Raw genomic sequence first — 144,179 nt, forward strand, 5'->3', positions numbered from 1 at the left:
TAGAGAATACATTAAGTCACCTATGTTATTACAAAAAAATATTGCAAGTTCTAAACATTTCTATGAAGAAAGAAGTTGTGGACTGTGTGACTTTATGTTATTCAAGACTATGTACATGGCGTATATGCCTGTGCGTTCTGAGACATGCACACATACTGTGTGTTTGGCTACTAATGGTAAAAGTGTTCAATATTTAGGAAATAAATCAACACTGGAAGTTTATCCAATCTTAGCACACTTGTCTCTACAAGTACTCCCTGGAAGAAGAGTACTAAACTTCAATAGCAACATTTCAAGAATGTCAAAAGGAACAAAAAAAGGAAATTAAAATTTACAAAAATGAAAAAAAATTTAAGACTCTCCCATATGTATATTGAAAAAAACTACACAAAAGACAGTAGCATCTACAAAGCAGAGTTCTAATGATTGTGTTTCCATTCTTTTACATTATTATTTAAAGCTAGGCAAATACTATATATTTTATGTTCCTTGTTCTACAAAGCAAGATGTGGAATAGATGGCTTTCATGAACATCTCAGCTCTCACAGTCTAGGCTTCCACTTGCATTCTGGAGAGAAATCAACAGTCATTAGCAGTGGAAGAGCTACTGCCTCTTAGGGTCGAGACCTTCATTAGTGGCATTCCCATAAACTGAAGAGTGCCAGAGCTTTAAGGCATGGAGTGAATGGCTTCACCCTCATGTGAATGGCTCATTTCTCATATCATGCAGGAATCTATCTGACAAAGCATCCCACTCTCATCGTAATGGCCATATCCAATCTCTTCATCTAGTTGCCCAGCCTATCATTTTCGGTGCATTACCAATTTCGCTCTGCTAGGATCTCCTAGCTACCATATATTTAAGGTAACATTTTGAATATTTTGTAAGTTTCTCATCAGTATTGGCATAGACTTCACAGTGACAGCAACTTTGTTTTTCCTGATGCTACCTTTAACTCAGATGGTGTTTGAAATAACCTGGCAGGTAAGGTGTAAATTGATATTTGTTTGCTCAGTTACTGATGCTTTCAAACATAAGTCAACCCATTAGACTAGAACAATGAGGTAAGATTATACTTTGGAGAAGGAAGGTAAAGTAACTAGTCCTGGTCCTACCTGTAGAAAGGGTAGGGCATGGATGTCATTCAGGAACTATTACCATAATAACTATTTCTGTGTCAGCACTACCCAATTAGAACATGTGTCATGGACTATGTATGGCTTTTGTGGGTAAAATAAATGGGACCTCATAAAATTGAAAAACTGTAAGGCAAAGGACACTTTCAATAGGACAAACAGCAACCAACAGATTGGGAAAAGATATTTGCCAATCCTACATCCAATAGTGGCTAATGTCCAATATATACAAAGAACTCAAGAAGTTAGTCTCCAGAGAATTAAATAACCCTATTAAAAATGGGGAACAGAGGTAAACCGAGAATTCTCAACTGAGAAATATTGAATGGATGAGAACCACCTAAAGAAAGGTTCAACTTCCTTAGTCATCAGGGAAGTGCAAATGAAAACAACCCTGAGACTCCACGTCACACCAGACTGAATGGCTAAGATCAAATACTCAGATGACAGCAGATGCTGGCGGGAAGTGGAGAAAGAGGAACACTCCTCCATTGTTGGTAGGATTGCAAGCTGCTATGACCACTCTTGAAATCAGTCTTGTGGTTCCTCAGAAAATTAGAGATAATACTACCTGAGGACCCAGCTATACCACCCCTGGGCATGTACCCAAAAGATGATCCAACATATAACAAGGCCACATGCTCCACTAAGTTCATAGAAGCCTTATTTATAATAGCCAGAAACTGGAAAAAAACAAAACTCAAATGTCCTTCAACAGAGGAATAGATACAGAAAATGTGGTATATTTACATAATGGAGTACTACTCAACTATTAAAAACAATGAAACACTTAGACAAATGGGTGGAATTAGAAAATATCATCCTGATTGAGTTAACGCAGTCACAAAAAATCACACATGCTATGCACTCACTGCTAAGAGAATATTAGTCCAAAAACTTAGAATATGCAAGATACAATCCACAGACCACATGAAGCTCAAGAAGAAGGAAGATCAAAGTGTGAATGCTTTAGCCCTATTTAGAAATAGAAACAAAATACTCAAGGGAGGAAATACAAAGACAACGTGTGGAGCAGAGACTGAAGGAAAGTCATCCAGAGACTGCCCCACCTGGTGATCCATCCCATATACAGTCACCAAACCTAGACACTATTTGCTAATGCCAAAAAGAGCTTGCTGACAGGAGCCTGATATAGCTCTCTCATGAGAGGCTTTTCCAAAGTCTGACCAATACAGATGTGGATGTACAGAGCCAAACATCAGACTGACCACAGGGACCCCAATGGAGGAGTTAGTGAAAGGACTGAAAGAGCTGAAAAGGATTGCAACCTCATAGGAAGAATGATATCAACCAACCAGACACCCCAGATTTTACAGGGACTAAACTACCAACCAAAGAGTCTACGCAGAGGGATCCATGGCTCCAGCCATGTGTAGAGCAGAGGATGATCTTCTAGGACATCAATAGGAGGAGAGGCCCTTGGTCTTATGAAGGTTTGATACCCTCGTGTACGAAAATGCCAGGGTGGGAAGGAAGAAATGTATAGGCATGGGAGTACACTCACAGAAGCTACTGTGAGTGTGGGGGGGGGAGAATGTAATAGGGGATTTCTATTACAGAAGAAACTGGGAAAGGGGATAACATTTGAAATGTTAATAAAACATTCAATTGAAAAAGAAAAATGGAAATTCTGGTGCCATAGCTGAAGGACTAATTCACTATGTGTACATTTCTATTGAAATTTAAATAGCTTCATTTGGCTATGACTATTGTTGCAAACCATCTCAAAGAATTGTGAAACTTACTCTAAAACCCATAATTTAATGTGCTAACTTAAAAGGGGATACTGAAATCTGTCTTAGAACAAGCTGAAGTACAGAGAAATCATAAAGCAAAGGGAGAAAAAATTTGCAGAACTCTGAATGCAATAAACCAAAAACCTGAATTCAGGCAATGTCAGATAGGGTGATGATAAACAGTAAGTAGGACACGTTAAGAACCCAATTTAACAGAATATTATAAAATAAATATTTCTCTCTCAGTTTTGTAGACAGTCTTCTGGACAAGCTAACATATATAAGAGGGAATGCAATTTTATTCTGAATTCACTTTCAAACAGTGAGCCCCTATGTATTACAACACAGGGGACAGTTCTCTGATATTGGCAACCCTTTTTATGTGGTTGGCAGGTTTCAATGAGTCTGGGCATGAATGAACCCTGGCTACAACACTAGATAAAAAGCTCACAAACATCCGCCTTTAAAGATGAAGAAGAAAAATAACTGGCAGATGTAAAAAAGCCCAAGAGTGATTTAATATTTAACCAACAAAAAAAGTTGACCCCTCCTATGAACTATTAAATTCTTAATAGAAGAAAGTTGTATAAGGGAACAATTAGAAAGTAGAAGTAAATGAAATGTATTGACAGATCAAGGCTTTGTATGTTTCCATTGATACTTTAAAGAGAGAGGAAATATATACTATACTTAAGTACATGTAGTTACAGATCCCAAAAGAGAACTTTCAGGACTCTTTAAATAAAAGTGTCTATACCTCAAACAGTTAAACTCCATATGGACATCTGCTAATGATTTCCATGGAAACCCAAGGCAAATTGGAAAGCACAAGTTTTAAGTTGAATGTGTTCTTTAGGACTTTTATTTACACATATAAACAACGCATTCTTGTACCAATCATCCATTGCACTATCATTCCTAATCTTCATCCCATCAAAATGAACCTCATTTCCTTCCTCCCCCAACCCCAGTGCCCATTGGACCCCATGTCTTTTTCATTTGTTTTGTTTTATTTCTGTTTTTGCTTTGTTACTCACTGGGTTGGAACAAGGCTACTCTTGCAGTATGGTGGTTTATATGAGAATGTCCTACATGGGACATTGGGTCCCTGTTGGTGGCACTGTTTGGGGAAAATCAGTTGGCTCATCTTTGCTAAAGGAAATACATCCCTGCAAGTAGGCATTCTCTGCTGGGGTCAGCTTCGTGTCTGCTTCCAGCTTGAGGTTTAAGATGTGAATCTTATTGCTCCTGCCTCATGTTTCCTGATCCTGACACCATGAACTCTGCTGGCTGATATGCTTCTCCACCTTGGTGGACTCAACCTCTGGAATAAACCCAGCAAACTCTTTCTCCCCCAACATTTGGTAAAAATGTTTTAACACAGCAATACAAAAGTATCCCTCCATCTCTTTTTACCTGACATACCCTAACCCCAACTCTGAACTCTTTAGCCCAGGACTGGGCTGCCAGGCCCTCACTGACTCTTTGCTATATAATCCAGACATTGTGGTCTCTTCCTTCTTTTTCTCCTACTTTTCCTTTTCTCTGTACAAAGACACTATGTCTCTATTTCTCTTCCCCCTCTTCTTTGTCTCCCTTCCCATTGGAAACCTCCCCTGGTCTTCTTCCTTGAGGATAGTGAACTCATCAGACTTAGGGAAGCTTCCCAATAAAACTACTGCATTTAGATATATTTTCATCTGGCTTGAATTGGTTGTTTTACTGGCAGAGAAATAACATCAATATTCAGCATGGTATAGAATTAAAATTCTAAAGATATATTTAAGGATTAATTTTGAAATTATTTTTATTTGGTAGAATGACTTTATTATAATTGACTCATAAATAAAATCATTGCAGAGCCAGATTAAAGTCACCAAGCAAACACTGAGCCATTGGCAAACACTATGAATCACAGTGATTTTCTACATAGTTTGAATGCATTGCCTTTCTGAAGACATGGAGCTTATTTAGGTGTTTTATTGACACTTACAGGACTACACGTTATATGTTTATCCACACAATAAAAATCTATAACAGAGTTGAAACCAGTAAAACAACGAGCAACAACAGAAAAGAGTTTTGTATTTGCTTTCATGAGTCATATGTCCTTTTCCATATCCTGTCCTTACTCATAAATTAATATGACATCTTCCTGGTAACCTTTATAACTAATACACTACACCCACATTCACATTGGTTCACACAATACATCTATATGTCATGAGGATAGGATCCTACAATACAATGATGAAGGTATAATATGTGGGTATTTGTTTTCTTTTTATTTTCTTCCTTCCTCCCTTCCTTCCTTTCTTCCTGCCTTCCTTTCTTCCTGCCTTCCTTTCTTCCTTCCTTCCTTTCTTTCCTTTCTTCATTCTTTTTGAGTTTGGATGAAGCAATTTCCAAGTCCATTTCAAAATTGACTAAATAATACATTTTTATAAACCTATTGTTGGGTTGTTTTGGTGTGTTTGTTTGTTGGTTGGGTTGTTTTGGTTTATGTGAGCCAAGGTCTCAAAGTGTAGCTCTGGCTGTCCTGAAAGTTGACTTGTATACCAGGCTGGCCTTTCATTTACACAGATCTGTCTGCCTCTACTTCCAGAATCCTGGGATTACAGGTGTGTGCCACTATTCCCAGTAAGCCTACGTTAAAAGGCAAACAAGGATTAGAAAATCTGTCTTTGTGCATATTTATACAGTGCATATAATACAATATATGTATTGTAGTAATGTAGATATTTGATTTTTAAATACTTTTTATCACAAACTGTATATCATCTTAGAGATAAGTTTGTTTGTTTTGTTTGCTTGTTTGTTTGTCTGTAATTTCCTTTGCAGATCCTCGAAGATTCCTATATCTCCATCACTGATCTCCACTTAGCAGAGGCATCTGGAATACTGAGCCAGCTTTGAAAGATTAGCTTCTAAGAGAGAGGGTTGTAACTTGCGCATTAGTAACATGTAAATTGATTTGCAGTGCTTTGAAGTAATAAAATTTGTGTGCTCTCAAACTGAATTAACAAGCCCTAAATATATAGCCATAAATTTTCAGAAAAGGCAATCCTGGTAAATAAGACTGAAGACAAATGGTCAATGAAATTCTTTAAATTAATCTTTATTTTCCCCACTGTGTTTCTCTGTGGACTCATAAACATCTATGGTAAGAAATCAACCAGGAAGAAATAAAATCTCTCAGACGAAGGTCTCAGCTCTGTGAGGTGATTCAGTCAGAGAAAGAAAGGCTTTATTTGGGCTCACAGTTTCAGTTATGTGTGCCCATAATCCAGTGTTTCCATCACCTTGTGCCTATGTTGAAGGAGAGAATCATGGTGGAATATAAATTGTAAAGCAACACTGCCCATCTCACAAAGAGTGGGGAACAGTAGAATAAGAAAGGGACTCATGCCTTCTTGTCTGCTTTTGGGTACACCACCAGTGACCTTTCTTGCCCCCATAAGCTTTGACATGTTCAAAGATTCAGCTGCCTCCTGGTATTACACAGGCTGTTAGACAAGGCTTCAACATATGGCATTTAGAGGAAATTAATGATACACACCATATCAGAAGTCTGGTCTCAGCAAGCTGCCTTCAGAAACACTCTCTGGACTACATCCATATAGTCTTCAAAGGGGCAAAAATGAAATACATTCAATTAATATCTAAGACAAGAAGAATGACTTTGAGAGGTTTAAAAGGTAAATAATTCTATTTGAATCTGTATTACAAAAGAAATGTTCATGTGGAGAAATCCAGAAGTGGCTTAAATGAGAGCAGGGCACTTTCATTTATTTTTAAAGTGATGATATCATGTAGAATAAGTGAATCTGTCAGCGTAAGACTTGAAGTTGCATAAAGAAACACATCAAAGGGAAGAAGGATGGGAAGAGACTTAAATTTATATTTTGGCCCCTACTTCCTAGCTTGTTCTTGAAAGTGTTATTTATAGTCCTATGGTTTTACAATTAATAAAATTCTCACAGTTATATATATTGAATAACTTGTTGTTGTCCAATATGTTATATGTAGAGTATTTATAGTAAATATTATTTTTTCTCAAAGTCAGCTGTTTGAGTCCCATGACTCTCTGTGACCATCTCTAAAGTCTGCTAAGGAGACGTCAAGTTCACTTCACAGAAAAGCAGCTTGAAGGCTAAGCTATTCTATCCTTATTTACGTGGTAGGCCAGGACCTTGACACAGACCAACAGTGGAGAAGAAAATGAGAAAAGCAATAACCCCCAAACCAGCCTAATGTCACATTCAAGGATTCCCTAAGTGACAAAACTGTTCTCAGTGAAGAAGACTTGATCATAAACCATTACGATAGCATTCTTTTTCTAAAAGAACATGTCAACCAGCTCATCTAGGTACAAGCAAAGGATTACAAAAATAAAATAAAATAAAATCAGTAGGAAAGAAAGTAAAATAAACATTTTATAGCATCCAAAGCACGAAGCATGTTAGGAAAACAAGATTAAAAGTTTTTTTTTTTGTTTTTTTTTTTTTTTTTAAGGCTTGAGAAATAGCTCAGCACTAAAGAACAGCACTTGCTGTTCTTCCAAAGGACAAGAGTTCAATTTCCAGCATCCACATAATGACTTACAACTATATCCAAATTTAGTCCCAAGAGATTCTTTTCTGGCCTCCCTGATACCAGTTATACATGTGGTACACAGACAAACATGCAAGCAAGACACACGGAGACAAAAACTTAAATCATTTTTTTAAAAGAAATCAAAAGTCATCAGTCTAGGAGAAAAAATGTTCTCTATATCTGAAATCAATAATAGATCCCTAATGAGACAAACAGCAGAAGAAATAGTAAATTCAAAACTGAAAATAATTAGTTGAACTGGCAGTATATAAAAACTATAAATATAATAAAAATATGTTCGAGGGTTCTTTAGGAAAATAGCTCAGTAGTATTGGAAGTTGTAAGACCCTGTCTCTTTCCCTTAGAGCTACAAACTGTAAAAGGAAAGGCGAACCTTTTTAAAAAGCAAGATCATGTCAGGAAAGAGGTAGAAGGAAAGAAAAGAAGGAGGAAGGGAGGAAGGTGGAGGGGGTGCCAGTGGAAGGTAGGGGAAGGGATGGGGGAAAGAAAAGGGGAAGTTAAAGAAACAGGAAAAGGAGAGAAAAGGAAAGAAATGGGAAGAAAAGGAAGATCCTAAATTTAACTGGTAATCAGTAAGATTTAAAGGAACATCACCACAGTATGTGAAGTGACCCCTGTAAGATTAGCAGAGACCTAGAGTTTCAGCTGACTGTATGTCCCGTGACCATGAGGGAGCAATGGGAATTCTCAGGTGTTGCTAATGAGATGTGTATTCAGCCTATGCTAGCAAACTATTTGTTATAGCCTACCAAGCTTATACCTAATATAAAAGTGCATAGTCATAGCAAGACAGACACATAAAACCATTATGGCACCTGCGAGTGTTAGCCTCTAACAGAATCTAATAGGAATACACAACCAAAGTAAAACATACAGGTAATTGAGAACAAAATTAATAGACCATAATTACCCTAGATAATATGATTGATTCTTATCATACTAGCTACAATAGAGTATGACACAAAATAAAATTTAATGTGATATTTCTAATATAAAATTCAAAATGTGCAAGACTGTACTTTTAAATTATGTAAATTGAGTAGTCAATTTTAAGATTCAGGAGGAAACTGCTGTGATGTCCAGTAAAGGCAGAAGTCTGTAGAAGAAACTCTCTTTTACTAGGGTAGGCCCTGAGTCCAGTTTTTTTTTTTTTTTTTGTATTATTCTGATATCAGCAGGATTAGATGAAATAACGGTCAAGCCCCTCCATTATAAAACTGCAAAAAAAAACAAGACCTGGGCTTCAGGAATCTAATCTAGTCACAAGCATGGAATTCAAATCTGAGGTTTTTTTCATGGAGATTAACTAATTAGAGGCTCAAGGACCTATGTCTAATTGATCGCATTGATCAATACAGTCCCATGAAATAATACAGAAAAAATTTGATTTTTGTCATATGCAATTGCACAAGAATGCATTAGTGGTATTGTACCCTGCATCTAGCTACTTGCTATCATTAATTTCTGAGTTTTAGATACCACTAATGATTATAAAAATATGATTATTTAAGGTCATTAATATATTTAATGTAACATTAAATCCTTGTAATCTTTAAATATAAGATACATTACTGAAATAGAAATATTTAAATAGAAGATAAGTAAAAATTATTTAGTAGTAGCATTACTGACTATATCACACTACAAGTGAGAAAAATACTGTGTAGTAATGCAGCCTTAGTGAGAAAAGATGTATCTCTGACTCTTTTGCCTGCTCTTGAGATTCTTTTCCTCCTATTGGGTTGCCTTATCCACCCTCAGAATGAGGACTTTTGCTTTTCTCAATTTCTTTTGTTCTGTTTAGCTGTCATCTCTTGGAAGCTTCCTTATTTTCTAAGGAGGAAATGGAGGCAGAGTGGATCTGGGGGTGGAAGTAAAATGGCTGTCTAGGTGGAGTCGAGGGAGGGCAAACTGTAGTTGGGATGTATTGTATGAGAGAATATTCTATTTTTAATTAAAAAAGGAAAAATGTCAGTATATTTTGGCATTATTGTTTGATTATGAAATGCAGGAAAGAGAAGCTAAAGAAGGCAAAGTTGAATATGGTTTCTAACAAGATAGGCTGTAGCTTCATTTTTAGTATTAAATAACAGTTTGTAATACAGGACTACATTCATAAGAGATTTCTGATCCAAATCTATGTAAGCAAACAGATTAGCTTAGCTATACTGATCAGAAAAGTACTCAGAATGTTTAAACAAGATAGACATCAATTTTGTATAATAAGTTCTGACACAACTCTCAGGATTTGTCCAGAAGTCCTCTTTGTCATCATGGGATGTGGAATCCCTTCAACAAGGTTGCACATATTATATATAAAATGCACCATAATTACTGTGCTCAGTAGAAAAAAAATGAAGGAAGGAAAAATCACAGTCCTTTAGTTTTAAAGAGAATTCACCAACCTCTAATATAATCTGTTTGCTTCTGTTTGGCAAGGATTTAGTTGTATCCCATCAAGTGATAAATGAGCCTTGGAAATGAGCCGTTTTTCTTTTTGGTAACATTCAAAGCTAAAAATCAACTTTCTGCTTTTAGATCAAAAATAAAGAGATGGAAATAGAATATTTGCTTGCAAGTTAGACGTTAAGTCACTGGCACGTAATTGCATTTTGAAGTGTGGATACAAATGAACCAGAGATGTGCCACAGGTCATGGTTTTAAATTGAAATTTTGGGATGACTCGTGTATGTAGATGAGGAACCAAAAAGATGGACGTATTAGTTATTCAAGGAGTTTAGATGAAAGATGTGAAAGGACAGCAACTTAGATGCTTCTGGATTGTGAGAGCAGACGGGAACTCATAGGGTAGTAAAAGATGGAGAGCATGTTGAGGCATATAACCAATTAATATTTATCAAGGCACCTTAGCATTTCTGGTAGAGCAAGGCTTATGCAAATTTGAAACCCTTAAGGGAAGACTGGAGCACAGGAAATCAAATGAGCAGCACCTCAGCACGGGATTACAGGTTATCCTGTTTGGCAAATTCAAAGTGGTCTCTGGAAAATCTAACTAATGAATAAATGTTCTGTTTTTTTTTATACAATATTTGCTTATGCTATTTCTATTTCAGAGTCTTAATATGATGTGGCTTGGATGGATGGAACCTAGTGGACAATGGTAAGTGCCGCTTAGTAGCTTTCTTCCAGAAAAGGACCAGTCCAGCATTTGGATTCACAGTATCACTTCTTATTCTAGTCTGCCTTGCCTCTCCCCAAAAGTTCAATCTAATTTAGAGGACTCAACGGAAAAAGACGTACTTTCTTAAAAAGTACTTAAAAGCAAGATTTTAAAATCTACTGATTTCTAAATGGAGATTTGAGTTTCAGAAAAACACTTAGCTGGAGTAGGTAACACTCTTTCTGTAAGCAGGACAGTTACCTCTCTGAGTTGTGTCTGAAACCAGCTTTGCACCAGGTAGAGTAAAAAGGGTGTAGCCTGCACTATGAGCTTTTCAGTGGGGTCAGTATGGTACATCCATATTCCCAATGAGATATGATTTCACCGCAGATATCTTCTTTATTGTAAAAATGTGCACATGTGTGTTCATTTTATGACAGAGAAAGTATTGATATGAACCCAGACATGAGTATGAATTTAACAGTTTTAAAAATATTTTATGTGAGGCTGGAGAGACGGCTCAGTAGTCAAGAGCACTGACTGCTCTTTCAGAGGACCTGAGGTTAATTCCCAGCAACCACATGGTGGCTCACAACCATCTATAATGAGATCTGATGTCCTCTTCTGGTGACAAAAGACAGTGTCTGAAGACAAGAAATACATATGGTGTATGCACATACATTAAATAAATATTTTATGTGTAAGTATATGGAATAGAATTCTCTGTTGAGACATTTCGGAGGGAAAAATTCCTACACAGAAAAACCTTCTGATTAGATAAGCTCAAGACAAGATTTTCATGCTCCACACAACTGAGGAATCTTCTGAGGCTACAAATAGGCTCATTAAATAGTTGACACTGTGCCTCTTACTTACTCTTATTCTCCCCCAAAAAGCTATTATATGAAATTTAACAACCTTTCCTTAAATCATAAAATGCAAGATTCCAACTTTATGTGTTAAAATTAAGATATAAGCATAACATTTATAGATAGATATGTATATGATAAATTCAAATGCAGTAAGAAGACATGATTTAAACATGATTCTTCAAAGATCTGGAAGGATTAAAAGTTTTCATTCTCCTCACAGTAGTTCTATAAATAAAAAATCATTCCTTATGGTAAAATGACTGGGGCCATCAAGAAGACTAAGTAGGTAAAGTGCTTGCAGTTCAAGATGGATAATCTGGGTTTACTCCCAGAATGACTGGAAAAAAACAATTTCCATGTCATTACTCCACATTTCACTATGGCATGTGAGCATGTGGCTGCACGCACATGCACACACACACACACACACACACACACACACACACACACACACACACACTCACACACACACACACACACACACAGATTGAATACCGAAGATCAGTCATAAAACATATGAGTAACAATATGTAGCTAGAGTAGAATATACACATACATTTAAAAGCAATGAATGAAAATAGAGACCATGAGCTTGCAAAAAACCAAAGAAGGATTTGGAGAGAAGGGAGAGAAGGATGAAAAACTTGTGTTATTATATTTTAATCTCAAAATATTAAAACAAATATTAAATGTAATCTGTAAGGATACAATGAGCACAGTCAAAGAGTAATTAGGGTAATCTTTCTTTACAAAAAAAATTGTGAAACTAAGAACTTTCCAATGTACTAACATCATCAGCACTAATATGTGATGTGTCCTCACTATGTGTGTGTGTGTGGGGGGGGGGGGTGGGTGGGTGGGTGGGTGTATGTGTGTGTGTGTACAAGTCAGCATGCTGGAATCATTCTGAAATATATAAAAAGGTTTATACACTATGGAAAGGGAGGCAAGCAACAAGGTATAAATTCTTATCACGTTAGTCTCACAGTGTAGTCATGGCATCATCAGAATAGTATAAAGCTGAACTATATCTACTTGTATTTCTTCTCATGACGTCACTAAGATCCATCTTTCTATGGTTAACATATGTGCAACTACAAAGCAGGAATACCTACATGTTCATTTAGATGTAAAGTACTTGTGCAGATACTGCCACCACTTTATTTTTCCCAGGAGAGCCTTTGAATTTTCAAGACAGGATCTTAGTATGTATTTAATTTGGAACATTCATTTATTTATCATGAAAAGATTTCATAATGCATCCATCTCTCTCCTCTCCTCTCTCTCTCTCTCTCTCTCTCTCTCTCTCTCTGTCTCTCTCTGTATGTGTGTGTTAAAAATTCATATGATTCATATGGTTAGCAAACAAGTTAGTTTGAGTGATAAGCATGGTGGTAAAATAATGAAATTTCAGCAAACTAAAAATTTTTGGTGCATGGCAAGGAGGAGTGAGCTCTTGGTAATCACATATTTTGCTTTCATTTTCCTTGGCCTCTAAGGCCACCACTTACATATTGTAGAGTTAACTGAAATAAGAGAAAACTGAGAAGCAAACACAAGGAGCACTCCTATCACATGGCCCATTCTAGAAGTGCCCATCACACCCACCACATGGACATGTGGCATCTTTAAACCTTTTCATCCCCAGTTAACTGAACATCAGATTTTGGCAAAAGATAATCAGTGGCTCTTAAAGTGTGGATAATGATGCAGCTCCCTGGCAGTTCTCTGTGAAATTAATTGGATCAAACGATAACTGGATTCTTCTTTGCTTTTAATGCCTTTACTTTTATCTCACTATCTAGCAACTCCTGGTGGATAATAAAGGTTTTGTTAATGTAAACAAGGAAGCATTGAGAGATCCCTGCTGGACACTCAACTTCCTAAATCAATGTTTTTCTCCCCTGACACATTCTTAAAAACTACCCTATCTCTGCGGAAAAAGAAAAGTACACTCACACACACACACACACACACACACACACACACACACACACGTGCGCACGTGCACACACGCACGGGCATGCAAGAAAAAAAAAGTAAGCCTATTCTATATCCAGACATTCCTATCTTTACTTTAAAAGCTTTCTTGTCATCTTATTCGCACAGTTATTTCTATGGTTCTCTCACTAATTTTGTGGGACAAAGAATATGAAGTAAAAACATTCAATTTTGTGTCTAATGAGAATCAACCTCAAAGAACTGTACTGTAAAGAACAATATTATTTGTTTCCTCATGTATAAAAAATTGTACTGTAAAGAACAATATTATTTGTTTCCTCATGTATAATTTTTTTTTCTTAGTGAAAATTATTGTCTACTTTTTACTTTCTCTAACTTCTCTCAATGTTGATCACCCTTGGAAATTTAAAATTCCTTAATTTTTAAATATGTGTGTATGTGTAAACACATGTATATTAGATACATATGTGCAATCACGTGTACAGAGGTTAGGAGAGGGCATCAAATGTCTTATTCTATTGCTGTGGATACTCCTTTATCACAGATTTCTCCCTGAACCTGGGGTTTGCATTCTATTAGTTATGCTGGGAGCCAGCAATCTTCCTTCAGACTCACTCTGAAGTGTTCTAGCAGCGTGCAGGATATCTGGCTTGTTATGCAGGTCCTGAGAACGGAGGTCCAGTCCCCAAGACTGACCTTAGCACTTACCCATCTCTCTAGCATGTGGAAGAAGTTAATTTTGGGTCACACATACTCTTTCCCTAAGTTTATAGTTGTTTACAGCACATTTTACCTTTTAGGGAATCATTTATTTACTGAGCCCACCTACTTCCCTTGCCCCCAATCTATCCATGCATACACAGACTCATACAGGCTAAAGCATTGTTTATTAATGTACCAAGAACTTTGACATATTAAAAATAATCAATATGCATTTGCTGACAAAATGAATTCGTTGTACAATTAAATGGCTTACCATTATTTATTTTTACATTGAATTATACATTATTAGCTTATTTTCTACGATATAGAAACATGTTTTCATAATAGTCAAGGTCCTGGTGTCTATATTACTGTTAAAGACTCATGCAGAAAGTACCTAATGAGATGATATTTTCCCTAGGTCATAAGCACATATGCTTGAATATTTTGTTTTCAAGTAAATGCAGACCTGAGTAGAAGGAAAGACTGATCTCTTGGACTGCGATTTGCAAATGCTTTTTAGAGTGGCATGCAGTGAGAATGTAGTGACTTTAGGTATAACGTAAGTCTTCTCCGCAAAGACCCCACTTTTACAAGTGCTTGACTCAGGAATATCACTCAAAGACAGTGACAACCAAATCCTTGACTGAGTGATGTCTGCAACTCAGAAAGCCTGAGATGACTTTCTTTGTTATCCAATATGCATTTTTCACTTTATCATTAAAATGAATGTTACTCAATGTATGTGACTGAAGTTGGTACATGTCTCTAAAAGCTGTTGATATAAAACAGCTCTTTCCCAAATGAAATGAGAGACCTCTTCCTGAATTAGTATGAGTGACTTAAAAAACATGGTTCTGGATGTTTCAGATAATATAGTTGAAGGATGAAATGATCTAATTAAGTTTTATAGTTAATTAAACAAACAAAATTGTAAGTTGATGCAGAAATATCTCAACCACGAGTTTCAGATACCATCTGAAAGGATTCATATAATAATTAAAAATATGGTAGGTCAGAAGTAGTGTTTGGGTAATACGATTAAGATATCCCAATGTAATTAGGGCCTGGATCTGCAACACTTTCATCTTTACAAAGTCCTAATCAGCATTCTAGAATATTTAACAGAGTTGCAAGGGTTAGTTATTGTTGTGTTGGGAATTTCTGTTCACAAAGACAAGATTTATTTTTAATATCTAAACATTAAAGCATGTTCAAGAGCTTCACATGCTTCAGAACTATAACATAAAGTTTAACAATAGATTTATTGTTAAAGTATACATGAAATCCACATGTTTTGAGAGTGGTGGATGGCTTTGGAAATGAGCAGGGCATAACTGAAGAAATAATTCCTATTCAGATGTTTCTGTAGAGTGTCTACTATAACATTTCATATTGCAATTAGTAAGGTTTATGTATTTGTCAGACAAATGGGGCAACTTGAAAGGCAGTATTCATAGAAGAGAATTCCAATAATATGTATATCAAAGAGCTAGACAAAATTATCATGTAGAAAAAAAAAGACAATTCTCGAGTAACATGATGTTTTTATCCCATGCTAACTAAAAAAGAACATATAGAAGCTCATGTCCTTACTTGACCATCTATAAATACTTATAATTTTTATGACGTATAATTTTTATGACTTCAGGTATGAGCTAAGGTAAATTGAATGTAATGTAAACGTGGAGCTGAGAAAACCCTCAGTGGTTATGAATACTTGTTTTACAAATATTAGGAACTCAAACCAAATGCCTAGCATCCATGGAAAGGTCTGGAAATGTCTTTTTGCCTGCAAGTCTGGGAGATGGTGAGAGGTAGATTCAATAAACTCTCTCATGAGCCAGTCTAGTGCCTCAGTAATCTTCAGGTTCAACAGCAGACACTAAGGGGACACTGACAAAGTATAATAACCAGCATCCTCCTCTGGCCTCCTCACAAGCACGTGGGGCAGACACACACACATACACACACACACATGCACCACATATGCACACTGCATGTAGTAAACACATATGCACAACTACTAATTCACTATATGGACACATATACAAATGAAAAAGAAAAGGCGTATTTATTTGAAGATCATAAGCTGGAAATGGACTACAAAATTAATTCACTGAACATGGTAAAATGGATAAGCCTAATTTCAGTGAGGAGAAAATAAATATAAAAGGCAAAAACCCATTCAAGAAAACATAAGAAGAAAGTAAATACTGCCTACCTCTCAAAGATAGCAGTATGCCTTCCTGTGAGGAGAGTTTTCCAGTCCTCTTCTGTGCATGAGGAATGGGAATTAGGTAGAAGGATCTCTCTGTAAAAGAGAAGAAAGAAAGACATTTCAAATTATTAAATATAGAAAATAAAGTCTGGAAAACTTTAGGGTATATAATCCAACTTGTATGTCTGGATCACACTCAGTCTTGCCTGCTTTCTGCCCATCTGCCTCCCAGCTTCTTCCATGAGACCTGTGATCTATGTTCTGTAATCTAGAAGGATGGAGGCAGCACACACTCTTCTAGTGACCAACCTTATCCTCTTGGGATGCCTCCCTGCAGCTGTCAATCATCAGCTCAATGTTTATTCTGCTTCTTTACATCATATAACTGTATTACCTCAGGCTGTGTATGAGGGCACAGGATGTGTATGAAAGGCAGGAAGTATGTTCCTACCTTTCAAAGGTATCAGAATTGGAGGTAATAAGTCAGTCAGGGTTGTGCCATTATAAACAACAAACCAAATAACATTTGATTGTAACTTTTAAACAGGCAGTGACACAAACAGGATAAGAAACTGTCATTGATGATGTGTGACTGCTTTATATTCTCTCTTAGTAATAGGTCTGCTGACTGGTGAAAATGCTTTTCCTGATATAGCTACATTCACTTTCAAAAGTGTTTAGTAAAGGTTTCTAAAATAATTCATTTTCAGAAAAAAAGCTGATATTTAAAATATATTTCATTAACACACACAAATTGTGTGTGACTGTTTTTCCTTCCTCCCCTCTCCTATTTTTATTTGCTAATGTTATAAGGCAGTGTGTGTAATAATATTAACCATATAGTTGCTAACCACAGATGAGGCTATAGATTGAATTCAAAGTACATTCTTAGCTTGTATGAAGCCTTGGGTTAAAACCCAAATCCAGCAGAAATAAATAAAGCAATTACCTAATTGAAACATGTCCTCGTGATGTAACAGATGGGACTCTGCCATGCACACTGCCACCTATGACTCTCTGAAGCTCCTCCTTCTCAGGTAAAACAGCTTTACAAAGGCATCTGAGCATAACAAAACTTCAAAGAGACAGGGTAAACAGCAGCCACTTACAACTTTGCCACCATGACATTCAGTAGATGTTGGTTAAACACCTTAGCTCTATTACCATGTAATTCACAGGTATTAAACTAAAAACATTTTACGACTCATTATATTCCTGGTAGGACATGTCAAAATTGTCTTTAGATTTATGAGTTTAATTTGAAAATGAAGACAGAAATTAAGGTGTTCTTAAGGTTGGCAACCTAAAAGTTAAATCCGATCTTACACTCCTTAGTGTTCCTTTGAACATACAAAATATTAAATTTGATTGATCATTTACAAGAAGACAATGCCGACTGATTACCATCATGGAGTCTGGTATATTTGAGAAAGTTTGGTGTAATCTTGCTATATTTGTCCATGACACACAGCCCGAGAACCCGCCATTTATGGAAAACTCAAACTATAACTATACTCAACTCAAACTATAAACACTGAAGAAGAAAGAAAGAAAGAATTCAGTTTGTAACTTCAATTTTTCTCATCTTAGCATAGCTTAATTCTGCCATGCTATTAAAAGAATGATATATTCTGAGCACCACAGAATATTATTGATGGTACTAATAATCATAGATACCAATGGGGTTCTTTAAGTGACCAAGTCATATGCTATGGGCTCAACATTTTCTTCATCTATGGCATTTCTGACATGAATGGGGCCATGCGTGTCTTGCTCATACACAAATATGTGTACTTGGCCAAATAAAGAATAGGAAGCAGATCACTATAAAAATTCCATTGTTAAGATTTCCAGTCAATAGACAACTTCATCACAACCACTAAGGAATGTCAGAAGCATCAAGCAGAGTTTCCCAAAATGTCTTGCCATGGAGGCTAAGACTCCATTTTCTGGTAATGTCCAAGTTTAGCATTTCTGTAATCTCAGTACCCATTGTGCAATGAACTGCCACATAACAAAGTTATTCAACCAAAAAGGGAGAGTAATTCTGTTGATATTTTGTTAAAGACTAAGAGTTTTGTCCTACTCTTCTGTATTGAGGTCAAAGGGAATTACAAGGGAGGCTGTTCTAAGCTGTGAGACATCAGCCTCCATTTCTGCATCTCCCAGTGTCTCTGAGGTCCTCAGCTGCAGGTGAGAAGAAAGATCTAGCAGGGATGCTGAGGACCACACTTCTCTTCACTCAGCATCTCCTAGCAGAATCATTCATAGTTCTTGCTTCATACATTTCACACAGTTTGAGGGATTTAGCTTGGTGTGGTTTGTTTTGGGTTCTCTTCCTGCTTTCCAGGGTAGCTGTGAAAAGTACAAGGTTAAGCCTGGATTTAAGAAACACATCTGATGCATCTAACTTTCAAGAGACTTAAAACTCCAGGGAGTGAGGAGGTCTGGAGGAGGGGGTGGGGCATCTTCTTTGAGACAAGGTGGGGAAGAGGAATGGAATGAGGAACTGTGGGAAGGCAGACTGTCAGCTGGGGCAAAGACTGGACTGTAAAAAAATAAAAGTAATAAAAAAATCAAATAAGAAAAGTCTACAAAAAAGAAACATGTCTGAGATTTTATAATATTCAGTACTATAAACATTTACTTGTCCCATAGTTGTGTGTTAATTAGTGGTCAAACCCATCTGGAATTCATTTGCTCATGTTCTACAAAGCAAAACCTAACCTTTCTACAATTATCCTGAATGTCTTTGCTAAAATTAATAAAACCTGGACAAATGGGAATGTCTGAATTTCTGTGATTTATTATGTTTTACAGGTCCATTTATACTTGACAGTGAAAATGCATCTTAGCTTTTATGTTATAAGTACTTTACTATTTATGTTTATTTATCACTTAAACACTTGCATTATTCTTACTACCCCAGGCTCTCTGTCCATGTACTTTCAGGATAACCCTTTAGATTGAGAGTATAGTTGTGCCTGAACTGCATAGATAAGAATTTCCATGGTTCTTCTGGGCAGTGGTGGTGCAGACCTTTGATGACAGCATTTGGGAGGAAGAAGCAGGTAGAGCTCTGAATTCCAGACCAGGCAGACTACACAGTGAGTTCCAGGACAGTGAGGACTCTCTCTTTGACACACAGAAACCCTGTCTCAAAACGCTAACAAATAAACAATTAATTCATTGACTAATTAAAAAATAATATCCAAGCATTATAATTTCTAAATGATACATGATTGAGGTAGTTACAAAATGAAGATGCTGTCACTGTTCATCACATTCATAGGACGTTCGTGTGTGTGTGTGTGTGTGTGTGTGTGTGTGTGTGTGTCTGTGTGTGTGTGTATGTGTGTGTGTGTGTATGTGTGTGTGTGTGTATGTGTGTGTGCTTGCATGCCTTTTTGAATTAAAAATGTTTTCTTTCAGGAAAATAAAGAATAAGGCTAGAAAATCGCTTGTACACTCCTGCCTTGCGCTTCCAGACATTACTGTGAATATACTGCTTTGAATAGGCCAAGCCAATTAAATTTTCTTTTTAACTTAGCCCTGCCCTGTGTTTGAAAAAATTATAAAACAACATAATTTCAGTTCAAGAGAATTCAACACCCTCTTCTGGCCTCCGTGGGCACTGCATGCAAACACAATAAAATATTGTTGTTAACAAGAGAGAGATTACCTGGTTGTAACACACTGGTGGGGTGGATTAATTTCGTTAAGTTAAATGAGGTTTGTTTGAAATTATTAATTTACAAAATCCATTACCAAGTATGCATTAAAAAAACAACAAAGCACTGCTAATTTAATTGACTATAACATTTCAAACTATCTTTTAGTAAAAAATAATAGATGTTAAAAATAAGTATCCAGAGTATCCAGTAATTCAGTTAATCTTTATGTGAGTAAATGCTACTTGGAGTCTTTAGGTTTAAGCAATACTTCTGTTTCTTTCAGAGTGCCCAGCTTAATGCATGTGTGTCTTGTTGAATTAGATGCTTCTCTGGGCATTATGTCAGAAAAGGATGTAGGTTTTGGAAAATCAGCAATTATCACTTTGCTATTAAAATAGCCAACAGTTGCCAAACTTCAAAAAGACACTCATGAACAGGAAATAATCTCGGATTTTTGTCAGAATCTTAAAACAGAGTGCTGGCTCTTAATCCACAGTATACCAAAAGCAATATTCAGTGTGTGTTGAACCAAAATCTCACCTACAACACTTGACATTACATTTGGTCATGTAGAGAGTGGGCATTGTGGAAGGAATTAATTCCAAAGAGACACAATTGAGATCTGCTGACATCATAGACTTAAGGAACTGGTCCAAGGTCAGGATACTGCCTCAAGTAAAGGATGGGCCCACTGTGCTGGTCACTCCAGAAACACTTGCTGTTGTCTGCGCCTTTACTTCTATGGTGCAAAGGGCACTCTGTTTATTTCTTTATTTGACTCTGTTTATTTCTTTTTAGCATTGGAAGAAATGCTTTCTTGATGTATTATATTCAGTCTTTGCTCCTCATATAATGTTGATAGTCATTATGTTTTATATTTTCTTATTACTGTTGCCTAACTCTTTCAAACATAATTTACAGCCTTTCAAACTGATCATGGGGGTCCTTCAGGCATATTTCTATGACTAGCATTAATTCCCATCTTCTCAAAACTGAGAATTTTCAACACATTAGCTTTAGTACAGATTTTGAGTCTTTGTTTTAGTTATAAAGTGCAGTTAAATAGAATACTGTTATGTTCAGCAGCATCCAGAAAATAATACGGCGACGCAGAAAAAGAAAGTCAAAGACATCTACTGTTAAAGGTAGATAAGTAGGCATTTTTAAACTAATTTTATTTTATCAAATTGTTTTTTGACCATTATGTTTTTAATATTGAGAATTTTAGATATGAGTCAGCAAATAAATTAGAAGAAATACAAATGAATATTAAAAAGAGTTCTGTACTATAATATGAAAATGCCAACCAATGTGGGCATTTAAATTTAAAATAACATATGTTAGTTCAACAATTAGCGATCTCCTATTTGAAATGAATGTTTTAATGTGTACACTATCAGGTTCATTGCATAAATGTAAACTGAAGGAGATCTTAAAATGTTCCAGAGGAAAGCAATATAAATATTAAACATGGCAATGTGATGCTAAAAAGGGATTCTAACTGATTTTCATGATGGAAATGTAATATTTAATTAGCATAGACTTATTTTTCTATTATTCGTATGTAGTCTTCAAAATCATATTATAATTTCCTGTAAAATGTGCACAGTGCAAGCCTGTTTAGGGAACGGTTTATTGGATAGCTTCTGTTGGAGAAAGAAATAAATCCTTGGAAAAACTGATTCCCATTTTTCTCAGTAAATTTCAGATACTAGATTCAACACAAATTTATTTCCTAAGAGTATATGCATTACGACTCTTGAGTGTACCTTTACAATTATTTCTCGTGTCATTTTAGATTAATCCTTACAGTAAACTTATACCACATTTTCGTAGGCACCTGGAAGGGAAAATATTAAGGGACTTCAAAGAAGTTAAGTAGTTTGTTGAAATTCAAGTGTTTGAAGAAGCGAGGGCCTGAACCTAACTTGCTTTTGTTCCTGAGGCTCCCATCTTTGTAAAGTGCCATATTATCTCCACCACAGATCAAAGGGCATCAGAATTGAGAAGATGTGTTATTTGGTCCAGAACCCGCACTGTTCACACTCTAACTTTCTGTGTATGTTTCTACAGAAAACCGGATTCCTTTTCCCTTGTTATTTAATACCAAAAAATTTACTGGAAATGTCACATACCATGACCACATCATCTAAACAGTTTTCCTTTTTTTTTTAAATTACACTTTCCTTCTCAAATTTATGATTGTTTTATTTTCCTGGATCAAATAAATTTTAACATCTTACAATAAATAAATTTAATTTTCAAACTTTTCTTTATAAACGTTTTTGAAGCACGGTTTAATAAATCACTGCAAAATAAAGCAGGAAAGTCTTCTAACAAATATACTTGCATTTCAAATTAAAGGCTAGTTTACAAATGTATTATTTGTATCCTTTAACGTTGGTCAATCTCTTGTTTTCCTTTTCTTTTAATGTCTGGGTAAACTGAGGTAACAAAAATGTTTCTAAGGCCATTGATCAACCTGGTAATTTTCAATAACAGAAGGACCAGAGATGGCTTCTTTTGGAAAATTTTTGCCTCATCAATTTCTGCTTCTTTTCCTTAAAATTTAGAATCCTTCTGGCAGCCATACCTCAGAAGAAGAAGCTGCTCATAACCCCTTTCTCTTATATCAAAATACATTCACACTTGATTCTGTCATATATTTTTAAAAGACGCCTCTTTGAATTCCTCATAACTCATAAATCCAGTGATGCGTTAGCTGTTTTTCACTAAAGTAGGATCAGAAATGAAATAAGTCCAACACATGAATGTATGCATAGTGAAATTCAAATCACTCCAAAAAAATTTTCTTCATAAATTAAAAAAAAAAAATGTCTCCATCACCCAGATGGGCTTTGAAAATACAGTGGGGTTCACTAGGTATGTTGGCATCTGATTTTGAGACCAGACCCTGGAAGGCAAAGGCAGAGAGAGTTTAAGTATAACCTGGTTCGAATAGTGAGTTCCAGGCATCTCTGAACAACAGAGTGAGAATATGACTCAAAATTCAAAATAAATTTCAAATATCATGTGATATTAAATGAGCCTGGACAGAAATATCAACAGACCGGAACCTGAGAGGCAGTTTCATGAGTTTCTTACCATATACTCATCCTTTCTGGCCTTGTCTAAAATGGAGGGGTGGTTTCAGCTCCAGAATCTGGGAAGTGCAAATGTATCTCTGTACCTTTAAAATATTAGTTATATTTCTATAAATAGATGCAAACATTCAGTCAAATAACGTATTGTAGAACACAGTATATTACTAACCATTTCAGCAGTATAGTGCAGGAAAAAGTTTCTTTGTTTAATGACTGTTACTAACAAGTCAGTGAAACTGAAGCTCTTTTTATGGAAGTATTATAGTTACTCTGTGTTGTGATTTGATATTGTAATTATAATTATTAATGCATTTCTGAAGCCACTTTGGATATTATTTCCATTACAGCCTGTATCTAAGATTCTTTTCAAATGATTCAGACCAGAGCTGCATGGTTTATAACCTCAATCATAATTTGAGTCATCTTATTCTCTATCTATAAGATCAAGGAACTTCCTAAGGGAACAATTTGTACTTCCTTAGCACGTGCTAGGTCTAAGCTGGCTTCCTATCTGTGTCAAATGATAACTCATGCCACCAGGGAAGAGAGAGGTGGGGCTCTTTCTGAATTTCTCTCTTGCTCATATAAACTTAATCAACACTTGCAATTAATTTTTGAAATTGTTCTATATCGACCCCAGTGTTTGAAGCTTCATTTTCTGCCTCTGGGTCCCATCAGTAAAATCCACACATCTCCCTGTTAATGGCACAGCTGGCTTTTAAAATCTGATGTCTTGTAGTTCTTATTTACAATCCTAATCACATCATTGATTTCAGTAATCTTTTAGTAAGAGTGGTTATTAATGTTGTGAAAGACAGAAAGTGGAATTCAGTGTTTTCTTTTTTTGTAGTTGCTGTTCCCCCCCCCCTCTCTCTCTCTCACACACACACACACACACAGATACTAGTAACTCAGATGAATCTTACTAATGTACCTCTAAAGGCCTCTGTGTGTTTAGCAGTATCCTTTGGTTAAGTGTGCGACCCAGCAAAGGCACTGCCTTCATTTGCAGTGGTATATCTCAGCCTGGAAGAGCCACTCTAAAGTTACAAATAGTAACAATGAAAGTGCTACAAGTAATTGTGTATCATGTCTCAGATGGAACTAAATATTTTACGTTTTCAAAATCAAAATGCTATTCACATATAAAAGTTTATAGGATTCTTAAAACAACTGGAGACATCTCATGAGGTATGTTTTGTTCACAAAGAGTTGCAGGACAATTTCATTAGCTCACAGGTTTCCAATCTACTAAAAAAAAGTTTTATCATAAAACAATAGGATAAAGAATGTATGGAGAAGCCAGGAGACATTATAAAGAAACCAGACTTTTTAATATCCAGTGCAATGGGAGAAAGGGGTAAGATGAAGTAATGAATTTTATTTTTTTTTCAGAAAAAGGACAAAGGGCAATGAAAACTGCCACTCAAAGTCAGAGCTGTTGCTTTCTTTTCTGAAAGATGATGAGACAGCATAAATGTTCAACTGGTTGTTTCCTTCTTCTAAAAAACAATGTGTAAGGATATGGCAAAATGTTTGTTTGGTATTTATTAGTTCTCCATTGCCAAATCAAGGGAAAACATGCATCTGTACATATTTGGCATCACTATAAAAAGCCATTGGATAATTTAAAAATACCCCTGATCAATTTCTCTTATAGTAAAGAGAGTATGGTATCTGAACTGAAAAGGTATTATTAGAAAATGATATCTGGAGCATTAGGATGTATAATTCATGTGGCTTTCATTTGCTCAGACCATTGTAAAAATCCATAAATCATTTTCTTGCTCATGTATTGCTTAAGTGCAATTTGTCATTTTGCATTAGAGATTTGCTTCAGCCCATCCAGTGCTTTTAATTCACTGTTTAGAGTTTAACAAAATCCTGGCCCCGCTGGATGAATGAAAAGACACTGCAATGTGAAGCCATGCCCATACTTACTAGCTTAAACAAAACACAGGTGTACAGTTCTACTTTAGTATCAAGACAGAACTTAGTAGACTGTCTGGCATTCCCTTCCCTAAGAATACGGACTTCATGGTTTGTTCTCTATTAGCATTAGGCAGTTACTAGTCACTCAAAGACCTCTAGTAGCATAATATACAAATGGTTTCCAAATGCTCCAATCAGACCTCCCCCTTTGCTATATGTGAACACAGCTATCACTGGGTTTGGGAGCGTAGTTCCAAATACTTTCTTGCTTTCCTTTTGTGTCTATCTAGTGTGTGTATATGAAGCTAGTTCTCATTTATCTGTAAAGCATGCAGCTATACTGGCTCTGAGGCATTTGCCCTACGAATTGGGCATAAAAGTGGAACATGCAGGGAACCATCCAATTCAATCCTGGTCCTACCTAATGGTTAAAACCTTCCCAACTGGTGCATTTGAAAGTATTCCGTCCAATTCCTAGAAAAATGGCAAAACATCAGATTCTCTTTATTTCTCTCTCTCAATGTTCTGACCACAGTGCAATAATAAGAGGATTTTAAAAGAGATTGCTTTGGAGTCATATTAAATCAAGGCAAACATTCGTTTATCCAAAAACTAGTTAACAAACCTGTCTCTCCTGCCCTCTCCTGAAAGAGGTGGTAGACAAGAAAGTCACCCTATTATTTAGTTTCCATGCTCTTAGAGATCCGTCTTGCCCTCTTACTTCTGCTCTGCTTCACTTAGAGAGACAGGGGAAAGCGGCATCACATTCATACACAACCCAAGATTTTCGTGAAAATTGATTTTTATAATCTCTTTACAAATGATTAAACACCTTTCCCTCTCCTGTCCTGGAATTCAGTTTTGTTATGGAACAGACAGCTGGTGCTCCTGGGCCTCAGAGGATGGGGGAGGAAGATGGCAGGCTGCTGTTCGCTTCTCCCACTTCAGAACTGCAGAGCCCAGGGACAAAGTCCGCTGCACTTCAAAGAAGCCGCTCCCTCCCCCAGACTGCTGGGTCTATAACTGTGACTTCAGTAAACACTAGGATTCAAAGAAGGGTGAAAAAGAAAAGACTGTGACTAGGGGCTGGAGAGGGGAAGCATCTGTTTAATTGCTATGAAGACAGAAAACATGCATGTTTAGCTCAAAAGGCATTGTCGAAAGAAAAATTTAAGTACTGTTTTTGAGTTCAAGATCACAGGATTGGCTTCTTTCAAAGACTTTATTTTAATGCCCACCTGCAAATGCTGGATGCTAACAGACTGCTCTTGCAATCTTCCTTGCCTTGAGCCTTCTCAGTGAGAGCAGAGGGCCTAGATTGCTTTTATTTGACTAGGAAGATCTACACTGTCGCCCTTATAGTCCAGGGGATCGAGCCTCAGAGACTAAAAGTCAGCCAGGCCAGACCTGCAGAGGAACCTGGCTTTGCATAGGTGGCCTGGATTGGGGCCTCAGTGACCTGCCAAATCCAGCAGAGCCCCCAACAGGCAAACCCTACAAAGGCATAATAAGGCCGACTCCACAGCAAAATGATTTCGCTTGCCCTATGCTGCTTTCGCCGCTAGGAGACGCCTGTAGCCCACGTTTCTGGAGATGGTTCCCATTCAAACACAGCTGCCACCATTAAAAAAAAAAAAAAAAAAAAAAAAAAAAGCGGCTCAAGTGTTACAGTGGATGCACCGATTATTTACAGGGAAATCTGGCCATCTTTTCACGTTCTCATCTCCACCTCGGCAAGCTCGCTGGCTTCCCGCAAACGCCCTAAGTCAGCTCGAACTTCGACCTCCTCTGCGAGACACAAACCCTCTCCCCCAGCACATCTGCACTGTCATTCCGCAGCCTGTCTCTCACATGAGAACATACAGACACACAAGTGTTCAGTTCGTACAAACAAACACATTAAAGCATTGCCGTCGTGTTTTAATTTTTTTTTTAAGGCTCGGGGTTTCTGATGAGTCAGCTTGGGGAGCTAGGAAAAAATTGCATTTTACTGCTGTAGATCTGAAGGGAGGGGGAGGGGCGGGAAGCACAGATGGCCACAGTGTATTAATATTCGGATACACTATGAGCCCCTGTTCATTGATCCACAGGTCCTTTTTCTGCTCTGCCGCTTCAATCTCCGCTGCAGAGGTGACGCTAACATCTTTTTAAACTGCAGCGGTTCGAGCTCGGTTTTAGAGGATGGTCAATTCACTGCAGCTGGAAAAGGCTTAGCCATGTTTGCTGGCTCCTTTTCCAGCTACCCTCTTAAGGTAGAACCCACCTCTCAGCAAGAGGCAAGTCGTAGGGAGGGTAGGGGAACAGACTCTCTGGAGTGGTCAGAGCATGCCTCACTGTCAATCACGCGTTGGGACACACACTCCTAATTTCTTTCTAGAAGGCACTGTAGCGTACCTTGCGGATGGAGGGGCGTATGGGGAGGGCCGGGGGGGGGGAATACTATTCTTTCTCTCCGGGTGCAGCGGCGTTATTCTAGGGCCATTCATTACCAAGAAGCCTCTAGGGAATCATTCTAGTCTTTAGCTTAAAGGACTCCGCCGGAATATCAACAACCCATTCTTTCCCGGAGGCACGTAGATCAGTATCAAGAGGCTATTTTTCGATATTTATCCTTGAAGAATGGGCATTCGGTGCGCTCTCAGAGCAGTGGAGAGTTCGTTCCCGCCGCCTTATAACTTCACGGGAACTGGAGTGTGGAGGTACCTCAGGAGTGGGTACCCGAGGCTAGTCAGGCGCGCGGCTCCGAATCCAGGGTCTGCTCCCCAGGGATTCGCACTGAAGCGAGCTCGCCGCCAACAAGGAAGAGAAACAGAACCAGAACCAGAACCAGAACCAGAACCCTGTGCAAACCTGCCGGTGGATACCCGCAGCAGTGCACACTCGAGTCCCTCGTGCGTGTGCACCCTACAGCTCCTCGCCCCGCCCGCCCTCGAAGCCACCCCACGGTCATTCTCCAGAGAGCTGTCCCCAGGATGGGCATGTACCTTTCCCACACCCCCCTCTAGTATGGACGCGGGGTTGGATCACACCGATTGTAAAAAGAAAAATAAATAATTAAAACAGAAACCAGAGGAAATAAAAGAAAATAAAAGCCCGCGCTCTCCGCTGCTGCCTGGCGCTGGGCCAGGCGAGGCGCAGGGATATAGCTAGCCCTCGCAGTGATGGGTGGTGCTGGCTCCGGTGCCCTAGAGTGGCTTTGACGATTGCGGGCTCCCATGCAAGAACTACAAAGAAGCCCCCCAGTCCTTGACTGGGGTACTCACAGTTTGAAGCAATGTCCTCAAACCAGTTAATTTACTAAGCAAGCATTTTGTGGGTAGACATTAGGTGGGTAGACGTTCAACCATCTACCCCTCTGTAGGAGCTGTCGCCCCAAGTCCCTTGGTCTAAATCCCTCCGCTTTAGGGGGATTCGCCTCCGCACTCCCGTTCCAGCGTGGTCTATCCTCCCCAGACGCCCCCTTCGGACCCCTCTTGCTCTGATTGACACATGCCTTTTCATGCCCGAATTTAAATTGTCCGCGCGCATCTCAGCCAGAGTCCCTTCCTTTGGTAACCCCTGCTGACTGACTATCGGCCCCAGGGCAACTTTCCCCTCTTCTTAGTGATTTCTTTCCACGATCAGCAGGAGGGAAAACACCTTAAAGGAAAAAAAGAATGTTAGCGTCACTGGAAACCCCGCTCCTTGGAGAGGCTACCGCAGCTGTTGCTATTATGTTTTCGTATTTGCTGATGCAAACAGGGGAACCTCTCTTATTCCCTGCCCATTACCTGCGGCTGGGGACTGGGAACTTTCCGCGGCAGAGTCCCCTGCAAGCGCCTCGGGACCTGCGGGCTGTTCTTGCTCTCACACTCACACTCACTCCGGCAGCCAGAGAGAGAGTGTGTTCTGCCCCGCCCCGCCTGGCTGCCGCGTGACGTAACTACTTGACGGCCACTGTAGCCAACGAACAGTCTCTCGGTGGGTGGTGCTCCGCGGCGATTGGTTGGCAGAATGAGGGCGCTGCGCAAAAACAGAGAAGCGGAGCGCTCGGAGCTCAGAAACTGCCAGCCGAGATCACAAGCATTGGGGCTGAAGCAGGAGGCAGAATGGACTGAGAGGAAAAGAGGCAGGTTAGAGGGAGAGAGGTTTGGAAAGGGAACGGAAGAAAAGAAATCGCTGGTTGTGTTCACAGCGGAGCGAGAGCCAGTGGAGTTGAGGACAGACAGGAGACCGTGAAAGCCAAGAAATGCAAAGAGAGGCAGAGGGAAGAAAATGACAAGAGGAACGTCCATCCGGAGAAATGAAGAGAATGAAAGTTTTATGCAGCAGAACGGCTTCGTGTTTTTCCGGCACAAAATTCTCTCGCTGTCTTTAAGCCCGCTCGCGTTTGCCAGCCGTTGAGATCAAGAGGCATGTTCAGTGGTGCCGGCAGCATCTCCTCTTCCTTCTTTTCCTCTTTCTCCTCTTCCTCCTCCTCCACATTCTCCTCCCATCAGCAAGAAGACAAACCTAGGACAGTCTTGAAATATCGAAATTTCCTCCTTGGGATTTGCCAGCGCCGCGTTGCGCCAACACGGTCGGAATAAAGAAGGCTGACTATTGTATGATCGTTATTTTATTAATTGGTCAGTGGGAAGATTACAGCCGAGCATAGGGTACATCTGTCACCCTTTCTGAGCTAAGACTGAAAAATGAGGCTGGATTTGGAGACACTCTAAAATGAAGCAAAAGGAATAATAAAAAAAAATTAAGACAGTCAAGAAGCTCCCCCACGCAGCACACTTTTATTTATATTTTTTAATATATATATTTTTTGGTGATTGGGGGGAGGTGATCGGGTGGCTGGCTGGCTACGGGAGAGCTGCTTTCTTTCCTTTTGGAAATGATTATGCTGTTATTCTTTGCCTTGCTCTGGATGGTGGACGGAGTCTTTTCTCAGCTTCATTATACTGTGCAGGAGGAGGAAGAACATGGCACTTTCGTGGGGAATATCGCGGAAGACCTGGGCTTGGACATTACAAAACTTTCAGCTCGCAGGTTTCAGACGGTGGCCAACTCACGGACCCCTTACTTGGACCTCAATCTGGAGACCGGGGTTCTGTACGTGAACGAAAAGATAGATCGTGAGCAAATCTGCAAGCAGAGCCCTTCGTGTGTCCTGCACCTGGAGGTCTTTCTGGAGAACCCGCTGGAACTGTTCCGCGTGGAGATCGAAGTGCTGGACATCAATGACAACCCTCCCTCCTTCCCAGAGCCCGACCTGACAGTGGAGATCTCAGAGAGCGCCACGCCAGGCACCCGCTTTCCCTTGGAGAGCGCCTTCGACCCAGACGTGGGGACTAACTCCTTGCGAGACTACGAGATAACCCCAAATAGCTACTTCTCGCTAGACGTGCAGACCCAGGGAGATGGCAACCGGTTCGCCGAGCTGGTCCTGGAGAAGCCACTGGACCGAGAACAGCAAGCGGTGCACCGCTACGTGCTGACCGCGGTGGATGGGGGAGGAGGGGGAGGAGGAGGGGAAGGAGGGGGAGGCGGTGGGGGAGCCGGCCTGCCCCCCCAGCAGCAGCGTACTGGTACGGCCTTGCTCACTATCCGAGTGCTGGACTCCAACGACAATGTGCCGGCGTTTGACCAACCCGTCTATACTGTTTCCCTACCAGAGAATTCTCCCCCCGGCACACTAGTGATCCAGCTTAATGCCACCGACCCCGATGAAGGCCAGAACGGCGAGGTTGTGTACTCGTTCAGCAGTCACATTTCGCCTAGGGCTCGGGAGCTCTTCGGACTGTCGCCGCGCACCGGCCGGCTAGAGGTGAGCGGCGAGCTGGACTATGAAGAGAGCCCAGTGTACCAAGTGTATGTCCAAGCCAAGGACTTGGGTCCCAATGCTGTGCCTGCGCACTGCAAGGTTCTGGTGAGGGTGCTGGACGCCAACGACAACGCACCAGAGATCAGCTTCAGCACAGTGAAAGAGGCGGTGAGCGAGGGTGCGGCCCCTGGCACGGTGGTGGCTCTGTTCAGCGTGACCGATCGGGACTCGGAGGAGAATGGGCAGGTGCAGTGCGAGCTGCTAGGAGACGTGCCGTTCCGCCTCAAGTCTTCCTTCAAGAATTACTACACTATAGTGACAGAAGCCCCGCTGGACCGAGAGGCTGGGGACTCTTACACCCTGACCGTGGTGGCCCGCGACTTGGGCGAGCCTGCACTCTCCACCAGTAAGTCGATCCAGGTTCAAGTGTCAGATGTGAATGACAATGCGCCGCGCTTCAGCCAGCCAGTCTACGACGTGTATGTGACAGAAAACAATGTGCCTGGTGCCTACATTTACGCGGTGAGCGCCACGGACCGCGACGAAGGGGCCAATGCAAAATTAACCTACTCTATCCTAGAGTGCCAGATCCAGGGAATGAGCGTCTTCACGTACGTGTCCATCAACTCAGACAACGGCTACTTGTACGCCCTGAGGTCCTTCGACTATGAGCAGATCAAGGACTTCAGCTTTCAAGTGGAAGCCCGAGACGCCGGCAGTCCCCAGGCGCTGGCCGGCAACGCCACGGTCAACATCTTGATAGTGGATCAGAATGACAACGCCCCCGCCATCGTGGCGCCCCTTCCGGGGCGCAATGGGACTCCAGCCCGCGAGGTGCTGCCGCGCTCTGCCGAACCCGGCTACCTGCTCACCCGTGTGGCCGCAGTGGACGCGGACGACGGCGAGAACGCCAGGCTCACCTACAGCATAGTGCGGGGCAACGAAATGAACCTATTCCGACTGGACTGGCGCACCGGAGAGCTCCGCACCGCACGCCGGGTACCAGCCAAGCGCGACCCCCAGCGGCCTTATGAGCTGGTAATCGAGGTGCGCGACCATGGGCAGCCGCCCCTGTCCTCCACGGCCACCCTGGTGGTTCAGCTGGTGGATGGAGCTGTGGAACCCCAGGGAGGGGGCGGGGGCGGAGGGTCCGGGGAACACCTGCGCCCCAGCCGCTCTGGGGGTGGGGAAACGTCACTAGACCTCACACTCATCCTCATCATCGCACTGGGCTCGGTGTCCTTCATCTTCCTGCTGGCCATGATCGTGTTGGCCGTGCGCTGTCAAAAAGAGAAAAAACTTAACATCTACACCTGTCTAGCGAGTGATTGCTGCCTCTGCTGCTGCTGCTGTGGCAATGGGAGCTCCACCTGCTGCGGCCGCCAAGCCCGGGCGCGCAAGAAGAAACTCAGCAAGTCAGACATCATGCTGGTGCAGAGCGCCAACGTCCCTAGCAACCCGGCCCAGGTGCCGGTTGAGGAGTCCGGAGGCTTCGGTTCCCATCACCACAATCAGAACTATTGCTATCAGGTTTGCCTCACCCCGGAGTCCGCCAAGACCGACCTGATGTTCCTGAAGCCCTGCAGCCCTTCCCGGAGTACAGACGCTGAGCACAATCCCTGTGGAGCCATCGTCACCGGGTACAGCGACCAGCAACCAGACATCATTTCCAACGGAAGCATTTTGTCCAACGAGGTAAGGCTGAAGCGAAAGAACTACCATCTCTCATCTCCTCCATCAGAAAGCCTCCTTTAGCCCAGCCCTGCATCGCTTCCGGTGCATTGTGTATTTTAAGATGTTAGTGTGTTTGTCTAGCCCTGGGAAGGTGAGCATTTGGGGGGGGGGGGTCACCTTTTCTCACCTCTTGGTGTGTAACCTAACTTCCTTGTTCCTGACTGTGCTCCACCCCTTTGATTTTATTTTCATCCCCTCCCCCTTTGCTTCTTTGCAACCTCTGAGCTTCCTCCGCCCTCTACTATATTTAAGGTTCTGCCTTCTTCGAAACATGGGGGATATATGAGAAAAAGCATGGAGGGAGAGGGAGGGGTGGGGGAGGGACCTTTCACTGACAAAGGTCTTTTTCTCTTTGCATCTGTCCCAGGCATTAATAAAGTTGGTTCAATTTTGGCTTGTTTATCGCTGTTTTTAGTCGCGTGTACCACTGAGCGATAGATTGTCTAACTTTATAGGGTTGCCTAAATTGAATTGCATGTTTAAGTGATCAGTTTCTTCTCTGAAAAAAAAGAAAAAAGAAAAAGAAAACAAAAGAAAAAACAAAAACACACAACCATCAAGTCAATTCTTCTCTGGACAGCTTTAACACAGTCTCTTGAAGCTGAAGGCCCACATGGTGTGAATTTGAATGAAGTTCCTTTGGCACAGAACCCTGTCACAGTAAACTAACTGAAAGCTTGAACAATTGTCTTAAATATATCGGTTCAGTAATAATTACTTTCTTGCCACTTTTTTGTTGTTGTTATGTTTTGTTCTGAAGGAATTGCCTACTGTTGGCTTCTTTCTTCGTCAAAGAATTTCATTTGTCAATTTCTTTTTAAAAGGTAGAGACAGTGGCAAAGTTGAAGGTTGGGAGGTGGGAAAACCATGCAAAACTAAGTTTGGACTGAGAAGGTGTGTGGGCCTTGGCGAGCCTACAGAGGGCCTCTGGAGGGAAGATGGAACAGGGCTATGACAGTCTTTCTTGGCATCTTCTTATTTTGAGTTTCAGATATAACTCGTTGACTTTCACGAATATTTGTATAGCTAAATTGTATCCTAAGTACCTTTCAAAAATAAACAACAAAATAATTTGAGAAAATATCCAAACCTTTTCTTATTGAGCGTGCTGGTTTTTTTTTCTTTTTCTTGTGTCCATTCATATCCACTTAAACACTCCATAGATTATTGAAAGACAAGATGCTGATGACAATTAGGGCAATTTTATGGTAGACACAACAGTTTATTAAGCCTAGGTATAAGGATTTTGTTTGTTTGTTTGTTTGTTTGTTTTGCATTCTCCTTTTAAGACACATTAACTGTGGGCCAGCAAATCTGTTTTTTTTTTTTAAACCATTACACCTGAATTAAAGAAATCTAGATTCAAATGTGTCCTAGACATTTCTCCTGTTCCCAGCCAGCAATCACCAGGTCTTATGAAAACCTTAAAATTCCTTAAAATATCCTTAAAATAAATAAAAATACATAAAAACATATGTGTGTGTGCACGCGCGTGTGCAAAAGCTTACATTCACTATAGTTCTGATATTCGGAAGCAGGATGGCTATTACACCCTTGAATTTTAGTGCTCTTTATTTATTTATTTTTCTCCTAGAATAAACACCAGCGAGCAGAGCTCAGCTATCTAGTTGACAGACCTCGCCGAGTTAACAGGTATGAACTATTTTCAATCCTTAGTTTTGTGTGTGACCTACCTAGTATAAGTAGGAAGTAGGTGTGTTATTTCATATGAAAAGACACAATGGATAAAGCATTTTAAATTGAGGCACGAGTGACTACTGTATATAATTTATTTACCTCTGTAATGTTGGCTATACAATATATTTTTATTTATATAAATAATTACAAAGCACTTTGCCAGCTTCCATGACTTATCCACACACATGTTCATATATATCTTATTTAAAAAGACATACATGTACTAAGCTCCAGTACTAAAACTTCACATGTGTCATGTTGCAAGGGACTGTGAAGTGTCCATTTTTAGGGAGTTACATGGAAGTGGTAAAAATGAGCTTCCTGTGGAAATTCCAAGAGTCTGCAGCACACATCTGTGACCATGTGGTGGCAGAAGAATGTTTTCTGTGTCTCTTCATCTTTTCTTTTTTTTTTTCCAATTCTAACCTTCTCCTTTTTATGTTCCTAGTTCTGCATTCCAGGAAGCTGACATAGTAAGCTCTAAGGACAGCGGCCATGGAGACAGTGAACAGGGCGACAGTGACCATGATGTCACCAACCGTGGCCAGTCAGCTGGTAAGTGTGACCAAAGAGCAATCTAAATATCCAGTATATAGCTGTTTATATAAATACATCTCCAATGGATGGGAATGGTCCGTCTTATATTTGTCATTGTATGCTCAAAAAAAAGGTTGTGACATGTTACATCTCTTTAGAGTATTGAGGTTAGGGATTGGTTGACCAATAGCACATGATTGGGCCCTAGAATCTAAACTTTGTGCAGCCCAAAGAATGTATTTTGCATACCAAAATCACTTGAGAAGAGGTGATGTTAAAAGTCACTAGTGGGTTGAAAGTCTAGTTTCCAGTCTTGGGTCTCTGGGCTTCAGAACATTAGTAATAGACATTTGATAATTAGTGTTGTCTGAGCATCTTTGATCTCATATTTTGACAAGTATCAAAAGCTGAACTCAAGCATTTGTCTATGTGGGTCAAAGGTGACAGATGTAATACAACGTAACTTTTATACTACACTTTGCTTCAAATTTCAAGTAAGTTTGTTCTTTAAGGATGTGTAAGATCTAAAACTAATTACTAACACTAAAAGAATCTATAAGAAATAAACTATGTGTTTAAGATGAAATAAAATCATTTGCTTCTTTTTTTTCCTACTTCTATTTGATTTCACCCATGAAAGATGTTTGCTGAATTCTTTCTTCTTAATTCTGTGTGTTTATTTGAAACACAAGGAAATGGGAAAGCCTGGGGAATTTTTGAAACATCTGAAATGTCCAGTGATGGGTGACCTCTGGGAGACACCTATTTCTCTTGAGACTTGACCTTGATTTTATGCCATAAAGTGATTGACACACTTGGTAGCCTTGGGAATGGTACTGAGGCACTGTGTCAAAGGGCAATGCACACCCAGTGGGGCCTGGCAGCAGTGGTTGTTACAAGCTTCTCAGTTGGCTGATGTGTGCTCTATCTGTGGCTGCTTAGTCTTGGGAAACCCAGGCAGGAGGAAAGGGGGGAAAAAGGCTGCTCAAGGGTCTCTTTATATTGCTGCAAGTCATTAATATGCAGACCTAATGAGACTTGAGAACTGCCAAGAATCCCCGGAGGTCCCTGCCCCTTGCGGGCCTTCACGCTAAGTGAACAGAGTATCTATTTAGTGTCTGGGATCCTGACAACAAACCAGATCTTGCCAGCAGTTTATATGTGAGTACAAAGTCCCTTTCATGTTTGCCCTATATGTGGTATATGATTTATTGTTATCATTTAAAAACTGTACATTTAGAACTAGGCGTTTCTATTTTCTGGAAGTTTCTAATTTAACCCCAGCCTCTGACAACAAAAGGCTTGGCAGAAGAAAACTGCTACATGTTTCTCTGCATATATTTTATTTCTTTCCCACCCATTCCCTTTTGTGGTTTTCTTTCTTTTTCTTTAAGTAGCACCCCAGTCTGAGTGAGCATTTTAGTCAGCCTGGTCACTTAGAAATACAAAATGAGCCTAATAATCTATGCAAAGGAAAAGGAATGAATAAAAGTCCTCAAGAAAGGCTAGATTTGTTACATAGATACTCCTGGTAGCCTGTCTTCAGGAGAGCTATTTTATTTCACTGCACAGTGTTGCTATTTTGCTAATGATTTTTTTCAAAGACTGTTGGGATTTTAGAGACTTTTAAGGGCTGTTAAAATGCTAAAAAGTATTCTGCAACACGTTTTAAATAGCACGGCAATGTTTAGTTTTCATCATCTAAGTGCTGAACTTTTTGCCCCCATATCTAAGTTGTTAAATGTGTAAAAGTCATATAGGATTACCACTCCATTTATTCAGCTTAGTGGCAACAGTGTAGACAAAATATACTGGGCACAATAATTGCTGTTTTGCACTTGTAAGGAAGCACTTACAGAGAGAAGTAATTGCACCTTTATGTTGAATTGATCAGTTGTAATATGCTTAATTTTATAGTAAGATGTATTCCGAGTTGTTTGAAAGTAAAAATTTGGAAGCATAATATGAAAATGTCTTTTAATAAGTGATGTCTTAAAGCTCATATTAGTGTTTTATATTATGAGTCAGACAGAGAGTAACAGGAATATTTCAGAAGTGAAGGTTGTTTAAAAAAAATGTGATTTATTTCCTTGTAAAGGGAACTTGTGGTGATCTTCTAAATGTACAAAATTAGCTAATTAAACCGATCTCACTAGGCATGTTAGATGAAAATGTAAACTGAATGGAGTGAGCGGGGAAAGATTAAAGATCCTGAATTCTCCCCTGAACTTGGATCTCTTCCCAGTGCACAATGTAGCCTACCGTTTCACCTGTTCAAATTGTAACTTTTCTACTTCTTTAATGTTTTCTGATAACTGTACCTCATACGTACTTATCTGCACATGAAATCTATCCTTTCCTGAACTGTTTCCATTTTTTTTGTCCTTTAATTTTTGCCTTCTTGATTTTCTGCCTCTAAGGCTGCAGCAGTCCCAAACCTTCACAGAAAGGCTGCTGACAAGAAGGCAGCTGCAGAGAGTCACATGAGCTTTCTCAGTTGGCCACTGCACCTGGCTCCAAGCACAAAACTATTGGGCTTGACCACTGCTCTGTGACACTTTGCTTTCCATAGCCTTGTGAAGGTGCTTTCCGTTTCTTTTTTTTCAGTGCACTATTGATGTATCGGTTAGATATGGCAGAAGTCCAGGAAGATGTGGTGAAGGCCTGCAAAAGCCATCACAGGAGGGAAAACTGATTAACCACAGCTAAAGGGCTAAAAAATAGGTTAAAGAAAATTTCCAAGCTTCCTTACTAAGTCAGTATGTTAGAACATTTAATTTTCTATCTTAAAATAAGGATATAACCTCTTAGTTATATGATTTTAGACATTATTAATATCATTGAGGTATATTTACACAAATCTATGCATTTGTAAAAAACTAGTCTTCATTAAATTTCGGTGCCATGAAAATATTATAAGTTATAAATTAATTTTCATGCCTATCTCTTTCAAAAGATATACCAAGTAAAATCCTAGGTAATTTAGTCATGTTTAACAACTAAAAATTGACAGTTTCGTCTTACACTTTTTTGTTGTTAAAAGGTTAAGATATTTGTACATAATGCATGGCAAACTATTGAATATGAATTGAAAATTAAATAACTTAAATTATCAGTATATTAAATATAAAGAGTAAAGTATATCATGTATTATACTAGACCATTGGAAGTTAACGACATCTGCAAGAGAGTTCTTAATTTTCATCACTTACAAAGATCTTTTCTTCATTTCAGTAAGATTTCAGATGTTGGCAAATAAAGCCTTGATTTATAAATAAAGAGAATTCACTCTAGTTGTTTACAGGAATTTGTTCAATTTTCTGATAAGTCTCTGAGATATATTCTGATAATGTGAGTAGGCTTATAATTGAAAAATATATAGAAGACAATATACTGAAAGAATGTGGACAAAGCTATATGCATTTTCACTGGTGAGAGGAAAAGACAGGATTTTATGTGCATTTTTTATTTTTTAATGTTAGTTGTAATAATAAATATCTGACCCTGGCATGTTCTTATAACTGTAGTTAATATCTATGAAATACATTAAGATACTTAGAAAGATGGCTAGAAATGTTCTCAGAAATGAATTTTGTTTTCTATAAATTTGTTTTGTCATATATACTGAAGGTTTGATTAGAAAGAGTATTGATTTGGAAGGAACGCAAACTGGATACACTTCTAATTTCCTTAAGCATAGCAGGTCTCAGCAGGACCATCTACTGCTACTGACTAAAATATAAATATCTCAAAATGTAGCTGAGTCTCTCTTTGAACAGGCTGTCTCTCATATCAGCTGTCATAATTGCAAAATAGCTTATTCCTGAGGACTGGACAGAAATGATTAGAAATAATGATCTCAGGAAAATGTCATACTTTAAGGCATTTAGTATTTATCCTCAATAGTATTTGAATAATTAATAGTAAACAGATACTAAGTAGTATTTTTAAAATATGTCCTGTGTTTTTCATGTCTATACACATAAAATAAGTTTATTTGTAAATGCATATGATAGAGAAAACAATAAGTTAAACTTACTAAATTTGGGGACTTTAATTTGAGCCATAAGAACTAGTGATGCTCTGATTTACATCACAGGTACTGGAATTGGTGCAGTATGGTCACATTTTCAAAACAAGTTAAATGCATTTCTATGTACTTGGTAATTAAAGTTACATGGTCAATGTGACGAATGATAAATGATAAAAGAACGTTTAGTCATCTAACAACCCCCCCCCCCGTGTGAGGACCCTTAATGGGATACATTTATTGCATTCTCAAACTATTTATCTAAATGACAAATGAAAAAGTCCATTTTCTATTAATTTCTCTGTTGCTTATTTGAAGTTTATTGATTATTATGTGGTTTTCATTTTCATTTCTGTATCTGATTTTTCCTCATGAGAAATAGATCCACTTATTTTACTGATAAAACTGGTGAAATGCTCAGGCCCTATTCAAGAGCCTTCACCTTCCATTCCAATTATGTATAATAATATATAATATTGCCAAAGCATCCCACGCTATTGGTTCATACATTTATTTAAAACATTGCTCAACAATCTTCTCTCTTATTGAGTGACACTGTTTCTACCAAGCTTCCAATGTTCCTTAATTTTTGTCAATAACATGCAGTGTGTACTTTTTACACATTCTCAGTTCATAAAAAATTTTTATATAATCTGAGGAAATTTTGACAAATCCCTAGTAATTAGCATATATAGAAAAAAATCACCTATTTGCAAGATGAAAAACATATACAATTCAAAACACAATTATATATAAAAGTATTTCTACCAAACACCTTCTGATATCATTGAAAAATATCACTGAAGTTGGCTTATTATTAAGATGAGAGTAACCTGAATTGCAATGAATGCTTGGACAGGAATACATGAAAAATGATAAATGATAAAAAAGCGTTTAGTCATCTACCAGCTCCCCCATGTGAGGACCCTTAATGGGATACATTTATTTTATTTTCAAACTATTTATCTAAATGACAAATGAAAAAGTCCATCTTCATGTGCTTAGATGTATTTGCCCATTTAAAATGATATGCACCAGTTATATGCAGAAAACTTTATTAATTGGAAAATGTTGCATTAGTGCCTATCTTTTAATGACTCAATATAACAATTGTATATTAATTTTTGAACTTAAACGTCTATCAATTATTCAATTTATTATCTTGTTTATTTTTTAAAACTTTTATTTCCTCTCATGTGTTACATCTGACTACAGTTTTCCCCTACTTCTCCTAATCTGTCGAATAACTTCCCTTCTCCACTCCTAGGATTTTTTTTTTTTAAAAAGCAGACCTTCCAGGAATATCCACCCAACATGGCCTAGCAAGATATGATTTGACTGGGACACAAAGCCTCAAATTATGGATGAATAAGGCAACCCAACTAGGTGGAAAAGGTTCCCAAGTGTAGGTAAAGAGTCAGAGGTACCCTAACTAGCAGTGTCAGGAGTCCCAGAAGAACACCAACAGAACACCATTAACATATTTGCAGAGTACCTACCTCAGACCCATACAGGGTTCCTGAGCTTCAGTCTCTCAGAGCTCCTATGAGCTGTACTTAGTTGATTCTGTGCACCATGCACAGTGGGCATCCAATTTAGTGTTATAATACTTATACATAATTAATTTCTCTTAAATGTGACTTCTGTGATATAGAAGAGCCTTGTTTTTTTCCCACCACGATATCAAATAGATGAAATTTAAGTATCAGTGGACCCAAATATGAGCCATGTTTTTGGGATGCAGCCCATACACCATATGAACATGTAACATGAATGTAATCTTTCTCTTTTAACATGCATATCTTCTTGCAGAGATAGGATGTTTATAGAGTGTTGTAAAATATCTGCAGGATTTTCATTGAGTTCCACGTCAGATTTTGTAATCCTAGTTTCAGCATTTAGACTCCTCAAGAGATTACCCACCAGTAGTTCATTTTTAGGCTTGTGAATGACAATCATTAATAGGATGTTATAATCAAAAACTTACTTAACATTATGCATAGATTTGTGTAAAATGAAAAGTCATTATTTAGTGAGATTAACAGGTGGTAAATAACTTGGTGTTATTCCCTCAAAAATAAATTTTTAGTTAATCGCCTTTAGCTCTAAAACTATTGTACAAATTCTATAAGTTTCATTATTTTTAAATATTTATTATCTTGCACAAACATGTTCAAGTATACTTGCATGTAAATCAATGTATAACACAGTGCTTGAAACACTAAAACTTCTTTTGAGAGCTCAAAGAATTCTAGATACTTGCAAAATTAAAAATAAAAGGTACTCATTAAATAAATATTCTATGTTAATTTTTAAAAGCCCAGTTTTTCATACATTTCAAAGATTTTATGATATAAATTAATCATGCTTTAGTTACTTGAAATTAATCAAAATTATACTTGCCAGATGTCTCAGTGGGGAAAGGTCCTTGCAGCTAAATCACATGAACCGAGTTTCATCTTTACTAATCACATCATGGAAGGAGAGAAACCATCTATACAAATTGTCTCTGACTTGACCACATGCCATGGCATGTATATACTCACATAAACATTCTCTCTCTCTCTCTCTCTCTCTCTCTCTCTCTCTCTCTCTCTCTCTCTCTCTCTCTCTCTCTCCTCCCTCCCTCCCTCCCTCTCTCCCTCCCTCCCTCTCTCCCTCCCTCCCTCTCTCTCTCTCTTTCTCAAACTCGCACAGACACACAAACATGAATAAGAAAATAGATATAATTTTAAAACACAATAAAATGTTATCATTATTTAAAGCATTTAATACATGCTTAGAAGAACATTGGAATGATCCTTTAATTTAATGTTTTTCTCTGTGATGTGCTATACACTAACTTTATAACAGGTTTGGCATGGTGGAAGTGGCCTCAGTATTTGGGAAACTGAGGCAAGGCAATTAAGAGCCTTAAGCCATCCTATACTACTTAGCAAGTTATAAGTCCACCTGGGCTAGATGGCAAATTCCTGACTCAATGATCAGACCAATTGAGACAAATTGGTATTAGATACTATTCTATAATCTCAAAATTTCTTGGTCTAGTAAGATACCTAAAGCAGGCAATTGCTTGGTTTGGAAGCTTGGGGATTAGAGTTTAAGCTCTCAAGTACATACAGTTGGCCTTAGACGCGCTGGCATGCACTTGCAGTCTCCGAGCTGGGGTGGTGGAAACAGGTAGAACACTACAGGTCACTAGCCAGACAGCAGAGCTTATTTGGCAAGTTCCAGATCAGTGGCCCATGCAGAACTCTGCCTAACTCTCCCCCCCTCCTCCCAAAACCCTTAAGACTCCAAACAAAACACAATGGATGGCATCTGATCTGCACACATATTTACATCTGGACACACACACACACACACACACACACACACACACACACACACAGAGAGAGTCCTTGTATGTGATTCAAGAACTAGACTCTCTAGGTCATAATCGGGTAAAACGTAACAGTCTTCTCAGTCTAAAGAGGGTAGCAAAATTCATGGTAACATTTCCAATCTTGCCACATAAATTAACTTAGTGTTGACTAGGACAACTAGTTATGTGCAAAAGAGCACTAAAAAATATGTCCATATTATTTGTAGCCAATTCACACCGCATTTGATAACCTTGAATATACCAATTAACAGTCATTTGTTTGGGTAAATAATAACCACTTTACAGGCATGTGGATCACCAGCCTTCCAGCGACAGATACCTTTAGGAACTCATTTCCAGGAAACTAAGAACCATACTTTTCCTACTTATGGAATAGTCAGAATTCTAATCAATGGTTTTTTGTCAGTTTGGGCTGAGTTTCTGTCCAAGTTCGCCTCCTGTTTGAAATCCAAAGTTTGTAGGCTAACTGTTGCCAGTGCTTGGCATATCTTCTCTGTGACTGTAGAAACAACGCACTGTTAAGGACTGTAGTTTAGAATGCCTCAATAGCTGGGATCTTCATAGCACCAGAGCCGCAGAAGATTTTTCAACTCTTCGTCTACTCACTATTCCTTCAAGGTTTAAGAATTTAACAGCCGGAACGATTTTTTTCCTGCCAGTATTCTGATTTGAGAAACTGTATCTGAGATTTCTTCGCAGATCCTTTCTTGTTGTTGTGGCTGTTGTTTTTTGAATCCTGTTTTAAATCACAGGGGAAGTGCTATTAAGAGTTGATGGCTCCCATCAGATTAAGATTAGTCTAAGGTGTTCGCCTATCATGACTACCTGACTCTCCCGGGACAGTACAGCAGGACATGTTGAATACACCTGAAGTTCCGTGTCTTTTCTCTTTTCCTTTCTATTATTTCTCTTCTTTCAGGTATGGATCTGTTCTCCAACTGCACGGAGGAATGTAAAGCGCTAGGCCACTCTGACCGATGCTGGATGCCTTCTTTTGTCCCTTCGGATGGACGCCAGGCTGCGGATTACCGCAGCAACCTGCATGTCCCCGGCATGGACTCTGTTCCAGACACCGAGGTCTTTGAGCCTCCAGAAGTTCAACCTGGGTCGGAGCGTTCCTTCTCCACTTTCGGCAAAGAGAAGGCCCTGCATGGTACCCTGGAGAGGAAGGAGCTGGACGGATTGCTGTCTAATACACGAGCGCCTTACAAACCACCATATTTGAGTAAGTATCACACAGAAGCCTACATCAAAGTATTTCCTCTTAAGAAGTGAAGTTCCACATTCTTATTTCTGAGTTTTGAGTACTTAGAAAATCGGGTGAAAATTATTTTTAGGTTTATCCAGTTATCTAGGACGGAAAGCTGAACAGTTAGCAGGAAGATGGGAGTCTGATGTTAGGAGTCTATTAACAATAAAGCATATGCTTGGCTTTATATAGAAAATATTTTCAGATGGCCTTTATTTATATAGAGTGTGGCAGCCTTGTTCACTTGATTTCTGTAGCTGGCTAACCAAAGGCAGAGGAACCCGAGTCTTGAATTTATCAGTAAAATCCTTTTGGGAATTTGAGGGATTGTGGAGATCAGGCTGAGGGATTTGTGCATGCCAGGCAGGCATTGTACCTCGGAGTTATGTCTCCTGGGTTAGGCTCGTGTTTCCTAATGATATCGGCTGGTATCATCAACTAGTAGCGAATTTATCGTAGTGTAGTATATTAAACACTTAAGACCAAGCTTCAAAAGCTGTGTAGACTTGATGTTGAGTTTTCCCTACAGATATTAGGGGTTTGCTGGTGAGGACTCAAGTCCATAATCAGAGCTGGAGGTATTGTGTGACAGAGGCCATGATCGTCTTGTAGCACTGAGACTGCAAATAATATTAGTTCAATATTGAAGCTGTATTTTCTAAGTGGATTATCTTATACAGTAATTATGACCAATCAAAAAGCTCGGAGGCTATATGGCAAGTTTCTGTCAAGGATCTTGGTGATAAAATTATCCCATTTGATATCTGCTCCATGATATTTTTTTTATGTAATGGATGAATACTATTTATAATTCTGTCTTTGTTAAGCCATGAAATTAATAATTGATAGATGTAAAACTTCTGAAACCTTAGTCAAAAATCAGTGTCTACCTCATATTAAAAGATCCATTCCATTTGATAAGTTTTCATCTTCTAGTATCAAGAAAACATGTTCATTACAATATAAGCTAGAATAATGAATGAGAAATACTGACGATGTTTTATCATTTGGGCTGGTAAAACAGAAAAGATTAAAACCTTGAAAAAACCCCTCAAACTGAACACACACACACACACACACACACACACACACACACACATTTAGCCCTTAAGTCTATGTAATGCAAAACCAAATAATAAATCCATGAGGCCATGGCCTTTCATATCAGATAACAAGAACAGTCAGGCTCTCATCAAATTCACAGATTCGCAAAAGCCACATAATAAATCCATAAGGTCATGGCTTCTCATATCAGACAATAAGAGCCCTACTGGGGCTCTCATCAGACTCACAGGGATGGCAGTAGTGAATATGCTGTGTTTGGTGAAAGACTGTGTTCAGATTCTCAACTTACATAGGAACACCATTGACTCCATGGGGGATCCCACTTTAGGATTTCAGAGCCTGTTAATTATGCCTTTCGTGAATCACTGATATTTGAGTAGTCTTCATTTTATTTATACTATACAAAGCATAAGTGCATAAATTTTCAAATTTAAACATATACACATATTCTAGTTTATTCAAAGTGAGCAAAAATTGAAGTTAATTTTAATTAACTTTAAAATTAAATTAATTTTAATTAAAAATTAAAAAGAAGGACTATAGTGAGCTTTTCTCAAACTGAATTATAGATTGGAAACATTATTTGCTTTTAAAACTAAAATGTTTCTAAGACAATCTGAATATTCCCTCATTGTTTTGTACAACTCTAAGAATATATATTCTAGAAAACCTTTATGAGCAATTTCAATATGAAAAGAATAAAACGATATATGATTCTAAGAAATCAAAGCTTATATTTTTAAATGAATAGTAATATTTTCTCTAAGGATATTTTGTCAGGTAAATACAATACACTGACAACAGAAAAGAAAATTTCCTTTTACAATACTAATGAGTACAATACTTGGTAAATTATAATATATATAAAATTGTTACATGTATTTTTAATAATGATCATAGTAATCATCTTTATAAATAAATAACAGAACTGTTCTTATTTTATTGTAATTTTTTTCATAAGAATCTATTATTTTCATTTAGAATCCTGAATTCAGGGAACATTGATTTTATTAGTACGTGTGTTAACAGAATCAAATAAGACATCTATTATTTTATTAGATAAATTTATATTTGTTTTCATATTGTCTATTAGATCAAATTAGTCTCTAATCATGGTCTGTATTTTTTACTATCCAGTTTAGCCCATTAACACTGTTCTAAATTCTCAGTATTTGGATTGAAATATGGCCTAAGTAGAGAATAAACACAGAGAAACTAATTGTATTTATAACATACTTAATTCACCCTGAAATTTGTCTATATTTCTTTTTTTTAAAATTAATAATATTTTAGAGGTTTATGACATGTTAGACTCAGACAATTATCCTTAAATTTACACCTTGACCCCAACTTAATAGAGTAGCCTTTTTTATTATTAGTTGAATAGTATTGCTGTCTCTGACCATCCCCTGTCATATGGTGAGAGGATTTAGCACTGTGTCATTTGTCATCAGGAATGGAAATATTCTCATCTTCGAAATTAAAGACCGCATTCCTCATGTGATTACAAAATCTAAAAATTGACACTAATTACTTGCTTTCAATCAGAATGTTTAGATAATTATTGAAGTTGTTGTTCTGCTTTTGTGAACTGTGCATTTGGTTTTATAATGAGTGTAATGTACATTTGATGTTTATGGAAGGAGCTATATATTTGAAAGTTTCCAAAAATGTCTAGTGAGATAACTAATTTATATAATAATGATGAGAAAGGGCAACGTGGATAAAAATACAAATTAGAACCTTGTCTGTGCCAGTAACTTCTGAGCACTTTATGTCATATGATTTTTGTCATTCTTAAAACTCTATACTAACTTTTGAAGAAAGAAAAGGGACAAGGCGCCTTGTATACATTGGAATTGCTTTTCACTTTGAAGTGGCCATCTTAAAAAGCCAGACCTTCTTTCTTAACACGTAGAACCACAACCACAATTTTTTTTGTGTGATCTGCTTACTCAAATGGAACTTAAAACAACTGGCATCACTTCCTTGGCTATGAGCACTGCAGGCTGATCTGTGTTTTCCCACTTACATTACAGAACTACACATTTCAAACCTGCAGCAAAACAACATTGTGGAAACAGACGTTTTATCCAGATTTTCCTGAACCTTTTCTTTTTAGCTTAGCCTCACTTGCATTTTATTTGAGTAATAAAAACTCTAAAACTTTAAAAAGTTTTTTTTTTTTTTAGAAAAAACTAAAAAAATTAACCTTTAACTAAAATTAAGAATTGATTTCACCAATTTAAACAAAATAATATAAAATGAGATAAGGCATTCTATGGAGATTAGATGTGACATTGAACTGCTTTTTTTTTTTTTTAATTGAACAACTTTATTTTAAAAAACAGAGATAAATGTGCAGATTATAAATGCATTTTTGCATAAAAGTATATGAATACATTTTTGTCCATATTTGATTTTTTTAAAGATTTGATAGTATGCATTAAAGTCTTACTAGTTACAATGAGCATAAAGTATATGTAAAACAAGATGTAACCTGGAAATAGTCAAAGGAACTGCTTTTATCATAAAGGTTCTTAGGATAGGTTTTAAATTTTAGACATTTTATTTAAAGCAATCAAATCCTTCAAATGAAACAATGTATAATTTGAAATAAGCTGGCTAGAAACAAGAAACAGGGATACTTTACCATAGAGCAGAGATAGATCAAATGAAACAGTGTATTATTTTAAACTATCTGGCTAGTATAAGAAAATGAGAAATGCAAATACTTTACCATGGAGAAGAAAAGATAGACCAGTGTTGGCTTTGCAAGCAAGACACCCTGAGTACAGATTGTTAAAACCCCAGTAAATGGGAGTAACACGGACAATGGAAAGGCTGAGAAGAGTGTGCCCCAGTGATTGCCTACTCGCTAATCTAGTTGAATTTGTGAGTTTCAGGTTTGGTAAAAGACCCTATCTTGGAAAAATAAATAATAAAATAAAATAAGGAATAAATATGAAAAAATAGGATATGCCAGTGACTGAGAAAGATACAGTGTCCACATGTGCTGGTTTGCACATGAGCCTACATATACACCCCACAAGTTTTGTGAGCAAACACACACACTCACACACACACACAATCACACACGCACACATACACACACACACACACACACAGAGGCATGCAGGCACCTAAAAATTATCTTGAGAAATTCATTTGTTACAATATGTGTTACTTATGTAATTAACAAAACCCTGAAAAATTAAAACAATGCTCAGATATATCTGGCACCTCTCCTGTATATAGTGCTACAGTTTTTATTCTCTTACGATTTTCTCAGTGCAGCAGTGTGGTACAATTTAGGCAACAGAAGCAAGGGAATAATAAATGCATAGGAATAAACAAAAGTTTCCAATGATTGTTTTTAAGAAATGTTCACTTATGTTCTTTTTCCCCTCAAGCTTCTTTCCATAAATTGCGAAATAGATTTTTGACATGTTCAACATATTGAATGAAGTAATTCAACTTCACTGATGTAATGGTCTCAAAAACTTAAACTCATGGAGTTTTCGAGACTGATTAGATCAGTGGTTCTCACCCTTTCTACTGCCTGTACCCATCAGTATAGTTACTCATGGTGTGGTGACTCCTGACAGTAATATTTTGCTACTTCATAACTGTAATTTTGTTTTTGTAAATCATAATGTAAAATACAGTGTTTTCTGGTGGCTTTAGGTAACCCCTGTGAAAGAATCCTTTGACCAAAAAGCATTTCAACACATAAGTTGAGAAAATTTGTTTAGGGGGAATGACTTACATAAACTTACTGTAGTCCATTGGTCCTTAGCTTTAGAAGCATCTAGACTACCTATCCTACTCTGTTTGTTTGTTTTTTGTTTTTAAATCAACTTGTGAGTTTGTTTAAAATTTTTGGAGCTCTCTTATACCACCACAAAAAGATATCAACATTAAAAATACTGCATCTAGATTATTGTTGACAGTGATTCTAGATATCTTCTTAGAAAATCCCATTTTGTTAAAAAAAGATCTTTTTGGCATCTCTTTCTGAGCAATTCAAGCCTAGAGCTGATGGGAAGTGAGGAACATGCTTTGTTTAGTAACATCTTTCCCAATGTCTTCATTATCTCAGTGTGCCTTCTGTGAGTTTTTGTAATTTGCTGAACTCAATAGTGTGTTGAGAGCATATACAGAATTCAAAATAAAATGACTTTTCTTACTAATACCCATTAGTAGCATATGCATATTCCCTGTGAGATGTTATCTTTGGGATAGCTCTGTTCCTCTAAAGTCAGAGGCATAGCAGTGCGTCGGATGGTAAACCCATACATTAACTATTTTATTACTAAAGCCTTTTAAAAAGACATTTCTGTCATATAGTTGTAACCATAAGTAAATGAATGAAAGCCTTCTAAGTATTTTATTTTTTTTCCTGTGAAATGCATTTTTTGTATGCTCTCCTTTTCTCAAAGTTCTCTTACTTATTAGCCAAATATTTCTGAGAGGATTGTTGCTAATCTCTTGTTTTTCTTTTCTCACACCCAGATCTGTGAGCCCAATTTACTTAAAATTTCAATTTATTCCTTTTTGACAAATCCGAGGTCATCCGGCTCACTCTGGTGATGCTGTTGTTTTACTAAATTCCTTGACTCAAGGATTATGAAGAAATCTCCTGTAAACAAAGAGCTTGCTCATTTTAACAGGAAACAAATTGCAGCACATACCTAGATGCAAATCCTGTCCATATCCTGTCTGCTGCTGGAATTCAATATCCCCAGAATCTCTGGCATATTCTGCATCTGTGGCAACACTGCTCTATTCCCAGGCTCCATCATTAATTCCCTTAACTGAAAACGGTGGCTGCCTGGAGCCTCCCTGTAACTCTAAGGACATGAAATAACCAGTCCTTACTCTGGTCTTTAGTTCCTTGCTTCTGGTATATCTTAACTCATAGGATTTAAAGTTATGAAAACTCTTTGGAGAGGCAGCTGTGAAGCACACTGTTTTGCTTAGTATGCTCACATCCGTCACTGCCAGTGGTGTTGTAATTAGATATTATGCTTTTCAGAGTCACCCCTATGTCTTTCTTCATCTTTATATTTGGATGATGTCAAAAATAGTGTCTGTCCAAGAAAGCTCTGGTCTTTTTGCTAAAGAACTTTTATAGTTACTTTAGTCTATGAACTTGCCTTCCTTATAATGCTGCAATATTTAAATTGTCATTTTAATATGTACTTAAATTCAGCAGACCTCATTTTTATGATCTTATGAATGGTTTACCAAACCCATCAATTCTGAGAATAAACTTAAGTAATTACTAAAGATAATTTGTAGTTTCCCAGCCATTACAAATGTTGCTGAAATTTGCTTCTGTCCTATAATTTTTCTCTGATACAATTATTCTTTTGTCATATCAGGATCTACTCTGAAGCAATGTTATTATGTCCTAAACCACTTATGAACTTTAAAGAACTGATACTCTTCTAAAGCAGAAATTTGCTTTAATAACTTAAATTTTTGAATTAGTTGAATCACTAATCTAGATGAAATATATAGGGGTTTTTTAAGGGCTGTAGCATTTGAACTGATTTTAGATGTTGAAATACACTCAATCATGGCCTTGAAATTGTAATTTAACTTTCATTGTTTTCAGAGTTTAAATTCCTTTTGATTTGTACTTATAACACATTACATCCAAATGCTATATTAAAGTGATTCATAATCATTAGGATTTTAATTACTTGCATTTTTTACTTTGTCTATAGGATTTCTCCCAACATCTTGTTTATGAGTACTTTAAATGCTATTCTTAACTGTTCATTTTTCTATGAAGTTAATAAGTACACAAGTTCTAGGTTTAATCTATTTCTTTATTTAACTTCTGTATTTATTCAGGGATTTTTGTTCAGGCCATTTATAATTATGGTTCTGAACATATGTACATGGTTAGTTAAAATGTTGTCATTTAAGAGTATAAAGAGGAGGGAACAGATAAAGTTAGCTACTCTTTTACATAATATTTTATTTGCTGTGAGACGTTGTGTAACCAAGGGAAATGTATTTCCCGCACACTTTCACTTTTAGCATATTAACATATTTGTATACTTCGTTTTATATTACAGATCATTTCCACCCTCTTTCTTGTTTTGCACATTGGAAGTAAACCCATTTAAGCATTTGTCCATCTTAAGAGTCTAACAAAAGAAGATTATCAATTAAAACATAAGTAGAATTGCTAAATGAAAAGGAACGCCTACATTTGGAATTATTTTCCCTGCTGCACCATACTGAGGATTTCTGAATCAACATACGAATACTTTAAGCTATAAATATCTTGTAGATAATTTTGGAATATGCAAATTGATTTGCCTATAATTATAATTAAACAATATTGAATACTCAGTGTCCTAGACTCTTCTTGGCTGAGTGTGTCTTTTAAACTCCTTTTTTTGTGGAGTTAAAGTCATTTAGATAATGTAGCTTGAATATGATGTAAGATTGTTGCACTGATTGTTTAAGATGAAGTAATTTTATAAAACTGGGCCTGACATATAATCTATTAGTTAATATTCTAAGGCAAGATCTGGGCAGCCTGGTTTGTAAAGAGTGTTCAATCCTGGCTTGGATGACTTAGAAAAACACTGTCTCAAAACAGAAATTAAAAGACATTGTGCTATAGTTGCCTACAATTTGCAAAACTACATGACAGGGGCACTCTTTAGCATAACAAAATTACTTGTATAGACAAATAAATAGATGTATAATTACAAGTGAAAAAAAAGTCTAAAATCAGCCTGATAAGAATTACATTAGTGTTACATAGAGAATAAAAAGCACTTGAAGTTTGAGGCTCCCGAAGACTACCCAGTCATTGCAAAGAACTAGGTCAATTCCGGTGGAGAGAACATACATGTTTGAGAGCAATGATTCTCAGAATATTATTTTTAAAAGACGTGGATTGAGAAAAATTGTAGTTGATCCTTCACATAATATTTTATACATGTTTCAGAGACACAGTTTTAATCTATGTGAAGGGATAATGCTGACTATAATTTTGACAGGTTCTGTGTCAAGTTACTCCAATTTGATCATTTCAATGATCACTCAGAAAGATCAATTAGAGCTTTAAGTCATTGACTACAAAAAGTGATCATAAATAGACATCTATACTCTCTCCATGAACAAATTGTGGACACATCCACTCACATAAAAGTTTTTGTCTAACCATACTACATGCTCACACAGAAGTATTGTATTTTATTAAATTTCATTTTTAATTACTTCCATAGAATTATCAGAGGTAGAACTGGCTGGTGTCATATTTGACAGAGGAATACATTTGATCAGCTCCTCTCTCTTTGCAGCCACTAACAGGCCTTGCCGCTTGCCAAGAATGTGACACGTGATGCTGATAGTTTTAGTCTATCCATTTGCCATTAAAGTTCAGTCTTATTCTTTTTAAACAATAGTTCATAATGCCCGGAAACAAGAAGAAATTAACTATGGCAATGTAGGCAAACTGATTTACAATTTCAGGCTCATGTTTTGCAACAAGGCAGTTAATTTGGTTAGTGCTGCATTTTTCCTTTGAATGTTAATATTTGCCCAAGACATATACTAGATAGTCATAGGCCTTGTGTTGAGAACTTAAATGTTACATGTTTTATACACTGAAAAGTTAACCTTAACTTTGGTAACTGTTTTAAGTTTCATGTATATGTCAGTGGCTATATTTAGGATGACAATTAGTTACAGATACTACTTTATTATACAAAACCATATGTGTGAGACAAGGTATTACTTTGTAGCTTAGGCAGGTATCTAACTCATGGTCTTCCCACTTTAGTAACCTCATGCTCAAATGATAGGCCTGTATCACCAGGTAGAATCTACAAAATTGTGTTTGTTTTTACACATGGCCTTGAAGTATATTTTAAGTTGGCCTCTAATTAAAAACGAAACAAAACAAAACAACCCCCTCAATAAAACCCCAAATAAACCCATCCTTCTACAAAAACTCATTTATATAAATCTTTTGTCATGGTATTTAGAAACATTATACAGTTCATAGTAAAATAATTTACTTAGAGAGGTAATGTAGAATGGGTGAAATCAATTACATATGTTCTTGCACCCTGGTTCTTTTCTCATCTCTAATCAAAGATGCACTGGGTTGCTTTTTGAAGTACTATTTGTCATAGGATCAGGAATCCATTAAGACATTAATAAACTAAATATATATAACAAAGACATCTTAAGAGTATAGACTTATTGAATTTTTAAGCAAAAGTGGTTCATAGGAAGGGTTAAGGGAGATAGTCCATAAATATGAGACTTACTATGAAAGTTGTTCAGCTGCCATACATACTAAGTCTAGAAAATTTGTATGGAAAATGGTAAGCTGATTTGAAATGAGTAAAAAGCTCTAATGGAGCAACTTTGAGATTTATTACATATAAATTTATATTATAAATTATACATAAAATGATTCTGTTCAAGGTAAATGTATTTATCAATTTGTTATTGATTTAACTCAGTCTTTCTAGTCAAAAAATAGTCATAAATATATACATAACAGCCATTGTCTCTATCAAGCTACATTTTACATGTAATTAGTCATATCAAAGTATAAATAAATTATATACTGAATATTCCTTCCATCAAGTCTTGGCTGAATTTATTTCATCCAAAATTCAATATAAAATTTACTTCACTCAAACATTTAAAAGTAAATTCAGAGACCTTATTGTATAATTTATATTTAATCATGAGATTGCTAAAAAGATAATTTTCTTTAAGACAAACACAGACTGATGAATACATGTGGACCAAAAATTAGATACTGCCTAATTCTGTAATAACCCATTTTAAATATTTTGCAAATACTCTATCCTTTAAAATAATTCCTTTTTACTTTTTATTTTCTAGTTGTTTGTCTGATTCCCATCAGTTACACCAATGTTACTCATATTCACAGGTGATTTGTCTATTTTTTGTTTAAATATAAAAGATAGGAAATCTTTTATTATTTTAATTAAAGTATCATGTACAAATTGAACTGAAAAATTCATAACTTATTTTTTTTCCTCAAGATGAGGATCAGTGCCCAAACATCTCTATGTATTATGTTCAGATTTCAAAACATGGAAGTATCCTGAGGCCTGTCCAAGTCCCTACCCCTCTATGTTTAAAAGTGTTTCTGTCTCAAATCAGCGATTATGCTATTTGTATTCAAAAGCTTCTGTTATTGAAACCAATGAAATAAATGGAGTATGAAATTCTACTAAAATGTATTAGCAAGTCTTGTTCTGATAATATTGGGAAACTCATCAGTAAGCCTTATCATCTACTAATGTATTCAAAAAGTACAATTTGGCAAGGAGGTATTTTTGAATATCTAGTATATTGAAGCTCTCTGTATGTCTAATCTATCAGATACTACTAGGCTCTGAACTTTGTATATTTTATTGACTAAAATATAATATACTATTAATTTGGAAGATTTTCAAGAAACAGGGAGTTGAATATGTCATTTTAAATGCAGATTGTAACGAATGAGAAGTAAAATTGAAATGCCAGAACACATTAGAGAATTATCACAATTTTGACAAGTTTTAAAAAAGGGTTTATTTGTGTATGTGAGTGCTCTAGCTGCATGCATGCATACCTGACAGAAGAGGACATCAGATCCCATTATAGATGGCTGTGAGCCACCAGGTGCTTGTTGGGAATTGAACTCAAGACCTCTGGAGAAGCAGCCAGAGCTCTTAGCCACTGAGCCATCTTTCCAGCTTCTTCTGATAGTGTTTCAAGGAACTTACAACTAAGGAATGGACATGATGAAAATCAGCACATCTAAAGAGGATTGTAAAAAAATAATAATAATGATTGGCCATTAGAGAAGAAAAGAGGATAAACAACATTATAAATGTTAAGTATTTAAACACACACTACAGTGATCACTTTCTCTGTCTTCAAGAGGACAGAGAAGAAAGTTTTCAGAATCTTAAAGGCTAAATAAAATTCTGTAGGCAAAGCCCTGGCCAGAACACTGGTGTTTGCTCCTGAGGGAGGGAGAAGCAGCTTATAGGAGAAGCTTTATAAACCACAGACATATGCAGATACCATCTGTGATTTGACAGAATCTCACTTTCTAGGCCCTTGATGTTGCTTTTTCCCACAAAATGTTATTCTCTAGCTGAGTCCAGCAAGTTAGGAAAAATAAGCTGTCCAGAGAATGAGCTTTGAGAAAACTGCATTTTTTTTTCTTTTTCTGTGGTTGACTTCTTAGATTTTTTTATAGAATTTTAATGAAAAAAAAAAGACTTTCTCAAGGCCTCTGTCTTTTTTACCTGATGATTTATGATTCATATTGTGACATATAGAAAAAAACAGTAAAAGCATTATAATTTAAGCAAAAGCTTTGACGGAGTTATCTAGAATTCAAACAAGAATTTGTATGTCAACTACTCTGTGCATGTATGGAATAAAAAGATTTGATATGTTAAAATAATGTTCCTGGACACTTAAGATGTCATATCTTAGTACAGAAATTGCTAATTAATGAGTAGAAAGTTAATATATCTTGTTTTGAGGCATTCTTATTGAGTTAATTTGTTATTGTTATCGGTTTATTGTTTGAGACATTATTCCTCAGTCCTGATGTCTTGGTGCTCACTCTGTAGACCACTTTGGCCTCATAGTCAGAGATCTGTCTGTCTTTGCCTCCCAAGTACTAGGACTAAAGGTTTGTACCACTAATGTCTGGCTTAATTTGCTTTTTTCTTTAACATGAGAATTTTCCACATTTGATACTATATTATTCTCCACTGGATTAAAAAAAATATAGCAGATCTCCCTTAGTAGTGTGCAAAATAGACCACAATTAAACAAAACTAAAGCACTTTTGTTAATTGTCAAGATCAAGTCACACATATCACAAGGTGAACTTTCACCTGGCAGAGATCATGCTTTCCTTACTATGTTGACAGTGAGCAGACTAAAATAGCACATATAGTCATTCTATTTGGGGTTCGCATTTGAAAGAAAAAAATAAGTGGTTGCTTTAACCTAACAATGCAGAGACTTAATCAGTCTTAGAAGTGTGAAGTGAACGACAAAAATCATCACCATGGTACAAAGGTCAGTGGGCATCAGTTCTGGGTACAAGATAAAGCTAGAAAACTTCAGGCTATGGTTAATAATTTTTGAATCAAATTTATGAACATTTTGGTATGTGACAATATATAATCATAATATGAATACTTAATTTCATATGGACAGAATGATTATTTGGTAGTAGACAAGATAAAATATCCTCTGTGGATTTGTAGAGTCAACCCCAGCTCTTAACAACTTGAATTAAACTAAGGAATTGGGTGATCTATGCCTTTCTATCTAATATCATAGTATAAATATATGTATTGAGCTATAGGAAAAGTGAATTTATAGCATTTTTCTAAAGTAAGGATTATCTCATTGAATTATTTGTAGGAAATACTTGGCATTCAATAGTTTAATTTTCTTCTCTCATAAATAAAATTTGTAGAGGTTAGTAATCTGATCTTTGAATATTTCAATTATTTATTTTGTAATGATACAGTGATTTCATTTGTAGTGATTATATTTTGCTAATGAGTACTGAAGGTATCTAATATGGAGTATTATACTCTCCTTAAATTAAAGCATAGATCATATTATTCTAGCCTTAATTTTAAATCATTTTTAACCTAACTTGAAGATATTTCTCTTATTTTTTAATTTAAAGGACTACCAGTGAGTGGTACTATTATTTACTTACTATTATTTATTATAATTTTGTATTTATTATTAGTGACCCTCATGTTAGTGTACAATTATAGAAAAATAACAGTAAAAGGGAGATGGAGAAGTAGAGGAGAATAGAAGGGCGAGAAAGATAGCTAAGCAGTGCTTTAAATTCCTATGTGAATTATTAAAAAGAACAGCACAACCCATTGTTTAAAAGATTATATTTGAATGCTGCTACATTGTAGATGTTTTGTTCTTTATTTTCATTGGTGTAGAATCAGATTCCATCAGTGTCTCAAGACTTGACTGGTGTACAAGAAAAATACACCTCGATCATTTACCACAGATATGTGAGTAAATACGTCAATAACTTCATTGAAAATATAACTAATTTACAAAGAAAAGAAATTTTAATGTTCTTGAGAAATCTCCAGGGGAAAATGAAAACTCATATCAAAACTCTGCTGAAGTCATAAGTGGGTACATGTCTGTTTAAGGACTCATGATCTTGCATAGCAGAACTCAGCCCCATCTAGTGAGGACGGGTTTTCCTACCCACCACCTCACAATGGTCGGATTGGGTCAGATTCCTGTCCCTCCTTCAGTCATTCTAGACAGTGAAGAACCAGAGTGTGAGGACTGTGGTTCTTTACAGGCCTTATGCCAACATCCTGCCTTTCTATTAGAAATACACCTTATAGCCAACGGTACTTCAAGCTGTCCATGTGTATGCAGATAAAAACACTGAGAAATAATATATAGTCTTGCCACTTGCAGAGTGGCTGTTCTGACAAGATTGCATTAATTGTATCCTTTTTATTTTATTCTAACTTGGAACACTGTATCCAAATGTGTGGTTCTTTTTCATATTCTACTTACAGTATTTGTTTTATCTTATCTCTTTTCACAGTCTGGTTTCTCAAGGGTCTTCTTTGTGCATTGCTTCATGTTCAAGGTGGCATAGTGAGGGAAAGTCTAGTTATGTGGACTGACAAGTTGAGGCTGACCCAACCAGTAACTATGAGATCTCCCAAACTTTAGTTTTCCTGTAACTCTTTCTTATCTGAAACACAGATTGTCAGGAGATCCTTGTGGAGATTAAATGATTTAGCATATTTAAAGCAGAATGGTCAAAAGGAAGCACTCATTAAGTATTGGAAGCAACCAACCATGTATATTCAGGAACAATGGCATCAGCTGGAGTATGGACAAAATTAAAATCCTGAGCTTAAATAGAACTAATTATTCCCTCTCTCACTCAGCCAGAAAAATAAGACAGCAAGTGTTTTTTTTCATAATAAATCACTATTTTGGTCTGCAGTTAATGTGTTCTTTCACAGAGTATGCATGTTAAAAGTACAGTATTCCCATTTCCCCATTATTTATTAAGATATTGCAGAATCAAATGTCTAATATGCAGCAGACATTAAGCTTCATTCATACTGTGATGGTACTAGTCACAGGCCAGGATTACAACTTTTAAATTTCTTTGTTCTTTATTTTACTCAGCACTTGTGTGTATAATAAAGGAAGATACTTAATTATATAAAATAAACAATGATGCAGAATCATTTTGAACACAAGAATTTTGATTTAGTATATGACATAACATATTAGATTTTATGATTATAGAAAAGAAGTTATTTATATATTTCCTGGCCAAAAATAAAAGGAAATAAAATAATTAAACAATTTAATGTCTAATACAATGTTGACAATTGTGATTAGTCAATAGTGAACATTGTGAATATTGGTAGGATAGTATTACTCCAAATATAAATCTGAGAAACAGATACTCCAAATCTTCAGGGAATGAAAATGGCTGTTAGAATAGGAACTCACACATGTCTATGAGGTGTTAGAGAGATGTTTGTGTCTACTTAGGCCAGGATCCAAACACATGAAAGCCAAGGGTTGTTGTTAACTCATTCCTTTACTAAATCAGCTAACAAATCTGATTCTCTCAGTCACCCTGATATTTGCATTTTGTACCATAGTCTTTCTAAGTCAGACAAATTATCAAATGGTGGCAAAAACCCATTTGAAATACCCCGAAGAAACTGTGCAGAATTTACTTCCTAAAACAGGCTTTTAATTGACCCTTTTTGAACATTCTCAATAAGTACTGTGTGTTTTTTCTCTTCTTGCTTCTAACACAGTTTTATAGATGTATTTGAATTTATTTCTCAAATAACTCAATTCCCCAAAGGAAGTATCTATCTATCTATCTATCTATCTATCTATCTATCTATCTATCTACCTATCTCTATTTTGGAACATAAATATCCCTATTTTTTCTGAGTAACCAAATATCTAAACACTAAGGTCCAGTGCCTCATCTCTACTCAAGAATCATTGTATTCTTACACCTACTTCACATTCATACCTCATTCTCATAAATAAATTATATTTTTATTATGACCCATCTTTCAGCATTTAATAGCACTGTGTCCAATGATAGAAATATAAAATGTTAAGATATATTTACAATTTGCATTTCATTAGCTCGTGAGTTTTATTGCTGTAGTGTATGGATTTAAGCATTTTTTTCCAGTCTATGTTGTTTTAATTTTCTCATCATACCAATAAAAGAAAAGATGGTTACTTTATTAGAATGAACTTTGGAGACAATTTCTTATGCTGCAGTCAGTGAAAGTGTTATGTGCTCCAGTTACTGTGTATTATCCATGTGAATTTCCTGATGGGGACCAAGGACATTCTGGGTGTTGGGAACTACTTGAGCAAAAGTAAGAATTTGGAGAGCAAGTACCATATATTTTTAAGTGAAAGTCATGAAATGCTTAATCCAAAACCTAAATTTTGTAAATAAAATTACAAAATGTTATGTTTTAGATAAATTAAAGACTTTTTTCATAATAACAGCAGAAAGAAATAACAACTCTTAACATCCAATTTTGATCCTGTTACACTTTTTATACATTTATCAAAAATGAATATGTCTAAATCTCATCAGATGTAGGCATTCTTATTGTCACTGCATTAGAAATTATTAAATAAGAATTGTTTTCTGTAGTAGCTGAACAGTTGCTTCCTCAAGGCTGAAGGAGAGCTTCACTTTGGATCTGGGACCATTCAACTTCACTCTGAATGTTTGTAATTCACATGGGAAGCCTAGGCCGATGAAACGACACAATTCAGAAGGTGGATGCGGGCACTGTGCATTGTTTTGCTGCTGGGAGTTTGACTGGTGCTTCTGTGTTTTGTGGCTCTTAAAAACTGAACAGTGAACGTGAAGGGCAGGCCTAGTGCAACTTTAACCAGACAATGTAGAAGAGAATGGATAAATGCAGGGACGGTAGAGAATAGTCACCAACGTGATTTCTCTGGTCCTGGGACTGGCTGGCTGAGATGTTTGCGTCATACTAAGCAATAATAAATAATGCACCGATGAGGTCAACTTTGATTAGAAAACTGATAACAGAGGTGGGCATTGTGGGACAATGACAGACTGTTTGACTCGCATGCATGAAGCATGCATTTAAGGCTCCGCACCCTCAGGGAGGGAGGAAATAAACAAAAAGAAAGGGGCAGGGGTAAGACCAAAGAAAGCAAGGGAGAGAGGGAAAAAGGGAAAGATGGAGGAAAGGAGCAAGGGTGGACAGTTTGGCGGAAGGAGTCGTTTATTGCTTTAGAGGCACCGTAGATAAAGAATGTTACTGAAAGTGTCAAGTTGTGTCTGAGAGCGTTGTTGCTGTTTTGTGTATACTAAGTTAGCATGCTTTTTTTTTTTTTTTTAAGAGTTAAAGGTTTAGGGCATGTAAAATATTCGAGAGCAGACAATGAATGAAATGACTAGTAGACTATGCCACGTGGTTATTGTCACATAGGAGATACTCGATCAAAGGTTGCAGACGAAATCTCCTAGCACAGTTGGATAAAACACTATAGTCACAATAGTCCTTCTAACTTCAATAATCCCATGACTCACAGACCAACTTCTCAGAGCAAGACTTCCATACATCTCTCTGTAAAAGAGTAACCCTAGAAGCAATATCTTGTGAGAACAAAGATTCAGCCTCAGTTACAGAGTGAATTTAATATTAGTCTGTGATTATTACCTGCCTTGATTTTTCCAACTTAAATTTTATAGGGAAAACATACTGGGTTGTCTTCTGTGGTGCCCTAGCTCCATTGCAACTGACATTACATCAGGCTTGTGAGACTGAGGTAGCAGGATGGAATTTTCCCCTGAAAATCACACCTCACTCCCCCACTCCTTCCACAATTATCCTTAGAGGTGAGCTGGCTGCATGAGAACAGGACAGCCGTTCTCACTACAGAATGTTTTATTGCTTTTTAAAAAATCAGAGTAATGGAGGGCCCGCTATTTCCAAATACGTTAATTTGAGGGTTTTCTGTTGCACTCTGAAACAATGGCAGACTCCTTCAAACCCAGAATTTTCTGCCTAGCTCACTGGAATGAAGGAGCAGCTCTCTAATTTCCCCTCTATTTCAAGTGTTTTTCTAATATGTTCTAGTCTAATGTCCTTATTAAACACTTTTAGGAGATGCTATGATACGGTGACAATCCTATGTCACCAGCTTAGAGTCCCCTTATAGTTAAGCCATGACGGATTCTGCTTTGTGTCCTTTATTGATCCTTACACTCTTGATCCACCATTTGTCTGAAGATCTTGGATGTTCAATCATTCTGTTCTACTGCAGAATGAGTGCTTTCTCCCCGTTCCACAGGGAACCAAGACACAACTCACATTTTCTGTGAACATTCCAGACAGGCATACACACTTTCCACTTAATGCCTTGTAGATTCTTATCCACAGGAATGTTGTAGTTAAAATGATCTGTAAAATCCTTTTGCCCATTTTCGATATGTATTTTAGAACAGAATCTAAATTCTATGTCCAGAGTTACATTTTAAGCCAGCAGACATCCACAAGGTTTGTAAAATTAACCTGTTATTCACCCTGCATCCTATCTGGAAGAAATTTCAGTCTTGAACTAATGTTCTGCCCATCTTCCCTGATATCATTGAATAAATTAATCGTAGTAGAATCCCCATGTTTAAAAGCTAATAAGTGACAACAACAAAATACAGAAAAATTTCTGCGTTAAAATATTTCTGCTTGTATTTCAGTGCTCAAGATATCTGTAATTTTACAGATTTATTTTTTCTTGGCCTAGTGGTTCTTGCTTTAATTCATTTCTTCTGAGACAGTACTTTGTCTCCTTAAATCTCGTACTTTCTCAACATCCAAATGCTAACATTCCAAATGTACTTATTTTCCATTGTAATCAGCATATCCTTTCCCTACATACTCATGATTAAGACATATGAACTAAATGCATGTGTGAACAAAATGGAGGGACACTGGAAACTGGGATAAAAGGTAAAGAAGTTTTTGGTGTGACTGGAAAATTTATTGAGGTAATTAATTTGACTTTATTTGGGTGTCTTAGATTGTACATTTTAATACTAGCATCTTTAAGATTCTAGAGCTGTGTGTGGAGGGAGTATGCATGCGTGTGCTCCTGTAGATGTGAATATAGGTAGGTACAAGTGACACTTATATCAGGTGTTCTATCCTGCATTATTATCATTATTATCATTATTATTATTATTATTATTATTATTATTATTATTATTATTTGAAGAAAAGGTTCTCAATAAACCATAAATCTGGAGTCCATACATTTGGCTAGGCTGTTGGTAAATGAGTATCAGATCTGCCAGTCTCTGCTCATGGGGTTAAAGATGTGCACTACTGTGTTCTGCTTTTGGAATCAAACTGGATGTTTAAAGCTAGTGTCTCAACCATTTTGCTGACTGATTCATCTTTCTGAACTTCTCTCAGGAATTCTTAAATCACAGCCTGATTAACACAGTTTTTTTTGTTTGTTTTCTACATTTTTGTTTCTTTATGGCAAAGTAGTAATGAATGGAGATTCTTTGTTGGTTCCTAATATTCTTCGGTAATTAAAAAGCTATCAATTTTATGGAATATTATTAATTTCTACACTTGCTAATTTTGATAAAAATAAAGGTATTTTGTATGATAATATATAGTATAAATACATTTAGGCAGAATCTACTTCTAGTACCAAGAATGGTTAATTATTGATATTCTGAATTGTTACTTGAATTTGTTTTGTCTTCCATTGATTCTACAAGCATAGTACAACTTCTTAATTTGTCATAAAACTGATATTTGCAATAACTAAACTAAACCTGAATTGAATATATAGTTTAATGTCATAGAAGAAAAATGAAGACTTAGGGTTTAAACTTGGTATCAAATTAGATTATACCTAAAATTAACTTTAGTTTGCAGTTAGCATGCTAAAATATTACTTCAGCAATTGGGATTTTAACCCTTCTAAAGCTGGTTGATGCTCAGCACACCAGTTTTCAAGTCCCTTACTAATTGATGAGAGATTGGATTGAAGGGACATAAGGGTGTATGGCTTGCTGAATTTATGATCTAACTGAAAGTAACGTTTATATTTTGACTTACAAGAAAATCATGTTTCTTATGCAAAGAAGGGAACATTTCCTAACTATGCTATAATCCAATAAGACCACACATCCCTCAAAAGCTGAGGTAAAAGTTTAAACATAATACATAAACATAATTTTGAGACTACATATATATTCACTAGTGATAATCATCAATCATTTATTAATCATGAATTAAAATTCTGAATAATTGAATTTCCTATCTTATCTATTTTTGTTACGTAGTACTGCAATGTTGATTTGTGTAGAAATGTAGAAAGCTTCTCAAATAAATCAGCATTACACACATGTTCCTAGCCTTTATGGTTACTGATGACATTTAGACATATTCAACCAGATTCCTTGAAGAAAAGATTGATAGACTAACACAGATGACTATACCGTACCTAAATATTGTACAGGATATGGGTACATTAACATTTTTTGTCTAATCGGACACTCTTTGCTTTTCTGCCAGTGCTGCTGAGGAATACTAAATCCTGCAGTGTTGGGGATCTTAACCTGCTTTATGTAGCTGCATTCTTCTGTGCTCACTTTCCAGGGTTTCTGGTCTGCTCTGAGCATGTCCCAATGTTATTAGCTTCCTACATGTTCAATAGAGAGCTAATCAAAGAACATTAGAGGGGCCGAAGTCATCAAGTACATTAAGTAGCATTGATAAGCACACAGGTTCTAAACGATGTGTGTTGACAGGCTTTTAAAATCCTGCTTGGTTATACTGTATTTAGATTTGTATTTACTAATCCAATTGTTTCCATGACTTGACCTTTCCAGATTGAGCTTGAATTGTTGTCAAGACTTAACTCTGCTTTAGAAAGGAATTAATTGGCAATAGAGCAGACACATGAGTAAATTAAGTCACCTATTTGAAAAATGTTAAATACCCATTTATTTTTGTACCGGAAGATACTTAATTTATGCTTGGTTTCCATATAAACCAGCAGTTATATGGGTCTGGAAGATCTGACATGCATAGCATGTCAAAATGATGATTGACACATCAATTTCTGTATCTGTAGTATCCTTGTATACACAGTGATGATCAATGTTGCTCTGAAACTGTTCATGCTTCCTGCTGTGACTAAGGATGCTAATTTAAACCTTACAAAGAGGCAACTAATTTCCTGATGCTTTGAAGAAACCACTGAAGTATAAGTGTTAAAAGGGAGTAAATGTATTAGACTCATTTTAAATAACCATTTAATTTTGAAGAAATATGAGGGTATTCTTCTTTAAAGTTCTAGTTGCATTAAATTAGGAGCATTTGTCAAGCTGAATGCACTAGTATCTTGAACTTGTTAAAAAGAAAGTATACTGGGAAATTGTCTTCAGAAGTTGCAAAAGTTTATGTTTAAGTATAAATGATATTTTTAAATAGCTCTGAACAAAACATTCCACATTTGAGTGAGTTATTGTATGTTAGAAAACCAATGTTGATTTTTACTGAGAGAAATATACATTTCTATTTTATAAAATATGTACTGAGCTATGGCCAGAATGAATGAGTCTCTAAATTTAACTTAAAGAAACTAATGGGACAATTTTTTGACTTTGTTTATTTTCTCAGAAATCCTAATACAGTACCCACCAAATACCGAGAATAGCCATACTACAATTTTTCCTTTGCAAAATCTAGCTTGAAATGCATGTTTTCCCATATATATATTGATTTGTTTTAGTATTTTATAGATATTTTATTTTAATTTAGTATTTTATTTCATAAAACATATTTTCATAGTATTTGTAGATGGGATGATCATAAATGACTATGTGTGTTGTTAGAAATCTTGTCCAAATAAAAGTGAAAGCATTATCAAAAGATGCTAATGCACTATCAATAGTTTTTGTCACAATACATTGTCAATTAAGATAATGACCGTGTTAATGATAGAGGCAGATAACATGGAGGCAGTAAGACTTGCAGATGGTATTTGAACATGAAATAAGTATATTCTAGGTATTCCCTGCACATGGGTCCTCCATTTGCTGGGAGATCTCTGGTATGAAGGGATCTGTCCTATGACGGAGTTCTCAGTTCTTCATGTAAAACTGTCTGACTGTAAGGACCAGTTATGATACTACGCTGATGGATAAAGAAACACCTCTGTTCTTAAAGGCGTCATCTTTTCATAGTGATAGCATATAAAATACACACTAAGCAAACTGAATTATGAAATCTCCAGGCAACAAATTCAGGAGCTCTTTTAGGCTGTAATTTTACTCGAATTTGAAGCTGTCCTATTGATTATAAAATAAATTTCTTCACAGATCACACTTTGTTATGTGAGAAAGTTGGGCTCAGATTCCCATTAATCCCCCTCTTTAAATTCTATTTGGTACTTGTGATGGCAGACCTGGGAGCATCTTGGTAGTAATGGCTGATTCCAGGCAGAGTTCAAAAGAAAGAGAAGCTACTATGATTTTTCTCTTATTAGAAATTATAATTTCTCCTATTAATACACTGCTATTATTGAACACTTCTGCTTGATGAAAATATACTTTATAGTTTTTGTATCGTTTAAAATATCCATGGATTTATATTTTGGTTTAATAAGTATTAAATATACAGGATGTGTTAAGCATTATGCACATAAAATAGTCAACTAAAGATATACATTATTCTCACATGAGTAGTCTAGAGGACTGCCACAAGGACTAATTTCAAAGATTTCTCTTTCCAAAAGATGGAGACTTTACATATAGGTGATAACAATGCTGTCTTCAAACACATTCCTGTTTCCCATCTACCCCATGGACATTTATTGCTGTCATGAAATAATAATGGCCACATGACTTGATAAAAGAATAAAGCATACCTTGAAAGGAGATCAAGTTGGCATTGCAATTTAAATGTAAACTCAACTTTATACCGCATCGAAGTCATCACTGGTCACAAATATAATACACTGTATTAAGAAAAGGCCTTGTTTTTAACAGTAGACCTTAAGCTAGTGTAGCTGTCACACAGATACACACACAGAGTGACAGGCACATGACTACAAATTAATTTGTGTTCTTCTATATGGCGATAGAAAGCAATGCACAATATATAAAATATGAATGTGTGCAGATGGTAAGTTACAAGAGACGTGAAGTAGTTACCTTCCATTAGCATTTGAACAATACTGTCTCTCACTTTCCAACAAATGGTTAAACACAAGGCAAAAAGTTCTTAGAAAAACTATAAAAGAGATTTCTTCTAAGTAGTTCAAAAAATAAGACAAGAAAGTTAAAGGGACTGATTATTCAACTGGGCAAATCTCTAATGGAAACTTACCTTTAAACTGTCTTTAAGTTTATGATATGCTTTTACAGAGAGAACAGAGGGCAGGTGTATGAGACTCCCACAGGGGGTAATGAGCTCAGAATCTCACGGGCTAGATTTGCTTTATGTGTAGAGAGTGTCCTGACTGTGAGGCTCATTAAACATTTCAATGAGCTCTGAGTAGGTGACTGATCTCAGCTCCTGGAAAACTTTCACTGCAGCAAGGCCTCAATCATTGGAGACATTCATTCCAAGGTTGCTTTTCTTTCCCCCTGCAGCAGATTAGACTGCTTAATAAGTGTAATTTGTGTATGGTTCTTTGTTTTATACTGTAGTAAGGCATATGATATATTTGTGTTTCCAGCACTACAAGTGTTCAAATGTGTTGGTTTATCAATTATCATTTTAATGTATAACATAGTTATGTTAGGTTAGTAACTGTATGGTAGAAATACTCTGCTGGTTATGGTAATTTTATTATTATATAAAAGCACGAATGTGACAGCCATTCTTATTAAGACATTACTTAATCAGCTTAATAAACATGTTGGCTAATCTAAATGTTTTAATTTTACCCATATTTTAAAATGTTTCTTTGCAAACTATGAAAGGCAGTAAGATTACAGAGCACAAAAAACAGACTGTTTCACAATCCATTAAAAGCCACTTGATAAATTCTAGGAGTATATATTTGAATATATCTTCTCCAGAATACTTTTTCATCTCTACTTCAGATGTCAAGATAAGTGTGAAAAATGAAATGTGTCTATGACTCACCAAGAAAAATAAAAATGCATTTAGAAAATAGGCTGTAAAAAAGCACAAACAGTTCCTTAATTCTTTTGATCACGGTGAAAAAAATAAAAGCCTTTATCCAATGTCAGGCAACTGATTCAATGCATACACTGATGTACAGCTTTTAAAAATACATTTGAGAAATGAAAACCGAGAAGAGAAGTTCTCAAGGGAGGCTTTGATCATGTTATGTATATACAGAGGGACGTCAGGGCGGGAAGACTATCAGCATGTGTGCTGAATTTCTCCTACCCTGAAATAACACCCAGGAAAGAGTTATAATAACTTCGACACGGGTAGAGCCACTGTCACAAGCATTGACTATGGATTGCTATGGCTTTTCGTAAAATACTCTCTGCATAACACTTGTCTAAATCAACACATATTGCCCTGAGATTATGACTCCTCCAAGGTTAAATTCACCTGTTGAAGGTGTAGAAATAAAGTGGTGTTCCTACATTTTCAGGAACAGTTGAATTTCTTCTGTGTCTGCTCTGCTCTCATTGGAACTTGAAGATTTGTATGTTTCAATCAACGAGTGGAAAGGAGGAACTATAATTAATAAAAGAAGGAAATATACAGACAGCAGCTGAAGTAGAGGAATGATTGCAAATATAAGGAATCTGCATGTAATTTAAAATGCCATTAAAGTACATATATTGAGCTTATTTTTTGTAGTTTTTAAAAATTACGTGTGCTAATCCCATAATTCTGAACCCTATAAATAATACATATATTTTGTACTTTGAACATAATTTATCTATTCCAGTTACTTTCTCTATGGTAGTATTTTAACCCATAACAAATAGAATTGTACTAGTTTAAACACTTGCCCATCAACGTATTTCTGTGCTAATGCTGTAAGCATGTTTCGTCACAATAAATTAGGTTGTATGTTCAGAATAATAGTACCATCGAGTTACTCAGTTCCTTTTCTCTTAACCTTCTGGAATAATATTTCTTGAAGGAAGGAAGGAAGGAAGGAAGGAAGGAAAGAAGGAAGGAAGGAAGGAAGGAAGGAAGGAGGGAGGGATGATAGACAACTGCAGTGGAAATCATCTTATGTTGAAACCTTAATAACAGTTTTGAAGTCAGAATATGTTCCTGGGGCAGGTGGGAGAGTAATAATTCCCTGCATTACACGCTATTATGTCCCATTCACACCAACAGTGATTATGGTCACTGTAGTGATTTGCTCAGTTCATTTGGTAAATGGAATTTCCGTGGCAGTACAAGACCGGCCCACTAAACAATTTTTATTACTGATTTCCACGAGCGAGCCACAGTGCAACTACTTAAGTTACCATGTGCCTGTGCCACACAATAAGAATTTAGAGTCAGGAATAACAAAATGGGATTTAAATCGGTGAAATGAGCCATTTCTATTTGCCTGAAGAAAGCTCTCTGTGACATTATGACTATGCACAATAGCCATTTTCTGGTTTGGTGTGGTGTGTGCCACATTGTGACATGGGATGCAGGGAAACCCTGTATTTAAAAAAAAAAAAACTAAGTCATTTCTGGTAACTTCCATAATTCTTACTATGCAGTACACACATATCCTCACATCAGATCTAATTTCTGTTCACAGGACTATCTTATATTTACCGTTTCGGTGGGCATGTGTGCAGACAGGTGAAAGGGGAAGAATGCTTCACTGATCAGAAACTGAGTTTTGAGGAAAAATATGTGTAAGAATCAGGGCAAAGGAACTGAAATGCTATACCATTTACTTGAAAGTAGTAGAACTATCAACACGGAACATCAACAATAAACCTATCAACATATTAAACTATGTTTGAAAAGAAAAAAAATTTTACTACACTGAAGTAATCCCATTGCAATACCTGCTGAATTTCTTAATTTCTAATGAAATTATATATATATTCCTGATTTGATTTTAATTGACATATTTAATATTTGGTACATCTTTATATCTGAGTTATTTTCAGATTAGGTGCTAAGTTAAGGAATATAATTCCTGTTTTGACTTTTTAAGGTAACATATTCTGAAAGCTATGTGTAAAGAAAAAGAAATATCTTTTAACACTACTACTAAGTAATCTAAACAATGAAATCTAGGCACTGTTTTTTATACACATATTTTATAGGACTAGGAACATTACAATATATTTTCCCTCATTTTGCTATAAGAATTCTTCTGAGGAAAAACTGATTCTTATTACAGACAAAGTTGTTCAAAATGACATCTCCTGAAAATATTTTAGATAATTGTTTGAATACAGCTATTATATAATGTTAAAATTAGACAAAATGAAACTAAAGTATGTGAGTCATCTTTGAATTTTTAAACACCACAAATATTTTTCTAGCTTGAGATTAAAACATGCATAATTTTAGAGTTTATTAAAAGTAAATTTAGATATAAAATTATTTATGGTTTTTTAAAAGACTTGTTCTAGCTGTATAGCATTATTCTTGTACTTTTTCTAAACTTTGATTATATATACACAGACAGTGAATGAGGAACTGTTCTCTAGATAATTTAAAATTAATCTTTGTATAATTTGTTTTTACTATGTTAAATATATAGTTTCCATCCACAGTGGATTTCTAAAATGTAGAGAGTGTAAATTACAGAATGCCGAAGAACTCAACTGCAGTGACTACTAAAAACTGAGATGTTTCTGCAGCTAAGTGACACAATATGGGTCCAACCCAGGGTTACCCTGAGTTTCCTCTTGTATGATTTCATGTGCAGAAATGTGCAGCGCTAAACTCCAAAGTCAACCACTTTTTCTTAGAGTATTTTTCTTTCTTTTTCACAGCGCGGAAAAGGATATGCTAGTCAATTCTGCAGCTTACCCGAAGCAGTATGATTTGCACAGAGTCGACCAACAAAAGCATCAACTTTTCAACTTCATTATCTTGGCCATCCAGTTAGTTGTGTGTAGCTGAGTGTTAGATTTCCAGCGGAGTCATCGTGGCCACGTGTAGGACCTAATTGCTCTCAGCAGGCCTGAGAAATGAGTTGAAATGTGCAGACTGTAAAAACTCCATAGGCAACCGGCGTTGCCTCTCCGATCAGTGTGTGCCTGTTTACAGCACTATCTATCCTTCTCTCTCCAAATGTCACTGAGCCCTTTAGATGTTTATATTCACCATGACAAGCCACTCATCAAGATAAAAGAAATTTGTGCATTATAAATGCAATATCACTGTTTTAAACTTGACTGTTTTATATTATTTTTGTGTGACCAAGTGTTCCCCAAACTATCCCAAACTTTACAAGAGAGATGTGATTATGTTCTTTTCATCTGTGGGCTATTAAACATGTTGTATTCTAAAGACCCACAAAATATCAAAGACATTCTGTAGTTTATACACCGCGTTGCAAAGTGTTTACTGTACTATTTCAAAGCTTCTAAATAAATATAAAATATATATTATATTATATAATTTTCGTAAGATGTGATACAAATTAGTTGGTTTTTAAATGGATTCATACAGCCCTCACCATACAATAAAACAGAAGGCAATTCAGGGTCCCTAAGATTAACTGAGAAACACTATCAATATTTTGTCCTAATTTTCATACCTTGCTCAATCCTGTATTCTTCTTTCTTTAAAAGAAAGTGAAGTTCTAAGCTGCAAAATTTTGTCAAGACTCATTATGAATTTTCAATGCCAAAGATGTAGCTGTTAATATTGTCAGACAGAGTACAGAAGATGTAGTTTCAAAACATCGAGCAGTCTACATGATTCCGATTCTATTTCCACGGCTTCTGAATTTAGCATCACTTAAAGCTTTTATAAAGAAACTATAAACTCACCTGTATTTGTTGTTAGGAAAAAAACCTGGGTGTCTGTACATTTTGTGGTGTAAAATATGTAACTGAAGATTACTATTTTAAGACGTTCTCATCATAAAAAATTCATAGCATTTTATTTTACATAGTTTTGCCGTTTTGTGACTCTTAAGTAAACATGAATAAAAATCTATAACTCTATATATGAACATATAGAGATATATAAAAATAATTATCTGAGCTGGTATGTATTAACAATAAAAATATTTAAATACTCTAAATTTTAAAAAAGTTAAATAAATTTGGAGATAGAAACATGATACATTACTGTTTCAATATTATATGTGAAATTTTTATAGCTTAAATGTAGTCAGTGTTTTATTAATGAGAGTATTCTTCTTTGGTCAGCTTTGAAAGATTAATTTTGTCTTTTACTTTCATGTCAGCAAGGTTAATTATTAAATTCAGAAAGGTGTATTTTCCTTCAGCTCACATATTAATTTTTCTGCTGTTGTCTGTTGCTTGTTGAAATAGGGGAGGGATAAGAATCAGAGAGTGTGTGAAAGATTCGTCCAAGCAAATCATGGGTTAAATTTAATTGCCCCCTAAAAAGACTCCAGAATGATATCAACATATATTCCAAGCCCCACTTATAAGCTCATTTTGAAATGATAACATTTATTTTCATCTGATTATATTCCCATTGTTAGTTTGAGCTACAGAATGATAAAGAATAGACTAAAACATAACTCTTAACAAATTGGCTCCATCTAATTTCCTATGATTTAGAATAAAATTTTAATAAATGTTGATCATTAAAATACATACATGTAGCCATTAACCCTTCCTATATTATTTTAGAGTCATATCCAGTGTCATTCTTTCGATACTATAGAATTACATAATAATGAATTATGGTTCCAATAAGCTTATAGCAACATAATATAAACATCACTCTGTCTCCAAGGGACCATTTGAAAAATAAAAACAAAACAGCTGTTCATGTGTGATTTCAAAGCACATACACTCACTGGGTGCCATAGCGATCTTTCCTCAAACGTATAGCATACTACAATAATAGCCTATTTTAGTAAAAATATGTTATGTATAATTTTACTGGGAAAAAGTTTGTTTTTTTTCCAATTGCTTTTAAATCAAGAAAATGGTTTTTTTGTCAATAACTTACTATTAATTAAAACTGTTTTCCATTTCAATTTACAGCCCTGAGTTCACATCCACAATCATCTTTCATGCTCACCTCACATACAATGGTTGGACTAATTCATTTGATTTAAACGTTGCTTGAAACCTTTCATGTCATATATGATATACCTTATACATTCTTTTCTGGCATACAGTTATATGCCAGCAACTTATATATAAAATACCAACTCTCTGGAGGAATTTTCACTCTAGTTTTAAACTGTGTCACCACTCTTCCAAAACATACATAATTTGACAAACCAAATTATTCAAACACATAACATTAAGTGCTGGCATCATTCATGAATTATTGCATGCAGGATAAATTAGAAGTTACACTGGAGATACAATTTCAGAACATTGACTGAAATATTATGTTTCAGTGAGAGAGCCTATAACACAGGAGCAGTAAAAGGAGAGAGCAATGAAATACTAAAGGTGGCTTCATCAAGCGCATCAAGGAGAGGGAGTGTTAGTTTCACATTTAATCTGATCGTTTCAGTACCCGGTCTGCTAGTATTGTGTACATGCTCAAGGAAATGATAGTATTAGACAATGTTTCATCCATAATACACCTCCAATAAAAAGTGGAATTTACTCCTTATTTAATCTCATTAGTTTTAGAGCAGTAAAACTCAAAAAATTTTCCTGTGGAAAGAGTGTTGTACGTTTTTAATGGTATGTCAAATGACAATTTTAGAAATACTTCATCCACAAGTAAGATTATAGTTTTAATTAATCTGTGAGCATAAGTTTGTAAAATCACCTTAAGTCAAGTGTATAAATATTGCATCATAACAAAATCAAAGATATAACAATGTCAATGAAATAAATGTGTCACTCTTTTTAGGAAATATGTATATTTAATTTTAGGAAAATATTAAATGCAATGCCTTTATCCAACATTGTGACTTAGAAATTATATAGAGGATATAAATATTTTCATTATCCATTCTCTTTTGTTTCTAGCTTGTGCTAAAATGTGTCCTCAGTTGCTCTGAAATGTTGAATTCTTTTTACTTTTCCATGAAATGGAAGAGAAACATTCCCTGCGGTTCTTGACGTACAGGCTGTCAGAAGTGGGCATTGGTATTACTGTAGAATCTTGCAACGTTTTGTATGGAGTTTGGGTGATCCAACTGAATGTGATTAATTAATGCTTGCCAAGCTAGATAAGGTGTTTATGGTATTGAAAGAAAATGATATTGGTTTTGTCATTGTGTTTAATTTCCCCTTCATAACAACGTGTGGCATAAATACCCACAAACTACAAAATCTTTGATATTGGTATACACAATGACTTTGCTGCAATCATACATTTTGTCATACTGAAACTTTTTTGTGTTCTTAATCCTTCCTTATGTCTAATTTTGTAGTGGTAAAGGCTTTGCATTAACATCCTTTTTATGTTCCTTTTTTAACAAGGAATACCAGAAAATTGCAAAATTCAATATTTTTTACATCCTGAAGTAGTAAAGTTATTTTGTATATTGTTAGTACTTCAAGAAATATCTCCCTGAGAAGTCGGACAAAACCCTTATGCAGTAATCTGTGAAACTGTTCAGTAGAGAATATCTTCTGGAAACACTTGGCTTAGATTTTAGATCTTAGCATTCTGTCAGAAAGCTGGTAGCTGCGTGCTGCCAGAGTATAGCAGGCAATAATATGAGTTTGATTCTAATACTTTTAGTGTGCATGCGTGTGTTTCTAATCACTGTTATTTTTTAAGTATTTGTAAAATTAGAAAAAAAAAATCATTTCTTGAAAACTCGTCAGATGCATAGTTTGAAGTTTTTCCCCCCAGATGTTTTTTGAGGAGTGTGAAAATAGTGCATTCTGAATGCAGAAAATATTACATTTTCACAGGTAACTTAAAAATTTCTGGAAGACAGACCTCTCACTTCCCAAACATCTGTATGTCCTTGAGCTGGATGTAAGCAGGGAGCTTCAGTTCTGTGGACATATCTGATACAATGATCTGTGAAAACAGGGTATTATAACACATGAGTTTCTGTCTTAATTGCAGTGTTGTTACTGTGAATGCTATAACCATACATAAGTAAAATGTGTGTAAATGTAATATATTATTTTATACTGCTGTATACATACAAAATAAATAAAACTAGGATACATATCATATCATCTTTCCATGAATGGATCTTCCACTGATGTCCTGGGAGCTTCGAATAAAACCAGTGGCAAAACATGGCCCTATGTATAAAAATGACTAATGCTGATTCAGTAAGTTCAGTAAATTTAGTCTTAATATCACAAGTTGCTCAAAATTGTGTATTATGTGAAAGAGCATATGCTAGGCTTATAAGAATTTTGTTGTGCTTAGAGATTGAGTGTAGGCATTCAATTCCACATGAATTTTAGGATTACCCCAAAAAATCTCTTAAGTGAACATTTTCTAATTAGTGCTGGCTGATTTTACCTCAAAACTTTTGAAGTAACATAAAGGACTCATAAATGTTAACATATCAATTGTACATAAAATATGAGTGCCTTAAAGCATTAAGGCAAACACTTTATCTAAAATGAGAAACCTGTCATGTCACAATCAAGGTTCATGGAAACATAAGGAAAAACTTATCTGTGTCATCTTCAGAGAAGAAACTATGAATGACAGGAGAGGTACATCTTATAGAATGTAAAAATCATCTAAATTAGCTCTATAGAAACTTAATTCTCAAGGAGCCAAAGATAGAAACAATGAACTTCTCATATGTGATCAATATAACCACTTTGCATTACTTTAACCTGCACGTGCTCAACCTAAAAGCTTTATCTTGTCAGATAGCAAGTAAAGGGCTAGGCATTTGTTTTTCTTTGAAAAAAATGTCTTTTTCTGTAGAAAGGATGAATTGGAATGATAATTCTCCATAAAATGTTATTAATAGTAATTATGGGGTTTCTATATTTCTTCTTAGCCCTGTTGTCATTCTTTCTGATGACTGTAGCAAGAGCTTTTACATTAAATACAATACATCATAAAGGTAAAATAGTTTTGACCATCACAAGTTATAAGGACTTATTATTTTCTTTCACAAAAGTTCTAATTTGATTACAAAAGGAACCAAATTAGTAGAAAAATGTATAATAATAAACCAATGAAAATTAAGTGATTGAAATAATCGGTGAATTCCAAGACTGACTTAGATTAATTATTATTCTAAAAATGTACAAAGCAAAATAATTACAGTAACCATGTACAGCTAGAACCCTATCAAAGAACATCATTTACAGGGAAGACAATGGTTCTTTTTGAAAAATTTTAGATGTATGTGTGAAATGGGGTAGCCTGTGAAATACTGTTTTTACGATGAATCATTCCTCCAAGTGTTCACAAAACATTGAGCCATATGACATCTATTTCAAATTTAAGCTATTTCATGCAGCAGAAATTGAAGGAAGATACTTTGGAAAGTTGCTTCACTCTGAGCTATATGGATACGTATTGTTAATTATAGGGAACTTTTCTGAGAATTAACTGAGCTCCTTCATAGGAAATTTATAGCACTATGTTAAACTATAGGCAGGTTTTTATTATTATCATCAGTTTTAATATTATCATTTAAATCACTTTATCGCCATCATTGATTTTTAAACACCATAGAACACAACCTATTTATGGAAAACATCTCAGCCTACTGAAGAAATGATAGTTAATTAAGGATCACTTCAAAACCTGAAGGTGAGTCTATACTTCTTGGAGTATCCACTCATCAGCTTTGTCTCTCCGTTTGCTTGCAGAACACAGAGCAGGAAGTAAACTCAGCCCTACCAGGGATCTGATCTTCCTTCCCGTTCCTCAGCAACTCTAACAGAATAATTTATGTTTATGATTTAAAAAATTCAGAAATCTGAATGTAGCATAGTTAGGCCCTTGATGCCAATGGTCTTTCTGAACTTTTTTTTAAAGAGTACTATATATTTGATGGGATCTTTCTTGCACATAATTATCATTTTTATATGTCTCCTATTCATTTGAACATTACTTGAGGCAGTCTTCAGTATGTGCTCAAGGCAATTGGATTGTTTAATGGGTCTAATTGGAGGCCTCTGGCTGGAAAGAGCCTGCATCCTTAATGTTACCCTTCGATGTTCAAAACATTTCCAGAATTCTCTTATTTTTTGAATTTAGTAAATTCCTTTATATTTCCCAATTAAAAGAATGCAATCCATACTAATCAGTAATCAAATTGATGCTTTCAAAGGAGCATTTCCATTTTAAAAGGACTTATTAACTAATGTGGAAATTTAAGTGAGGCCATCATGTAGATGCTGATAAGTATGTATTTTTCCTTCCTTTTATTTTCCTTTGATGATCATTCTAAAATTCTTTAACCAGTCTCTGGAGACAAAAGACCCTGTATTCACAGGGCAGTCACGTTATGGGAATGAGGATCCTTATTCTTTTCTTTCACTTCCCATTTTGTAAGTAACTTTTTTCTGTGCCATAAAGGACAGGACAAGGACATACACAGGCATTTATGTGGGGGAATGCGGAAGCGAGAAAGTAAGCTTTATTCTAAAATAACTGAAATTTATTTCTCTTTTTTTGAAAAGATTGATTTTTGAAAATGATTTTTATACTTATACATGTGTATTTTTTTTCCCTTTGGGACTTTTTATTAACTTCCAGCAAAAACAATCATTGTTAATACATAAACTTGGAATTAGTTTTCTTTTTTTTTTAAATGACTTTATTTTACAAAACAAAGATAAATGTACAGATTTTAAACATTTTTTGCTTAAAATTATACATTTTTGTCAGTACTGTTTTTTCAGATATTAAAATAATTTTTACATAAAACTCTGTGAATATATTTTTTAGTCAGTACTTGATTTTTTTCAAGGGCTTGACAGTATGCATTGAAAACCTAATAGTTACAATGAGCATAAAGTACATGCAAAACAAAACGCAACATGGAAATAGTCAAAGTCTTCTTGTTTTGTAAATATATATATTTTTTTGTTTTCTTTATTTCTTGGACTTCATACAGTCTGTGAGTTGTTTCTGGGGAAGTGCAAGCCTCTGGGGTTAGCATCCCACTATCAGTGACTGCATATTATGTCTGTTCTTTTGTGACTGGGTTATCTCACTCAGGATGATCTTCTCTAGATGCAGCCATTTTCTTAAGAATTTGGTTAAGTCATTGTTTCTGGTGGCTGAGTAGTATTCCATTGTGTAAATGTACCACAATTTTTGTATCCATTCATCTTCTGAAGGACATCTGGGTTCTTTCCAGCTTCTGGCTATTATAAATAGAGCTGCTATGAACATTGTGGTGCATATATCTTTGTTGTGTATTAAAGTGTCTCTGGGGTATATGCCCAGAAGTGGAATAGCTGGGTCTTCAGGTAGTACTATATCCAATTTTCTGAGGTATTGCCAGACTGATTTCCAGAGTGGTTGTATTAGTTTGCAACCCCACAAAAGAATGAAAATAGACCCTTTCTTATCTCCTTGTACAAAGCTCAAGTGTAAGTGGATCAAAGATCTCCACATTAAAACAGATACACTGAAATTATTAGATGAGAAAGTAGGGAAAACCTTAGAACACATAGGCACAGGAGCACATTTCCTGAACAAAACACCAATGGCTCAAGCTCTAAGGTCAAAGATTAACAAATGGGACTTAATGAGATTGCAAAGTTTCTGTAAGACTAAGGAAATTGTCAAGAAAACAGAAAGGCAACCAACAGAATGGGAAAAGATCTTTACCAACACCACATCAGATAGAGGCCTAATATCCAAGGTATACAAGGAACTCAAAAAGCTAGACGCCAGAGAATCAAATAACCCTATTAAAAAATGGGGTACAGAGCTAAACAAAACGTTCTCAGTAGAGGAACACCGAATGGCTGAGAAACATCTGAGGAAGTGCTCGACATCCTTAGCAGTCAGGAAAATGCAAATCAAAACAAGCCTGAGATTCCACCTCACACCAGTCAGAGTGGCCAAGATCCAAAACTCAGATGACAGCAGATGCTGGCGAGGCTGCGGAGAAAGAGGAATACATGTGTGTTTTATATGAAAGTATGCCATGTGTTTTCCAGTGCCTGGGAAGACCAGAAGAGGGCTTCACACTGCATGGAGTTGTAGTTACAGGCAGTTGTGGTTTTCTTTTTTAATGTAGATGTTGGTATTTATTAGCAAGTATTCTTAACCTCTGAGCCATCTTCCTAGCCCAGTGAAAATTTCTTGTCCTCGTGTTTTAAAAATACAATTAATGATGCAATCAATAGTTAAACTTAAAATTCTCCATCATTCCAGTTTTCTGTGGGTACTTAGCGATATAGGGGGATTTTTAGCAAGCACAGACAGTCTTTAGAACCTTAAATTACCACAGTACTGAATAGCGTTTCATTCTCACTAAGCTGGCTTAGGATTTTTCACACCATATAATAACTCTAAGACTGATGATTTCTTTTGATATTATTTGAAAAGTTCTATCATTTATAAAAGTATTTACAAGGACTATAGGAAGATAACAGATATTATAAAATACAAAGTTGCTTAAATCAGAAAGGTCTGTATATGTATGTGTGTGTGTGTGTGTGTGTGTGTGTGTGTGTGTGTGTGTGTGTTTGTGTGCTTGAGAAAGACTGGGACAGGAATTGAAAGTGTAAGTTAATGAAAATAGATACTAATTGGGTGATTTTAACTCAAATCTAACATAAAATCACATTTGAGGATGTGGTATGTAAACCATTTATAGAAAGTAGATTTACATTGCATTTTAAATTATAATGATATTAAGTGATCTCATCAGCATGTTTTCATAGTTGCTCACCTTTTTATTCTTGTTTGACATGGATCTATAAACTCACAAGCGGGTAGACAAGGTTGAAAGTGTAGTAGAGCTGTGAAACATATGTATGAGGGACACATGTCACCAAATTCCCAGCATCTCAATGAAAATGTTTGCAAACATTACTCACTTCAAAGATGCCACACTGGTCCTAAATTATCACGTACTTATAATTTCAACCAAAAGAAAACCGGGTGAAAGGGTTAGCAAACCATGAGGTAGGAGATGCACTCTGTCATTTGGTCATGTGGAAAACTGTGTCGCTCACTCAGGTTTGCTTCTATGACGAAAGTGTTTTTCCAGCTATAAATCACATTGTGTCAACCAGGGACATTAGCAAGTTTTTAAACTTTAGATGTCAGCAGAGCGATTGAATCTAACATGTAATCTTCTCTTTTATGAAACAATTTTTGTGCATTTGTGTGTAGTGTACATCTTTCTTCTCATGCTATATGCAGATTTATATGTTAGAGCATGTTAGATCAACATATGATATTTTTTCACGTTTTGAACCTAACTGAACGTCAAGCACCCACATCAGTTATGCTGGCAGGACAATGAGCGTGTGCTGCATTGAAGGGCCAATGTGTTCTGTTGGAATTTTTTATCAGTGCTGGGGATTCGAACTCGAGTCCTTATGCCTGTGCAGCATGCATTGTACCCACTGATCCACTCTATCATCTCAAAGAAAGAAATAAGTTCCCACAACTCCTCCTTAGTAAACAGTAGATGTCATCATCACATGCAATAATAATAATAATGGAAACAAATACTAAAGATAACTAATCTCAGTTTAATTTTGTTGTAATAAGAGAAAAACATTGATATATTATAAGGTAATTTAGCTAGGGTAACAATATTCTTTTAGAGCAAACTAATGAAAATAGAGGAAAAGGAAAGACTGTATAGACATTTAAGAAGACCAGTAGATCCCAGTGTTTCACTGGTAGACAGTCTTCTGCCTGACAATGGAACAGACAGAATAAAAGAGGAGGCTTTTCTTTTGTAAATTGGGCTTATTTAAAAGAACACATTATGAATAAAAAAAGAAAATCTGTTTATGGTAGTGTAATCTTGTCTGTAAAACTAATTTCCAGTTTTCTCTTTTTCATTTAAACTATGCTGGCTATTGAAGATCAGAAAGGCAAAATGCAGTAACAATACAACATAATTTTATAGTTTATTCTGGGAGAAAATGATAGCAGTTAGCCTACATTTTTATATTTTTTTGTAGAATATTTGGTAGTTATTTAATTTTTTTGGTCTCAGTTAACATTTTTTCATGAATTATATTTGCTTGGAAATGATTTTAGATATGCTATATGCCAGTTTTGACATCTTTAGTTTTTAAAATTCTGATTATTTTGTCTAGATTATATAGAAGAAAGCATGGTTGACCAGTATGAAACAGTAGACACAGAGTAAGTGAATTCCTCTATCTTCTCTTGTGACATACACATAACACCACATAACAATATAAAGAAATGTTAGTAAAGGTACAACAGTTAAAAACTTATTTATCTTTCATTTTAATGAGTTCAAATATTTGCCATTAACTATGTTACAAAAATCAATTGTTTAGGTCTTTTAATAAACTTATAGTAGCCTTTTGTTAAAATTGATACCATTTCTGTGTATGCTCAGAACAGGGCCTTGTTGCTATCTGTAACCTAATCTTATAGATAGAAAGACAAGATAAATGTTAGTAAACTCATCAAAGAATCTGACCTTAACTTTGATACCAAACCTAGCCCATTGTCTTTGCTCTGAATCCTCAACCTATACCAAACTAGAGTTCTATTCTGTGTCTGTCCCTAATTGAAACACCAAGAACAATTATATTTGATAATATGCTAATAGGTTAAATATCAACACTTGCTTTACAGTTTATATTTTCTATGTTTTTTTCTGAATCACAAATTCATATATATATATATATATTCCTTCTAATGGCAGATATTACGGATATTGAATAACTACGTCTAGAGTTAAATAAACAAGAGTGCCTCTTCCAGAGAAATCAGACTGAACAACTGCTGCTTTGCCAAGAATAAGCTTGAGAATCTGGCTTAAGAAAGCCATCATTATTGTGCCTAGTGTACTCTGGCAACTGAGGTTCTTGGGTGACAATACTCCTGGTGAGACAAGAACTAATATCAACTAACTACACATAGGCAATTAACATACCAAACTTCAGGTACCACTAAAGTCCAACTTGGTGAATGAATGAGTTTTATTGGGTCATTTGCAGAATTATGGGTGAGGAGTTACTTACAAGAACAGAAATGACCCCAAATCAGCTACATAATATCAAAACCTGTCTTAGAATTCATGAGAGCTCATGAAAGTTGGAAACTTGAAATGCACTCACTGTACGCGGAAGACAACTCAAAATCCTGAAAAGTGTTCTCACTGATTGACTCAACTCGTCTTAAGAGCAACATGAAGTTCCATTGGTCTGTTTCTTCTAGGCCTTTCTGGATCTGGAGCGGGTCTCTCCCTATTCCAGGAAGCTTGGTTTACCTGAGAATGACTCTCAGCAGGGCTTGCTACTTATGCACTCTTAGGGAAAAAGGAATCCTTTGAATCTTTTCAGTTTAGGGAAATCCCTAGTCTTTGCTACCTGGGTTTAAGGAACTTCTGAGAAAGATGGAGTGTTTCCTGTGCATTCCTGTAAGGGTTGTGACCCACAAGTTGAGAACCACTGCCTTTGACCATCCTCTTACTTTACCTCCTTGTAAATATGCTATGCCTCGGTAAGCCACTCTCTATGATAGAAGGTTTTAATATTGGCGATAACTTCTATACAAGACATCTTAATAGTTCAATTGATTTAGTGAAATACACAAAGAAAAATAAGAAGGTGTGGAAAGGGTTCTTAAAATTACCAACCATTCATACCTTTTAGTAAGTGAAGAAGTTTTATGCTCAGATTACAGGAACTGATAACACATTTACCTAATGTTCCAGAGCTGAGGAAGACAGAAAGGTGTCACATGTGAGCAGACACAAAACAGCACACTGAATGTCACTGAGGTTGCCTTCAGGAACAGAACATCAGATAAGCAAGACATTGTTGCCAATCTTATTTGTGAGGAAGAAGCAAAAGTTTTGCCCTGTCCCCTTTGATAGAAGCAAACAAAAAACACACCAGGAAAACAACAACAGCAACAACAACTAATTTGACTAGGCTCTAATCATCTAGAGGAGGTAAATAATGGCACAGTACTGTTGGAAGCCCCTTGAATATGCCAGTTATAGAAGCTGTTGACTCTAATATCACAGCAAAATCTTTAAAACATTGACATGATTTTATTATTTAAAGATAAGCTGAGATTTCTATAAAGTAGCAATGTCTTCATAGGATGAAAAGTAGGTACATGACCAAGAGGAAGAAGACCAGGTTGATACTCAGTCTTGAAAACCACACATTTGAAACATGTTCTCTGGCAGTGACAACAAAGAAAACTGAAAGACATGTGTGTCATTAGTTTATCCAATAGAAACCACAGAGAATGAGGATTTTCATAACTCTAACTCTAACAAAGGAGGATTTGCCTTTCACTCTGAAGCTTGAGTGGACATAATTTATCCCATTTAAACTGACTGTATAGAATCTAGAGGGACATGGTCTTTGATGTGTGCTCTTTTCAAGAGATCAACATTGTTGAGTCAAAGAAGATGGCTCAGTCTGTTAAGTACCTGTGACAAATTCCCAGCACTAAGACACGAGAAAGGGTGCACATCTGTAATCCCAATATAGTGGAAGAAAATACAGAAAAAAATCCCTAGGGCTAACTGGCCAGCAAGGTTAACTCAATTTAGAAGTTATAGTTTTAGTCAGACACTTTGTCTCAAAAAAAAAAAAAATTGGAAAAAGATAGAAGACAATCAATGCTGACTTACAGTGCCTACATTCACACCTGTGCCCATAGACTTGCCCACAGCAGTGAGACACAAGTACAACTTAGCATTATATATTTTGAGAAATAAAATATATGTTTTTGTCACTCACAATAAGACCACAATCTGTAAAGTGCTTAAAAACTGTTATATATGGCATGGGTTATAATATCCACCATCTTGTACTACTGAATTGTGGGCTGAACCAATACTAAGCTGTTTACCATAATCATATTCAACTCCAGATATTTTTTGTTACAGGAATCAAATATAGTTTCCAGCTGCATAACAGGCCAAATAATGTGAGGTCCATAACGTGGACAAGGAAGACAAGTTTATTTGAAAACATGGCTGAATAGCCTGGGGATGTAGGTCAGTTCAGAAGTGAATGATAGATACACAGAATGCTCAAAATAAGGTTACCAGTGTGTGCCCAGGTTCATCTCCTCAAAAACAGACTAAGTCATATCTTAAGAAAATTTAGTCATCTGAGAAGTTGGAGTTGTCCACAGTGCATTTGGTCTGTGACATAACTTAAGAATGGTTTATCTATACATGTGGCTGGCATTTACAAACATGTAAGGCTAGGCTAAGGGTGGCTTTGGACTTCTGCTACCTCTCCTAGTTTTATTTCTGTTACTGTAATAAATTGTGCTGATCAAAAGAAAATTCAGGGAAAAAGGGGTTGATTAGATTCCAGCTCACAGTGTATTAACTGAGAGACATCAGGGTAAGAGCTCAAAGCAGAACTGGAAGATAGAAACATGGAGGAATACAGCTTTCTGGCTTACACACTCATCTTGGCTAGCTTAACTGAATGCTTCCTTAGGATGGGTGCCTTCCACAATGTGCTTTGCCACGTTATGTCAATGGTGTCCCCACAACAATAATCATGGTCCAATCTGATACAGACAATACCTCAAATGATATTCTCTTCTCATGTAACTCTTAGATGTGTTGACACTTAATCACAATTAGGATAAAATTTTTGGAAGTGAGAAAAACCATTTGAATTAGATAGCATAAAGACAGAGTGACCAAGCTGGCCTGAACAACCATTCATCTGGCTTTCTGAGAATCAGCAATACCTGCCATGAATAATTCTCCATTCTTAGATTATTCGAGAAGGGTCAAAATGCTGCTTTCGAAGATATAAGGTTTTGATAAATCATAGCGTTCTGAAGGAGGAATGATCTCTATTATCAATTTGTGAAAGCTCATAATATCATTTAAGATATATCTATTGTAACCTATATTAAAGGTACTTGGTAAATTCCTTGAACCATCAACTGAGCTTTTCAAATTTTGAAAAATTTCTTCAATTATTATTTAATCATTTTTGCTTACTTTATTTCATCATAGATACCTTATTATTAAGCTACTTTCTCTACTAACTGCTATTAAAAAAAACCTAGTTTGAAACTCTGCTTTCTAAGATAATATTGGGTCTGTTTACTAAGTGTTTATCTTCTAATTTTTAATATTTCCATCTTTTAACATCTTTACCATACAACCTTCCATTGGGCTTAAACATTTTTTGTTATATTCATAATATTAATTCTAAGAAGTTTTTTTTTAATATTTCTCAATACAGTCATTTCAACTCTTTTCCCACATTTAATATATTTTTCCAATTTACCTGAATGTACTGAAAGAGAGATATCTCAACCAATAGTGTCTATTTCTTGGAACTGAAATAAAAAATAAAAAGATTACATGAATGGAGTTTACACCATGGTATATAATTTTCTGGCACAAAAAAGATTCTTGGACATAATTTTAATAAGAAAGAATAGAAATGTATCATTATTGTTACCATAAAATTTGAACTCAATGTATGGATGAAAGACATCTCAATGAGTAGTGTCTATTTCTTGGAATCATGGTAAAAAAGTTATATAAATGAAGGTAACACAATGGTACACATTTTCCTGGCACATATACAATTTAGGATGTAATTCCAAACAAAAAGTTAGAAACATTTTACTTGTCTATCTTTGCAATAAAATTTGAATAGTAAACTGTTGGTCAGAAGTGTTTATCGTTTATATAGGTATTCTGAATCATTCAGAAAAATCATTTAATTATAGAATCTATGGTATTATGTTTAGGCTTGTTTTTCTTAAGTAAGTGAGATATTCCAGTGAAGTTTTTTTTCAGATCTTCTGCCTAATGGCATGACCCTGGGTACTTGGGCTCTAAAAGTTAATTGGGAAACTAAAGTCCCAGACTTTTCTAGTATGATGATCAGATATTAACGTCTGCCTGCTGTCTTCTATTCTAAACACCGTCTGCATTAACCTCCAAGAGGAAAATCCTCTGTTGTAGCTAGAGTACACACTCAGTCATCAACTCCCTGTGCAGGTAGAAAGAGGCATCTGTGTGTCTAATGACTTCTTGATGGTATTTTAGAATCCTGTTGTAGTTTAGTTTTACTCTTCTTCTTCAGCTAATTTGCTAGATCGGTTTTTGAGCCTTTGGAGTTTTCCTCAGAATTAATTTTCAGAGTTTTTTCCTACTTCCATTGTCACTGAGAAGAAAATAAACTGTTGTAAAGATTATTAAGTCAACCACACCTAATGAGGCTTAAATGTTTCACAAATGTAAAGATTGCTTTCAGACACTTATTGTATTCCTCCTGATGGGTTGAACTTTTTCATCTAAAAACCTTTAAGAGGAAGAAAGATTAGTACAAAAACTGACCTCTTCTCTTTCTTTAACAAGAAGTTTGAAAAATAAAGTTTATACGTTGTATGGATACCCGTGTAATACTCATGCAAGGCCATGGGGAGATAATTATAGCTTTGAGGGGTATGATTACATGGCTTTGATATAATTTAATTATTGCTATGATTTTACTGGAACATGCCAATATATTTGAGATGGAACCATATTTTGAGTTAAGAGTCAGAAATGTAAAAGTAAACAATGTATTCTTTATTTTCACAATATATTAACTACTAAAATCATACCAAATTCCATTTATTTGCCTAAATGTCACTTTTAGAATTATTTATTTATTTTTGCAAATATTTTACCCTTATTACATTGATCTTCTAGCCATCCAATAAATGTGATGTATATTGTTTGTTATATCTAGCACCAGTGATTATTAAGGTTTATTTCCACATAAAGATCTAGTTTTTAAAAATAGCATCTTTTTCTTTTATTACACTGGTTTATTTGCCATTTTGGTCTAATTTGATTAGGACCCGAATTAGTGTCTAAATAGTAACAGGAAACTAGCAAGCTTCAACACTGGAGGTCAATTTAATTACACTGTGCATGACAGAAACTAGGCCATGTGGGTATTGCCTTTGCCACCAGCAATTGACACCTGCGTGTTAATGAGCTGGTAATTAAGAACTGGCACATGCAGACACAGTTTACTGTTTGGGGCTAGGATAACCATATGCTGCTCAAGTTTTCTGCTAAGTACTTTGTTAGGTTTAGAATCACACAATTATATTGGTGAGGTTTCTTAAATCCTAATTCTCCACTCAAAGGATAATTTTAAAAATATCATTCTTTTTTATTTATTAAGTGTAAAAGACTTTATAAATTCAAAAAGTTTAATTTGAAAAGTAATAAGTTTGAAAAATAGCCGAAGAGTTTGTTTAAAGACTGTATGTTCCTTCAGTTTAAAAATCTTCATAGGAATTCTATCTTAACAGGTCATTTGTATTCTTAAAAGGCTAAAAGTGACTTTGTATGAACATATGCATGAAGGGAGACAGATTCTGTAGTGCAAAGCTTTCTCTTGGATGGCCATGGAATATAACAAACCACCTTTGAGAAAAATGCCAGTGGGAGGGAGGCGGCAGGGGACACCCCTGTCCAGGGTACAACAACATCTAAAGTTCCCTTTCTGAGAAGCCCCTTGTATACTGTTTCCTTGTTTCTGTGCTGTTTGCAGAAATGCTGTGGCTGCAGCTGCGTGGAGAGGCTCATTTGACGAAAGATGGAGGCAAGCAAACAACCACATGATTGAGCTCAGCAGAGGATTCTCAACTTGAGCTTTCAAAGGAGACTGCACCCCAACCAACAGCGTGACTGCAAATCTGAGACTTCAGCCAGGCACTAACTGGGCTGCACTAATTCCAAACCACATAAACTGTGAGATAAATTTGGGAGGATTATGCTGCTCTCTTCTTGGGAGTCTTGTTTTGCAACAATAGATACCTAATACAATAGATAACCGAGAAATTCATTGTCTGCTACAGTAATATGAACATTGAATTCTCTCATGTGATGTTGCTATTTTTCCAAACAACATATATATAATGTGCACTTGCTGTTTCTTTGCGTTGCTCTTCAATTGTCTCTTCTATTCACTCCTCATCACCACACACACACACACACACACACACACACACACACACCACTCACCATTCTCTGGATTAATATATTGGCTTAAAAAAATAAAATGTTCTCATCAAATGAAATATGCATTAACTCTGGTGACTTTCAGTTTTGGGAATTACTTCTAATTTTCTTCTTTGAAAGCATTTGCTTTTCTATAAAACCCTCTGTAGGACATATAGCCTTTTATATGCAGATTGGTATAATTACACTTTGAAATATCTTTAAATTCCCTGTAGCTTAAACTGAGAACATGAAAGGCCAAATGTTATATTGAACTGAAGGATATAAAGGTGTGTGCACATCAATCCAAAATCAGATGTAGAAATGAATAGCTCTACACAGCACTGCCCATTTCTGACAGATTGTTGAAGAATCTTTAACTGCAGTCTTTCCTATCAGTTGAATTCTACCTGGGAAGTGCTTCGTTTGTTCATATTTGTTATTCTTTTAGTACCAAAGTGTGAATGCCTGTGATGTAAAACAAGAGACCGAGTGTAACAAGAGCTTTACCTCTTTCCAGAACAATCCATCATACCATGAAGTATTATAAGGAATTATAATATATTATTAATCATTATAAGATGAAGTATTATCTACCCAAACTCTTATGCCAGAAGTGATGGACATCACATTTCGTGAATTCAATAGAAAATTCACATGGCAACAGTGAAAGTTTCCAGATCTGAGAAATAAAGGGTTCCCTTCCACCTGGAAGGATGTTTCCAAGGCCGGAACAAACACAATCAGAGTATTTAAAATGGATGGCTTTAGAGATGGCTTAGCAATTTGGAACTCTTGCTGCTATGGCAGGAGACTAGACTTCAGTTCCCAGTGGACACATGGAGGGTTACAAGTATTCATAGATTAAAGTTCAAGAGATCATATACCAGTTTCTTGCACCCCTCATCACTGGCTACTCACTAAGTGCACACACATATATGCAGGCAGAGCACCCACACACTGAAATATAAGTAAATGTAGTTTTTATGAAGAGTATTTAAATTACCTTCATTCTTTATTATAAACAATGGGAAATAAGAGAAGCTAGTGTGTCTGTGTAAAGTCAAAACTTGCCATCAACATTTAACTTATTAAGAACAGATGCACCGAAACTAACTTTATTTCAAGATTGTGTTGTTCACTTTTAATATTCTGTAATATCATGATTGATTTCGGTTAAATAGATTTAAAAATTAGTTTTTTGAAACTATCTATACATAAGAAGTCTTCTTTCCTTTTTTTTAATGTGAAAGACATGTCTTCTCATAAAATTATATGTTATATATACAAAAAAGCGCCCAAACTGATTAACAAAAGAAAAATTTTAAGTTTAAGGCAAAATGCCCTAAGCTCTGGTGTCTACAAATTGCAGAGATACTAATTAGCTACAATTGAAATAAAAAATAAAAACAAAACACTCAGCAACCCATGCCAACTGATAGAGAACTGCAGAGACAATGGAATGTGGTGGGTCATGGTCATTTTTGCAACGGAGGCTTGGAAATTTTCACATTTTCAGCATCTTACAAAGCCTGTCACTTTTTAATCTTGCAAATATGCATGGAGGGAAATGATGATAATTCAATTTGTGCACTTGAAGAAAACAAAATTGTCAATTTGCTCTGAAACTGTCATTTTAAAAATACAACATTCTTTTTTAAAAAAAGATTTATTTATATATGCATATGGGCATGCTGTTGCTGACACACCAGAAGAGGGCATCGGAGCCCATTACAGATGGTTGTGAGCCGCAATGTGGTTTCTGGAAATTGAACTCATGTCCACTGGAGAAGCAGCCACTGCTCTAAACCGCCGAACCATCTCTCCAGCCCCAAAACAACATTCTAAAAAATTTTTTCACTAGGACAAATGACAAAAATTTGAAATGTATGTTTCAAAAATGTTCTACCACATTAATGCACATAGCACATTAGAGCCACTATTGATAACAACCTGAAAAAGTAGGAAATAGACAAAGTACAATGGTGCTGTGATTCTTGAATCACCTTGTACTGCTTGAAAAACACGTCCTTCCAAAGAATGTATCATTAATGAAGAGACTCAGGTCAGTTCTGACATCTAAATTTTATCACATATAAACTTCTTTGTGGAATGATTATCTGAAAAACCCCTTTTAATTTATAACTAGAGAATCTTTTTTATTTTCTGTGGCTAGAATCTTCCACAAATTTATTAGGATCCCTGTTTAATGAACATTCTATCTATAAATACTGACATGAAACCAAGCCTAAAAGAAAACCTACAAGTCTCCTTATAAACCCTTGCCCAATGTGTTTACAGTTGTTATCTGATGAAGAATCTCCTCTTTTAATTCTTCTGATAAGTGCTATATAATTGATGGTATTTTAAAATATGAGAAAACCCCAAATCTCTTATAGGGGTTTTATTGTGACTATATAGTATAGCACAAACGAAGCAAAGCCCATTCAAATGGTTTGTAAAACAAACTAAAACCATTATGAGGTTCTTGAGAAGGCGAGTGTTCTATGAGTGGTGTCTCTAGGATAAGCTGTGCACTTTGCCACATCTACATAAATGATGTCTCATTCACACAGTAACTCAAGACAAGCTGAGACATGTAAACTTATTTCTTAATAATAAGGCCACTGGAGCAGTGGAGCTACCTATAACCTGTGTGTACCTCTTGACATTTTCTCAGTTTAAAGATGAAGGAAGAATGCAGAACTTCACCAAGTAATTTGTCATTGGAATGATCTGAAAATAGATGTTTAATTTACTTAGAATTTATGGTACAGTGAATATGAATGATGGAAAGAATAAGAGTTAAATTAAATTATGTATCATAACTTTTTTATATTCATGATAGAACATCCTATATTGAGTACTTTTGTTATATGTAGATTCCTACATTTTTGTTGGTGTGTAGGATTCAAATAAGATAGTATAGACATATAAGTAGCTATTTTTTGTAGCTGATAGTGTATTCAATATGTATCTTTTTAAAATATTATTATTAATCTGAATTGGTACAATCTGTTCTGGGATAGAAAGGGAACTCAGAATGACTCAGGAAGTTAAAGAAACTTACAAGGATCAGAAAGCTAAGAAAAGGACAGATTCACAAGGTTATTTCAGGTGAAAGGTGGTTCTCCAAAGAATCTTCCTGGTGCAAACAGTGTAGGAAGCCACATGGATACATCCTATTCATTCAGTTACTGTGTGTGCATTTCCAGGATACACAGCCTTGGAATCCTGAAAGTAACTCCAGTGAATGCATTTGATGACTAAACTATGCTCAAGTGGAATTACCTCTTTGGGCAGTTTTTATTACTCTGTATGGGGTGAGGAGATATTCCATGTCAGTAAAAGTTATTAGCAGAAAATACAGTGATAAGATGAAAGCCGAGGATCTTGTTTAAACCTCACACAACGTATTTCCTCTAAAATGGTTTGAAGAGAGTGATGGAAAACATACCGGAAATTTCATTTTCAAAGGACGTTGTATGCTGTATCAATTTCTGAAAGATTTACAATTCTTTATTATGTTAACAGTCTCATGGGCATATTTCACTAAAAACAATCTGGTTTAACAATGTTTTAGCCTTATATTTAAAACCACTGACCATAGCAATGTTTTTGTATGAAAATTAGCATCCCCAAAAGAGAGTTATGAAGTACATATTTTTGGAAATGTTGGTTTACTATTTCACTTACTTTACAGATAAAGCCATTTGGGCCCTGAGGGATATGGCTTAAAATCATGTGACAAAATAGCAGCTGATATGCATGAAAGCAACAAGTTGCAAATTTTACACATGTCAGACAAAGAGTATAGAATTTTTATGTGGCCTAGGTTAGGATTTTTTTTTAATACAATATTTTATACAATATATTTTGGTTATCTTCTCCTCCAATTCCTTCCTACTTCCCTACCCACTTCAATTTTTGTCTAATTTATGATAACTTTGTAAACTAACAAATTGTGTGTGTGTGTGTGTGTGTGTGTGTGTGTGTGTGTGCGCGCGCGTGCGCGGGCTGGGCTATTAGCTCAGTGAAGGACATATGCAGATGATCCGAGGAGTAAGCTGGCTTCTTAGACTACCTAGATTTGATAACTTGTGAATTCAGTAAGACAATACTTCATCAAGTTAAGGGTATCCAAGCCAGGCAGAGTTGTATACACAATTCATTCTAGTATTTGGAGCTAGAGGCAGGTGGATTTTTGTGTAGATCAATCTGGTCTACATAGTGAGTTCCAAGACAACCAGGGATATGTATACTTCCTGTTTCAGAAACAATCAAGCAAACAAATGAACAGGAAACACAAGGTCAACTTCAAGCCTCTATGCACTTGGTCACATGTCTTGTATATCTACCCATTCACACAAGAAAATACACACACACACACACACACACACACACACACAGAGAGAGAGAGAGAGAGAGAGAGAGAGAGAGAGAGAGAGAGAGAGAGAGAGAGAGAAAGAGAGAGAGAGAGAGAGAGACCCAAATACACATCTAAATGTAACAAATTATGTTTTGACTATTCTTTCTTCCCTTCTTTTTTCTTTCTTTCTTTCTTTCTTTCTTTCTTTCTTTTTTTCTTTCTTTCTTTCTTCCTTTTTTTCCTTCCTTCCTTCCTTCTTTCTTTCTCTCTCTCTCTCTCTCTCTCTTTCTTTCTTTCTTTCTATTTCTTTTTTTCTCCTTCTCCTTCTCTTCTTCTTTTTATTTTTGTTATTGGTGACTAATACTTGAAATACCCTCATTGGATAATTCATTGAATACTATGATACTATTGGTCAATGCAATACATTGATTACTAGTTTAACCCATGACTGTTATTCATGATTATTACATACAAAACTTATACTGTATCTGACACATATGTCAAATCAAATAACTTTTGTTTTTCTGTAGTACATTAAGTATTCTTAGAAGAATTATAGAAGAGGTGAGAAGATTCATCATATTCATCATAAGGGGTCATCAGTTATCTCTCAATTTTTTCTGAGATTTTCAAACACTGTTTTAGTGGATTTTTGCTGTTGCTGGCAAAGAAGAACTCATCTCTTTGAGGCATCACATTACAAAAATGCAAACAGTAGGTCAGTACAGAAGGCAGACTGCCCCTGTTCTTTGAAAAATAGTTTCAATGATGACATAGATTTGAAATCCAAGCTTGTGAGTTCGATTCATGTGTCACTGTTAATATAAATTTTAACTTAGAATCACCTGAAACTGGGTGACAATTTGAGGAATTATCAAGACAAACCTTCCTGTGAGTATTCCTGTGGGATTATCTTGAGTGTTACTTGATCCAGCCCCTTATTGGCAGCACCATTCCCTAGTAGGGATTCTAAACTCTGTAAAATAGAAAATAGCTAGCCAAGAGAAAGGAAGCCTAGGTTCATTTGTTGCCCTCTGCTCTTAACCAGATGTCATATGATAAGCTACTTGAGTGTATGCCTTGCCTTCCCCTCTTGATAGAATGCAACCTGGATTTGTATGATGAGTACACCCTTTCTTTCACTATATTGACTTTTTGTTAAGATATTTTATCACAGCAAAGAAAGAAGACTAGGGTCCTGGCTCACAAACATCAGTATGTGAACCATCATACCTGAAACACTACAGGAAAACTGTGTACATCTCTTTCTCCATGGTAGTTTAATAGTTACAAACATTCTTTGTACTCATCAACATAGTCAGAAATTGCATGTGTCAAGAAGTCAAATAATACAAGAATTTCTACAGATTAATGATTCCTGTGATTTCTGTTTTATTTCTTTTTGAAATCATTTTGTACAATGATACAAAGACACTCAGGTAGACTTTTGAATCATTCTGAATGGCTCAATAGTAAGTGAATAAAGAAGAGTATCCAAACTGATTACAATTTTAAGTATATTAAAGTATCTTAAAATCCCAATTTAAATACACAGTTGTTCTGGTTTTTTCAGAAAAATAGAGGTAATCTTCACCTATTAAAATTCATGGTTCATATAACACCTGATTATGTTTATATGAATGAGTACAATATCTTTAGATTACTCAGTACTCATATGTCTGAGGACCTGAAGAATTCACACTGACATTTCTTCTTTTTCTCAGCTAGCAACAATACAATTTTGACTGTTTACAGAAAAAAATCTCTTTTATGTGGTAGTAAAGGAAACACATTTGTGACATTATGCTTATGGAAAATTAAACAATGTTCTTTAAAATCTCATCTTATAAATTGATATTGAGTAAACAAATCACTTGTCAATCAATGAGTATCACTAATAATAATTTAACACTATTTGTAAATCTCTGATGAAAATAAGACTAAGGTTTTTTCAGACCCAATTCCCCAGTTTTATCCCCAAACACTGAAGCAGAACATTAGTTGTGTCCTTCCTTCCCCTGCTGCCCATATCTCCTGTGTACCCCATAAATCATTCCTTCTTCACTTCCTTCCTTCATTTCTCCTTGTTTCCCAGCCCAGAACTCCATTATTCACTCACTACCAAACTATAGGGAACATCTGCTCAAAACAAAAAGACAATTAAACAGATATGCTGTCCATAGGCTTCTCATTCTCTTCCCTTGTACCCAAGCCCCCAGTCTCATATCCAGCTCTGTACTAGAAAAAAACATGGAATCCTTCCTGGTTTTATCTCCTGTAGGTCCTACAGATTTTCCCCTTCTAACCTTCATCTCTGCACATGTTGATTTGTCCCAAACTCCAACTTCATCAGGCAACCCCTGGTAAACCAAGTGCTGATTCTCCCTGGATCACCAGTAAGCTTAAAACAGACCCACATATCTTCTATTGCTCATGATATCCAATCTCCCAAGTCTTATCCTGTTGTAGAAGAAAATATGCTGTGGGTTTCCTTTCCTGTCTGGAACCATCTTCAATGGATTACAAAGTCTTTCTCTTCCAACTTTCCTTCTGCCAACACATTTCAGTATCAGAGCCTGCAGCACCAGCTTACATTCCCTGTGAACACACAACCTTAGCAGGCCAAGGAAACAGAGGAAACAGAAACCAAGGAAAAACATGCATGCCACATAATGACAAATTTAGAAATCTGCACCTAGATCTTTAATCATCCCAAACCCTGATTCTGAGACAATAGCATAAAAAATATAATTAACAACAGTCATGGCAATATTTCTCCACTAGAACTAAGCCATCCTACTACAGAAGGCCCTTATTATTCCAACATAAAAAATCTTTATAAACATAATAGCAGCCCTTAAAGAGCAAATGAATATATCCTTTTAAAAACCCAGGACAACACAAACAGTGTGAGCATATAAGTAAAACCATTCAAGACTTGAAACTGGAAATAAGACCAATCAAGAAAAGCAAGGGATTTATGGAAATGAATAATTGGATTCAAAGAGGAACTACAGAGACAATCTTCACTAGAAGACTATAAGAAATGGAAAGGAGAATTGAAGATATTGAAGATATGATAAACTGATATGTCGATTAAAATAATGTTAAATCCAAAATAAATTCTCCTGACAGAACACACCTAGGAAATGTGGGACACTATGAAAAGACTAAGCGTAAGCACAATAGATGTAAAGAAGAATGGAATCCTAGCTAAAAGTCCCAGGAAATATTTTCAACAAAACTATAGAAGAAAAATTTCCTAACTTAAAGAAAGAGATGCCTATAAAGGTACAAAAAGCATACAGAATACTACATTGGATCAGAAAATAAAGTGCACTGACCACATAATAATTTAATACTAAACATACAAAACAAGGAAATACTGTTAAAAGCAACAAGGAAAAATAAACAAGTAGCATATAGGGGCAGAACCTTCAGAGTTATTCTTGATATCTCAATGAAAACTTTAAAAGCCAGAAGGGCCTGAACAGTTGTGTTGCAACATCTAAGAGACCACAGATGCCAGCCTAGATAAGTGTTACAACAAAATGTCTGATCACCATAGATGAAAAAAAATAAGATATTTTATGAAAATTTCAAGGTCCAACACTATGTATCTACAAATTGGACCCTACAGAAAGTTCTAGAAGGAAAATTCCCACCTGAGTACATTAACTAAACCTATGAAGACATAGAGAATAAATAATCTCAAAGCAGCAAAATCAAAATAAGGGCTCATGTCCCCAACAAAAACATTCATACACATGGCAGCACTATCACCAAACACAACAAAAACAGAAACAGAAATCAATAATGCTAAGTCATTGATATATCTCAATTTCAGTTGTCTTGATGCCTCAAAATAAATAAATAAAAGACAGAGTAGCAGAGTAAATGAAAAACCAGGAATGCTTCTCCTTCTGTGTCCAAGAATTACTCCTCAAATCAAGGACAGACTTTACTTCAGGAAAAAGCATTAGACAAAGATATATCAAGCAAATGGACCTAAGAAGCAAGCTGGTGTAGTCATTTTAATATCTAATGAAATAGCATTCAAAACAAAACTGTTCAAAAGAGATTGGAAATGATGCAGCATACTTATCTAAGAAAAAAACCCACGAAGATAACATTTCAATATTTAACTTCTATGCCTTAAACAAAAAAGCACCCAAGGTTTTTTCCTTTTCCTTTTCTTAAACCCTTTACTTTGACACATTATGGAAAAGTTGGAGGTACACCCGGAGAACACATGATCACAGAATGGATTCAGCACAGATGCATCAATGCCTGCAGCTAATGCTGGAGCTGGAGTCCTAAGATTGAAATAATACTGGGGCTGGAGGAATGAACTAGCATTCTTTTACTTCTTCCTTATCCTCATCTTCCACAGAATCCACACCAACCTCCACATAATCCTCATGTCCTCACTGGCCTCTGAGAACTCCCCCTCCTCCATGCCCTCACCCACATACCATTGCACAAAGGCATGCTTGGCATATATCAGATCAAACTTATGATCTAGGCAAACCCAGGTCTCAGCAATGGCTGTCCTGTTGCTCAGCATGCACACATCTCTCCAGACCAGGTGACCACCAGGTACCACAGTGGGAGGTGGGTAATTAATGCCAACCTTGAAGCCAGTGAGACACCAGTTCACAAACTGGATGGCAAGCTTGGTTTTGATGGTGGCAATATCAGCATTGACATCTTTGGGGACCATGTCACCACTCTAGAGCAGACAACAAACCATGTATTCATCATGGCGTAGGTCACATTTCACCATCTGTTTGGCTGAAAGCCGGCATTAGTGATCTCTGCTTCAGAAAGCTGCTCATGGAAAGCTTTCCCAGCAGAGATAACAAGGGCAAAAGTGTCCAGAGGGAAGTGGATGTGAGTGTAGAGCACCAGGTTGGTCTGGAATTCTGTCAAATCAACATTCAGGGTCCCACCAAATCTGAGGGAAGCAGCAGTAGAAGGCACAATCTGGCTAATAAGGACATTAAAGTTAGTGTAGGTTGGGTGCTTAGTGTCAAGGTTTCTGGGACAGATATCATAGATGGCCTCATTGTCTACCATGAAGGCACAATCAGAGTGATCCAGGATGCTGTGGGTAGTGAGGATGGAATTGTAGGGCTCAAGCACAGCAATGGAAACCTGGGGCCTGTGTAAATGGAGAACTCCAGCATGAACTTCTTTCCATAATCAACAGAGAGCAGCTCCATCAACAGAAAGGTGAACTCAGAGCCAATTCCTCTGCCAAAGCTGTGGAAAATCAAGAAGCCCCAGAGACCCATGCACTGGTCAGCCAGATTGAAAATTCTGTCCAGACAAGGTCAATGATCTTGCCAATGGTATAGTGGCCATGGCATAGTTATTGGCAGCATCTTCCTTGCCTGTGGTGAGATGCTCAGGGTAGAAGAGCGGGCGGTAGGTGCCAGTGTGAACTTCATCAATAACTGTTGGTTCCAGGTCTATGAACACTGCCCAGGGCACATGCTTGCCAGCTCCCGTCTCACTGAAGAAGGTGTTGAAGGAGTTATCTCCTCACCCAATGGTCTTGTCACTTGGTATCTCTCCAACAGGTGGATGCCATGCTCCAAGCAGTAGAGCTCCCAGCAGGCACTGCCGATCTGTACACCAGCCTGGCCAATATGGATGGAGATGCACTCACACATGATAGTACAAATTAGAAGGCAAGGGTGATAGAAGAAGACACTGTGTCCCTGGTTATCGTTCCTGACAACTAAGAGTCGAGGTGACACAATGAGGCCAGTACCCAAGTTTTTAAAAGAAACACTAATGCAGTTTATATGACATATTGACCTTTACACAATGATATTGGGAAGAGTCAGTTTTCCATTGTCAGCAATGGACAGGTCATCTAGACCAAAACTAAACAGAAAAATGCTGGAACAAATAGATGATATAATGAAGTGTACCTAAAAAGTATTTACAGAATATTTTGTCCAAATGCAAATGAATATACCTTCTTCTCTGCAACTCATGGAACTCATTCTAAAATTGACAACATAATGGAACATAAAGCTTGTCTACAATAATTAAAGTAACTTTCTGCATTCCATGAGACTACCATGAGTGAACCTTTATACCAAAATGACAGAAATAATAGCATGCCAATGAACTTATGGAAACTGAAGAATTCACTACTGAATGAAAAATGGTTCAATACAGAAATAAATAAAGAAATAAAAAATGAGTTTCTGAAATTCAATAAAATGACATCAGCATAGCCAAATTTATGGGACACAATAAAAATTGTGGTAAGAGGAACGTTCAAACACTAAGTGGCTACACACATACACACCACACACACACACACACACACACACACAATAATAATAATAATAATAATAATAATAAAAGAAAAAAAGAAAGAAGAAAGACCTAGCAACATAGCAGCACACTTGAAAGCTCTAGAACAAAAGAAGAAATCATATTCAAGAAGAAGACAAGGTAAGAAGTAAATTCAAGACTGAAATTGATGGAATTAAAACATAGAGCAAAACAAAAGATCAGTAAAATGAAGAGTTGATTCTTTGACCAAATCAACAAAATAGACAAGTCCTTATTCAACTGCCCAAGGGCAGAGAGAAAATATTCAAATTAATAAAATCAAAAACGAAAAGGGGGCATATCATGGACATGGGGAAAATCAGGACAATCATTTCATTATATTTTATTTTGTCATACTTGGTTGTCATCCTTTAAATGATTGTTGCTTTCTTTTGATAGACAAAAATGGGGTAGATACAAAGGCGGGCAGAGGTGGGGAGGAGTTGGGAGGGGAGAATTAAGAAGAAACTAATTTCAGCCTATATTGTATAATAAAAGAATCTATTTTCCAGAAAAAGAAGAAAAGCTTACTGAAAATAAAAGAAAAAAATTAAGTGTCTTTTTATTGTCACATGCAAACAAAACATCTTCCATTCATTTGAAAAGTTTTAGTACTTTAAATAAAGTATAATGGTAAACCATACTTTTATTTAATACTTTGGTATATTTTTAATTCTTCTGCTGCTGAAAGAAAGAAGTTTCAAAAGCATACAAAGTTAATTTCAGAAATTTTATAGCATGTTATTATTGTCCCTAGAGGGTATTTTGAGTTTGTGTGTGTGTCTCTGTGTGTGTTTGTATGCGTGTGTATATGAGTGTGTACTCATATAGATTGTACTTATATATTTGTTATTGAATAGGAGTCCAAAACTCAGATGACAAGAGATACTGGCGAGGTTGCAGATAAAGAGGAACACTTCTCCACTGTTGGTGGGGTTGCAAACTAACACAACCACTCTGAAAATCAGTCTGGCGATACCTCAGAAAATTGGACATAATACTACCCGAAGACCCAGCTATTCCACTTCTGGGCATATACCCCAGAGACACCTTAGTACACAACAAAGATATATGCACCACAATATTCATAGCAGCTCTATATAATAGCCAGAAGCTGGAAAGAACCCAGATGTCCTTCAGAAGATGAATGGATACAAAAATTGTGGTACATTTACACAATGGAATACTACTCAGCCACCAGAAACAATGACTTGACCAAATTGTGAGGATGAACAAATTGTGTTCAGCTCTTATCCACTGATAAAAGTGTAGGATTCCAGACAGAAAAATGGTACAACACATGGGAATATACACTTTCACACCCATTAAATAATCAAGATAAAATCTCTGCCTAGGTAATACTAGATCATTAACACTTTCACAGCTCCCAGGGACTAAAACACTAACCAAGGAATTTGCATAGAGAGACCCATGGCCCCAGGAGCATATGCTTCAGAGGATAGCCTTTCCTGGCATCAATAGGAGGAGAGGCCTTTGGTTCAGTGAAGGCTTATTTTCCCAGTGTAGGGGAATGCCAAAGTGCTGAGGTGGGAGAGGGTGGTTGGGAGAGGAAGCACCTTCATGGAGGCAATGGGGAGGGGGTAGGGGAAGGCTTTGGAGGAAGGGGATAACACCCAAAATGCGTATACAAAGAATATCCAATAAACAAAAACAAAACAAAACCCAAACACTTTCATCAAGCCAAAAGTGGGCAAAGTGGGGGCTGTTTCATCCACTCCTTCCAGGAGTGATAAGTTCAGAGAACTAATTTGCAATACATAAAAATGGAAAGTTTTTCTCACGTATTGCTCAGGACTCTTTCACTAGCATGAAACGTCAACCATAACACATACCTCAAAAGATTTGAAGTTGTACATGGGCAACTGAAGAAGTATATTTAAGAATGCAGAGGACAAGCCTAAGTTTCATGGGTAGTCTACGCATCCATTTTTTTAAAATTATATTTCTTCTGTCTAGTCCCTTGGCACCTTGTTTCCTCACTTTTCCTTTCCTCTCTTTCATGCTTTCCAAGGTTCAGGTTTCCTCAGAGTATGATTATTTTCAATATATCCTGATTAAAAAACCCTCAAGGTTCATTTTCATTGAATTTCTCCCACCTGACATAATATGTCTCAACCCAAGCACTTGGGTATCTTTTCATTTATATCCTATATCCCAACCCAAATCTCAAGGTATCTTAAAATTAAAAACTCTCCCTTGGGTCTTTCCGATCATCTCCTGCTTGCTGGGGAGTCCTTTGAACCACACAAGTGCTTCTAGAATCACATACACTTAGAAAACTCATAAATCAAGTTCTTAGAGACAGATTTAGGGGCTCTGGGGCTTTACTTCCACCTCAAATGAGATAATGTCTCCACATCATGGCAAGAGTGACTTTCATGAACTGGAATGATGCACTGCATGAAAACACCATCCTGTCTATACTTTAGCAACACAAAGCCCCTTCTTTAGGCAGAGCATGGGGTACTGTCCTTCCTTTTTCATCTCCTCTTTGCATAGCATCAAATAATATTTCCAAAGGTCTTCATTTTCAGAACGTAGTTAAATACCACTGCCTTGATGGATTAAATCCCAGTTCATTCTCACCTCTCAGTTCATCTGTTTCCTTTTTATGTCAAAAATTATTAGATTTGGAACCTTTAAGTATGTTTTCCTCATCCCCTCCCAAGATTCTCCTATTATTCAGTGTGGACTATCTTCTGGAAGCTTTACAACTGGAGAAGCAGTTTTCCCCGACTTTTCTCTGTGGCTCACACACTGGTTCTTTATACACCTAAAGATGAATCCAAAAATATGTTTCATATCTATGACATTTGTTATCTGGAAACACCTTGAAACTTTACCGATCATACATAATAATGAGGAAAATAAGTTGATTGCATTTGTTTGAGATGTGCTCAAATATGTATGAGAGAAAGTTAGGTAGTTTTTAGTTTTTATTTATGGGGAATATATTTAGCAGAGATCACAGGATACAAATGAACCTCAAGATTCAGTGGACAATCTCTTTGATACCTGAGAAGCAGTAAGTTGGAAACTTAAACCAAAAATATTTGGTAGAGACTTGACTTCATATTGTTCAATAATGTTCAGCTAAAAAAGAATCCTTTTAAATTTTATTTTATCTTTTATACCTATTCATCTTTTTACTCCCACTCACTGTCCCCATTGTGGGCACCCCCTGCACAATCCTTCCCTCATTTCCACTTCACTTTTCTTCTGAGTGGGTGGGGGCCTCCATGGGTATCTTTCCCACTCTGGCACTTCAAGTTTCTGTAAGGTTAGGTGCTTCCTCTCCCAATAAAACCAGACAAGGCAATCCAGCTAGAACATATCCCATATATAGGCAACAGTTACTGGGATAGCCCCAGCCCCTGTTGTTTAGAATACACATGAAGGTCCATTACACATCTGCTACATGTGATCGAGGAGCTCTAGGTCCGGTCTGTGTATGTTCTTTGCTTGTTGTTCGGATTCAGAGAGCCCAAAGGATCCAGGTTAGTTGACTCTGTTGGTCTTCCTGTGGAATTTCTATTCCCTTCAGGGCCTGCAATCTTTCCTCCTATTCTTCCATCCCCAACCTCCAGATACTGTTTGGCTATGGGTGTTTATATCTGTCTGGGTCCTCTGTTGGAGCGTCTCAGAGAACGACTTGCTACTGTCTGCAAACATAACAGAGTACCATTAATAGTGTTAGGAGTTGGTAAGAAACCAATGTGTTGATGAATTAAATTTAATACAACAATAACCTAGACGAGCAAAAAATTCTATAAGAAGAATTCATTTTGCTATTAGATGTACAAGTCTTATTATTTGTATGACTTGTGCTCCACATGAAGCTTAGACTTTATGAACCATTCAAAGAGATGGAACTTTGACAATTCTTTTCATTGTTCATCTGAATAAGTAGGAACAGATTTTGTATTCCCAGTGTTTATCATGACAGCAATATTTTCAGTATCAGAAACTATAAAGATTCATTTTCTTTTTTTTTTTTTTTTTTTGTCCCAGGAGTTTTACACCCTGCCAATGTTCAGATGCTTTAGATTAATATAAGTTGAAGGTTTTGTGAGTGAAGCTTCTCAGTTCAGGTTGGTGTTCTACATTAATCCTGGAAGTAAGGCAATTTTTTCCTGGCATGCTGAAAAAGCAGAGAAAAATTGACTTTGGAGCAGGACAGATAAAAGACAGCTTTCTAAGTCTTTGTAATTGTGTGTTCATAGTGTAGCTTAATTATCTTAAATGAAATGATGTGAGCTCTTCCAATAACTGAAAAACCATGGAGAAAATGTATAGGCCTACAATAGATACTTTTGAAGTTCACTAGTTTTTTAATTTTTTTTCATATCTTAATGTTTAGAAGGAACAAAACATCAAATATTTGTCCTTTTTTTCCCTCTTGTGGGATCTACAATATCAGTGTAAAACCAAAATTCCCCTTTGGCATTTCCCCATAATTTAATAGAGTGTGCTTTTGTGAACACAACTGTAACGTTAGTCACAGACAGCCCCAACAGCACCGTCTGAAAGTAATTTTATTTTGTACGCATTATTATGGTAGTTATGGGTTATATTTTATGAATATTTGTTTTAATGCAAAGGAGAAAATTTTAATTGGTCCAATATTAGATGTGTTCAAAAGGGGAAATATGCTCATTAGTTCACCTCAAGATTCAAAGCAGACATGATGTTTGGGAAGCTGTAGTCATACCTCAGGGAACCCTTAGCAAAAACAGGACTTCAGGGCTTGGTCTGCAGCTTAGCAGTAGAACACATGCCTGGGATGTCTAAACTCCTGCTCCATCACTGGCAGGAATGTGAAAAATTAAACAAATAAAAAAATAACTAAGTTTAAAACCTAAACAATGGCACTGGAGAGAATTTCCTGAACATTGAAATTTTTTTATTTGTTCTAAATAAGCTGTGTTTATTGTTTAGCTTTGAATCTTGAGTATCAGCCACTCTTGGATATTTCTCATTATATTTTCTGCATATTTTTATGTACAATAAGGTGTATCTGTGATATTTTATCCCAAAATTGTTCTGTAAAACAACTTTAAAAGGGATGAAGGGGCAGTATTGGTGAGGACTGCTGCTTCTGTGTGGGTGTCAACCACATATTCCCACGGAGTCTGTACATTAGGACTGACATGTTCAGTTCTGAATAACAAATTTCTCCTCTAAAGACCTCACATATCCTGTCACTCCTGCTCTGGTAGGCTTGCCCTTAATCGTGCAAAGCTAGGACTTGTGTATCTTCAACTTTTGAGAAAAGTTCACATTTTTTTCTTCTTGGAATAAAATGATTTTGTCTTACTGCCTTGGGCCAAACTTGGGAAATTTACCCTTGAGTACTTCCAAAGGGAAGTCACATACCTTCCTGAGGTCACCAATGGTACCCTGTGCTCTGTGCTCTTATTGAAGTCATGAATGGGGTCTTGAAGCTGTGTGTGAGGTAGAACGTCAGGTACAAGATAAAAATAACAATGTTGGGTAAACAGCACATTACAACTAGGCAGATCTGTAATAGCTGGTGTCTGGTATCATAACATTACCAGGGGTTTCATCTTCCAGTGCTTATATATAGTCCATGCCCCACACTTGCTTGTAGAGTTATCAGTAATCACCTTTATTGAAACTAAAATATTTTCCATATTTTTATTAAGTAATTTGCACTGTGTTTCATTCTTATAACAAAATTCTTGGTCATGGAAGAGAAAGACTTAGGGGACAGGCAAATATCACGTAAATCTGGGTTCTTAAGCACAGAGGAATTCATTACAGAGAATAAAGAGGCCCACATAGCTCTGAGATGAGTTCAGTGGAGAGCCTTCCAAATCCACACTGCAAGAACTGCTTCAGTGATGAATGATGCAAGACTATTGTGTGCTATGATTTATGTCTTCAATGTCCCTGAACTCTTAAGTGTTGAAGGCATTGATCACAGTGAGAAGGATGAATGGGAGGTAGAAGGATGAATGGAAGGTGGTAGGACCTGATGTGGAGCTGAGCTGAAATGATGACTGGGATGTAGTTCAGTGGTAGAGCCATTTTCTATTGTTGTAATGTCTGAGAACTAACCCCCAGTGCCATCAAAGAGGTTGTTTTATTTGTTTGTTTATTCATTTTTCTCCCATAATTACATCTGGACTGCAGTTTCCCTTCTTTCTTCTCCTCCCAGTCCCTTTCCTGGAATCAAGAAGGATGAACTAGCTCCCTGGGAATGTACTTTTTAGTTTCATTAAATTTAAGTTAAAGTTTTAAAGAAATTAACCATACTCTTGCTCTATCCTTTTATGCTGTCTCTACTGCCTATTTTGTGGTGAGTGGTGCCTTAGATAGGGTTCTACTACTGGAAAGAGACACCATGACCAAGGTGACTTTTATAAGGATAGCATATAATTGGAGTTGGCTTACAGGCTTAGAGGTTCAGTCCGTTATCATCAAGGCAGGAATATGGCAGCATCCAGGTAGCCATGGTACAGGGAAAGCTAAGAGTTCTAAATATTCTTCTCATAGTTGGTAGGGGAAGACTTCCTTCCACACAGCTAGGAAAAGGGTTTTAAAATCTGTGCCGAAAGTTACACATCTACTCCAAGAAGGCCATACTTACTAATGGTGCCACTCCCTGGATCAAGCATATACAAACCATCGAAGGTAGTTTTGCCCTACCACAAAACCAAGAGTATCAGGATCAAACAGTTTAAGTTGGCAGCCCTGAGATTCTGAGCCAAAATGAATCTCAATACTGTTTCCCAGGTATTTTGCCACATTTGGAACCTTTCCCTGCCACCACTATAGAGTAGAAATTTCCAGGTATGGGAAACCAGTAATACAATGACAACAAAAAACGCTTTATGTGAGACACAAAAGTTGTTGAAAATTGTCATCTTCTGTGCAAGCAGAATAGCATATTTTTAGTAATTCTAGTTCATGTATGTACATTTGGTCTCTATATCTATAAAGATATATGTAGAACCTACCTTCTCTACAGTAAAATATATGTGCCCATGCATTACTGTGTGCTAAATTCTATAGAGTAAATCTTCTTGACCTATTAGTTTGCTTTAGGTTTGCTGTGAGTCCTACTGTAGGCAAATTGTGTTTCAAACTTAAAATTGAGTTAAAATGAACTAGTTAATATTTTTGTGACATTAATATGGGATAAAACCTTTGATTTTCTTATTTCATCAAAATAAGTTACTCATAGAATTAGTAATTTATTCACACAATTAAACTTTTAAAGAAATTAAAATCAGGGATTTCTTTCATGATTAAGTATACTTGAGCTCAAAATGTGTGTCTTAGTAAGGGTTTCTTTTCCTGTACAAATCATAATGACCAAGAAGCAAGCTGGGGAGGAAAGTGTTTATTCAGCTTACACTTCCACATTGCTGTTCATCCCCAGAAGAAGTCAGAACTGGAACTCAAGCAGGTGAGGAAGCAGAAGCTGATGCAGAGGACATGGAGGGATGTTGCTTACTGGCTTGCTTTTCCTGGCTTGCTCAGCCTGCTTTCTTAAAGAACCCAGGTCTACCAGCCCAGGGATGGCATCACCCACAATGAGCTGGGCCCTCCCCTCTTGATCATTAGTTGAGAAAATGCCTTACAGCTGGATCTCATGGAGGCATTTCCTCAGCTGAGTGTTTTGTTCTCCCTTTTAAGAAGTACTGAGGCCTCCACATTCTGGTCTTTCTTCTTTTTGAGCTTTACAACGTCTGTGAATTATTTCTTGGGTGTTGCCAAGCTTTTTGGGCTATTATTCACTTATCAGTGAGTGCATACCATGTGTATTTTTTTTGACTAAATTGCCTTGCTCTGGATGATATTTTCTAGTACCATCCATCTACTTAAGAATTTCACCAAGTCATTGTTTTTTGAAAGCCTAGGAGTACTCCATTGTGTAAATGCACGACTTTCTGTATCCATTCTGTTTTAGGACATCTGCGTCCTTTTCTGCTTCTGGCTATTATACATAAGGCTGCTATGAACATGGTGGAGCATCTGTCTTTGTTGTATGTTGGAGTGTTGCACAATTTTGTATATGTATTTTAAATTTCAGGAAAAAGTTAATGAAACTATAAAGGACAAAATTATTTACAAGGAGTATATAAAGAGTAAAATCTTTCTGTGTAGACATTTCATGTGAAGGATTTGCAAATTATTTGCAAAAAAAGAAAATATATAAGACTCTGAATGCTCATGAAATTTACAGTATCCAAACACATTCACCTTCTAGCAGCAGTTGCTAGAGGGTGTGTCTAATTGGCTCAGCTTTTTAAAGCTGTTCTGCCTGTCTATGTATGGGTAAGCTCTTTTTTATGGTCTTTTAAGTCATTCTAATAATATCATTGACTCACTAAGGCAGACATTGTTGGAATTATTTCTTCTGTCTGTTGTTCATGCTCTATCTGTGGTGAATAGATTATTTGCTCCTGTCTACCCAGCAAAATTCCTATGATATTCTTCTTAGAAATGCTGGGTTCTTTTAATTGTTGTGTTCAAATTGCATGTACTCTTTTAGCAAGAAGAAGTCAAGAAAATTCAGAAAAAATAATTGTAATAGAACCAAATATCACTTGTGTATAAAGTATGTGCTAGTCCAGCTACTTCAGGTTTTGTGAGTGCAATGGATGGTGTGTTGATTGGCACCTGACTGTGTTTGAAATCATATGGGAGGTATACATATGGGTGTGTGTATAGAAGGAGAAAACTCACCACCAATATGTACAGGACATTCCAATACGTGGCTCACATGTTCCAGGTATGAAGACAATATGTGTAGTGCTACTACTATAGGCCCCTGCTCTTACCACTCTTTGATGTCTTTGATTCGAAGTCCACAAAAATGTGGACTCAATGCTAAAAAGTTTATAGGATTCTTCCAGGTTTTCAGCATTTTGTTATGAGTGCTGAGTCTTCCTACTTTGTGAGGTAAACAGTTACCACAGCTTTTGCCATTCCAACCTTCAGACAATCATTGTTGGACTATCAGGAAGCCAATCTCATAGCTCCCTTCTAATATATACATATACATGCACACACACATGCACACATATGTAAATAATGTTCTATTAGTGCAGTCCTTCAAGTACTACATTATGATTTGTATAACCTTCCCATATGAAATTGTTTTACACAATGTAGGAATCATAAATTTTGGGAGACATCTAAGAAAATTGTGAGTATTCAATAAGCAAAAATAAATTCAACGGCTGAGGCATGCTAAATCTGTTTTTTCCCCCAACAATCTCCTTCTTTTTTCATTGTGGTGTGTCATTCCAGCTCCCTTACATGTCACATGGGTACATTTTCCTGCACTCATTTTAATGCCAGTTTGCCTTTCCTAAAATGTCTGAGCTTAGTCTGAAACTACTGCATGTTATGAATTGCTGGGTTTTTCTGCATGTAAAAATTTTTCTGATGCTGCAGGAAGATAAGGGTTTAATTAAAACAATATTGAATGAATATTTTTCTAGCATCATTCATCAGCATGCTAGTATCAAATTAGTATGCATTTGAATTATTATTGTGATTCATGGATTATGGAAATTGTAGTTTGAACTGCTGACTTAAATTTTGTAAAATTCATTCAATATGTGTTTGCTTGAAATTAGTATAAATTTTCTAACAATTTCTGAAATGGCATTAATCATAATGTCATTTTGTGCTAGGTATGTGTGTTCTCAGCTTTGACAGTTATGAAATGTGCATATTGATCAATTCTGTTAAACACTGAGGATGTTCTGCTTCCTGAAGGATCAAAATCCAGCCACAATATAATTCTTTCCATTAAAATAAGCAAGCATATTCATCTCATTAGTATGTAAATTTGCTCTCATTAAATATAATTTTATTGAAAATAGATTCTTCTTTCATACAATAGTTTCTAAGAGCAGTTTTCCCTTACTCTCCTTCCCAGTTCTTCCTCCCCATTCATTCTCCCTCATATCCACTACCACTTTATTTTTGTTTCTAAAAAAAGCAGGCCTCCAAGAGATAACAACCAAACTAGGTACAGTGAGACAAGGCAAAAGCCATCATAGCAAAGCTATACTAGGTAACCCAATATGACAACTTCTCACTGGTAAACATATATTTTGTGTATTTTTATGTAATTTTTATATCCAAGTTTATATAAAAATTATTGGGTTAAGATGCTTAATGAGTACAACAGTTTAAGAACTGCATGTGGTCAATAAATAACTGGTCCAGTTTGAGAACCACGCCAGAAGAGGAGACTGACCCCTGACACTCCCTGGGGGGGGGGGGCGAGGTCCCTAGAAAGCCTAGAGACATGGGATAGAACAAAACAGGACTTGCAAAAAATAATCAATGAAACAATTCCTAATGATACTCTGCTATACTCATAGATTGATGCCTAGTGGTCAGAAAAGTTTCACCTAGAAACTGATGAAAACATATGCAGAGGCCCACAGCCAAACATAAAGAAGAAGGGTAGAAAAGGTTGTAGGAGCCAAAGGGATAGAGGATGCCACATGAAAAGCCACACAGTTAACTAACCTGGACTCATAGAGGTTCACAATGACCGACGCAGTACAGTGGCAAATGGAAGGCTTTCCTGACCATGTTACTGAGAGCTTTTGCTCCATACTCAATGGTATCTAATAGCAGTTTGTCAATTTTAAAAGAACTGTACAGTGGAACTTGAGAATGAAGATGTGCTTTGTGAAGGAGGAACATACTCTGGAGGTTGTCTTGTATTTTCTTCTTTAAAAAGTTTTTATTGGTTATTTTACTTATTTACACGTCAAATGTTATCCCCCTTTCCAGTTTCCTTTTCACAAACCCCTTATCTCCTTCCCTGTGGCCCCTGCTGATTTGCACACAAAAGAAGCATGTTTAACTACGTTCTTAAGTTTTGCTTGAAATCATTTGAGTGTCAGGAGCTATGGTTATCTATAGACTCATTTTTGTCAGAGTAGAAGTGTGTTTATTGCATCTTGCTTTCAGGACACTGTTTTGGATAAAACAAAAAGTCATATATACAAATGTATATTAGTAAAAAAATCAAATTTACTATAACTGTCATAATTCTCTAACAATATGGCTGCTATTAAACTTTGAATGGCATTTGGAATTTTATCTCTGACAACTTATTATTATTTAAAACATTCTATTGCCAAACACTTAGCATCTATTACTATCAATCCTCTTTTGAAAAAATAATTCTTATCTGATATTCCTGAATTTTTAGTCATAACCTCTGTAATATACCTGTTCTGGATAGTTTTAGCTCAGCCAGACAAAAAACTTTCATCATCTGAGAGTAGGGACCCTCAATTAAGAAAATGCTACTATAAGATTAGACTGCTTGTAATCCTATAAAATATTTTCTTTCTTTCTTTCTTCTTTCTTTCTTTCTTCCCTTCTTTTTTATAATCTCTGTATTTACATTACAGATGTTATCTCCTTTTCTCCAACACAATCACCCCTCCCCTTTTTTTCCACGAAGTTGCTCATTCTCCTAACCACCCTTTCCACCTCAGCATCCTGGCATTCCCCTACTCTGGGAAAACAAGCCATTACTGAAACAAAGGCCTCTTCTCCCAGTGATGTCAGACAATGTTGTTTTCTGCTACATGTGCAACTGGAGCCATGGGTTTTTCCAAGCATACTCATTGGTTGGTGTTTAGTCCCTGGGAGATGTGGAGGTTTGGTTGATTGATGTTGTTGTTCTTCTCATGTGGTTGCAATCTTTTTCATCTCCTTCAGACTTTTCTCTACCTCCTTCATTGGGGTCCCTGTGTTCAGTCTTATGGTTAACTGTGAGCATCCTCAGCTGTATCTAGATCACTTGGGAAAGGCCTCTGCTCACATTCCTAAAAGCCTGATAAAATAAAAACTATAGAGGCTTGTAAAGTATCAATCATATTTATATCGGTAAATTCTCATCCCACGAAACATGCACACAATAAACTCAGAACCTATTGATATCGATATAAACTATCCACCCACATAAGACGGATTGTCCTGTGAACCTTCTATTACTTATAAAAAATTCATAGCTACCTGTGGCTATTTAGTGCCATATGGGGGTGATTTATCCTTTTTCTCCTTCATCTTGGTTTCTTCTCCCCCTTCTATCTTTTCTACCTCTCAGAAACTCTGTGCCTGCCTTTTTTTTTTCACTGCCCAATCACAAGCCTTGCCTTATCTTGTGTCTGCCTTCACCTGTATGTAAAGTTTCAGGAGGAACTTTAAAGCTTCTATTGGTGCCATTTGTTATTTTGAATTAGGATTCTGTAGTTCTGATTAGCTCTGACTGAAGAATCAGCTGTAAGAAACAAGATATCAAAACTAGTCTATGCTGATTGGCTGAAGCTGAGAAATCACAAGTGTTTAAGAAGAGACCAGCATTGTTGAGGGAAAAATCTGAGAAGTGTTTTCATGAGAGTACACAGATGCTGTGGTACAGAGTAGAGCAATATACCTTGCACTGGCGACAAAACTTGGTATTGTAAATGTCACCCAGAGGCACTGGGTTTGATGGCATGAAGGAGTTACAAAGAACAACCAAGACTTGGCATTGTGAGAGGCCAGGAGGGGCCATTTGGGAATGTATAGACACAGTATCATTAAGGGCCAGACTAAAGCATCACAGAGAGAAGATGAAGCTTGGAACCATGAAGAGAGCCTATGAAGGGTTATTGGTGAAAGTACAGTCCAGTAGAAGCAGAAGATGCTAGCATGTTTAGAGATGCCAGTAACATGGAATGACAACTAAAATCAGCAGCATTGGAGTCGAGCTAGCTGGAGCCAAGAAGACAAGCTGTGTGTTACAGAGTAAAGAGCCAGAGAAGTGCCTCAAGCTCCTTGGAGGAGCACAGAAGATTGTGAGTAAATTCCAAATATTGAACATTTGGTTATTTACACAGTTGCAGTTAAGTTTTGTGTCTTTGGTTGACTGTACCTTGGTTTTAACCTCTTGAAATAAGAAAGTATTTGTTTTTTGATTTTTCCAAAGCCCAGAACTGAGAAGTTGATTTTTTAAAAGGACTTTGGATTTTTAAAAGAGAATAGCCATTTTAAAGAGACTGAACTTTTACTATGAATTTGTAAAAATGCTAGGATTTTAAAAGTTATTTATATTTTTAAGGTGAGGTGTTGTGAATGAATGAGAATGTTTGGCTGGGTCTGATGCCTTGGTCTTTCAAGTTGACAAGGGTCAATTATGCTGGATAATTATATGTTAACATCACACAAGTTGTGAAAAGGAGAGAATCTCAATTAGGAAAATGCCTCCAGAAGATCAGGTTATAGGCAAGAATAAAACATTTTCTTAAATTAGTGGTTAATGCAGAATGGGCCAGCTCATGTTTGGTGGAGCCACCCCTCAACTGGAGGTTCTGGGTTCTAAAACAAAGCAGACTGAGCATCCCATTAGGAGCAAGTTAATAAGTACTATGCCTGCATAGCTTCTGCCTGAGTTCATGTGCCCATATGCTCACCCTGTTTGAATTCCTTTCCTTTCAAAGATGAACAGTGAAACCCCTTACTCCCCAAGTTGCTTTGACTTTTTTTTTGTTCATGATGTTTTGCTGCAGCATTAAAACTCTTAGGCAGCCAACTTTCCTTTATTTATCCATTCAATATCAAAGTTTCTTCTGAACCTTTCTTAATTTTCTAGTCTTTGCTCTAGAAAAGAACCCCATCTGCCCTAATGTTTCTTTATGTTTTATATTTAGTATATGATCTATTATTAATAATAATAATAATTATTATTATTGCATGTGAATTTGTATTTATTTACTTTTCCCAAATATGTCATATACCCCCGAGCTTCAGTTATAAGCATCTGTGAAGCACTTATCATGGCTCCTAGGAACCATGTTTCTACTCTCTGGAAAAACAGCAGGTGGTCATAAGTGCTGGGTCATTTCTCTAGTCTGTCTACCTAATTTTTTTTCTAATTATCAATCTCTGAGTAGCTACTATCCTGATATAATTACATATGACACATCAATTTTTTATAGGCATCGTAAAAACAATGCAGGCTAGGCAAACTTTATTGTCATTTTAAAAGTGTACCAGCTTCTTGTATATTTTCATGAATGTGTTAGTCCTGCTCTTAATCAATAAGATATATTTATAATTTTCATTTTCTGTCTTTTTAATGTGATTGAAGTTTCCTTCAAATTATTCAACTTGCAAAGCAATATTTCTCCAGCTATGTTTAAAAGCAGAAAAACATAAAACCTATTCACATCTGTTGTTTATTTTTCTAGAAAAGCAAAAGATATCCCAAAAGAATGCCCAACAAAATTTTTGCTTATATTTTTTATCTTCACAAAAGAGAAACATATTTGTTCAAATGAAAAAGGGATTTAAAAATCACATCTCATTATTAGTATATTTGGCTTGTAATAAAAATAATCTCTCCCAAATAAGATTAAGAAAACAAGGCAGGAGGATATAAGCATATTGCCTTGCGACTTGTAGAATGGCAAGTCTTTTAAAAAAGCAGGTACATCATATCAAGCATTCATAGACAAGCACCTTTAAGTGAAAACAGATGAGATGGAACAGTCCTTCTAGAGACTAAAATATGGGTAGGCTACTCTGGCATAGTAGGTCTATGACCTGTGGTTGATGGTGGTTCAGAATTATAAAACCTGAATTACCACATGTTACCTCTACAGAGAATCCTTAATCCTCCAAACAGAGGGAACACATTGTATGAATATCAAGTATCTTCTTAAGGGCCAAGCTATTTACAAATTATATCTTTAACAAATGATGCATAGCAATTTAAATGACTAACTTAATATGTTTTCTGAAAATACTTTAAAATATAACCACAAGAAAATGTTAATAGATCAACAAATTTACTTCAGTGCAGAATTTTAACTAAAATTGTTAGCTTCCTAATATTATTTGAAACAGTAAGTGTTAACCTCCTATGGTGGGTTGGGAAGTTGTCTAGTGTACCAGGGACCAAACCCAAGCTCTGGCACATGCTAAGTGAATACTTGTCATTGAACTAAACTCTTTTATTTTTGAGAAGAGATTTCGTAAAGCTTTCCAGAGTGCGCGTAAAATCAAGTAACCTGTCTGCATCTTCTTAGTAACTATGATTGTAAGTTGTAAAACCATTACCATCTCTTCTGTTTATGTGTCAATTTCTTCCATTCATCATCGCTTTCAGATATTTCTATTTTGCAAAATAAATCACATGAAAAATGTTGCTATATTGGTCTTAATTGTCAAGTAATTGAATAAGTGTTCCACTTGATTTTGAAAGGTTTATTTCTGATCATAATAGATGTTTTGCAGCTGTGATAATTCAGGAATGATATTTTTCAATTAATTTGATTTTTAAAAGCTATGAGTTCTCGTTTTTGAAAAAATGGCATCGAAATTTGGGAAAATTGACTGTTTAACCAAATTGTTAAGAAATCATTAGCTTTAATTTATGTCATTCAATTTTCATCATATTGAATGATGAAAAGATTAACCTCATTATTTTTAAAAGAAACATATTAACATTTGAGAGCACTGAACAGAGAACACTTAATAGGGTTTATTTTCTCCCAATTGTTGCTTAGAGAAACTTTCATATACACAGTCCAAGGAAAATATCAAACAGAATTTACATTATAGTCATAATAGAAGACTGTCTTTAAAGTGTTTATAATATACCACAATTGATTAAATCACAATAGTTCCATATGTTAAAAGACTTGACATTTTAAAATTCACTAATATTACATTTTGTTAATCGCTAATTTTTTCATATGCTGTTTTACTTCATTAAGATCAAAACTACTGAAAGATACATACAAACCCTTGTATACGCATACACACAAATATGACTGCATTGTGTATGTATGTATAAATACAGTAATATATGTGTGTACATACATAAATAATGATAATTTTGTGCTGTCTCTAATGCAAAGGTATCTAGTATATGTTGGTATGATTAATAATACATGTTAATGAGTCATGGAGTGAGCTTTTAAAGTCCATGCACCTCATACCAAAGAACTCTGGAAGCCCAGTTTTGCTCCTATGTTTTCCTGTCTCTATACATTATCATTCTATAACCTGTTTCCAAAATAGAGTTAGAAGCAGAGTGCTAATGTGCTCTTAACTCAAATATATTTTCATTACTTTTGAAGTAATGAAAACATTTCTATTTTTATTGAGTTAGCTGACAACACCTTTTCCCATTACTTTATTTTTAGCTTGCTAAGTTTAAACTTGAATGTGTGCTGCCTGAATATCAAAGGGAAATAGACAGACCATTCTCCTTCCCCTTGTCATTAGCTGAAGGAGCAGATACTTTGATTAGAGTACAATACAATCGATATTGTCTAAATTTACATCCAAGTGATCATCTGATGATATTGTTTTCCTCCTTGGGAACATAAAAATGTTCATAAATTTGGCTTGGAGGAGCTCCCTCAATTCACGCTGCTAAGTGTCTGTCACTTTCTTAAAGTCCATTTTTATGGTAAGACATAAAATAAAAAATGACAAACCATTAGTTATAAAGGGTCAATTGTATTTTCCTAAAATACATTACTCCAGTACTTAAAAGTCCATATAGATTTCATGTATAGCTAAGCAGACCAATTTTTTTTTTGGTCTGTATTATACTAATGGAATCAATAGAAATGTATACTAAACCAGTGTTCTTAAGATAATTTATATGGCATCACTTTCTCTGGTGATAAAATAACACATTCATATTTCTGTTAGTTATAGATTCAAATATTCTAATCTTCCAAATTATAGAAATAATATTTAATAAACATTAATTAATAAGACTTGTGCTTATGGAGTCCTCAGCTGAAGAATCATTCAAAATGAAACATAAACTTTAATGTTCCATCACGTTCAAAATTACAAGCCTTCCTCCACAGGTATAGGTGGAGAGAAATTAAGGTGACATGACATATCCACTTGCCAATTGGGCTTCAAATCATCCTAGGTTCTGTAACTTGCTATATTATTGTAATCTAGTATATAAGCATGTGTATTTATTATTCTTAAAGTAAATCTTGCACAAATACTTTACTAATAACACTATTTTACCCAGTTATAAAGGGGTACCTGCCATAATCTAACACAAAGGAACACGTATCCTCTCTATACTTGCCATGACAAATGAGCAAAAACTCACATTTATGTTAAAAATTTCATCTATTATTCTAGAGTATGATGCAGAGTTTTCCATGGCAACATCTTGGTTTCAATGTTTTTGTTTTTTTTTCCAGATCTTTTTTTAAAAATTTTTTTATTGAAAAACTTTATTTTAAGGAACAAAAATAAATGTACAAATTTAAAGCATTTTTGCATAAAAGTATGCAAATACATTTTTAAGGTTGTAATTAAGTATTTGTGCATACATATACATACACATATGTATATATGTAACAATATAGGAAAAGAGGCTATTAATTTGAGGGGATAGGAGAGAAACTGGAAGAGGTTGGAGGGAGGACAGAGGAATGTGATACAGTTCTATATTAATTAAAATATATTCTTTTTTTCCTTTCTTTTTTTCTTATTTTCTTTCTTTCTTTCTTTTTTTCTCTTGAACTTCACACAGTCTGTGAGTTGTTTCTGGGGGTGTTCAGAGCTTTCTAGGGTTGGTATCCCATTATCAGTGACTGTACATTATGTCTGTTCTTTTCTGACTGGGTAATCTCACTCAGGATAATATTCTCTAGATGCATCCATTTTCTTTTTTCTTTTTTTTTAAATTTATTTCAAAAAACAAAAATAAAATATTTAAACATTTTTGCATAAATATATACAAATACATTTTTGTCAGTGCTTGGCTTTTTTTTTCTTTTTTTTTTTTTTAAGGTTTGATACTCTAAATTAAGGTCTTACTAGTTACAATGAGCAAAAAGTACATGTAAAACAGGATGTAACTCAGAATTAGTCAACATTTTCTTGGTGTGTAAAGATTGAGCATAATGTTTTTTTTTGTTTTTTTTTTGTTTTTTTGGGTTTTTTTTTTTTTTTTTTTTTTGTCTTGAGCTTCACACAGTCTGTGAGTTGTTTCTGGGGGAGTGCAAGCCTCTGGAGTTAGCGTCCCACTATCAGTGACTGAATATTATGTCTGTTCTTTTGTGACTGGGTTATCTCACTCAGGATGATATTCTCTAGATGCAACCATTTTCTTAAGAATTTGGTTAAGTCATTGTTTCTGATAGCTGAGTAGTGCTCCATTGTGTAAATGTATCACAATTTTTGTATTCATTCATGTACTGAAGGACATCTGGGTTCTTTCCAGCTTCTGGCTATTATAAATAGAGCTGCAGTGAACATTGTGGTGCATGTATCTTTGTTGTATGTTGGAGCATCTCTGGGGTAAATGCCCAGAAGTGAAATAACTGGGTCTTCAGGTAGTACTATGTCCAATTTTCTGAGGAACCGCTAGACTGATTTCCAGAGTGGTTGTATCAGTTTACAACCCCACCAACAGTGGAGAAGTGTTCTTCTTTCTCCACATCCTCGCCAGCATCTGTTGTCATCTGAGTTGTGGACCTTGGCCAATCTGACTGGGATGAGGTGGAATCTCAGGGTTGTTTTGATTTGCATTTCCCTGATGGCTAAGGACATTGAGGACTTCCTTAGATGTTTAGCAGCCATTCAATATTCCTCAATTGAGAAATTTTTTTTAACTTGGTACCTCATTTTTTAATAGAGTTGTCTGATTCTCTGGTGTCTAGCTTATTGAGTTCTTTGTATACCTTAAATATTAGGCCTCTAGCTGATGTGGGGTTGGTAAAGATCTTTTTCCACTCTGTTGGCTGTGATTTTGATTTCTTGACTGTATCCTTAGCCTTAAAGCAACTTTGCAATCTCATTAAGTTCCATTTGTCAATCTTTGACATTAGAGCATGAGCCATTGGTGTTCTCTTCAGGAAATTTTCTTCTGTGCCTATGAGTTCTAAGGTTGTCCCTACATTCTCATCTAATAGTTTCAGTGGTTTAATGTGGAGATCTTTGATCCACTTGCACTTGAGCTTTGTACAAGGAGATAAGAAAGGGTCTATTTTCATTCTTCTTCATGCTGAATGCCAGTTGGACCAACACCATTTGTTGAATAGGCTGTCCTTTTTCCATTGAATGTTTACAGCTCCTTTGTCAATAATTAGGTGACCATATACATGCAGTCTCATTTCTGGATCTTCTATTGTATTCCATTGATTCATGAGCCTATTTATGTACCAATACCATAGAGTTTTCAGCACATTTTCCTTGTAATATAGCTTGAGGTCAGGGATAGTGACTCCTGCAGATGTTTTCTTGTTGTTGGGGAAGGATTTTGCTATTCTAGTTCTTTTGTTATTCCAGATGAAATTGCACATTGCTCTTTCCAACTCAATGAAGAATTGGGTTGGAATTTTGATGTGGCTTGCATCGAATCTGTAGATTGCTTTTGGTAAAATGGCCATTTTTAAAATGTTGATCCTTTCAATCCATAAGCATGGGAGATCTTTCCTTTTTCTGAGATCTTCCTTGATTTTCTTCTTTAGAGGTTTGAAGTTCTTGTCATACAGGTCCTTCACTTGTTTAGTTAGAGTCACACCAAGGTTTTTCACAGTTTATGTGACTATTGTGAAGGGTGTCTTTTTCCTAATTTCTTTCTCCACATGTTTGTCCTTTGCGTATAGGAAGGCTACTGATTTGTTTGAGTTAATTTTGTATCCGGCCACTTTGCTGAACTTGTTTATCAGCTGTAGGAGTTCTCTGGTGGAATTTTTGGGGTCACTAAAGTACACTATCATGTCATCTACAAATAGTGATGTTTTTACTTCTTCCTTTCCAGTTTGTATACCTTTGATTTCCTTTTGCTGTTTAATTGCTCCAGCCAGGACTTCCAGTACTACATTAAATAGGTATGGGGAGAGTGGGCAGCCTTGTCGAGTCCCTGATTTTAGTGGGATTTCTTCAAGTTTCCCACCATTAAATTTGATGTTGGCTGTTGGCTGTTGGCTTGCTGTATATTGCTTTTATTATATTTAGGTATGGGATTTAGATTCCTATTCTTTCGAAGATTTTTAACGGGAAGGGGTGTTGAATTTTGTCAAATGCATTCTCAGCATCTAGTGAGATGATCACGTGGTTTTTTCCTTTGAGTTCTTTTATATGGTGGATTACATTGGTGGATTTCCTTATATTAAACCATCTCTGCATCCCAGGGATGAAGTCTACTTGATCATGGTGAATGATCTTTTGATGTGTTCTTGGATTTGGTTTGCAAGGAATTTGTTGAGTATTTTTGCATCAATGTTCATAAGTGAGATTGGTATGAAGTTCTCTTTCTTTGTAGGGTCTTTGTGTGGTTATGAATGAGGGTTATTGTAGCCTCAAAAAATGAGTTAGGTAGTGTCCCATCTGATTCCATTTCGTGGAATAGTTTGGAAAGTATTGGTATTATGTCATCAATAAATTTCTGGAAAAACTTTGTACTAAACCAATCTCGACCTGTGTTTTTATTTATTTATTTTTTGGGAGGCTTTTGATGACTGCTTCTATTCTTTTAGGTGTTATGGGATTATTTAGATGATTTACCTGGTCCTGGTTTAACTTTGGTATCTTGTATCTGTCTAGGAATTCATCCATTTTCTCCAGATTTTCCAGCTTTGTTCAGTATAGGCTTTTGTAGTAGGATCTGATGATTTCTTGAATTTCCTCAGTTTCAGTCGTTATTTCTCCACTTTCCTTTCTGGTTTTGTTAATTTGGACACTCTCTCTTTGCCCTCTAGTTAGTCTGTCTAAGGGTTTATCAATTTTGTTAATTTTCTTAAAGAACCAGCTCTTGGTTTTGTTGATTCTTTGAATGTTTTTTTTTTTTTTTTGTTTCTATTTGGTATATTTCTGCCCTAAGTTTGATTATTTTTTGCCATCTACTCCTCTTGGGTGTATTTGCTTCCTTTTTTTCTAGAGCTTTCAACTGTGCTCTCAGGTTGCTAGTGTGTGCTCTTTCAGGTTTCTTTTTGGTAGCACTCAGAGCTATGATTTTTCCTCTCAGTACTGCTTTATTTGCATTCCATACATTTGGGTATATTGTGTTTTCATTTTCAATGAATTCTAGAAAATCCTTAATTTCTTTCTTTATTTCTTCTTTGACCCTGCTATTGTTTAATTGAGTGTTGTCTAGTTTCCATGTTTATATGAGCTTTTTGTTGTCTTTATTGTTATTAAAGACCAGCCTTAGACCATGGTTATCTGAAAGGATGCATGGGAGTATTTCAATTTTCTTATATCGATTGAGCTTCCTTCTGTGTCCAATTATGTTGTCAATTTTCGAGAAGGTGCCATGAGGTGCTGAGAAGAAGGTGTATTTTCTTTCATTTTTGGATGATATGTTCTGTAGATATCTATTACTTCTAGTTGGTTCATAGTCTCTGCTAGCTTTACAGTGTCCTTCTTCAGTTTCTGTTTCCATGATCTGTCCATTGATGAGAGTTGGGTATTAAAGTCTCCCACTATTATTGTGTGGGGTAAAATATACTTTTTGAGCTTTAGTAAGGTTCCTTTTGTTAATATGGGTGCTTTTGTATTTGGAGCATATATGTTAAGGATTGAGTGTTCCTCCTGACAGATGTCTCCTGTAATGAGTAAAATGTGTCCTTCCTTATCTTTTTTGTTATCTTTTGGTTGAAAATCTACTTTAGTCGATATTAGAATGGCCACTCCAGCTTTATTCTTGGGGCCATTTGCTTGGAAGGTTTTTTTCCCAACCTCTTACTCTGAGATAGTGTCTGTCTTTGTCTCTGAGATGAGTTTCCTGTATGCAGGAAAATGCTGGATTTTGTTTATGTATCCAATATGATAGCCTATATCTTTTTATTGGGGTGTTGAGTCCATTTATGTTAATCGATATCAAGGAATATTGTTTGATGTTTCTTGCTATTATTGCTTTTGTAGGTTGAAATGTGCCTGTGTGTCTTTCTTCTTTTGGTTTTCTTGCTTAGGAGTTTTCTTGTTTTTACTATGAGGTGGTTCCTCTCTTTGTATTGGGTTTTCCCCCTATAATTCATTGTAGTGCTGGGTTTGTGGCCATATATTGTGTGAATTTAGTTTTGTCTTGGAATATCTTCATCTTGCCATCTATGGTGATTGATAGTTTTGCTGGGTATAGCAGCTTGGGCTGGCACTTGTGCTCTCTTAGGGTGTACATGATGTCTGTCCAGGCTCTTCTAGCTTTCATAGTCTCTGTTGAGAAATCGGGTGTGATTCTGATTGGTCTGACTTTGTATGTTATATGACCTTTTTCCCTTACTGCTTTTAGTATTCTTTCTTTGCTTTGGGCACTTGGTGTTTTGACTATTATGTGTCGGGAGAAATTTCTCTTCTGGTCCAACCTATTTGGAGTTCTGTAGGCTTCTTTTATGCTTGTGGCCATCTCATTCATTCTTAATGGTAGGGAAGTTTTCTTCCAGGATTTTGTTGAAGATATTTACTATGCCTCCTAGTTGATATTCTTCTCCCTCTTCTATTCCTATTATCCTTAGGTTTGGTCTTCTCATTGTGTCCTGGATCTCCTGGACATTTTGGGTTAGATGCTTTTTGGTTTTTGCATCTTCTCTGACTGTTTTCTCTATGTTTTCAATGTTGTCTTCAGCCCCCGTGACTCTCTCCTCCATCTCTTGTAGTCTGTTGGGAATGCTTGTATCTGTGACTCCTGTTTTCTTTTTTAGAATTTCTACCTCTAGGGTTGTCTCTTTTAGTGTTTTCTTTATTGTGTACATTCCTGTTTTAAGTTCCTTCTTCCAATCCTTCATCTCTTTGGTTCTGTTTTCTTCTAGTTGTTTGAGTTCTTTGAGTGTTTTTCTTATTTCTTCTTTAAAAGCTTCTAATTCTTTATGCTTTTCCTCCCATTCTTGTTTAAGAATCTCTATCATCATCTTGAGGTAGGATTTTGTGTCTGAGTCTTCTTTTTCTGGAGTGTTTGGCATTCTGCTATTTGTTGTGATGGAAGAGCTGGGTTCTAGTATTGCCAGGTTGTCTTGGTTTCCCTGGGGTAAGTTCTTTCGCTTTCCTCTTGCCGTCTTGTTGTCAGTGATTGTTTCTGGCCTTTCCCTTGTACCTGGCCTGTGTCCCTGGATCTCTGCTGTTCCTGGTAGAGAATAGTCCGAGGGCCTGTTGTGTACCCAAAAGCCGCTGGCTGGGAACAGAGGGCCTGATGCCAGGTTTCTGGGTCTCTGGATCAAGCAGGGCAGGCACACACTTTCCAAGTGCTCAGCTGAGATCTCTCTGCCCCCTAGCTAGTTGGAACCCATTTTCTCGGCGTTCTCATCAGGCCTGTGTCTCTGGTCTCAATGTTTTAACTTCTAAGAGATGCTCTCAAAAGGTACAGTTCTTTAAAAGTCTTACTAGAGTAGTGGTTCTCACCCTTCCCAGTACAGCAACCCTTTAATACAGTTCCTCATGTTGTGCTGAGCCCTCAACTATAAAAAATATTTTTGTTGATACTTCAGAATTGTAATTTTGAAACTATTATGAGTTATAATGTAAGTATCTGTGATCTAGCATGGTCTTAGATTACCCCCGTGAAAGGGTTGTTCAAACTCCATAGGGATTGGGTCTCACCGGTTAACCTGTGACTAGACTGATTTAAGGAATTGTTTTGCTTTCCTTTCCATAGACTAGAGATCTTTGCTCTCTTGTTGCTGCGCTGAGACTTTGAAAGCACTCAACTATTATTCCTCAAAGCTGTTCTCTTGAAGTACATTGTTCAAAATTCCATGCAGCATCCAGTAAAACTCTGAACTCTTCATGATGGAGGAAAATGACTTCATAAATTTTCTTCACCTAAGATAATTTAATCAAATCTCATATTAAGTTTTTGATTTATTATTTTTAAATTTATAGTTTTATTATTTTTTTCTGATTTCTCTCCTCTCAGAGCACTCTTCCCTTTGTGTGTTCATGGGATGCCATCGACTTCCATGTTTCACTACATGTTTCTCACACAAACTGTTCTCTTCCCATTCTGTGCTAGAGTTAGTACCACTTCTTAAATCGAATTATTGTCTACAGCTGTAAATTCTACTTCACATTCCCAATCTCTCCATTCCCAAATCTTGCTCTTGCCCTCTCTAGAGGAGTGATATTATTTTTCTTCATGTTTCAAAGTTAGACTTCGTGCTGGCTTTTGTTTTCTTGCTTTTTGTTTATTTTATAGATAATATATTTCTAGGAAGCCCAGAGTGTGTTGAATTTGTACACTTCTTAAACTGTTCTTCCTTGGAACCTTCCTGCTTCTGCTTTCGTGCTAAGAATACAGGGGTGATAATATCTTACCTGGCTCACATTCTATATTTTGAAGCTATTTCTTTTTCTTTTTTACACTGAGTATACTTGACTAAGTTCAGGAAGATAATTTAGATCACTCAGATAATTTTCTTTTCCTTTTTATCCCATGCCATTCTCTTCAATTCTTCTGTCAATTATTCCAATTTAGCTTGAACACATTACTATGATTTTTATTATATGCCAATAATCTGTAATGCTGGTTTCCTTCCCCAACTGATCTTCTAACCTTGTGCTCTAAATTTTATGGGAAATACTACCAAATATTTAATATTCCCATGAAGATGTTAAAATACTAGAAGCCCATTTCCATTAAATTTGCTATTGTCTTAAATCCGGCAGGCTTGCTGTTATTTTTGCAGTATAACTCTTCTCTAGCAATGGAGTAGAAGAAAGACATTGCCAGTTTTGAAAACCATCTTTACTACTTAGACAGAACCTGTAGGTATGAGAAGCAGGATAGAGACTCAATAAATATTTGCCAAAGATAAATGACAGAATGAATAAATGTATGCACATGTTCATCCTAGACATAATGTGTTTTATTAAATAGTTATAGTAATCATATTTAGTATCATAATATCAAATTTTCATTATTCTAGAAAAAATTTACAGTATATAAATATTAAAATTTACATAAAACACTTCAATTTAAAGAGATTTCAGTAAGTGAAATGTTCAGATAGGCTGTTTATTTTATCAGTATGTCTCAGGTGGAGTAAGATTGAAAGAAAATTAATAATAAATGAGTTAATTAAAAGACTGCTTGAGCAGTAAACATAAATAATAGGAGAAATAAATGCTTCATTAATTTATTTACTCAGCAGAGATGAGTTGACTGTGTGTGATCATTCAGGCACTATTAGATTGGAGACTCCAGCAGGGACAATATAGCTTCCACATTTCCATTTACAGACTTTGTTTGAGTTTGTCTTATAAAATCAAATTGCTTATTCACCATTTTCTCTTGGCTATCTGATATCAAATTCAAAGTTATTACACGTATCTTTGGTCTTGAAACTGCATTTTCCTCTCAACACACATAGATTCCAGAGAGTCTCTCAACACCAGGAGTGTACCAGTTGCAGTTTCTCAGGTTTCAATAATCCTATCACAAGTTGTTTCTTCACACTCTAAAGACAATACAGTAGTCACCAATCATATCTCCCATCATAATTCCTCTCTGAACTTTAATAATATTTTTTCTCCACCCTTTTCTTTTTACTAAAACCCAATTTTATATATAGAGATAGGAAGTCTGTTTGGAAATTTAGTCTTCGTCATCTCTATCCCTCCAAACCATCTTTCTTCCTAGACCCATTTTTAACTTCCATCAGTTTCTTGTTACAAGCAAATGAAAGCCACTTTATACAGTTGTAAACTGATCATTCATGGTGACTCTTGTTGAGTGTTTCCACATCTTAGTACCTACCTAGTCCACCACTGTTCAACTTTAGAGATTCCTCTACTTTCTATGGAACTGCATTTTTTTTTCTTGTTCTCAAAAGTCTTTCTTAACATATGAGCATCATCAAAGACCTGGGAAGAGAGCTCAATCCTGCACCACTGGTGGGTGTGTCCTTGCACCTTCTCTGTCCCTTGCAAGGCTCTTTCATGCCTGGTTTCCTTTTGTGGTTAAAGTCTCACTTTAAAATACACCTCTCAGAGGCACCACCTGTATCACTTAAACTGTAACATACTCTTTTAAGTCTCCTTTATCCATCTGTTTTCGTTTAAATACGTTGAAAACATTTTCCTTCTTCTTGCAGAAGACACTGATATTTGTACTTGAAAACAAGTTAAGATTCTTTTCCTTTTCTTAAAACTAGTACAAACTGGTCCACTGTACATATCTGTGTTCTCCATGCTTTGGAGTCAGAGTCAGAAGCATTGATTGAAAGTATTTTGGGGCTTTATCTTGAACAATAGTTTATGGTTGTGAATCTGTAGCTCCTGGACATATCTGGAAACTACTGAAAGTGAACCATGAAGGTGAGGAGCAGGTGTTGCTGAATGTCATGCAGGATCCTAGTGCTCTAGAAAATAACAAAGAATATAGCTAGATAGGGAGATGCCTCAATATTAATTTATAAAACGGCTACCAGAGTAAGACCAGAAACAATGGAGCTCAGAAAAAAAATACTTCAACAACATTTTTCAGGATTAAAGGCTGAATTTAATCCCTAAGCATTCCAATGATAGTATTTTGGAAAGTGGAAGTGTGTTCAATATATGGATGGAACTTTCCATTAAAAAAAAAATTAGGATTTCTATCCTTTTTTCTTCCTTCCTTCCTTTCTTTCTTCCTTCCTTCTTTCCTTTCTTTCTTTCTTTATTTTCTTTTCTTCCTTTCTTTCTTTCTTTCTTTCTTTCTTTCTTTTATTCTTTCTTTCTTTCTTTCTTTCTTTCTTCTTTCTTCTGGATATTTTCTTTACTTATATTTCAAATATTATCCCCATTCCTGGTTTCCCATCTCGAATCCCCTTATTCCCCCTGGCCTCTATGAGATTGTATCCCCACCCATCCACTCTTTCCAACTTCACACCCTAGCATTCCCCTACACTGAGCCTTCAGAGGACCAAAGGCCTCTCCTCTCCTTGATGGCTGATAAGGCCATCTTCTGTTACATATGCTGCTGGAGCCATGTTTTTGGTTGGCAGTTTAGTCTCTGGGAGCTCTGGGGGATCTGGTTGGTTAATATTGCTCTTCATGTGTGGTTGAAAATCCCTTTAGCTCCTTCAGTCCTTTCTCTAATTCCTTCACTGAGGACCCTATTCTCAGTCCAATGTTTGGTTGAGAACATCTGAATCTGTATTTCTCAAGCTCTGACAGAGCCTCTCAGGAGAAAGCTATATCAGGCATCTGTCAGCATGCACTTCTTGGCATCCACAATATTGTTTGGGTTTGGTGACTGCGTATAGGATGGATCCCTGATAGGGCAGTCTCTGGATAGTCTTTCTTTCAGTCTATGCTTCTAACTTTGTTTCTGCATTTCCTCCTGTGAATATGTTGTTCCCCCTTTTAAGAAGGACTGAAACATCCACTCTTTGGTCTTCCAACTGTTTTTTTTTTTTTTTTTGTTGTTGTTGTTGTTAGATACTCTGTATTTACATTTGAGATGTTATCTCTTTGTCCAGCCCTGCTTCCATCCCTCCTCCCCCTCCACTTGTATTCATGTAGGTGCACTCCCTCCTAATCACCCTTTCCACCCCATTTCCTTGGCATTCCTCTACATTGGGAAAGCATGCCCTCCCTGGACCAAAATCCTCTTCTCACATTGATGCCAGACACTGCTATCTTCAGTGCAACTGGAGCCATGAGTCTCTCAATGTGTGCCCAATGTTTGGTGTATTACTCCATGGGAGTTTTAGAGGGTTTAGTTGGTTGATAATGTTATCATCCCATAAGGTTGCAACACCTTTCAGCTTCTTCAGTCCTTTCTTTAGCATCTTCATTGGGGTCCCACGTTCATTCCAATGGTTAGCTGCAAGCATGTTCAGCTGTATCTATATGACTCTGACAGAGTCCTTGAAAAGGCATCTTTATCTGGTTCCTGCCAGTAAGTACTTCTTGGCATCAGCAATAGTGCTTGGATTTGGTGGCTGTGTATGGGGTGGATCCCCAGGTGAGGCAACCTCTAAATGATCTTTTCTTTAATCCCGGTTCCTCTATTTAACCTTATATTTCCTCCCATGAGTGTTTTGTTCTCCTTTCTAAGAAGGACTTGAGCTTCATGTGTTCTTTGGATTTTCTGAGTAATCTGAGCTTTTGGGCTAATATCCACTTATCAGTGAGTTCATACCATGTGTGTTCTTTTGTGATTGGGTTACCTTACTCAGGAAGATATTTTTCTAGTTCCATTCATTTGCTTAAGGATTTCATAAAGTCATTGTTTTCAATAGCTAAGTAGGACTTCATTGTGTAAATGTACTACATTTTCTGCATCCATTCCCCTGTTGAAGGACATCTGGGTTTTTTCCAGCTTCTGGCTATTACAAACAAGGGTGCTATGAACGTAGTGGGGCATGTGTCCCTGTTATATGTTGGAGCATTTTTGAGTATATGCCCAGGAGTGGTATAGCTGGGTCTTTGGGTCCAGATTTCAAAACTATTCCCTACATACTATCTCCCAGTCCAATTATAAATTTGATTGCTTTTTTAATTGGTGAACTCTAATATGCTAGTTATGCTTTTAGGATATGATATTCACCAAAGCAAAAAATAGATTACTTATCTTAACATAGAGGCATTTGAATTCTTTTCTAATTTAGAATAAATTACAGTGTTGGACAATAAATTTCTTAACATACTGTATTTAGTTTTGCTCATTTGTAAAATAAAGTTTTCATAGCAAAAGCCTCTCAACATAATTGCTGGTATCTTCACATAATTCTCTATCATTATGTTACAATAACATATTTTATGCTGTATGATATTTACAGTATTTTAGTAAATTTGTGGCATGTTACTGGAAGATTTTAGTAATTTTGTTAATATTTCTTAAAATTATAGTAACTATAATTTTCTATATTAATGAGTTTGATTTTATTTCAGACATTAGTCACTTATGTAAAATTTGACTCTCAAAAGCTTCCATGAACAACACAAAAAAGCTAATGTATTCAGTTATCCAGAGTTCAGAATAAGCAGAAAGGGTGAGATTATTCCAAGCCAGTTTCAGAGGCTGAAACATTCAAAGCTTAGGTTAAAAAATTGAGGCTGGAAGCTGAAGCCTTCAAGGTCCAGGCTCACAGATTAGGTTTCTATGAAGGCTAGAAGTGCCCAGACCAAGGCATAGAGATAGTTATATCGAAATTCTCTAAGCTTGGCCCAAGCCATACATTTTAAAGCTTTGGCATGGCTTTCATCTAATCACTTCACCCGAGGAAATAAATAAAAGTGACATTTATATATCTCCACCAGTCCCAAATCCACCCGTGAAAATCTATTCAATTTTTCCCTCCTAAGCACTTTTATTCACTCCCACCCCTTAGAGTTTCCTTTTTACTTAGCCATTTTGGGTCTGTGTACTGTAGCATGATTATTCGTTAATGTACAGATAATATCTACTTATGAATAAGTACATACCATGTTTATTTTTCTGGGTATGGGTTACATCACTCAATTTTGTTTTCTACGCCCATCCATTTGGCTGAAAATGTTATTATATCTCTTTCTTATAAATAAATCAACCAACCAAGAGCAGCTATATAATACACCATTATGCTTGTGTACCATATTTTCTTTATCCATTCTTCAGCTGAGTGACATTTAGGTTGTTTCTAGACTCTGGATATTGGGAATAAAGCTGCTGTGAACATAGTTAAGCTATGTTCTTGTGGTAGGATGGGACATTCTGTAGGTAAAGGCCCAGGAGTGTTATAGCTGGGTCTTGAGGTAGATTGATTCTTAATTTTTCCAAGGAGCCACCATATTGATTTCTTAAGTGGCTGTACAAATTTGTTCTCTCATCAGCATTGGAGGAGTGTTCCCCTTTCTCCAGATCCTAGCCAGCATGAGCTGTCAGTTGTGCTTTTGATATTAGATATTCTGACAGGTATAAGATGAAATATCAGAGTTGTTTTGAAATGCGTTTCCCAGATGGCTTAAGATGTTGAACATTTCTTTAAGTGCTTCTCAGCCATTTTAGTCTCTTTTGATAATAATTCTCTGTTTAGATCTCAGTTTTAATTGGATTATTTGGTTTATTGAGTCTACTTTTTTCAGTTCTCCATGTATTTTAATAATTACCTCTCTGTCAGATGTAGGGTTGGTAAAAATCTTTTCTAATTCTGTATGCTGCTTCCCCCCCCCCCCATTTTCATGGTCTCCTTTGCTGTAAAAAAGCTTGTCAGTTTCCTAAACTTCCATTTAATAGTTGTCAGCCTTAGAGCCTGTACGATTGATATTCTGTACAGAAAGTTATCTCCTGGACCAACTCATTCAAGGCGGTTCACCACTCTCTTTGCTATCAGGTTAAGTATATTGGTTTACATTGAGGTTTGTGGCCCACTTGGCATTCAGTTTTGTGTGAGATGATACATCTGGATCTGTTCACATTCTGCTGACATCCAATTAGACTAGCACCATTTGCACCATTTTTTGATGATGACTTTGTTTTTCCACTGTGTGTATGTGTGGTTATGTAGACACAACCACACACACACACACACACACACACACACACACACACACACACACACACACGCACACATGCACACGCACAGGCACACGCACATGTTTAGCATGGCTTTTCTCTGAGAAGCTCAAAAAAGCATCTGACTAATACTAGAAAATAGAGCTTGGGGATTCTTAAGGAGGAGCTGGAGAAAGGATTGTGACCACTAAGGGGATAGGAACTTCACAGGAAGACCCAAAAAATCAACTAACCTGGGTCCTTGGGATTCTCATGAGACTGAACCAACAACCAAACATATACACAGGTTGGACCAAGGTCTCTCTGTGCATATGTACCAGATGTGCTACTTGGACTTCATGTGGGCTCCAAACAACTGGTGTTGGGGCTATCCCAAATGTTGTTGCCTAACGGTGGGTTATGTTCTTCTAGCTTGGCTGCTTTGTTTGGCCTCCGTGGCAGAGGATGTGTCTAGCCTCACAGAGACTTGATGTGCCAGGATGAAAAAATATCCAGGGTACCCCCTACCCTTTAAGGACAAGGGGAGGGAGTATGGGGGCAAGGACTATGATGAAGAGGTGACAGTGACTGTGACAGTGTGAAGGATGTAAAGAGAATGAGTAAATAATAATAATAATAATAATAATAATAATAATAATAATAAACAACCAGATGGTCATAGGTGTATACATTCATTTCTGGGTCTTCAGTTGAAGGCAATTGATCCTCCTATTTTTAGGCCAATACTATATGCTTTTATTACTCCAGTAAAGTAGTAAAATTTGAAATCAGGGGTGTTATTACTTCCAGAAGCTCTTTTATTTTACAGGATTGGTTTAACTATCCAGTGGGTTGTTTTTTCCATATGAAGTTGAGTATCATAAACAATTTTATTAGAATTTTGGTAAAGATCTCACTGAATCAGTAGTTTGCTTATGGCAAAATGACCATTTTTACTATATTAATAATACCAGTCCATAAAAGTGAGAGATCTTTCCATCTTCTAATAGCTTCTTCAGTTTCTTTTTTTTTTTAAGACTGAAAGTTATTTTTATACACATCTTACACTTTTTGTTTAGGGTTGCTTTAATGTATTTTATATTATTTGTGGCTATTGTGAGGAGGTGTTTCCCTGGTATCATTTTCAGCCTGTTTATCATTTGAATCTTATGAGTTAAACGTGTACCCAAGTGTTTATCAGATGTAGAAGTTTCCTAGTAGAACATTTTAGATCTCTTATGTGTATATCTTATCACCTGTAAATAATGATACTTTGACTTCTTTTTCAATTTGTAACCTCTTGATCTTAATTGTATTATTTCTCTAGCTAGAACTTCAGGTACCATATTGCATAGATAAGGAGATAATAGACAGCCTGTTTTTGTTCCTGATTTTAGTGGAATTGCTTTGAGTTTCTCACCATTTAATTTGATGTTGGCTATCTGCTTGATATAAATTGCTGTTACCATGTTGAGGGATGTCCCTTATATCCCCAATGTCTTCAAGACTTTTCATCATGAAGGAGTCTTGGATTTTATTGAAGTTTTTTTTTTTTTTCTTTTTTTTTCCTTTTCTTTTTTTTTTAGAATCTAATGAGATGTCCCTGTAGTTTTATTTTTCATATAGTTTGTTTATGGTGATTACATTGACATATTTTCATATGTTGAACCGTTTCTGGATTTCTGTACTGTCTATGTTGTCTCCTTTATGTTTCCAATTTTGTTAATTTGAATATTCTTTCTCTGTATTTTAATTAGTATGGATAAATTTGCCTATCTTGTAGATTCCCCCCCCCCCCAAAAAAAAACCAAACTCTGTTTTATTTTCTTTCTATTGTTCTCTTTACATATATTTTATTGATTTTATCCCTCAGTTTGATTTACTTATCTACCTTTTTTGGTGTATGTTTTGTTTGTTTATTTCCTTTTATTCTAGAACTTTTTCCAGTGTTCTGTTAAGTTGCTAACATGAGATATCTCCAGTTTTTTCATGAAGTCAATCAATGCTATGAACTCTTAGTACTGTATTCATTGTATAAATTTGGGTATGTTGTGTATTCATTTTCATTGAATTCTAGGAAGATTTTAAATTCTTTATTTTTGCCTTGACCCATTGTTATTCAATAGAGTGTTTTTCAGTTTTCATCCTTTTGTAGGCTTTCTGTTGTTTAATTTGTTGAAATTGAGCTTTAATTAATTGTTATCTGATAAAATTTTGTGGGTTATTTTAATTTTCTTGTATATTTTGAGACTTGCTTTGTGATCAAGTATGTAGTCAATTTTGGAGGAGGTTCTCTGAGATGATGCGAAAAAGAAGGTCCATTCTTTTGTGTTGCTGCCAAATGTTTTAGAGATATCAGTTGGTTCCATGTGATGCATAGTATCTGTTAGCTATACTATTTCTCTGTTTAGTTTCTTTCTTAATGATATGTCCATTGGTGAGAGTAGGGAATTAAAGTTCCCCATTTATTTGTGAGATTCAATATGTGGTTTAAGCTTTAGAGATGAGAAGAAATGGGGGCTATTAAGGCAATGAAGTAGAAATCTTGTATAAGGCAAACTTGCTGGAATCTATGAGAATGACCCAAGCTAAGACCCTTAGTAATGGGCACATGGAGCCTGAGCAAGCCTTAATGTATAACTAGGCAAGTCTTCCAATGAAAGGACTGGGATGCTAAACCAGCCACAAAATCTTAGACCTACAGTTTTTTTTGCCTATAAGATGTGCTCGGGTAAATAAGTTGCAGAACTTGTGTGAGTAGCCAACAACTGATTTGTCTAGCTTGAACTCTATGCTATGAGAGTAAATGCAAACTTGACACCATCTAGAAGGTCAATAATCAGAGGCAGCATAGCCCAGAGATCAAACCAAATGAGATTCGCAAAAAAAAAAAAAAAAAAAAGGAAAACCAGTAAGGAATCTACTATTTTCATAGACCAGAACCTAACCTAACTTTTATTTTATTATAGAAGTTTCATTTAACATCTTATAGGAGGACGGCTATGAAGACTCAGGACCTCCCTGTATAAGGCTGTGTCCACAAAAAAGTTTTGCAAATGCTTGCCCACCTGAGCCCATGGTGAGCCCTAAGCCTGCCACATACCCTCACCTGCTGTCTGGGAATGGAACATCTTATGATCATCGGAGCAGACAGGGAGGTGAACTGTGGGATTGGGTCCTTTCTGGCAAAGCCAGAGAGCCAGGTGACTGCCATCAAGACTCAGGACCACCTGCAGACGGCTGAGAACCCTCAACAGCCTTGCAAGTGCTCTTCCACCTGAGCCCACAGAGAGCTTGCAACACACCTGGAAGGGATATCCTGGAGGATAGCTAGAGTGGTGCTCTCTGGGATCAGGCTGTTTCGAGCCCTGAGAGAGGGCCAGGCAACTGCCATCAAGACTGAGGACCCGTCTGCATACAGCTGAGTCCCCAGAGAAGTTTTGCAAGTGTTCTACCATCTGAGCCCATGGAGACAGAATGGAACCACTGGAATCAGAACTCACACTACCTGTGGGCAAAAAGACAAATATCCAGAAGCAATTTCCTTCCTGTGCCTTCAGACTCTCAGATCCACACAAGAGACAGGCACCAGTCCGAGACAAGAGCACCACAGATAATCACAGACAACAAGATGGCAAGAGGAAAGCAAAAGAACCTAAGCAATGGAAACCAAGACAACTTGGCAACATCAGAACCCAGCTCTCCCACCACAGTAAGTAGTGGATTGCCAAACACACCATGAAAAAAAAAAAAAAAGACTTAGACTTGAAATCATACTTCATGATGATGATGGAGATCTTGGAGAAGTGCATAATGACTCCCTTAAACAATTACAGGAGAACCAGGAAATATCACTCAAAGAACTACAAGAAAATACAACCAAACAGATAAAAAAATTGAAAATGAAAATAGAAACAATAAAGAAAGTACAAAAAGAGACAACTCTGGAGATTGAAAACCAAAAAATAGACATCAGGAGTCACAGATGCAAGCATCAACAGACTACAAGAGATGGAAGAGAGGATCTCAGGAGCCATGGACAAGATAGAAAACATAGACAAAAGAGTCAGAGAAAATGCAAAAAACAAAATGCTCCTAACCCAAAATGTCCAGAAGACCCAGGACACGATGAGAAGACCAAACCTAAGTATAATAGGTGTAGAGGGTGAAGAATATCAACTAAAAGGCACAGTAAGTATCTTCATGTTCAACAAAATCATAAAAGAAAATTTTCCTGACATTAGGAACAGGATTACCATGAACATGCAAGAAGCCTACAGAACTCCAAATAAACTGGACCATAAAAGAAACTCCTCCCAACACATAATAGTCAAAACACAGAAAATTTGAAACAAAGAATTTTAAAAGCTGTAAGAGAAAAAGGACAAGTAACATATAAAGGCAGACAAATCAGAATTATACCAGACTTCTCAACAGAGACTATGAAAACTAGAAGATCCTGCACAGATGTCATATAGACTGTAAGAGAACACAAATGCCAGCCTAGGTTACTATATCCAGCAAAACTCTCAATCACCAGAGATAGAGAAACCAAGATATTCCAGGACAAAACCAAATTTACACAATACCTTTTCACAAATTCAGCCCTACAAAGGATGATAAATGGAAAAATCCAACACAAAGAAGGAAACTACACACAAGGAAAAGCAAAAAAACAATCACACACAAAACAAAAAGAAGAAATTCACACAAACATAAGTCTACCTCTAAAAATAAAAATAAGAGGAAACAAAAAGTATTCCATAATTTCTCTATCAATGGACTCAATTCCCTTCAAAAAAGACATACAATATCGGAATGGATACTTAAACGGGATCCAGCATTTTGCTGCATACAGGAAACTCATCTCAGAGACAAAGCCAGAGACTACCCAAGAATAAAAGGCTGGGAAGAAAAAAAAAAAAACATTCCAAGCAAATAACACAAGGAAACAAGCTGGAGTAGCTATTCTAATATCAAATATAATAGATTTTCAACCAAAATTTTTCAAAAAAGATAAGGAAGGACACTTTTTACTCATCACAGGAAAAACCTATCATGATAAACTCTCAATCTTCAACAATGCTCCAAATACAAGGGTGCCCACATTTATGAAAGAAATCCCACTTAAGTTCTAAGCATATATTACATCATGCACAATAATAGTGGGAGACCTCAACACCCCATTCTCATCAGTGATCATGAAGACAGAAATTGAACAAGAACACAGTGAAACTACCAGAGGTTATGAACTAACTGGAATAAACAGAAAACAACAGGACATCTCATCCAAAACCAAAAGAATACATCTTCTTCTCAGTACCTCAGGGTACCTTCTCCAAAACTGACCATAGGGTCTGTCAAAAAACAGGCCTCAACAGATACAAGAATATTGAAATTCTCCCATGCATCCTATCAGATCACCATGAATTAAGGCTTGTCTTTAATAACAACAATAACAATAAAAAACACACATATACATGGAAGTAGAACAATGGTCTGCTCAATTATAACATAGTAAAAGAAGAAATAAAGAAAGAAATCAAGGATTTTTAGAATTTAACGAAAATGACTACTTACCCAAACTTATGGGATGGAATGAAAGCTGTACTGAAAGGAAAACTCATAGCTCTGAGTGCCTCCAAAATGAAACTGGAGAGAGCATACATTAGCAGCTTGACAACACCGCTGAAAGCCCTAGACAAAAAAGAAACAGATACAGCCAAGAAGAGTAGATAGCAGGAAATAATCAAACTCAGAACAGAAATCAACCAAGAAGAAACAAAAGAACCATACAAAGAATCAACAAAACAAAGAGCTTTTTTTTATTTTTGAGAAAAACAACAAGATTGATAAACCCTTAGAAAGACTAACTAGAGAGCAAAGAGAGAGTATCCAAATTAACAAAATCAGAAATGAAAGGGGAGAATTAACACCAGAAACTGAGGAAATTCAACAAATCATTAGATCCTACTATAAAATCTATACTCAACAAAACTGGAAAATCTGGAGGAAATGGATAAATTTCTAGACAGATACCAGATATCAAAGTTAAATGAAGATCAGATAAACCATCTAAACAGTCCCATAACACCTAAAGAAATAAAAACAGTAATCAAAAGCCACTCAACCAAAAGAAGCCCAGGACCAGATAGGCTTAGTGGAGAATTCTATCAAACTTTTATAGAAGACCTAATACCTATACTCTGGAAACTATTCCACAAATAAAAACAGAAGGAATAATACGCAACTCATTCTATGTAGCAAAAATTAGGCTCATACCTAAACAACACAAAGACACTACAAAGAAAGAGAACTTCAGACCAATTTCTCTCATGACCATCAATGCTATAATACTCAATAAAATTCTTGCAAACCAAATCTAAGAACACATCAAAACAATCATCCACCATGACCAAGTAGTCTTTATGTCAGGGATGCAGGGATAGTTCAACATATAGAAATTCATCAACATAATCCACCATATAACTAACCTCAAAGAAAAACAACATCATCCTCTCAGTACATGCTGAGAAAGCATTGGAAAAATTCAACACCTCTTCATGATAAAAGTCTTAGAAAGATCAGGAATCCAAGATCCATACTTTAACATAGTAAAAGCAGTATACAACTAACCAGTAGCCAACATCAAACTAAATGGAGAGAAACATAAAGCAATCTTATTAAAATTAGGGAATAGGCAAAGCTCCCCACTGTCCCCCTACCTATTCAATATAGAACTTAAAGTCCTGGCCAGAGAAATTAGGCAACAAAACCAAATCAAAGGGATTCACATTGGAAGGAAGAAGTCAAAATATCACCATTTGCAGATAATATGATAGTATGTTTAAGTGAGCCCAATAATTCCACCAGAGAACTTTTATAACTAATTAAGAACTTCAGCAAATTGGCTGGCTATAAAATTCACTCAAAGAAATCAACCGCTTTCCGCTATGGAATGGATAAACAACCTGAGAAAAAAATTAGGGAGTCGATACCCTTCACAATGGTCTCAAAGACTATAAAATACCTTGGGGTGACCCTAAAAAAGAAAGTGAAAGATCTGTATGAGAATAACTTCAAGACCCTGAAGAAAGAAATTGAAGAAAATCTCAGAAGATGGAATGATGTCCTATGCTCATGTATTGGCAGGATCAACATTTTAAAAATGGTCACTTTGCCAAAAGCAATCTACAGACTCAATGCAATCCTCATAAAAATATCAAGTCAATTCTTCATAGAGTTGGAAAAAGCAATTTGCAAATTCGTCTGGAATAACAAAAAACCTAGAATATCGAAATCTATTCTCAAGAATAAAAGCACTTCTTGGGGAATCACCATGCCTGATTTTAAGCTGTATTACAAAGCAATTTTGATAAAAACTGCATGGTATTCATATAGAGATAGACAGGTAGTTCAATGAAACAAAATTAAGGACCCAGAAATGAACCTACACACCTATGTTCACTTGATCTTTGGCAAAGGAGCTAAAACATTCAACAGAATAAGGACAGCCTCTTCAACAAATGGTGTTGGTTCAACTGGCAGTCAGCATGCCGAAAAATCGATCCTTTGTTATTTACTTGTACAAAACTCAAGTTCAAGTGGATCAAAGATCTCTACATTAAACCAGGTACACTGAAACTCTTAGAAGAGAAAATGGGGAAGACCTTAGAACACATAGGAACAGGTGGAAAATTTCTGAACAGAATACCAATGACTTATGCTCTAAGATCAAGAATCAACAAATGGCACCTCATGAAATGGCAAAGCTTCTGTAAGGCTAAGGACACTGTTAAGAAGACAAAACAGTAGCCCACAGATTGGAAAAGTTTCTTTGCCAATTCTACATCTGATAGTGGTTTAGTATCCAATATATACAAAGAACTCAGGAAGCTAGACTATAAAGAATCAAATAATCCTATTAAAAATGTGGCACAGATCTAAACAAAGAATTCTCAGTTGAGGAACACTGAATGGCTGAGAGGCAACTAAATAAATGCTTAACATCCTGATTCATCAGGGAAATGCAAATCAAAACAACCCTGAGATTCCACCTCACACCAGTTAGAATGGCTAAGAAAAAAACTCAGATGACAGCAGATGCTGGTAAGGATGCAGAGAAAGATGAACACTCCTCCCCTGCTAGTGGGGTTGTAAGTTGGTACCACCATTCTTGAAATCAGTCTGGTGGTTCCTCAGAAAACTGAACATAGTACTACCTGAAAACCCAACGACATACACCCTAAACTCCTCAACATACACCCTAAAGATGCTCCAACATATAACAAGAACACATGTTCCACCATATTTATAGTAGACTTATTTATAATAGCCAGAAGCTGGAAAGAACCTAGATGTCCTTCAACAGTTGAATGGATACAAAAATTGTGGTACATTTACACAATGGATTACTATTCATCTATTAGAAACAATGACTTCATGAAACTTGTAGGCAAATGGATGGAACTAGAGACTATCATCCTGACTAAGGTAACCCAGTCACAAAAGATCAAACATGTTATGCACTCACTGATAAGCAGATACTAGTCCAAGAAAGCTCTGAATACCCAAGACACAATTCACAGACATTAAGAAGCTCAAAAAAGAAGGAAGGCCAATATGGGAATGCCTCAGTTCTTCTTAGAAAAGAGAACAAAACTCTCATGGGAGGAAATGTAAGGACAAATAGAGGAACAGGGATTGAAGAAAAAATCACTCAGAAGCTGCCTCACCTGGGGATATACCCCATATGCAGTCACCAAATCCAAGCACTATAGCTGATCCCAAGAAGTACTTAGTGACAGGAACCAGACAGAGATGCCCCCTCAGGGACTATGCTAGAGTCACGTAGATACAGCTGAATATACTTGCAGCTAGCCATCGGTCTGAGTCTGGGATCCCAATGAAGTTGCTAAAGAAAGGACCCAAGGAGCTGAAGAGGGTTGCAACCTCATGGGAAGATAACAACATTAACCAACCAAACCCTCCAAAACTCCCATGGAGTAAAACAGCAACTTTTTTTGTGCACTTTGAGAGACTTGTTGATCCAGTTGGGTATGTAGCTAAAGATAGCAGTGTCTGCCATCAATGTAGGAAAAGACTTTTGTTCCAAAGAAGGCATGTTTTCCCAGTGTAGGGGAATGCCAAGGCAATTGCTTGGAGAGGGGGATCAGAAGGGAGTGTACCTTTGTGAAGTCAAATGAAAGGGGAGGGGGCATGGGAGCAGGGTTGGGGGAGGGATAACATCTAAAATGTAAATACAGAGTATCTATTTAAAAAAGGGAAGACAGAGAGAGAGAGAGAGAGAGAGAGAGAGAGAGAGAGAGAGAGAGAGAGAGAGAGAGAGAGAGAGAGAGAGAGAACAACTTATAGGAGCAAATGCAGACAACTACAACCAAACATTAAGGGAAAGTTGGGAATCACTGACAAGAGGCAGAGGAAGGATATTAGGAGCTAGAAGTGTGGAGGAAAACACAAGAACATTTTCTGCAGAATCAACTATATATGGCTCATAGAGGCTTACAAAGACTGAGGGAACAATCAGGGTGCCTTCATGGATCTAAACTAGGGGCACTAAATATATGTTATAATTGGATAGCTTAGTATTCTTCTGGCTACTCCCAGTTCCTCATCCCCTTTTGCTACACACCTTAGTTCAATGTCCTTACCCTTCCATATCTCTCCTGTCTCCTCCCACAACTGATCCTGACCCTTTTTTTCCTCTTTCCTTTCTCTCTTTTTCCCAAGTCTCTCCCACCTCCTACTTCCTATGATTGTTTTGTTCCCCTTCAAATTATGACTGAGGCATCTGCTCTGTGGTCTGCCTTCTTTAGCTTCATGTGGTCTATAAGTTTTATCAATCCTTACACACCAAGAACACATTGACAAATTCCGTGTTACACCCTGTATTACATGTACGTTTTGCTCATTGTAAAAGAAAAAGAAAAAGAAAAAAAAGCCAAGCACTGACACAGTTGTATTTGTATACATTTATGCAAAAATGTTTAAAATTTTTTATCTTTGTTTTTTAAAATAAAATCTAAAAAAAAAAAAAAAGAAAACTTAAAAAAAAAAGTTTTATCATGGATATTCCAAGCACTTTCCCTAATATCCGTACCATGTGTGTTCTTTTGTGACTGGGTTACCTCACTCAAGATGATGTTTTCTCATACTACCTATTTGCCTGCAAATTTCATGAAGTCATTGTTTTTAATTACTGAGTAGTACTCCATGTACTTACTTACACATTTTCTTTATCCATGCCTCTATTGAGGGGCATTTGGGTTGTTTCCAGATTCCGGCTATTATACGTAAGGCTTCTATGAACACAGTGGAGGTAGAGAGAGATATATCTGATTTCTTTGCATTTTTTCAGACCCTTTTCTGCTTACATTGTTTGCCTCATCCATTTTTGATATGAGGGTTCCTGCATAGCCTTATTGTAGCTTGTTATGTTGGGAGGAGATCCCTGGGAAACCTGCTTTTTTCTGAAGAAAACTGGAGGAGGAATAGTTCTTGGAGAGAAGAAACTTGAGTGGGACTGGGCAGAGAGGAGGGACGGAACTGGTGTGGGAAATTTATATGTGAGAGAGAAATAAATTAATACAATAAAACATGGAGGCAATGTGAACTGTGGAATTTTGTGACAAGTTCTTTAAATGCTACAGAAACCCCATTAATGCCTTTCAAGTTGCTGAGTATTTGTGTCTTTTGAAACACGAAAATGTATGTCTTTAAGATTGATATATGATTTAGCACTTTTCTCATGTTTTATATCAAATGATCTCCAACAAGAATTAAGGCTAGGAGTGGAGGACAATGAGTATTCAAGAGTTAGTAAATAACTTTTCTAAAAATCATTCAATATTTTCAGTCTTTAATGGCTTGGCCAAAGGTATCAATTAGTTCCCTTATTTTGAACAAAATAACTGATGATGCTGTTTAAGAACAGTTAACTTACATGGGTAAATTTTACTTAGTGTTAATATGAAATGTGAAAATGTCTGTGGCATACTGTTAGATTCTGAGAAAGATCTGACAGTCTTCTTTGGTAGATGCCTATAGAATGAGACACTGATGAGTGTCACTTAATATTAGTGTAGTACAGTAGATTGCAAGGGACATTAACATTTGAGAGTTAATGCACCAATGGAGATTTATATTTACAAAGCAGTAGTTTCATTTTCAGAACAAACAGCATGCTTTGTGAAGCTAATTCACATGTGTATTTTAAATTTCAAATGGAGCATGGTGTTATGATAATTTCATTAAGGAATCTATTTATTTTGAGAATCATTCAGTGAAAAATACAATAATAGATTTAGAGAAAATGAATTTCCTTTATTAGTTAACAACCAAAAATATATTTACTATACTGAAGTGTCACATAACAAAAATACATATTTTACAGCTTGTATTTTCCCTGTTAATATTTTCTGGTCCAGGTTTGTTGATCATCAGCAATTGTTCATAATTATTTTGTCCCAATACTTTATGTAATTGCTTTCTTTTATCTTGCGTACAGTGAGAGAGAAGAGTGTGATTGTTTTATTGACATTCAATTTATTACTTTGTATATTCTATTTCTTTTTTCTTTTTTTTTTCTTTTTTATGTTTGGTGATTTTGTTTGCATGTATGGCTGTGCACCATGGGCCTGCCCAGTTCCCAAAGAGTTATCTCCCAGAACGGAAGTTAAAGATGGCTGTTAGCGACCATGATGTGTACTGAAAACGAAGCCAGAACCCTCTGGAAGACCAGCTAGGGCTTTTGACTTCTGGGTCTTCTATCAAACCCTCTGGAGATATTTTTCTCTTTTCTTTTGGAATAAAAAAAAATAACTCTTTAATCATATGCACATAGAAAATGAAGGGTAGTGCGAGGCTGCCTGGGTGAAATTGGTAGTCTCTTGCCTGGCACAGTTCTGAAATCACATGCATGGTGGGGTAAGGTTGGGAAGTAGAGTGAGAAGACGGAAGAAACAAAGACAAAGAAGACACTGGGCTAGCAGTAGCTTCAGTCGGTAGACTCCAACACAGATTCCCTCAGCGTGAGGTTCCAGTAGCGTTCAGCCCCATGCTTTATCAAGGGCTCAGGACCCATGTTCTCTGTAGGGCTCTGTTTAAACTTCATCTCTCCAAAGCTCTGGTCTTTGACTGTACCCTCCCACACTAGTACCAATTTGTCAGTTTTTCTCGCCGCTTCTTCATCAGATTCCTCATCGCCATCTCCCCTCGTGTTACATGCCTGCTCATCCCACTTTATCCGATGTAGCATGAGATGCTTATATTTCTTCTGGACTTTGGGCCCCCCTTCCACGGCCACTTCGTTGACGTCCTTGTGCAGCACCACCGTTCCTGTCAGGTTCAGCTGCCCAGCACTGGCCTCAGTCTTGAACTTCTTGGCTGGGTTGCTCAAATTTTGAACTCTATACACAGATATGTGCAACACCTGTGAAATGTCTTCTTTCAGCTTTTTAATTTTCCTGACCTTTTCTCTGTTGTGCTGTAAGTTTTCGGGCAGCGTTGGCCTCTTCATGGCTCTCTGTCCCTTTGCCATCTGAGCTCTGATGTGGGTGGGTCAGAGGGTACCTTTGTAGGGTCTTGAACTGCTTCTGTTCCTAATACTCGCATTAGATGTGAATTCTCACTTTGGGCTCTGGAGGATGTATCAGGTCTAGCCTGATTTTTCTCTTGGAGCTCTTTCTGTGTCTTCCTCGTTTGACTCCGAACTTTCTTCTGCTCCTTTTTTCCTTTTTGTAAGATCCACTACAAAGGTAAACATTGTCAGCTGGAGGGTTGAGCTGGGCTGAATATATAAGATTTGTGATTCGAAAATAATCTCTCTTGGGATTTTCCTCTGATGTTAGAGTCCCACCCCTCAATTTCAGGGATATCACTTTCCTTTAGCTCCTATTTAGGAGCAATGAGGGCAAGTCTCGTGGAAGTATGAATGCCTGTTTTTCTAGCAGCCTGTGAAATCTCTGCTTTCAGCTTCTCCAACTGAGCCTTTGTCCATAATCGTTGAGCAATCTTCTCAAATTTGCCCTTGTCAAGGAATTTAAAGGTGTGTCTTTGGCACTGGGAAGGGGCAATTGAGACTTGGGGGATAAAGTAGGTATTGGATTCCATGTCTTTTAGTTGCTGTTTGACCTGTTTCCTCTTCACAGACTGACGATTTGCCTTTAGGGTGGCCATGCGATATGTGAGCTCCATCTCCTTGCCTGTGGCGTGCACAGTGCAGTCTTGCTCATCCATGATCAGTGGGGTAGGTTTTGTCTGATCTTTTAACTCTACTTTCGGTGGAGCTATGCCCACGGCACGGAGATTAGCTAGGCCCACCATGTTGGCATTGGCTATAAGCAATAAGACCTGGCTTCAAAGCCAACTGGGCCTGGATTTGGGCTTGTAGTTCAGTCGCTTTCCCTGCCTTCTCAGTGGCGTCATTCATAAAGGCAGCGACCTGTGAGGGATGAATAGTGTTGCCAATTGGAAATCGTTCAGGTTGGGAAGAAGAAAGTGTCTTTGGCTGAGGTGCAGGAGGTCTGATGAACCTCAGCTGTTTCATCCTTTCCTCAATTTGTTGTGTTACTGCCTTTGTTTGATCTGGAGTTTTGTTAGCATGCCAGGGCTTTCTGACAGAAGTCCAGGGATCACCTCTGTCCCCTCTTCTACCTCCTCAAAACGGGGTATTCGCCGCTTCTTTACCCCTGATGATTCCTTTGAGATCTCAGAGTTATCACCAAACAACTCCTTTAACTCTCGTTTTCTGCTTCTGTCACCGCTAGATGTGGAACGTCTTGAACTTTGGCCTTCCTCCACAGCTTCAAACAGCTTATCCACAAATCGGAGAGTGGACTCATTAAGAGAAGGCTTCAGGTGTTCTGCTACCTTCTTTTTGTTCATGTCCTTTCCCCACAGTTCAATGCCGCTGTGACCACCGTAGGCTCTGAGAACCCCTGAACTGCCTTCACTGACTTCTCTATCTGTCCCTCACCCAGCTCCCGCTTAGACAGTGCCATTTTTGGAGGAAATGGACACCGAGAGCTCAAACTGGGCAAAATACTACACCTCACACACTTCAGCCCCTGGGATGGTCTATTGGAAATTCTTAAATCATAATACTTTAAAGAATAATATTTATTCTGTTGATATTCAAATACTTACTGATACGTAAACACTTGCTTTAATAAATTTTATCGGAGTCTAAAGTAATAAATGTATCTGTCACAATATCAGCTAGTGCACGTGGTCTAGATCTTATTTATCATGAAGATCTGCTAAAACTCTTACAGAACACATAAATATGTTGTAATTTTTAAAAACTGGCACTTGAATACAAAAAAAAATGTTAGCATATTTTCCTTCAAATGCAGATCCAGTTTTAAAGTGTCAATGTTTAGACACATGGCCCAGCACAAGAATAAATCTTCCAATCATCAATAGTGAATATACTTTACATCTCAAGAGCAGTACAGCTATACACTCAGGGTGAAAAGACACTTCTAGAGTGTGGAAATTTTCAAAAGATAGCCTAGAGTGTTACAGACATGTGTAGAACACACTTATCTGTATTTCTTTTCCTTCCACTTTTTTTTTTTTGTCAAATTCAGACTTTTCTAACGTGGTATATATGCCCAACCTTTAGTCTCTATTATTCTGAGTATTGAAAATTTCTGAATTTTCCTTAATACTGATGTTCAACTTGGTAAATGGCTTTTACAATGTTTTCTTTCCTGTTCTTCTCTTGTCAAAATATCCTATGTAGGAAGCCCACAGGAAGAACAACAGTGTCAACTAACCTGGCCCCCTGGGAGATCTTAGAGACTGAGCCACCAACCAAAAACCATACACAGGTTAGAATGGAGCCCCTGGCACATATGTAGCAGATGGCTGTCTTGTTTGGCCTCAGTGAAAAAGGATTCAGCTAATCCTGTAGCGACTTGATGTTACATGGTAGAAGGATATCCAAAGGGGTCCCCACCTATGCAGAGAAGATCAGAAGGGAAATTAGAGGAAAAGGGGTAAGCATTTGGAATGTGAATAAACAAGTAAATAAATAAATACATTAATAATATGCATACATGAATTTTAAAATACTTTATTAGAGGAATTCAACTTAAGTAGATAATGAAAGAACTTAAATAATTATGATAACGAAAGGCATATGAGAATTCAAGTTTCTCATATTTTTATTATCCATATTTACTATGCTGTTTAACTAATCTCTCTCTTTGTCTCTTCTCTCTCTCTTTCAGTGTGTGTGTGTGTGTGTGTGTGTGTGTCTGGTTGTGTGTGTGTTAGAACTACAGATTAAAATCAGGCCTCAATAATATTAGGTAATATTTTTCATAATCCATTTAGCAGCTTTAGTTTTATTAAGTTTTTTTAAAAATTACATATTTTCTATATCTATGCTATTTACAAAAATGAAAACCAAAAAAACAAAAAAGAAATATTTTCTTATTATTTTATATAATATTATATAATTTACATAATACTATTATTGTATTTTTTAAAATCTAAAAAATTCTACAGCTCTTTACAAATCATAGGATTTGAATCCTTCCTCTTTGCTAGAGTCATGCTTACTGGGAAGGCTTGCCGGTCATACTGCTTCATAGAGAATACTTCACAGAACAATATTGCCACCTTCAAGTTCACAGGCTTATCCCATTTCTTCTTTAGTCTTTCTGTTCTACATGTCAGTACACTGGAAGTACATCAGGAACATGGTCACAAAGTTCACTATCAGATGCTGTGTTTTCTTTGTAAATTTTATAATTTATTTTTTGAAAACATTTTATTCAGTGTATTCTGATTATGATATACTTGTATCCTCCCGGATTCTCTCTCACTTCCCAATCCACCCAAGATCTCTTCTTTCTTTTTTAGAAAAGAAACAAGGCCAGACACTGTACATAGACCCTTCTGGGAGAGAACCTGTCTCATAGAAGTACAGGCAAATCTGAGAGCACAGGTGAGACCACCACTTTGCTCAAATTCCCGGCCCAAGAGAAACTGGCCTGGAGACTTCAGG

General features: G+C 36.3%; 1 protein-coding gene and 1 pseudogene across 3 annotated transcripts; one reads left to right on the forward strand and one right to left on the reverse strand.

Moving 5' to 3' along the window:
* Positions 1 to 29,719: 29,719 nt before the first annotated feature.
* Positions 29,720 to 86,727, forward strand: PCDH10 (protocadherin 10; the record flags this gene model as incomplete). Of its 2 annotated transcripts, none has more annotated exons than XM_080929165.1 (5): positions 29,720 to 32,588; positions 34,222 to 34,280; positions 34,774 to 34,880; positions 43,197 to 43,502; positions 86,500 to 86,727. In XM_080929165.1, the coding sequence occupies exons 1-5, from the start codon at positions 29,964 to 29,966 to the stop codon at positions 86,568 to 86,570; spliced, it is 3,168 nt and encodes a 1,055-aa protein (XP_080785291.1). In that variant the 5' UTR covers positions 29,720 to 29,963. The 2 variants fall into 2 exon arrangements, with proteins under 2 accessions (XP_080785291.1, XP_080785292.1); XM_080929166.1 differs by lacking the exon at positions 86,500 to 86,727 and adding an exon at positions 50,684 to 50,724.
* A 53,429-nt stretch (positions 86,728 to 140,156) lies between these two features.
* LOC308430338 (U4/U6 small nuclear ribonucleoprotein Prp3-like) lies at positions 140,157 to 142,161 on the reverse strand (annotated as a pseudogene). The gene has a single exon. The product of its transcript is annotated as a U4/U6 small nuclear ribonucleoprotein Prp3-like (transcript).
* Between the last annotated feature and the right edge of the window lie 2,018 nt (positions 142,162 to 144,179).

Source organism: Micromys minutus (assembly GCF_963924665.1).
Source record: "Micromys minutus genome assembly, chromosome: 15".
Taxonomy (NCBI): domain Eukaryota; kingdom Metazoa; phylum Chordata; class Mammalia; order Rodentia; family Muridae; genus Micromys; species Micromys minutus.